The 121,896-nt window shown below is 35.9% G+C and overlaps 23 protein-coding genes across 31 annotated transcripts; 12 read left to right on the plus strand and 11 right to left on the minus strand.

The window, feature by feature from the left end:
- Nucleotides 1-63: 63 nt before the first annotated feature.
- On the minus strand, nt 64-1,208 carry LOC113495706 (uncharacterized protein C16orf52 homolog A). Its single transcript, XM_026874596.1, has 3 exons — nt 882-1,208; nt 453-665; nt 64-365 (listed from the first exon to the last, which is right to left on the minus strand). Exons 1-3 carry the CDS (start codon nt 982-984, stop codon nt 178-180), a joined length of 504 nt encoding a protein of 167 aa, XP_026730397.1. The 5' UTR covers nt 985-1,208; the 3' UTR covers nt 64-177.
- Nucleotides 1,209-2,191: 983 nt separating this feature from the next.
- LOC113495723 (leukocyte receptor cluster member 8 homolog) lies at nt 2,192-6,706 on the minus strand. Its single transcript, XM_026874631.1, has 5 exons — nt 5,283-6,706; nt 4,526-5,045; nt 4,233-4,437; nt 3,940-4,147; nt 2,192-2,856 (listed from the first exon to the last, which is right to left on the minus strand). Exons 1-5 carry the CDS (start codon nt 6,365-6,367, stop codon nt 2,694-2,696), a joined length of 2,181 nt encoding a protein of 726 aa, XP_026730432.1. The 5' UTR covers nt 6,368-6,706; the 3' UTR covers nt 2,192-2,693.
- A 741-nt stretch (nt 6,707-7,447) lies between these two features.
- On the plus strand, nt 7,448-13,337 carry LOC113495712 (vacuolar protein sorting-associated protein 8 homolog). 2 transcript variants are annotated; one of them, XM_026874610.1, is made up of 10 exons: nt 7,448-7,812; nt 7,997-8,125; nt 8,445-8,621; nt 8,915-9,724; nt 9,801-10,132; nt 10,220-10,349; nt 10,496-10,649; nt 11,157-11,392; nt 11,555-11,725; nt 11,875-13,337. In XM_026874610.1, the coding sequence occupies exons 2-10, from the start codon at nt 8,036-8,038 to the stop codon at nt 13,207-13,209; spliced, it is 3,435 nt and encodes a 1,144-aa protein (XP_026730411.1). In that variant the 5' UTR covers nt 7,448-7,812; nt 7,997-8,035; the 3' UTR covers nt 13,210-13,337. The 2 variants fall into 2 exon arrangements, with proteins under 2 accessions (XP_026730411.1, XP_026730419.1); XM_026874618.1 differs by lacking the exon at nt 7,448-7,812 and adding an exon at nt 7,821-7,925.
- A 1,656-nt stretch (nt 13,338-14,993) lies between these two features.
- LOC113495730 (chromobox protein homolog 5-like) lies at nt 14,994-21,450 on the minus strand. Its single transcript, XM_026874642.1, has 6 exons — nt 20,697-21,450; nt 20,405-20,548; nt 19,722-19,862; nt 19,015-19,161; nt 18,809-18,933; nt 14,994-18,592 (listed from the first exon to the last, which is right to left on the minus strand). Exons 1-6 carry the CDS (start codon nt 20,961-20,963, stop codon nt 18,568-18,570), a joined length of 849 nt encoding a protein of 282 aa, XP_026730443.1. The 5' UTR covers nt 20,964-21,450; the 3' UTR covers nt 14,994-18,567.
- A 2,337-nt stretch (nt 21,451-23,787) lies between these two features.
- On the plus strand, nt 23,788-25,591 carry LOC113495748 (FIT family protein CG10671). The gene has a single exon (XM_026874664.1). It carries the CDS (start codon nt 24,006-24,008, stop codon nt 25,092-25,094), a length of 1,089 nt encoding a protein of 362 aa, XP_026730465.1. The 5' UTR covers nt 23,788-24,005; the 3' UTR covers nt 25,095-25,591.
- A 1,576-nt stretch (nt 25,592-27,167) lies between these two features.
- LOC113495756 (ganglioside-induced differentiation-associated protein 1) lies at nt 27,168-30,374 on the minus strand. The gene is made up of 5 exons (XM_026874676.1): nt 30,122-30,374; nt 29,781-29,973; nt 29,365-29,544; nt 29,074-29,274; nt 27,168-27,660 (listed from the first exon to the last, which is right to left on the minus strand). Exons 1-5 carry the CDS (start codon nt 30,245-30,247, stop codon nt 27,359-27,361), a joined length of 1,002 nt encoding a protein of 333 aa, XP_026730477.1. The 5' UTR covers nt 30,248-30,374; the 3' UTR covers nt 27,168-27,358.
- Nucleotides 30,375-30,494: 120 nt separating this feature from the next.
- LOC113495739 (YTH domain-containing protein 1) lies at nt 30,495-32,352 on the plus strand. The gene has a single exon (XM_026874653.1). It carries the CDS (start codon nt 30,952-30,954, stop codon nt 32,287-32,289), a length of 1,338 nt encoding a protein of 445 aa, XP_026730454.1. The 5' UTR covers nt 30,495-30,951; the 3' UTR covers nt 32,290-32,352.
- A 5,351-nt stretch (nt 32,353-37,703) lies between these two features.
- On the plus strand, nt 37,704-46,006 carry LOC113495765 (glutamate receptor ionotropic, NMDA 2B). The gene is made up of 16 exons (XM_026874688.1): nt 37,704-38,499; nt 40,325-40,729; nt 40,840-40,979; nt 41,079-41,294; nt 41,508-41,745; nt 41,830-42,143; nt 42,212-42,456; nt 42,606-42,807; nt 43,133-43,456; nt 43,534-43,811; nt 43,894-43,996; nt 44,083-44,231; nt 44,365-44,585; nt 44,676-44,770; nt 45,034-45,260; nt 45,708-46,006. Exons 2-16 carry the CDS (start codon nt 40,339-40,341, stop codon nt 45,742-45,744), a joined length of 3,180 nt encoding a protein of 1,059 aa, XP_026730489.1. The 5' UTR covers nt 37,704-38,499; nt 40,325-40,338; the 3' UTR covers nt 45,745-46,006.
- Nucleotides 46,007-47,212: 1,206 nt separating this feature from the next.
- Nucleotides 47,213-50,767, plus strand: LOC113495775 (tether containing UBX domain for GLUT4). 3 transcript variants are annotated; one of them, XM_026874700.1, is made up of 8 exons: nt 47,213-47,423; nt 47,738-47,930; nt 48,311-48,530; nt 48,620-48,995; nt 49,094-49,288; nt 49,396-49,558; nt 49,940-50,126; nt 50,392-50,767. In XM_026874700.1, exons 1-8 carry the CDS (start codon nt 47,343-47,345, stop codon nt 50,501-50,503), a joined length of 1,527 nt encoding a protein of 508 aa, XP_026730501.1. In that variant the 5' UTR covers nt 47,213-47,342; the 3' UTR covers nt 50,504-50,767. The 3 variants fall into 3 exon arrangements, with proteins under 3 accessions (XP_026730501.1, XP_026730511.1, XP_026730519.1); XM_026874710.1 differs by lacking the exon at nt 47,213-47,423 and adding an exon at nt 47,473-47,616; XM_026874718.1 differs by lacking the exon at nt 47,213-47,423 and adding an exon at nt 47,473-47,609.
- LOC113495797 (zinc finger CCCH domain-containing protein 3) lies at nt 50,758-52,379 on the minus strand. Its single transcript, XM_026874742.1, has one exon. It carries the CDS (start codon nt 52,376-52,378, stop codon nt 51,029-51,031), a length of 1,350 nt encoding a protein of 449 aa, XP_026730543.1. The 5' UTR covers nt 52,379; the 3' UTR covers nt 50,758-51,028.
- LOC113495790 (U6 snRNA phosphodiesterase) lies at nt 52,247-54,075 on the minus strand. The gene is made up of 5 exons (XM_026874732.1): nt 53,903-54,075; nt 53,614-53,756; nt 53,350-53,530; nt 52,772-52,934; nt 52,247-52,562 (listed from the first exon to the last, which is right to left on the minus strand). Exons 1-5 carry the CDS (start codon nt 53,986-53,988, stop codon nt 52,380-52,382), a joined length of 756 nt encoding a protein of 251 aa, XP_026730533.1. The 5' UTR covers nt 53,989-54,075; the 3' UTR covers nt 52,247-52,379.
- A 5,175-nt stretch (nt 54,076-59,250) lies between these two features.
- LOC113495814 (protein ecdysoneless) lies at nt 59,251-61,757 on the plus strand. The gene is made up of 3 exons (XM_026874775.1): nt 59,251-59,662; nt 59,752-59,954; nt 60,389-61,757. Exons 1-3 carry the CDS (start codon nt 59,461-59,463, stop codon nt 61,670-61,672), a joined length of 1,689 nt encoding a protein of 562 aa, XP_026730576.1. The 5' UTR covers nt 59,251-59,460; the 3' UTR covers nt 61,673-61,757.
- A 12-nt stretch (nt 61,758-61,769) lies between these two features.
- On the minus strand, nt 61,770-66,857 carry LOC113495821 (dehydrogenase/reductase SDR family member 4). The gene is made up of 6 exons (XM_026874789.1): nt 66,580-66,857; nt 63,814-63,991; nt 62,718-62,795; nt 62,330-62,476; nt 62,122-62,256; nt 61,770-62,043 (listed from the first exon to the last, which is right to left on the minus strand). Exons 1-6 carry the CDS (start codon nt 66,708-66,710, stop codon nt 61,873-61,875), a joined length of 840 nt encoding a protein of 279 aa, XP_026730590.1. The 5' UTR covers nt 66,711-66,857; the 3' UTR covers nt 61,770-61,872.
- A 744-nt stretch (nt 66,858-67,601) lies between these two features.
- Nucleotides 67,602-73,293, plus strand: LOC113495808 (xylosyltransferase oxt). The gene is made up of 4 exons (XM_026874765.1): nt 67,602-68,396; nt 68,962-69,104; nt 70,137-70,294; nt 70,531-73,293. Exons 1-4 carry the CDS (start codon nt 67,801-67,803, stop codon nt 72,325-72,327), a joined length of 2,694 nt encoding a protein of 897 aa, XP_026730566.1. The 5' UTR covers nt 67,602-67,800; the 3' UTR covers nt 72,328-73,293.
- Nucleotides 73,294-73,566: 273 nt separating this feature from the next.
- Nucleotides 73,567-78,029, minus strand: LOC113495803 (ATP-dependent DNA helicase Q4). Its single transcript, XM_026874756.1, has one exon. The coding sequence runs from the start codon at nt 77,682-77,684 to the stop codon at nt 73,875-73,877; it is 3,810 nt and encodes a 1,269-aa protein (XP_026730557.1). The 5' UTR covers nt 77,685-78,029; the 3' UTR covers nt 73,567-73,874.
- Nucleotides 78,030-79,775: 1,746 nt separating this feature from the next.
- Nucleotides 79,776-84,224, minus strand: LOC113495850 (cAMP-dependent protein kinase type I regulatory subunit). The gene is made up of 7 exons (XM_026874848.1): nt 83,732-84,224; nt 82,852-83,013; nt 82,311-82,511; nt 82,007-82,226; nt 81,686-81,808; nt 81,039-81,213; nt 79,776-80,493 (listed from the first exon to the last, which is right to left on the minus strand). Exons 1-7 carry the CDS (start codon nt 83,882-83,884, stop codon nt 80,409-80,411), a joined length of 1,119 nt encoding a protein of 372 aa, XP_026730649.1. The 5' UTR covers nt 83,885-84,224; the 3' UTR covers nt 79,776-80,408.
- Nucleotides 84,225-84,688: 464 nt separating this feature from the next.
- LOC113495827 (nucleoprotein TPR) lies at nt 84,689-100,130 on the plus strand. 5 transcript variants are annotated; one of them, XM_026874810.1, is made up of 15 exons: nt 84,690-84,938; nt 87,995-92,887; nt 93,143-93,336; nt 93,495-93,584; nt 93,782-93,914; nt 93,994-94,349; nt 94,600-94,728; nt 94,813-94,917; nt 95,099-95,219; nt 95,382-95,481; nt 95,556-95,575; nt 95,684-95,725; nt 97,362-97,465; nt 98,534-98,660; nt 98,928-100,130. In XM_026874810.1, exons 1-15 carry the CDS (start codon nt 84,761-84,763, stop codon nt 99,008-99,010), a joined length of 6,675 nt encoding a protein of 2,224 aa, XP_026730611.1. In that variant the 5' UTR covers nt 84,690-84,760; the 3' UTR covers nt 99,011-100,130. The 5 variants fall into 5 exon arrangements, with proteins under 5 accessions (XP_026730639.1, XP_026730611.1, XP_026730622.1 ...); XM_026874821.1 differs by having other exon boundaries at nt 95,687-95,725; XM_026874829.1 differs by having other exon boundaries at nt 93,994-94,343.
- A 1,623-nt stretch (nt 100,131-101,753) lies between these two features.
- Nucleotides 101,754-102,487, minus strand: LOC113495885 (gamma-aminobutyric acid receptor-associated protein). The gene has a single exon (XM_026874883.1). The coding sequence runs from the start codon at nt 102,373-102,375 to the stop codon at nt 102,022-102,024; it is 354 nt and encodes a 117-aa protein (XP_026730684.1). The 5' UTR covers nt 102,376-102,487; the 3' UTR covers nt 101,754-102,021.
- A 719-nt stretch (nt 102,488-103,206) lies between these two features.
- On the plus strand, nt 103,207-104,943 carry LOC113495859 (U3 small nucleolar RNA-associated protein 14-like). The gene is made up of 4 exons (XM_026874857.1): nt 103,207-103,484; nt 103,901-104,140; nt 104,221-104,385; nt 104,643-104,943. Exons 1-4 carry the CDS (start codon nt 103,368-103,370, stop codon nt 104,778-104,780), a joined length of 660 nt encoding a protein of 219 aa, XP_026730658.1. The 5' UTR covers nt 103,207-103,367; the 3' UTR covers nt 104,781-104,943.
- A 1,884-nt stretch (nt 104,944-106,827) lies between these two features.
- Nucleotides 106,828-108,706, minus strand: LOC113495869 (E3 ubiquitin-protein ligase rnf146). Of its 2 annotated transcripts, none has more exons than XM_026874867.1 (6): nt 108,482-108,706; nt 108,129-108,214; nt 107,853-108,009; nt 107,415-107,606; nt 107,158-107,341; nt 106,828-106,978 (listed from the first exon to the last, which is right to left on the minus strand). In XM_026874867.1, exons 1-6 carry the CDS (start codon nt 108,510-108,512, stop codon nt 106,924-106,926), a joined length of 705 nt encoding a protein of 234 aa, XP_026730668.1. In that variant the 5' UTR covers nt 108,513-108,706; the 3' UTR covers nt 106,828-106,923. The 2 variants fall into 2 exon arrangements, with proteins under 2 accessions (XP_026730668.1, XP_026730675.1); XM_026874874.1 differs by having other exon boundaries at nt 107,144-107,341.
- Nucleotides 108,707-109,506: 800 nt separating this feature from the next.
- LOC113495913 (rutC family protein jhp_0879-like) lies at nt 109,507-111,272 on the plus strand. The gene is made up of 3 exons (XM_026874943.1): nt 109,507-109,808; nt 110,274-110,497; nt 111,018-111,272. Exons 1-3 carry the CDS (start codon nt 109,645-109,647, stop codon nt 111,179-111,181), a joined length of 552 nt encoding a protein of 183 aa, XP_026730744.1. The 5' UTR covers nt 109,507-109,644; the 3' UTR covers nt 111,182-111,272.
- A 3,826-nt stretch (nt 111,273-115,098) lies between these two features.
- LOC113495990 (rutC family protein HP_0944-like) lies at nt 115,099-117,704 on the plus strand. The gene is made up of 3 exons (XM_026875064.1): nt 115,099-115,943; nt 116,061-116,287; nt 116,560-117,704. Exons 1-3 carry the CDS (start codon nt 115,786-115,788, stop codon nt 116,700-116,702), a joined length of 528 nt encoding a protein of 175 aa, XP_026730865.1. The 5' UTR covers nt 115,099-115,785; the 3' UTR covers nt 116,703-117,704.
- A 462-nt stretch (nt 117,705-118,166) lies between these two features.
- Nucleotides 118,167-120,614, plus strand: LOC113495902 (2-iminobutanoate/2-iminopropanoate deaminase-like). Its single transcript, XM_026874906.1, has 3 exons — nt 118,167-118,825; nt 119,184-119,410; nt 120,251-120,614. The coding sequence occupies exons 1-3, from the start codon at nt 118,740-118,742 to the stop codon at nt 120,391-120,393; spliced, it is 456 nt and encodes a 151-aa protein (XP_026730707.1). The 5' UTR covers nt 118,167-118,739; the 3' UTR covers nt 120,394-120,614.
- Nucleotides 120,615-121,896: the final 1,282 nt, after the last annotated feature.

Raw genomic sequence — 121,896 nt, forward strand, 5'->3', positions numbered from 1 at the left:
TCTGACCTAAAACCCTTTATAATAATGTAACATAAAATAGATAGGACATTGAAACGCAAAATCACAACACAATAAGCATTTCTTGGAAAAACAATTATATACTTTATTCTTACTTTAAACAACATAAAATAGGCAAACATAATCACATAGAATTATTTATAGGGGCATTACACACATTTAAAAATGAGGCAAACACACTTTTCCGGCAAATAGCTCTGATATCACAGTTATCCAAAGAGACAGGACAAACAAGATGTATGATATGCCCACTTGGTGGCTGTTTGGTAGCTGGTAAGGCTGCCCTCCAATCTCATCAACATGGAATCCCATTGGGAAAATCACTGCTGCTAGGCAAAACACCACCACTAAAAGCAATTAAAAATATATTTACTCAGCATACCTTCTCATTAAAATTAAATAATTATGTTGTTGAATGAAAAACATTATCTTACTTGCAGCAAAGCCCACCCATCTTGCATATGGTATTACATTTCTGTCAAAATGGCTTGATGCTAGAAGTATGACAGTAGTTGTAATACAAATGCATCCAATAAATATACATATGAGTGCAAGGAGCCATTCTGGTTGTAGGTCAGGTGTATAGCAAACTTGGGGACGATTGTAAAGTGTTATGCAGGACCACATTAAGCCCAGACGAGTATCACCTGGAAATCAATCTCTTAATCAGTTTATATTTTTGTAGAAGACCTGGAGTCATGAAGTTAAAAGGGTAATCACATCATTATATAAATTATGGCTAAATTTCAATGGTAGTCAACTTGATTGGCTTATTTACAGGACTTTAGAGTACATGATAAACGATACGTTAGTTAGGTATGCAATCCTCAAGGTCTTTTGAAAAATTATGACACGATACAAACCTCCAACTTCAGTGATAATCCAATCTGGCATGGCGAGACTGACTATAGCAAAAACATCAGCTGCCATAAAAAGTGTGCCTGAAATTACTGTTAGCTTATCCATGACGAAAATGATTTATTATTACTCCACTAACTCTTCAATTTTCATATTAATATGTTTAATTGTAATCTGGTCGCAAAGTTTAAACTGTTAAAAATACTTGTCTCTCCTACAATACCTACTGTTATGTTTTAACTATAATACCCAAACAGAAATTAACAGAATTACATTCACTGTGTTTGTTTAGATACTAGATACAAAATGTATAATAAAACTTGACTGACACTTCAACTTGTCAAAAAATATCGATAATATAGATAGCAGAGAATTAAAATGTCAGACTAATTTTATATGGCAACTTATTAGTTAACGTGCGCATGAATGTGAATAAGAAAACTCACAATTTGTGCGCTTGAGCACAAATTATTATTATGTACCTAATGTTTTTAATTTCAGTGTCTGGCAAAAAAATCTGCCAATAAAATGTGTTTTGGAAATATTCCCTAAACTCAGACCTCAGACTATAAATAAAGTGAGAACAAATTTACATAACTGTATTACCTGGTGCCTGAGTATTAGCCATCTAGCAGGTATTTATACGTTCACTGTACTACTGTACCTACACACAAATACGAACCTATTATGTATGTTTTGTCCGTCGGAAAATAAATAAGGTCTAGGGGTCTGGAATCTTTGAGTATAAGTTATTTTTCTGTTTTTAAAGAATCTAGCATTAAAAGATTAAGGGCTAGTTTAGACACGGCGGGAACCGCTGTTTCCGCGCGTTTCTATTACTATTGAGTCCATCATTTCCTCCTCCTTAATCGTCCTCTGACCTCTTCCCCTATATCTATCCACATCCATACTCAACACTGACAATGAATGACAACTATGGCAAGAATTCGCGGACTACACAGATGGCTGTCCTACGGGGGAGCGAACCCGCGATGCGTTGCGCTCGATGAGTTTGGTGTGGTGACCGTAACCACTCGACTATCCGTACAGGCAAAGTATGATTGTAAGGTTTTTCTCTGGATGTATCAACCGATTTTTAAGACAACCGTCAAAAGCCACTGTATTTTTATCATGGGCAGTATACTCAAGTTTATCGCCTTGCCAGTGGACACTAGTCATCTACTAGGAAATAAATTAAATTAGGTATAAGGCCTTTGAAAATCCTTATTTCAAAGACATCTTGACAGAGTCGATAAAAAAATAGAGACATAATGTCAGAGGTACCCAAGTGTTTACGTAAATAAAACAATCCATGTAAAACGAGATTCATTTATTCACTAACTCTAAAATAATGCGTGCTTTAATTATTTCATAATTATTACGACTGAACGTGATATAGACAATCATAAAATTACAATACGTATTTACAAATATTAAATAACTTTTTAGGATAAAAACAAGTATTAACACTTAGTTCCTTTTTCAGTAACTTGTATGAAGTCCATTGCTAGTCTTTTATTCACTATTAACACTAAAAATGTTTGTTTTAACCAATAACGCGCATCCTTTTGTAGCTTGTAAATTCTTCAATGTAGTAATAATCCTCTTCGGCTGCACAACGGAATTTGCAATATGTCATTTGCCTCATCCTAGCAAAGCATGTAAAATTAAGATGTAAAATATGTTGAGTGATGATGACGATTCGGCTGACTATTGCACCCAGCAAATCTGCATGCTGTACACCTGCAGCTTCGTGGCCGTTACATTACCACGCAACAACACGCTACAATAACAGGACGGCTATCAAAAAGGAAATGTTATATACTCCCAACAGCAGGAAGACTGGCCTTGCAATCTAACTGAGATTGACCACAGCCAGCATACGAAAGAGGGAATTGATTTAGGAATTCAAAACCCTTAGAACTTGAATCAAACGCCAGCTCTCGAATGATGAAGTCCACAGGAACAGTCTGTCTGTAGCTGCACATATAAAAACCATGTTAATAAAACACTACCAGCAAAGCTGGCTATCATAAAAACAATCAAATAAATTGGTGCTTAAATTCTCTCAAAACGTTTAAAAGTGCTTCAAACCATACACTCAAATCCGTAATTATCTAAAAAAAATCAAGTAATGTATTTTACTTACTTTACCAATATCATAAAAAATGCAATTATTTAATGACTGCAGATCTAATTGCTCAAGATAAAATGAAATTATTAGTTTTGCGATTTTAAAATTAGTCCTAATAAGGCAGTGCAGCAATGCAACTAACAAAACTATCCAGCCCAGCGCGAATCTAATTCGCGACACAGAGGGTTTCACAATAATGAAAGCATAAGAAAAACAAATTGATTTTTTGACAAATAAATTTGACAACTTAACAAAAGTTGCTTGTAAGTTATAATTTTGTAAAATGTTGAAAAAATTTCGCCTGCATGCTTTGCTGTGGTTTTATGCAGTTTCTTCACAGCCAAAGCACTTAGGAAGCGGTATAGGTTGAGCAATACTGTCTATACACATACAAAGGTTCTTGGATGTTCAGAAAGTGCTACTTTGCAACATAATAGATGGATATTGTTTTTATTTTTATAGCAAAGCAGAAAAGAGTTGACTGTGAAAATTTCAACTGTCTAGCTGTGCGTCAGTAATAGGGTTCAGGTTTTTACCCTTTGGGTAAAGAAAATTGGGCTCATTTGCATCATTGAGGCTGTGAAGATAATTAAATCATTGCAATTCCAAATTTTTAATTTATTTGGCATTCTTTGTTGTGACATACAAGTGACAAGTCTCAATAAATTGTTAACTAAAGCTACTTGAGCAGTAAGCTGGCTAATTTATCTGCAATGGCACGGTTATAGCAAGCTATCAGTATATAAAAATGCCATTTGTTAACTGAATTGACCATTTTTGTATCTCATAATAATATAATAATCAAAAGAAATTAACTGAAATGAAATAAACTAGTTCGCTAACTTACACTGCCTCACTAGGACTAAACTGCAAATATTGAGCACCAAACTAAAGAAAATACTTTCATAAAAGCTAAATAATAGACGTACGACTTAATGATGTATTTCAGGTACTGTTTCCTTTCGCGCTCAACAAACCAGTCCATTAGATACCCTGCCATCAATGGGGCTGATTTGTAGAGTATGAAAAATTTGTGCATATTGCCAGTGGCCCAGGCACATCTTGTTTGAAGTGCATGCTTGACACATTCAGTTTCTCTGTCCTCTTTAGAAAGAAACTGAAATATTGTAGTTAGATCTGAAAACAATCATATAATTGAATAAATTGTGCACCAATTAAGATGAAAATGATTTATAAACACAACTGGTACACTATGTTATACCTAATGTATTCTTGGTGAAAATGTAGTACAGTATTCTGTATGCTGTAAATTCTGCAGAATTAGTTCTGCAATCAGGCAGTTCACCATAGAGCATTTTAAGCTGTGTTTGGCACTGATTGAATTCTTCATGATCTCCATTTTCTAAAGCAATTCTTGCATGAGTCTCATAAACTTCAACAGTAAACTTATCACGCACCCCTTGAACCTAAAATTAAATATATAAATTTGCTGAAATTCATAACTAACAGTGGCTTAGATGTTGATTGAAGATGTTAGCATAATAAAAAACTTACTGTTAAATCTTGCCTAATTGATTTCAACTGGTCACAAGTATATCTATAATCCTGTTTGGTGACCCATCTGTCTTTTACATTTTTAAGTGAATTCTTCAATACAAGTACAGGTCTTACTTCACATGCTTCAGGTGCCTTGGTTAATCGCAAGAATGACTTTTCTATGTCTGAGCATGTTCCTACTATATGCATATTGTTAACTTCATAATCACCTTCTGTATCTTGAATTATTGGTTTTCTTACTGATGGTTCCTGCTTCTTAGTTCCACCCTGCAAAGAGCTTGCTATTGATGGTACATTACCCGTGTTTCCAAATCGTTCAGCTCTTTTGAGCAATTTTTCTGCATTCCCCTGAAAATCTTCAACAACAAATTGATCCAAAGAATTTTTCTTTTTATTACTGTTCTTTTGATATTTATCAGTTTTTTTTTGATCTAAAGATAACCTATCCTTAACTTTTTGTCGTCCTTTACCCTTATGTTTTTTATCTTCAACCTCATCACCAGAAGCAGAAGAAGCGCTGCAAAAAGGAAGAAGGATAATTGTTGAGAATTGTGACATTATTATGGAAATGTATAGAAAAATACAAGTATTAGCAAATTTTAAATAATAATAGCCCCATAAGGCTTTTGTATCTATTTCAATTACTTTATTTTTATTAAAATTACTATACAATTATATCATTATTAGGCACTGTCATGTCAAACAGTCATATAAAACTCTTATGTTGAGCCTGTAATTTGATTAATCAACATACCTCAATCTCTTCCTAGGAGGACTTCTGGACTTTGATCGACTCCTAGAACTAAGGCGTCTGCGTCTTTGTGGTGAATTCTTATGGCCTGTAAATCCCCTACTGTTCAATGGACCTCTGTTTTTTTGAGGCTCTACCATATTTTCTAACTTTTGATACAGCCCTAAAGTACCACGAACTGGTTTAACTGCCAAATTATTGCGCTCACTGTGGACACTTGGAATAGGTTCTTCATCCCAATTTCTTGTCCATATTTCATCTTTATTCGCAGCAGCTGTAATTCTTCCTTTAAGACATATGTCAATTTGATCTCTATCAAAACCAGATTTACATTTTTCATAACATCTTTTTATATATCTCTCCAAGCTTTCAGGCCAAGTGCCTGCAGTAGGAATTGATGCAGATTTAAAAAAGTTAGAAGAATTTGTGTTTTGGATTTTATTTTCATCATCCTCAGCTTTATCATTTGAGACATTAGCCTCTTCTGGTTCTGGTGGTTGAGGTATGTCCTCAGTGGCCAAAGGAGGCGGCAGAGGGACATCAAGAGGGGGGGGCGGGGGTTTGGGGATATCTGGAGGAGGAAGAGGGGGTAGTGGAGGAGGGTGATCTGGAAGTGGAGGCAGCATGTCATACAAAGAATCTGTTTGATCATCACTAAATTTGCTGTTCCCCTTCTTGCGTTTCTTTTTGGTTGGACCATTATTATTTACAAGAAGTGGATTTTCATTAAGAGGTATGGGTGCTGGTTTCTTGGTATTGTTAAGATTAAACCTTATAGGCGGTTGGTTAAAAAATGGGCGATTGGTATCTAGAGGAGACATTCCAAGTAAAGGAGTTGGCGGCGGTTTAGTAAACTGATGATGAACTACTTCGTTTTTCTGATCCTTGTTTTGATGGAATTGATGAGAATTGTTCTGAAATCCTCCATTGTTTCCCATTTGATTGAAATACTGGTTGTAGTACGGTGGATACATACCACCAGGATATGCACTGTATTGATGGTAAATGCCATACATCCAGGGATTATGATTAGGCGGCAAACCACTGACAGTTTGTATAGGTGGTTCTTTCGAACTATTATCAGCCATTGTGATTAACTGACGGTATAAACTTCTTCAATTGACTAAAACTGAAACTTATCTTATCGAATAACTTACGATGAGACTTAACAAAATGGCGACATGATCTGCTGAACGTCGATACAAATTCTCCAATTTCAAACTTCAAACCACATCAATTATGTCCGTTTTTTACAGAAGATTACATTGACATAAAATAACAAGTTTTATTTCACACACTCTCTACGAAGGCAACAGCTTACAAGTAAAATTATAAAAAGCACCTCCGAAAGAATTCAACGAATGAACCAGTGATGGATACCATAAATAAAACACCACACAAACGTAGACAAGCAAAGTAGACGAGACGAGCAAATGAACTGATTGCATGACTGGGAATGATTCAAAGACATTATACACTCAAATAATGTCTTTGGAATGATGTCAGTGAACAATGAGCGTAGCAAGAGCGTAAAATATTTTTTTTTATTGTAATGAACGACTAAGAATACAACTAAGGACATACAAAAGATAGACTTTTTTAACTCCTGCTCGTCTTTAAACTGATCATTATAACTTCGTTTGTATGTACATAAAATTATCGTATCACGGTGTACGTAAAGGTGTAGCATTATGAGTCGCTCGTCGCTCGTTTACAGCGACAAATCTGATCACGCGACCCTATTTTAAATTTCCCGTGACTCGAAAAGTTGCTGCTTCATGCAGTCGCTCATTTGCTGAGACAAATCTGGTCAGGACGTAACCTGTGTTGCTGATTCCTTAAGCTCATTCGTACCCGTGGCAGGGATACAAATGAAGGAAATATAATTGCATAAAAATAACGATATAATGGTGTCTTTTCTTCGATTTTTCGTTTTCGTTATTTACGGGAATTAATTTAGAGACCGTTACAGCACCACTTTTGGATCGACTAGTCTCGCCGCTCGCTCTCGATCGTTTTTCTTTTCTCTATTCTATAGTGTATGAAATGCCTATGATCTTCTCACAGAGTTTGTCTCTGTGAAAAGATCATATTGATAAAGCTCAGCTTTTTGAGCTTTATCGCTACATATCACGAGACCAGATTTGTCGCTGCAAACGAGCGACGAGCGACTCATCAGGCTACACCTTAATTGAACTGACTCAAAACGGCTTGACTGATTCTCATGAAGTGTATGGCTTGACTGATTTTGTGTGCATAATGGGTAGATCTGAGTATCGGAAATCTGTTTGGTTTTCCTTTTTTTCATATGGCATAACAACCTTTGCTGGGTCAGCTTGTATAAATATAATAACAATGTAATATTACAATGAACGTCATTTTTTATCACTTTCCGGCACTTTGACACTTTTCTACTTTACTAGTAACTTTAACAGTTGTCAGTGTCACCGAAAATGGTGTTACAAATTTTGACCCAATCTTTTGATTTTATAATAAGTAAATTGGGAATATAATTGAAGTTCATAGTTAAATGGTCAGTTTTTGATCGACTGTTTACTTATAACTATTATAACAAGATTTGATCCTCAATTTTAAGATTCGGAGTTCCAAAAGTCAAAAATCTCGTAAACATTATTTTGATGATATGTATGAAATTTTTGTTTTTTAATTTGGTAAAGAAGTAATTCGTACTGTATCAATCATGAATTATATTTCAGATGCCTTTACGCTGATCCGTTAATTAACAATACGACAACATGGATTTATTAAAAACTCCCTCTATTCAGTCCTTATTGGACTCGGATTTAGAATCCGTCGAAAGTCTTCAGTATTTGGATATTGAAGAGGTAACTGGTTAAATTATTTCATTTCTTGCTTAGGCTAAACGAGTTGTATAACAGCTTTACATTATTAAGCAACTTTGATGCAATATCTGAAGTCTAACTTAGTGTATTGATAACAAAATACGCCCACCTAGCTAGACAGAAAAGTTACTCATATAGTTAAATTTAGACATGTTCGTTTTAAAAGTGTTGTTGAACAAATATTTTAAACTAATAATTATTATTTTTTACTAAAACTAAGCATCAAAAGACACACTTATTGCTTCTCATTCATTGTCCCTCAAAGTGTTAAAATTCTGATTAGAAGTTTGACAATTTTCAGCTTGATGAAGTGGAATATGCATTACCAACCAGTGAGGCACCTACTTTAGCAGAAGTTTTATCTACTGAAGAAGAAGAGATCAAAAATAAAGAGCAAAAACATGACGAGCCAACAATTTGTTCAGCTCTTCAAGCAGACTTTTTACAAGGTGTATCTCAACAGATTTTACAAGCACAAGTAAGTTTTTCACTAAAACCTATATTGCCCCTCAATAGATTACCTTATCCTTATTAGACATATAATTTAAAAAGAAATATGAATGTGTTATTTTTATGTAAATAGGTTAGGGAAAATAGAATCAGTAGTCTCTGGAGACTATTATGATTTTTTAATCTTGTATAAAATTACCACATATTCTTTATTGTACACCATAGAATTACACATACACCTGTATACAGGTATACTTTCTGGTCCTGTGCCTGTCTTTTCTAAGACCTGCTTATACTTTTGTTGACCATATATGTTCTTAGGAAAGGTCGTCTGCAGGAGCTGCTACTGCTTTAAGTGTGGGAACAGAAGCTAAATTAACAGTTGGAACAGCTCATGGGCACCTTTTATCATTTCATGAACAAACATTGAGATGGGTTTGTGATTCAAATATTGACCGAGGAGCTGTATCATGTTTATCCTACAACCAAGACTGTACACGACTGCTTGCTGGATATGCCAGAGGATTAATATGCCAGTATGAAAGTTTGCGGGGAACAATATTAAGACGTGTTACTTTGGGAGGCGAAATATGGGGAACATTACGTGTGACTTGGGCTGGAACATCAGGATTGGCTCTTGATACAGGGGGGTCAGTTTGGTTGATAAAATTCTCGCGACCTCTAGGAGTGCGATCTGCTCGCTCTTCGTGCCTTTTCTCAGGAGCTCGAGGAGAAGTTGTAGCGATGGCTGCCCGTGACTCTCGCGTTTTAGCATTAGCAACTCTATCCCGCGTTATTATCGTAGCTGGTGGTCGAGCGGCGGGATTACGCCTTATTGGACCTCCTGATACACTCCCAGTACTTGAGTGGAGTGAAACTGATGACAGGGTTTTAGTTTGCGGGCGTGCTAAAACATTGCAATGGCTCTCTCTTATTATCACGGGATCTACTATTTCTATAAAACCAATTCAAAGAGTTGAATTAATTTCAACACCTTTATGGCTTGGGTGGCTTGGAGGCAATTTGGCTATTTTGGATGTTGATGAGAATCTGAGATTGTGGGGAGATGACTATGATAAACCTTTGGATCTGTCACACATGGAACCTGTTTATGCGTCGGCATTTTTTAAGGTATCTATTGGTAGGCTCAAGTAAAATATTATTATGCCATAATAAGAATATTTAACTTTAATATGATATATTTTAGGGTCATTGGACGGATGGTCGTGTATCGCGAGCCATGTGTACTGCGGGCGTAAGTGCTCTTGGAGGTGCATGTGTGTCAGAAGGTACATTATCGTTGCTGGGCCGACGTGGTATCGTTCGAGTTCGACCGCGCCACCTACTCGCTAGAGCACAAGCATTGTTGTCTTCCGGAAGACATCTAAGTGCGCTTCGATTGCTTTGTTCTGCCCAAGGACTAGAGGCAAAGTCCCTAGCTAATCAGTTTATAGAAACAATATCAGAAAGACCACATTTACTAAATGACAAACAACTTGCTGATCAAACAGTGAAATTGTGCATAAAATATAATTTAAGGTTAGTTCAAAGACAAAGGATCTTTCACTCTTTTCAAAGATACATTTAGAAACTAGTAAAAAATTAATATAATACTTTTATTTTTAGGGATGAGTTATGGAGCCGCTTATGGGAGCAATGTTGTAATGAAAAGCCTTTTATAGAAGCTTTAGGAGATGCAGCAGCTCGGGGGGATTTATCAACCACAGATTTATCCCCTTCTCCGGATTCTACTCAGGTTATTTCAAAGAGAAAATTTCGATAAATGCTGGTATTTCATATAAGTCCGGACCAGGTCCAATTTTGTTCTAATCCATCAAGAAGTCCTAATTCTTTTATACATAGGTCATGTGAATGTACACAGCAATTATTCTATATCCTCAGCTCCTGATCGAAAAACTGGCGGATTTTGAGCCTGGCCTTGTTGAGCGTGTTATAGCATCACTTCCTCTTACGTCTCTCGACCCGCATAGAGCCAGCGTGTTTACGAGAGACAAGGGACTATGGCGAGCAGTCGGCGCGATAGCTGCGGCACTCGGTAAGTCTCCAATTATAATTTAAGTTTTTGATCAATGAAATAATTATTTAAATTATCTACTATTTAAATTCATATTACACACATATGAATTTAAATAGAAGATAATTGTAAAGAAGATATAAAAATATATAAATATTATTGCACTTGTTTTTCCTGGGTAGGTTAGGTTAGTATAAATACAATGAATAATTTAGCTAATATTAAGCAATAAGGTAGATAACCTCAGTGTACAAAAAAAATATGTATATAAAAAAAAACCTTATGAAATATGCGACTGACAATTCGAGAGTGCGCGACGTGCGGCGGATTTGAACCCCACGTAAGGCAAGCCTTTTTGGGTGATCCACAAAAGCTTGTTCCCTAGTCTGGATGTTCTGTTGCAGGTGACTTAATAAATGTTTGTGACAACACCCACGTCGCAACGAGAACAAAACACTTATAGCTATTGATCATTATTTTCCATGGAGTTTGTGACCACTACCGAAGTTAGAGATTGGGTTATATTAGGTGGCGGAAGCGGTGCGATGCGTGAGCTGATGGCGCACGTGACGTCGCGGTGCAGCTGGCGCGGCGGGGGCGCGGGCGCGGGCGGGGCCGCGGGGGGCGCGTGCGCCGGCTGCGCGCTCGTGGTGGGCGCGGCCGACGCGCTGGCGGGGCGCGGCGCCGCCGGCCGCCCGCTGCCGAGCCACGCGCGGCCCTCCGCCCGCCACGACGCACTGCACGCCATGCTTTCGCCCGATGACGTAAGCATGTTTATTTTTACGCAACATACAAGCAATTTCATATACTGTCTAGATGAGCAAGCTAAGAATCTCAAGGACATTTTGTCATCTCAGGGTACATTGTTCATAGAACAGATTTAGTGCTCACATGTAAGAATTATTATATTATTTTATCTGTTTCAGAGAGATAGCAAGGGACGATCACCGTTGATGGCTATGGTAGAGCATGATGCGGCGGCAGCAGTTCGACTTCTAGAACAGAGCTCTCGCGACCCGCCTTTCGTTGGACCGCTGGGAAAACAAAATCGGCTGAGAGTTGCTCGCACGTTGCTGACGTTTGCAAGAGATTTGCCCGTAATTATCTTTTAGCATTTCACTTCGAGATAGTTAATACTATTATAAAATATTGTAATTGCGTTTAGCTATAAAGCATTCCATCTAAGCATTCTCATTAGTATTGTAACTTTGCAGCTTCCATTTTATTGGTAACTTAATATTTTCAGGACGAAGAAGACCGTATTGAAATCCTAGAGTTTTTAACAGGGCAATTAAATTCTGGCGCTCTCCCAACGGACCAAGAAGTAATTACCGGTCTTAGAGAACTTGCTGCACTAACTGCTTGCGAACGAGCTGATAGGGCATGGATAGCTCTTCTGATGAGAGGGCGATTCCATCGCGAACTTCTTGAAGAACAATATGCCGCTGCAAATGGCCGTCCCCGAGTTTTGTGGCGCATTGATGTGGCTTTAGGGGAACACGAACGCGCAATCAACGAATTTTTAAAAATAACCACGCCGTCCTGCGCTGACATTGATGAGCTCTTTGAATACCTTCGGCCCCTAATTGAAACTAAAGAGGATGCTAAGAACTTACTCGAAGCTCACCTACCCGCTCTTATTAAACTTCGACCCTCAGCTATAGCCAGTATTGCGGGCGATCACCTTTCAGATTGTTATAATTCCATCCTGCAGTCAATGTGCAACGAGCAAGTCATTAAATTCGGTCAGAGTTTACTGGAAGCAGGAATTTTGCGAGGAGATGCGGCTGCTGCTCATTTACGAAATCTTTGCCGCAAGCGGCCTACTGAAGTGCGTTTGTTCTTAACTGATAACGTCGGACTTATTCGTCCTGAGGAGGCACTTTCAATAGTTCGTTCGGAGGGGCCACCTGAAGCGGAAGCTCTATGCCTCGAAGCCGTCGGCGATCCGAGCGCAGCTCTCGATGTTATCCTACGACTTGCGACCGCAACCAAAGATGAGAAGCTTTCATCAAGTTTCATTACTGAAGGTAGCGAACTATGTGCGCGCGCAGCCCCCACTCTTCCGCCTGCCGCTGCGGCCGACATGTGGACGCGGCTACTGAAACAAGCTCGCGTCCCTCCCCCGACGCTCCTGTTAGAAGCTGCGGCGTACCTCCCTATCGAAGAAACGTTGAAGGGAGCCTGCGAGTCAGCCCACGTGGCACACACCATACTGTCATGCGGCGGGACGCGGCGCGCGGCGTGGGCGTGCACGGCGCGGGTGGCGGCACGTGAGGCGCACGCGCGGCTGGCGCGCGCGCTGGCCGAGGCGCGGCGCGGGCTGGCGGTGCGCGGGCGCTGCGTGCGCTGCGGGCGGCGGCTGGGCGCGCGGCCCGCCGTGCGCACGGGGCACTGCGCGCGCGCCTGCCACGCCGACTGCGAGGCGGAGGCGAGCTGCGGCGCGTGCGGCCGGCGCGCGCCCTCCTCGCCGCCGCTGTCGCTGGCGCCGCGCGCGCCGCGCCGCCCGGATCCTGCGCCACTAGACTTTGACTTGATGCTAGTGGCTCCTCCTCGCCCCGATCTCGAGGGCTTAGTGTAATTCACAATGAAATTCATAGCAAACTGTTCAATAAATAGCTACATTAGGTACAAAAGTATGTAATCATTTTATGTATAATCCTGTGTTCAAGCTAAATGTTATAAAATAAAATCTTTACTTGGAATGGACTATGATTTTTTGTTTGGCTGTTCATTTGACTTATATCAAATCTTAGTGGTCTCTACAAATTATGCCTTTGACGTATATTTTGACTAATTTACTATTCATATACTACTATCTACTATTTGTACTTTATCGTCATTGGAATTACTGACGTAAGAGCCAGCAGGGAGGCCGGCGGCCTAGGAAGCGATCTCGACGAGATATTATAAACGCAAAACGCGTGGGCATGTTTAAGGTGGCGCAGTATAGAATATAGTGGAAGATTTGGGAGAGGCATCTACCAGTTGCGGGACGTAAGCTGGAAAAAATATCGTCCCTGGAAATTTTATCGTAATTCACATTTTTTGCTAGGCATCTCTATTTGCACTACATAGCCTAAAGTTAAAGCTAGAGCTAGTTAGCTAAAGCTCAGTTATATTTACTTTCGGAATAGCTGTAACTCTGAAGTCAACACTGGCTGCAGCGGAGTAAGGGCGAGCGCTCAGTGCCAACTAAGCAGTTCATGCGTTATCGGGCGCCGCGGTAAGGAATTATTTAAGGAATAAAGGGAACTTATGGACTAGGCTGAATTGACGGTAGAGGCAGCAAACGCTGTCGGTTATATATGCTGAATGCTGCATTCTGAAACTGGCTACTGACAACCAATGACAAAACGTTTTATCATGAAAAACAACCGTTCCAAAATGTTTGCCAAGTCAGTGGGTGGTACTAAAGTTACCAAGGTTTGTGGGTTATCTTGCATAAATAAACCGTAGTGCAACCCAAAAATTAAAGTCCGGGAAATTAAAGTAACCTGACATGACGTGCTGTTGAGAATCGATGCGTTAGCTATTTTAACTCAGTATCCTGAGTTAAAATAGCTAACGCTTTGAGAATTGTTAAAAAAATACTGCGCGATTTTCGTTGATCGATATTAATATCGATTCAGATTGATAAAAAAAATAATTAACTGTTTTATCATGAAGTTTAACATCAAAATGTCACTAGATTAGTTAATATACTACGAAGAAAAATTATTAAGAACTTAAACACGAACAATTTATTGTTACAGGAAGAATAAATAATACTCAAGTCTTCTGTTGCATATTGTTTTAATTTTATTTATCTACCTTATAAATTACAATAGTTTTAAAATGAAACGAAAATGCACACAATCAGTTCAATCCTACCTTATGCGTATGGAACCCTGAATCTAGTCTTAACTAATGAAACATGTAACGTATCTGTTAACGTATATTATATCCAACATGTAATATTAGCAACTGACTTCTTAAATTTATTCCTAAAGTCGGTATCATACAAATGTATCCATTTGGATCAATCATTACATTTATCTACAGTGCGATAACAAAAAATAAACATATTATCTTGCATACAATTGCAACATTAATAACATACATAAACTTTACCTTTAAGCACATTTGAATTGCTTCAAACCAGACTCGAAAACGTTCAGCTTTAAATACCTAATTCTCAAAAGCTGTAGGAAAAGCCTCATCAACTAACAATGTTTCATTTAACCACCAGAATATATAACAGAACTAAAGGACACTACAGAAAAACCCACACAAAAGGCTTGTGCACATTATTACAACGAAAAGCTTCATGGTTTATGTAATGCTTTAGTTGTAGTATGTGTTTATGTATTAATTAAAGATCTATTTTTTTTTCATAAATGTGGTATTTCGAGCGAGTTATTAGACAAAATAAAAGTGAGAATTGGAGAAAATACGTCCTGCGTAGGTACCCAATGTAGTCTCGCCGTAGTATAGCCATAGTGCTGTATAATTTTATTACAACAGGGAATCCATAACAAAAGTACGTCAACATTTCAAAACTAGCTATGTACCAACGATATACATTATACAGGGTTAATATTTAACGGCCAGCCAAATTTTAACATTCTGAACCTAAGAGCGAATAAAAAATATGCATTGAATATAATCGCAAATTCAGAATTTACATACTAGTTCCCACTCTAGCCTTAATTCGAGGGCCATATCGACACTCTTATGACAATATTAAGCAATAAATTAATGTTAATTTTCATTTAGGCATCAAGATAATAATGCTGGATAATCAATGAATGCATTATTTTGCCGACACGTTTCGATATCTTATCATGTGACAAACTCGTAGTCATGCAAACACAACTTTCGAAAAGAAGCTATTACTTTTTTTAATACTTCTTGTAGCTCGGACAAGTTAATAAGTGAATTAACGTAAAATAAAGCTTGCTTTCGCGAAAGTTAAGCTACATAAACTTTTATTCTTAAACGATAGGCATACAACATTTATTTTAGAAATAATGAAATTTAGCGCAAGTATTATTTTCTTCTTTAGGCATGATTTATTGTTGATTCCCGCTTGGTACTTTAACAATGTTTGCGTGCGACGAGTTTATCATGTTAAGTTAAAATAATAATTATAACTTACTATGATTTTTATTTAAAAAATCTTCCTGGCCGAAGACTTTTTATCATTTTCAATCTTAGCTTTTCACGCTTTCTGTACCTTAGGATATGCTGAAAAGCTTTTTAAATAAATATGACCGAGAATCATTGCACAAAAAATGGCTGGTGATTGAAAATTAACCCGCATTGATTATTGATGACACAAGCTGATACCATTCTACATACTTAGGCAGTAATTTTTAGCTAACAAATTGCTTTTCAGCCGTTATAGTCAAAAACTTCTATGGTCTTACTTTTTAAACCTAATTCCACTGACTTCAAAATTTTACGAATTATCCCTTTTAATATTATAAATGCAAAAGTATCTCTGTCTGTCTGTTTCGCTCCCCCGATGAAACTTCAGAACCGATTGTAATGAAATTTGATACACAGCTAATGTAGAGAGGTAATATGCTGAGAAAGGACATAGGTTACTTTTTATCTGGAAAAGGTAAGTTATGGGCGAGCGGTGTCTGGTAGTTGATTTGAAGGGGGGAGGGTTATGGGGGGTGTTAAGACTACTTTTTATCTCGTTACTCCCACTAAAACGGCAATCACCGCTATCTGTAAACGGAAGTCCACACGGACGGTGTCGTGGGCAACAGCTAGTTCGTTATATTTAACAAAGGAAACAAAATATATTAAACATCTTGAGGTAAAAAATTATAGTTTTTCTAAACGTAAAATTTAGGAACTGCCTAAGATTTCTCAAATTATAGATTATTTATACACAACAAGTCAATAAATATTGGATTAGCAATACCTAGTTTCTTTTTAAATTGTTCCACTTGAATTAAACTCATATAAGGAAAAATAGTTTAATCACAAACTTGTGAATATAGTTAAAAAGAGCTCTGTTTAAAAAAGCGATACAATTTATTTTCCTAAACGCCTAATATTTTGTCTGTATACTTTTTTATCAAAATTAACAGTAACTGAATAAACACAGGACCGTGTTTATTCAACTTCAACAGGGCAGTTAAAGGCTGATGTTATTACTATTTGAAAAATACTTTACAAATATATCTATATTTCTTGACGAACATAGTTTCATTTATATCCTCTAGTATGTCTATAAACAAATAATTAAAGACTTCCATTGCAAACTACAAATTATTTGCATTATGTATTGCACAAGTAAGTTTAGGCAAACTTTTAAATATTTCTTTCGTCATAAAATACAACTACTTTTTTAATATACATGTACCTTACTCTAAAACTCACTAGACCTACCACCACTTCTTAAAATAATATTACCGTAGTTGTGAAAGAGAGACACGCTTTCAACCGGGGGGGCGTTGTCACGCTGCCATAGCTGCAGTAATGTAACTTTAAAATGTGGCGACAGCCCCAGGACACGTCATATATTTTACAGATCTTTTTGGTTCGTGTGTCAAGAGGGAGCACTCATTACGCACGGTACGAACTAAAGAAATCCTCAAAATAAGAATCCAAGACTCCTTAACATTTTAGGGAATTGTTTTATATTTCTTATATCTATGTGGCCGTCCATTAAACATATAAATCAGAAATACATGACAATAGTGATATCTCGTTAAATCTTGTGTATGTTTATTTGTCAAACGCGTGTTTTCTTAACAAACATATCAGAAAAAACAACTTGCTTTCTTTGATGCTACAGATATTTTTTTACTGGTAAATAAAAGTTAGAAAAAATAATGAAATCTAGGAGAAACAGCAACTTTTTCGATTTCGTTGTGAAATGGGGGTAAGCCAACCACACCACCTATCACGTAGGGGAGGGAGGAGTGTTAAAGACAAAAAAACACATGATTAATGGACGGTCCCTTTACTAGTTAATTTCGATGAATGTTTTCAGAATAAAGTTTATATCTTTAACAAAATAGAACATTTAAGTTTTAACGTACATGAAACTTAAAATTATTATTATTTACTAACCAGCGTAATGTGCACTTCATCTAACACTGAATTTACCCATTGGTTTGTATAATATATATTAAAAACATGACTTACACAAAAATGTATAACAAGATTGTTACAAAATATCTAGTTGTACTTAGTGTATTGACCGAATTTCAATAATTAGTTTTATTTTGAATTTAAAATTAAACCAAATTTTTAGGTGGTCGTAAAGAACACTCTCTGTTTTCGATAGTGTATTAAGTAATGAGTGGTCAAATAACTAGGATTGGCTATCCTAGTTATTGAATCCGAATCCAAACCGCGGCATACACCATTTATGAATGGACCACAACTATCGAGTCTATGTAGCGACATAGACTTAGCAGGTGCAACTTTGCAAAAATAACCAATTCAGGAAATAACTAATTATCCAACAGACTCAAAGGGAAACAAAATATACACTTACAACACAATTTTTTTTATATATGTGTATACCATTTACTTAAAATCGAAATAATTCTCGAATACAACGCGATTCGTAAAGCAGTCATTTGCCTACAATTACCCAAACTTAAGCATTAATTTCACCCTCAGCAATAGATCGGCATTGGACATTTGATATGGACATTTCGTGTAGTACTCGACTCAGTTTGCGTTTTGCATTGATTATGATACTAAAAATTCAGTACATACATACAAATTTAAATTTGTCAAAGTATATTAATACTTCCCTAGCGTAGAAAGTCTCATCAATTGAATACATCTGCACATAATGTATTTAAAAGAACAAAGTCAAAACTATAAAGTAATATCAATATTAATATATGACATGCAATGCTGCGAAAACCTTAGATACTAATAATGTTAGGTACTATATACCATGCAAAAGTTTCAAACTTCATTCGGCATTGTCGTAACGTACCCTAGAAATAACAAGATTATGATAAAAAAAAATAAGTGGGCTAGAACAAATGGCAATGAATGTGCCTTCTTCCTTCCTAATATCATTTGAGTCACAAATCTTAAAGCAATCAAATTATTAAGCATCAATTTAATTAATAAGTTGGATGCACTTATGTATATGAATATATTTATTAGTGGTTGTTTTTATCAGAGCTTCAGAAATAAACAAAAATTACCTTTGGCGTTGCCCGCGCCTTTTACTTAACCGCCGACCCGAGGAAGGGTCCTGTAGCGTAAAGCGATTGGTTGTCTCTGGAGCCACTCTTAAATTACGAGAATCCACAGTACGAGCTTTGTCCACCTGTTTACGAAAAAAGTTTACATTACATTAATTTATAAACAATTTCGTTAGACAAACTGTTAAGTAATGCAAAACTTGTACCTTTTCCATGAATTTCTTAATCAATTCCGAGCAGTTTAAATTACTTTCGGGTTCCCAAGAATCGTATTTACTAGACCACCCTTTCCAATGAATGAAAAACTCTCGTTTGCCATTCTTCTTGTGGCGTACTTCTAGGATACGATCAACCTAAAAATTAAATTACTCTGATAACAGCTCGCCTTGTACATGAATTTTCCAAGAACAGAGAATCCATTCATTATTTAGTACTCATAGTTAAAAAATAATAGGAGCAAACAGTAAAAGAGAATAAAAAGCTCTTATGAAATTTAAGTAATCTGTTGTGGTATAAATAAAGCATTGTGTTAATTTTTCCAGTCTCCTCACTCACATTACATACAGTTTGTTCAAATCAAATATATTTATTTGCTCAAAAAGCTGGGACAAAGAAAAAACCAATTCTAATAATATCAGTCTCATTCTAGTTCCTAGTCAAAGGTGGATGAACCCAAACACTATAGCCAAACAACACCAACTGAGAACTGTAACTAACACATAATCAATTTTAAACTCTTTTCAACTTGAGATGACGAAGTTGACTAGTTGACAACCCTTTCTGTATCCACAACCTCCAATTTAGCAGTCACGGCCACTAACCATGAGGCTAACCAGTCAAGACATCTTAAAAATCACTCAAGATGTATCTATGAAACTTTATCTAAAGTATAAAAGTTACTGGAGTTTTTTACCTCATATTCAGCATTCTCATCCACATCGCTCTCATCCGAGTCATTTCTTGCCCTTTTGGCTGGTACTTTGGTTTCTTTCTTGGCTTTCCTCTTGTTATTCTTTTTGTCACTTTTTGGATCTTTATTTTTGGAGTTCTCTTTCTAAAATTTTAAAATTTTGTTTGATGTGAAAATTTATTTATTACAACCTTAAGCATACATATACACATACACAAAATATTACAACCTTCATTATAGCAAATGAAAAGCAAAAATTTTACCAAACCACATAGGTTTGCTAAAATCTTGACAAGATCTTTATCATACTTTATAAATTGAAAAGGAAAAGTATTCTGAGTAGTCTAGCCACTAACATGTGACACATTCGCAATGCAATTTAGGCTTGTTTAAGATCAGAGATTCGCTTAAGGCAATGCTAATAACACCATTTAGTTCACAATGTAAGTAACATATTAATAGTAAAATACAGAAAACAGGAAGAAAGATTCTAGGTAGCATTCTTGCACTCACATGCTCGTATTCAACATTTACACAGAAAATAAAAATAATTGTAATAATATCACTACAAGTTTAAATTTATGATTCTACTTGAGACTTTGTAACAATGTAGTGGTATGTTGCAGCGATACTGTAAAAAAACCTGGAGGATTCTAATGAACTAGTTCAAAAAGTTTGCATCTCACCTCATCATTATATTTGTTAATCAATTCAGGACATGACAAAGTGTTTTCTGGTTCCCAAGTATCACTGTCAGCGGAATACCCTTTCCAACGTATTAAATAATGAAGCTTTCCTTTTATCCTTTTAGAGTCTACAATTTTTTCCACCTGGAATTAATATGATAATAAATAAATATAATTCATACGTAATTCATTTTGCACTCTAGTTATCCAAAACAATTCCACTATTTTAAAATCTATAAAGGTAGGAAGCTACTGTTTACAAACACGAGGCTTAATATCCATTAGTACATGCCTCATACTCTTCCTCAACAACATTTCTTTCAGATTTCCTTTTCTTATGCTTGTTCTTTGCTTTAGCCTTTTTAGATGATTCTTTTATAGTGCTATTCGACTCATCATCGTTTCCAACATTATCTTTCGGTTCCGATTCTGTATCTTTCTCATCTTGGTGATCTGGGTCAGCTCGGCGTTCCGAATCAGCATGATCTTCATTAGCGATAGAACCATTTGTAGACGATATCACATCATCATCTGTACGACTTTTTGATATCTTACGCATGATGTAAAGTAAGTTAAACGCCAAATATACCGATTAGCACAAAAGGAGGGAAAATCCTGGCTGGCTAGAGTAGGTAAGTATCAAACCAAACGCATACAACACAAACGCATCCGTCTATGCTATTTCAGTTCTATGTAGATTGTAGTTTATGGGTACGCTGTGACCATTCTCTGTCTAGTGTAGACACTGCGGCGCGGCGTAGACCTACTTGAGACCTACGCTGTTGAACGTTAAACGTTAAGTTTTGGTCATCTCTTTCTGGATTTTTTTCTTCTATTAATTTTATTTTTGGTCGTGAGTGGAACGACCCAATGAGGGAAATAATTCTCACCTAGAGGCCGAGAGGCGCTAGTAGCGCGTGAGGTGAAAATTCAAGAGGTGAGCGTACATTGAGGAGTTAAAATTACTAGAAGATTTGCTGATGCTATTCAAAAATTGTATTACCTCTTTTCTATTGCAGCCCCAATAACCTTCAAAACCTTTTTGCTTTTTATTATTTCAGGCTACCCTAAAGACCCAGTGCGAAAGATAAGTCATGTTCTTGTAAACATTGCCCGCGTCGTGTTCGTGGTGTATATTTCATGCTCCATGCAATATTATACGAATTTGATGTTACAAAACCATATGATCTTTACGATACACATACATCCCACAAGGAAATAGGTTTCTTTTGTCGATACATGTATTGCTTAGAGTATTGTGTAAAGGCTTGTCAGAAAAAGATGTCCAAAGGAAATAGCGGCAAATTTAGAAAATCTGCAGATGGCAACCTTGACAATACACAAAAATATTGATATTTTACGAGTATTTTAACCAATCAATTTGGTTTTAAGACGTGTTTTATCAGCGCAGCGCTAATAGACAAGACCAGTGTGATGAATTCATGCAACTATTATAATTTTCGTAAAAAAGGTATTGATGATTTTTATACTCATCGCTCAGGGCTAGTCGTTACTTCACCATGAGATAAACCGGATAAACGCAATACCAGAGGGCACATTAGTATGCTTTTTTTAAACCTTGAGATAGAAATTGAAAATTAATCTGATGGTAAGTAGTCTCTTGTAAGAGCTTGCATCCGCAGGGCAGCTTGTAGCGAGCTGTTTGTGAGTGGCGACACAACGGAACCTGAAAGCCCCTGGATGTCAATTTTTATGGGGACCCCAGCTTTTTTTTGCCTTAACTGGCTGGCTACAGAGGGGTCGCTAGAGCTATTTGCTCGGGGGTGGAAGTGGCTAATCTATATATACTAATATATAAAGCTGGAGAGTTTGTTTGTTTGAAATGAAACTACTTTTACGGATTTTATCGCGGTTTAATTTTAGATTTTAGTTCCCGACGTTTCGAAACCTTTGCAGGTATCATGGTCACGGGCAGACTGAGATGGCGTTCGTCTTGACAGGAGATGTTGCTCGTTCTACCTTCATATTTTAATTAATTATTTGTGGTCCGACCTACGCAGTATGAGCTCACTGTGTCTTGATGTCTTGCAGCGCTGCTCTTGGGTTTGGCCTTGAGTTTATTTATTATTGGATCCCAAGTAGGTGATATCTTCCAGCCATCTTCTCTATTGAAATTAGGGTGTTTTTTAATCTCAATAGCCTCGCGAAACATCCTAGGTAGGAATTTGGATTCTTCAGCGAGGATCTGTGGTTGGTCAAATGTAATATAATGGCTGGAACCTTCAGCATGTTCGGCGACTGCAGACTTCGTTGAGCGGCGGTGTTTCACGTCAGCTATGTGTTCTTTAACACATAGTAAATCTAAAATTAAACCGCGATAAAATCCGTAAAAGTAGTTTCATTTCAATGTCTAACATTCGCGTAAACCTAAGAAACCAGTTGTTTTGTTTGTTTGTTTGAACGCGCTAATCTCAGGAACTACTGGTCCAAATTGAAAAAATATTTTTGTGTTGAATAGACCATTCATCGAGGAAGGCTTTAGGCTATAAACCATCACGCTGCGACTAATAGGAGCGAAGATACAATGGAAAATGTAAAAAACAGGGCAGGTATAAATCATAACTTATATCTTCTACCCACGGGAACGAAGTCGCGGGCAACAGCTAGTGCTGTAATAATGAGAAAACCCATTCTGTCAGTCCGCGTCCCGCGATGGTGAAATTGTTGTCACACCTCTCTACACCCCTATCCACTCGCATTGGTGTTGCCCATCTGCCGTTAATCGTGACCGTATCATATCTGGCCGACGACCGGCCATCTAGTGAGCTGCGAGTCACCGCCTGCCAAATTATTTACATCACCATGTGAAAAAAGGTAGCTGCCTTGTTTTTCCGGAAAATCTAAGGAACTGGTCCACACGTCACGTAAAATTATAATAACCAATTTATTTTTACACACATACTTACAATAGTTCTACTTTGGATTCTTTGTCGTTCTCCCATAGAGCGGAGGTAAATGATCCTTAGTAGATGCCACCCCACACATTATAGATTAAATTTCTCAACAAGGCGTCTGCACGCCGAATCTGTGTCCCCACGCATGCCTTTAAAAAGGACTGGATTTGTTCTCATGAAGTTAACTCGTGAATGAAGAGATTCAAATAATTATAAAAACAAGAGCGTGCTTATAACCGCACGACTCACGACGAAGTGAAACCACTTTCGATCTTTTTTATACGCCTGCACTATATTTAAATGAACGTTGTCGTATACCGTTCGCCATCAATCGCTGGCCAAACTAATACTTTTGCAAAAAATGTGTTCGCTGGCCAGGCTCTATCTTGTACATCAAAATCATGGTTTGAAATAGCTTTTATCTAGCGTGTAATGGAATTCACCGTAATTTCGTTCTGCCAAGTTGCCAAAGTTTATTTTTGTATCTGTGTGAGTACTAAAACTTGTTTCAATTACCTTTTGACATTTTCACCAAAAAGTGTGTTAAATGCGTTTATTACTCTCTAAAATTATACACCATTAAATAGCTCATTAGAATCAGTATAAATTTAATAAAATTTTATTAAAAATTCAATTCGGTCTGTAATGTTTACAAAGGTCGATTTGCAAATGAAAATTACCGAATCATGACAAGCCGAGGAAGTTTTAAAAGCACCCGAATGAACTATAAAGTGCAAAATGAACCACTTGAAACGAAAGGTACCAAACCTACTCGGGAAGAATCAACGATTCTAGAAATTTTTGTACTCATGATCGTACATTTATGTAAAAAGATTTTATTCTACGATACAAATTTAAAAATAGCTATTTACTTAGGAGCTCTATTTCTGCTATCCATTGTAGCTGATGTTTTGACGTTCCCAAAAACATACTTTGCAAGAAGTGACAATGTTTTTAATCAATACTTTGTAAAAATTGGATGGTTCTGGACACTGTTTATGACTATACCTTATGTTTCAATAACATCCTATATAACATGTTGTGGAAGAAGAAGTCTAATAGCTACAGGTCACTTATCAAGACTATTGGTTGCCACTGCATTTTGGTATTTATGGACAACTGTTTTCAATGTGATTGAAACTAACTATGGACGATGTAATAATAAAATTTATGACAATAAAATAGCTTGTTTACAAAACAGTCACTTTTGGAATGGTTTTGACTTATCTGGGCACTGCTTTATTCTAATATACTCAAGTTTGGTCATGATAGAAGAGGCCAAAGCAATAAATGGATGGGAAAGGATAAAAGACTACATAAGAGATGAAAAGTATGCTCGCAGTATTGATGACAAATCTGCTAGTATAAATCCTTTAAAGAACATATCAACAGATGAATTAAATATTTTGAAAAAGTCATATGAAAGCTATACACCATATGTGAGAGCCTTTATTATAGCTATTGCATTACTTCAACTGCTTTGGGATGTAATGCTGGTGTCTACAATTCTATATTATCATATTATGGTTGAAAAGTTTATCAGTGGAGTTATAGCCATACTCACATGGTTTGTTACTTACAGAGTGTGGTTCACCATACCAAATATTTTGCCTAATTTGCCAGGAGAAGGTCTATTTAAATACAATGGTAAAAATAAAACAGTGCCTGCTACACCAGTTTATAGGAAGAGAAGTTCCACAAATGGGAAGCATTTTATGGGAATGCCTATCAGTACAAATCAGGATTCTGAAAACATTAAAGAAGATACAAGATAATCTTATACAATGAAGCAACTTTTGGGGAAAACATATTGTTATGGTTGGGGGTTAGTATTTAGAGTGGTGACTTTAGGGTTGGTGTTTTCAAATCAATTAATTTAAATTCTAATATTGTTGCTATTTTCACTAGGGAGATGAAGATATATTAGGTAGGTATTTTTAAAATTCTGTAATTCAATATTTTGTGTTGCAGCATCCAGTTCAGAGTGCTACTTTTGTATTAAGTTAAAAACTTGGTTTATTTGTAAGAACACTATTATGTAGGTGTAACATATTATTGTACCACACAACAAAGTATGTACCTTTTACTTTACCCTTTGCATTTTTGTGTGTTTAATCATACTTATGTCTACAGTTACTGTTTTTTTAGTTATATGTAGAATGTTTTAATTTATTAAAAAAAAAAACAGTAATCTGCCCAGTGCTGCTCAGTGTAAATGAAAAAACAGGAATTTTATGTTATTGTTTATTAAATATTTAACAAAGGTAAATAATACTGTTGGTTTTATTAAATACAAAGATTATTTTTTCATATTGAATTGCAAATACTCTTATGTGAGTAATTCACAAAATAAAATACTACTAGTGTAGACACAGTAGAAATGTAGGTGTTATATATTTATATTATTCAGGGTTATGCTGCGGTGTGAAGTAAAATGGAACTAAATACATGTGTAATGTGACTTATAAAAAGACTACAATAATCACTCTTGTCAATCATCTTGTCTATTAAAATGCGTGCATTAGATATGTCAGAAGATTTTTATTTCTATTTTTTTTTATTAATTTCATACACAATTGACCAGGATAATATGTTCTGGTCAGTCATGACACTCATGACTTTCATTGTTTATCAGTACACACGTCAGTTAATTAAGTACCTATCTACATATTTGCGTATGTATAATAAATTAATAATGTATGTGATGACAGATGACTTAGTCATTAAATACGTAAGTAACTGTATTCCACAAACTGGATTGAATTATATCGGGAGTGTAATAGATAGGTTGAATGTGTTCATACATGAAAACATCAGTCGCTAAACTGATAAATAATTATTATAAAAAAAGTGATAACTGATTTAACATTTATGAAATCCTGTTTTTTTTTGTACTTAACTCCGTAATGAAGTCGGCGGTATTTGCATGTCTTTCGTCACTTTCAATTGCGTACTAAGTCTAATTTTAACTTCACTTAATATAAATAGTTCATCTTAATATAACCACCAAAATGTATTTTGTTTCAAATTATTAAAGCACATAATATTATACATGTTAATTAATATAGAATTAAACCATGATGTGGGTTTTTTTCAGATCCAAATTAATACTTTTACTTTACATAACATTTAAATGTTTCTGTAAGAAGTTTTATAGGGTATCAGGTGTACCATTATTCAGCCCCTTCACAAAATAATACTTTTCAAGCGATTAAACAAAAAATAATACTCCATAAGTACTGCGTAGATAGTATAGTAGTAGTATGTTAATAGTTTAATACATAGTACCTGTCTATCGACAGAGTTTTAAAAAGGAATGCAACATCTACCCGTCTCGCAGCCGCACGCATTTATGCCATAATATGCGTATAGATGAGTGGCTAACTAAACAATAATAAGTCTATTTGATTAGGGTTAAATCACAATACGCAATAATATGTATTTTGTTACAAATATTATAGCATAATTTACACCTTCCTATCGAATCCACGTAAAGGCTGATACAATAAGTATCCGATTACAGTACAAAGACCTACTAATATTATAATTATAATTTCGATTGCCGAGCGTGTTGATCATAGGAGCTGAGTAAGTAGTTTTTTTTTGCGTTTTGTCTTTATAATATCCCTAGTACTAATTGGTTATTGTATTATAATTTTGAAATTTAACTTTTTGTAAATCTCCCTTCCAAGGAGAAGGAATATTATAATTATTATTAACGCAAAAGTTTGTAGGCTTGGATGTGTCGATGTTTGTTTTTCTTTCATGCAAAAACCACTGAACGGATTTAGACGAAACTTGGTACAGTAAATTATTTTTTATTCCTATTGTATGCTCCCGCGGGATCATTTTCGATGTGTAACATGCGGGCCCGTGAGCAAGAGCTAGTTAACTAATAAGTTCTCAGTTTGTTAAAGTAAAATTACTCAAATTATTTTTTACGTTTATAGGTAATCATCTACCCCATTAAGGATAGCCGCCGATAAATCGGATATGAGCGGAAGATGTAAATTGTACTTCAGTACATACCTACTAATATTCAGTGCATAATTGATTTGACAATATATACGACTGCTACTACAACACCAATCGATGCTGCGGCCGCGGCGCCTAAGTAAGCTGGAGGCTGCGACATTACAATCATTTTCAAATGTACCGGTAAATTGGGCATTGTTTTCTTGAAAGACTCACGTTGCTTCACACGTTCATAATAGTTTTCTAATAGAGGACGTTTCCCTTCCACCCAATATCTACCTTCATATCCAAGTTCCCAGAGGCGTTGAAGTAAAATAGCTAGATTAATATCAGCAATGCTGAAGTTTTCACAGCACAGCCAGTTACCTGAAACATTAAATCGTGTTTGTGCATCTTTAACTTTAAATATCATACCTAGTAATTTACTGTTACCAGCACATTATGATGAGGATCAGTCATGATTTTTTTGGAGCATACATACGTAATTTAAAAACTTAAAAATGTGTCCATAAAGCAGCGGAAATGTCTTACACATCCTATGTTTAACTTGTACGATATTAATATACAAAAATGTATCACTAAAATCAATGACAACGATAAGCGCAATGATTGATCGTTTGTTTTATGCGCTATTGAGTCATGCGTCTACCGACCTTAAGACCTAAGAAAGTGCTATACATCGTGTGGATAGTGGATGTTATAAAATAGGTAGCCATTTTACCAACTGCCACTGTATCATATGTTCCAAGGTGAATCTTAAGCGCAGTTTTATTATTATCAGCACGGCAAAAGCAGTAACAGTAATAATATCGATTTAACGAATAAAACACAACCGACTTCAAATAAAAAAATACTGAGCCAAACATGATGACGTAGAACCAAATGAAAGCTATTAGGCGTCAATGATCAACGAAATTGGTTCATCCACACCGAAGTTCCGTAGTAACAAATATAAAAAACAGGCGAATTGATAAACTCCTTTTTAAATAGAAGATAGTAAAAAAGTTTTTTTTAAGTAACTGAAATCATTACTTTTTCATATTGTTTCTACAATAATTACCTACTTTTAGCTTTTTATAACAAAGTCACCTAATGATGTTATTGTGTATTTCATACAATGGCCGATGAATGAATAGCGATTGAATTAAATTTGAAACTATTCCTATTCCCTTCAGGAATTTGAAAACAAAATAGTTGGAAATTCATTGTATTGACCGTGAGTGTTTCGCCCAGTATTGTATTTCCAATTATTGTGTTGGAAAAATTCTTAGAATCATACGAATAGTGCCAATTTCATCAAATTTCCATTCATTCATCGGCTATTGTAAATGGCAGAATTGACGACGAGTCATTTGAAGATTGTTTTTCAAAAACGCGTGCCTATTTATGTATGTATGAATCTTGTTGAGTTTGTGTCAGCAACATGCTTACATAAAGTTCTAAAATCGTCATGATAATGAAGGCTAATGGAAAAGTAAACAAAAATTATTTTGATAAAATTTTAACTCTGAGACTGAGTCTTGACAGAGAATAAAAACTAAATTGCTCGCACGCTCATGATGCAAATTTTCTTGTCAGACAATTAAGCACCCTATTGTTATAAACTTAAAGTCGGTTTTCGGGTGCCAAAAAGCAATATCAGTGCGCTCTGCGCTCTGTGGACTGAGTGCTATCCCTTATAACACCTATGCAAACACACACTTGGTGCACTTAGTTTAGTATTGATCACCCTTGTATTATTTATGTGTAAAATAATTACATAATACGAAAAAAACCTACCTTCAGGCTGTTCTTTTAACTGCTCTTCAACTTGGGTTAAGACTTGATCAATTACATTAAGGACCTTAGTATACTCTTCTTCATTCATAATGATTTCATGTTTTCTGTCCTGTATTTCAGCTTTGTAGAGTAAAATGCTTTTTGCTTCAGGGTTTTCTTCAGCTAGTTTCCGTAAGTTAGTAGAATTGCTTAAGTCTCCGTCTAAAAAGGTTTTTTAAATAAGTAAAATACTGCACAGTCAGTACAAACTACACTATTTGGTAATTCCATTTATAGTACACACCTACTTACTTTTAAGAATTTCACGGACAGGTAGAATGAAGGGTAGTTTTGGGGTACCACTCAAATGAGGATGGAAAAACGATCCCACTGTAATTAAGCCAGCAGGTAGGGCTTCAATCATGTCTCGGAATCTGTTAATACTATCAAGCACCTTACTGTCAGTTGAAACATTAACTAATGGTGGTAACTCTGAAAAAGAAAACAATATTATGGCGAGCTATACCAGCATACACTGCAATGATAGCTTAGACTAGCCAGTGGAACATAGTGAGTTTGGATTAGAACTTTTGTGAATGTTTTATAATATCTGTTTCATGACAAAAACAGTTTTGTAAAGTATAGAGACTGATATTAATTTCATGATATATTCAATGAATTACCTAATTTAATTAGAAACTATGGTTATTATACATATCAAAACAAACCTGAATCCAAAAAGAATTCTAAATAGTCCAAAATTCTAGTGGAGTCGGGAATAACTTCGCCTTTTACTTTTAGAACAGGAATTTCGCCGCGGGGGTTGATTTTCAAAAACCATGATGAATACTGTTCTCCTTTAGTAATATCAATAAATAGGGGCTCAAATTCAATATTCTTTTCATAAAGTGCCATTAAAACCTGCAATAAATATATTTATTATAATTTATTACACTAAGTATGAATTTGTTTTTCTAATTATTATAAAAAAACCCTAAATGAGACACCGAATTCCTAGGCCTAATTAGGTTAAAGCAAGAGTTAATAGAGTAATAAAAAAATACATTACCTTTTGAGAGTAAAAACTGTAATAATTACAGTAGAGATAAATGTTTGTGTTTTTACAGGCAGATGCATGGTTCGGCTTGAATTTCAGACTGGGCACTTTATCTAAATATTTTTGTATATGATGCATTTTAGCTAAAGCAGAACTTCTAAACTATGTAATATGCTTACAGCCTTCTTACTAATCCATAAACACCAGCAAGCAGAACTTCAATAAAATTTCTAAACTTCTACGCGGTTTTTTCGTCGCCGATGGAAACTACCAACCTAAAGATAAGAAAATCAGCTGACTGATGACAAAGCCATGCATTATTTTAGCTACATTGTCTTTTTTTTAGTAGTTGCATAATTGTTTTTACAAGTGGTAAATACGGATAACAATTATAATCAAAACATTATAAACCGAGCGAATGAGTTTTTCTTGCCTTTGTGTAAGTCAAATGGTCCACAGTTTCTTCAAACGTTTTTTAGATTTAATAAATTGTTTCATTCTTTAAACTTAATAAAAAGATTGCATGATCAAGCAAATGCAAACATTTATAAAAAAACCTTGAAATTGTAAAAGCGTATATTGTAGTGCGAAATCAAACTACGATCAATCGGTCGGCTCAAAAGACTGGATATTGGTACTATAGAGAAAAAAAAAACTATTTGCTTGATGTTGGAAGCAAAGCAAGTGAATGAACAAATTATTGTTTCGTGTAATTTTATATATTTTTAAGTTGTATATTCAGTAATAATGTTCGGTTGAAACGAAAATAAGCTTTGAATTAAGTGTTTGCGATAGTTAATGATTCTGTTTCTACAAATATCTTTGACTATAAAGCATTGAAAATGGAGGTCTCAAACAACACGGACGCCGTCAACCTTGGCGTTGGTGAAGTAGAAGCAGAAATTGGAGAAGAATTAAAACAATTAGAGGAAGGAAAAGATTTTGATACACGTAGTGAAGTGACCAGTTCATCTTCTAGTGAGTCGAGCTCTCCTAGTATAAGTTCAGTTAGCACTAAATCCAAAGAACGACGCGCGACTCGTAAACGAAGCAATTCTGCTGCAAGCCATTCACCTGTACAACATAAACGACGATGCGTTACAAACAGTAACAGCAAAGTTAAGACATATGATTATATGACTAAGTTGAATTATTTATTCAGAGATACACGATTCTTTCTAATCAAATCCAATAATGCAGAAAACATAACATTGTCTAAAGCAAAAGGCGTGTGGTCTACATTACCACAAAATGAAGCTAATTTAAATCAAGCCTATAGAGAATCACGAAATGTTTTATTAATATTTTCAGTAAAAGAAAGTGGCAAATTTGCCGGATTTGCTCGTTTAGGTAGTGAGTCACGGCGAGACGTTGCCCCTATATCGTGGGTGCTTCCTCCTGGTCTGTCTGCGAAAGTACTTGATGGCGTATTTAAAGTAGATTGGATTTGCCGAAAAGATTTGCCTTTTAGTAGTACTCTTCACCTCTATAATCCTTGGAATGAGGGGAAGCCAGTCAAAATTGGCAGAGATGGGCAAGAAATAGAGCCAAAAGTTGCTGAGGAACTGTGTAGGCTATTTCCAGAAGACGATGGCATTGAAATGACACCAATTCTTAGAAAGTCTAAGGAGGCATCAAAGAAAGCATATTTGAAAAGTGGAGGTAACTACAGAACTTATCGTGCTCCTCTTTCAACAAGAGGATCCAACTATAGAAATCGCTTAAATTCATCATCTAGAAGTAGACGAAAGATGTTTATGTCTCCAAGGAGTAGAATTTCATCTGGTTCTTATAAACGGCGGTCTCCTTCACCCTACATGAGAGACCGTTTACCTGCTTGGTTTGGTCGGAACCGTGATGGTTATAACAGCAGCAGTTCTGCAGCTGAAGCTTATGTTGCTGAATATATGAGATCAATGCACCATCAGTTGCCACCATTGCCTTATGTGCCCCCGCCTGGGTTTAGTGGAGCACTCTCAACCTACGATGGAATACCCCCACCGCCGCCGCCGCCTCCGCCGCGTTACTATGACATAGCAGATTATCCACGATCTGTGTTAGTTTATGATAAAAGATCTTATGAACGATCTGTGGATGAATTTCTGTGGCGTACATCAGATCGCTCTCGTGGGCGTAGTCGTGAACGCGAATCACACAGATCTTACCGGGATCGACGATGAAACTGTATCAACCCTCAATGTATTGATTTATCTGATAATTGCCAATAAAAAATTGTGTTTGAACTTTGAACTTTATTCAGTAAAGTAATCTTAGTGTTGTGGTGAACTATATTTGAACAATGGTTTAAGTTTGAACACTTAAAAGAAATGATAGGTAAATGAGATGGAACAATAAAATGAGAGCTTTCAGTGCAGTTATAAATAAAAAAAACGAATTTTTAGGGTTGATGATAAAAGTGTGTCTTATATTGCCTTAAAAATGACTATTTTGAAAAAGTGCAAAAGTAACATTGGCCAAACATTAATAAAGGTATAGTTAACAATTGCTTGATATCTTGGCTGATGTTACAAATTATGAGATAAGTGTCTTATTTTATAACAATTTTTGTACAACTTTTAAAGGTTGTGTTATAACTGTGATATATTTCCACCTATTTTAACTGTTACAATTTTACATTTACATTGGTGTGCCAGTTGTGGCAAATACATATCAACCAAAGAAATAGACCCCTAAATTGCATTTTTAACTTGGTATTGCTGTTTATTTACTGTTTTTTTTGTACCTAATAATTCGTAATTTCTTCTTAATGCATTAATTGTCATATTTCAGAACCTATAAGCAGCAACTAATAGCTCCAAATAGTTTACAAGTAATGTTAAAATTGATATGACCTTGTCAATTAATAATTTCTGATGAGGATGCTTAGGGAGAAGATGAAGATTAACTAAGGCAGCTGCTTCTACCCTTATTTAATTTAAACTATTACAACAATACTCCATACCTAGTTTTTACATACCACTTTTTACATAAATGTTTATTTGGGCATGTTTACATATATTCATATTTGTATTCCTTAAAATTAAATTTCGTGCCCTTCCTTAACTGAAGGATTTTTTAAAACTTACAAAATAACTTAATCCTCTTAAGTTGTTGACTGGTTCCTGTTATTTAGACAGCTAGTCTTATGTCGGCAGTCAGGTGGCAATCTGTTTTACTATCTAAGCATTTTCTCTTTAACAAATGAAAATAATCTTAATTTAGCGGTAATATAAAATTGTTTAACTCAATCAGTTGTGAAACTCAAATTACCAATAATTTATCAATGCCATGTAGATCTGACACAAGGTGATCGAAGGAGAAGGTGTATAAAAGATCTCCACACAATGCTGGGCTAATACTACATTACTTGGCAGTTATGATGAAAATGGACATAGTAACAGGTAGGTTCGAACACAGGTTGAGAGCACTGCCACCAGGTAATTTTGCTTGTCTGGACTTATTACACAAAGAAATTGAACTCCTTCGAAACAACCGATTCTCATGAGTTTTAGAGTGCATATTGGGTAGGTCCGAGAATCGGACAACATCTGTTTTTCACACCCTATTTTTTTTATTCTATAGTACTCATTTTCCCATGATTTTTAACCGAATTCAAAAAAAGGAGGAGATTCTCAATTCGAATGTTGTTTTTTTTAATGTTTGTTACCTCGTAACTTGCGATTGGGTGAACCGATTTTCATGATTCTTTTTCTTACACTCAGTCTTGTCTGTTTGTTGGTTTGTTGTTCTGGTTGGATTTTTGCAACTCACTTTCGATAAACTTCCCGATAAAGCTAGCAGGCTGAAATTTTCAGGGTAGCTTCAAACCCGATGACAATGTAACTTAAACGGCAGAACCGATTTTGAAAATTAAAAATGATTCTAAGATATCATAAAAACAACAATTTAACATTGTACTATATAAGTAGAATGAATTGAGTCGATTAACGATTTGACGGACCGATGGCTAACATGAGAAGTTGCTATACTAACTTACCAGGATATAACGGAAATTGTCGTATGCAAGATTTGACTGAAATGCTGATACCGTGAAAACAAAATCCCCTCTTGAAGACACCCCTTATTGAAACATCAATATCATTACTCTTTTCTAACTATGATTCCCCCCAAATTAATAATAGTTAATTTGTTAAAGTTCTATAGACACGGGCGCTTAAAGGGCTAAGAGGTGACCAAAAAAGGTACCTAAATGGTAATTTATCAACGCATTTAATTATTTCCGCGTAAGTCTATTTCCCAAAGTTGCTGCTAAGATTCATAACGGACTAAATAGTTTTTTTACCTTTTATTTTCTTTGAATTTACAAAGCCTAGAATTATGTTTATATCTCATTTTACTTATATTTTACTGACAAGTTAGACAATAATTTATGTAATAAAAAAGTATAGATTACTAGCTGTACCCGCGACTTAGTCCACGTTTAATCACTGCATTAGTATAAAACAAGTCTTTTTTCTGTCCCTATATCCCTACGAATGCTTAAATCTTAGAACGACTCAATGGATTTTGATGCGGTTTTTTTTAATAGAGTTTAAGTGGCTCTGGCTTAACACTGAGGGATTCATCAACATTATGTTTTACAATATTAGACACCTTAAAAATATCTACAAAATAGTCTAGCATATCTTTTAATGTTGACACAACCATTTTTTCGCTAGCAATTTTTTCCTCAACATCGCTTACAACGATGCAGCGATGGTATGAATCCTTATCAAAATAAAGAATGTTAAATAAATTCTGTAGTGTAAATTAGCATTGCTCCCGTGCGAATCCGGGGCGCCTTTAAGTTATTATTACCTTGTAGTACGGTGCAGCGACAAATCTGGTCACGTGACTTCATTTTAAATTTCCCGCGACTCGAATAGTTAGGTACTGCTTCATGCAGTCGCTCGTCGCTCGTTTGCAGCGATAAATCTGTGTTGCTTCCTACCTACCCCGTGGCTCAATAAGCTTAAAAGCTATGACCTTACGGTACACTCTATATCAGTAGTTCCCAAACTTTTTTTCCTCGTGGGCCACTTTCAAATTTTGCTGGTTTCGGTGGACCCCCTGCTTCTACATTTTTACCACATACTTGAAGTTACCAAAAAATAAAAATTATGTCGCTTCTCAGTTCTGTCCCTACATTCCGATGGTCAAATCAAAACGAGAAATGGTACACTATACAATCCTTTTTTTTATTAAAAGAATAGAATTACAAGAAAAATTAAATAAGGTAATATAGGTTCAGATCATAATTTAATTTAATGGGAAGCACTTGGAGAGTGAGCAAGGAGAAGAGAAGGAATTTGATGGAGTGTTAGCTGACACTCAATCAACAATCAATGTTCGGCTTTAGTTTTGTGAGCAATTACCGCAAAAACCGCTCTGTGATGCTTAATTAGATGATTTTTTTCTTAAGAGGTCTGTAACGGCACTAAAACTCCTTTCGACAAGGTACGTCGAGGAAAAAGCTATTAAAAATTTCCTTGCTATTTCCCACAGTCCAGGATATTTTTGGGATATTTCTGATTGCAGCCAAAATGTTTGGTACCCTTTTTTAAATTTTTATAGATTTATGATCCATGGTTGTTTATCTATCGTTAGCATAGAATATTATTTTACTATTACGGAAATAGAATAAAGGCTTATAAAAGGTAAAAAAACAACTAATAATACAGACGTTTTCACAAAACGGTATCAATTTTAAAGTACCTAATGTACCACTAATTTTAGAAATAAAAATTGTCTAATAAGTGTGTGGTGTACGACGGTGTGAAATCCCAAAATTGTCCATAAAAACAATAACTAACACTTCATCAAATCAATGAGTTCACGCGCTCCGTGTAAATACGAATATTTTGTCTGCGGCTTCATTTTTAAAACGTGACAAACTGGTATCGAACCCCAAGCTTCGCCCTTTTCCCGTCGCCCGCGAACCGCTCGGTTTTTCCAAAAAGGAATAGTTTTGATAAAACAAAATCAATTTAAAATGATTATGCAATTACTATTTTATAGAATTAGTAGTTATTTGCAAGAAAAAATACAAATTTAATTGCTCTGCAATATTACTTATTCAGCCTTTTTAGAGAAGCAGTGCTCCTCTCGCGAAAAAGCAATTGAATAAAACGTGCTCTGTTTGTCTTCAAGTGAAAGAGGACAACCAATATATCTGTAAGTTACTAAGCTACCTATCTATACAAGCAGTTGTGATCTACCGACTTGTGCACGTAAACAAAATACTTAAAAACTACAACAAAAAAGGTTTTACTCGTCTCCGGCACTAGCAAATACTAATATACATTTGGTACACTTTGTCGCACAGTTTTGCTCTTTACTGTCAACAGCAGATAAATTTTCGTGGACCCCCATTAACATCTTATGCACCCCCAGTTTTTATTTACGCCTACGTAGACCCCTGGGGGTCCACCTGGACCATTTTGAGAATCACTGCTCCATATCAAGTTACCTACCTGCCAATAACAGTCCTGCAAAATCCGTCTAGCCATTTAAGAGATTAACCGGAACAAATAGACAGACTGTAGCATCGAGCATTTTCCCATTTTCCTCAATGTCTATTTACCTACTGCTGTTTCTAGTTTTAAAAATGGTACAAAAGAAAAACCAGATAATTATCCTCATTAGATTGTTAGGTTTTTATGGACTTCTTTGGTTTTTAAGAACTTATGGAGTATTGCCAAATATAAAGGATGTTATAGCTGCAATGGCACCTTGATGATCACAATTACCAAAAAGTTCTTTAATTTAGCAGAATAGCACTTGGGCCAGATTGTTGTCAATTGTTGTACCTACTGGTCTAAGAGCTCGTGGACCCCAGACCTACGAGTACGTTATTTTATAGAAGCTGAAAGTTTATCAGCGGATGCTCCCAACATAGGTAAGAACAAAGGTTCATTATGGAGTTAGGGTCATGGTGGCTTTGGCAGATAAACGGTACTGAAGGTGCCAAAAATATCGTTTTAAAAATGAAGAATTTTGTGATTTTGATGCCCACGAAGTCAAAAATAGGAATATTTGAAGCAGGTAAAATCATCAAATATTTTCTCTAATTTCAAAGCTTCGAGTACTCCCTGAACTTCAAGTGCACTGCAGCAGCCAGCTTTACGATATAGCTACGCCACTGGCTACATCTAGTCCATCCAATTGATGACAAATATATTAAGTAGGTACTGAATGTTTTCGTTAATGAATGCACTAAGCCGAGTGGTTGAGGTCACCACGCCAAACCCGCTGTGCGCGACGTCGCGGGTTCGAGCCCCGCGTAGGACAACCATTTGTGTGAACCACGAATGCTGTTCTGAGTCTAGGTATTTTGTGCATATGGTTTGTGTGTTTATTAAGCCCTCCGCGACACAAGGATTAAATCATTTGTTTTTAGATATTAGCAAACTTATTTGCTGTACTATGGAAACGTAGATACTATTGAACAAAACTTTTTAATTTGAAAATTCCTTTACTATACAAATATTATCTCTATTTATTCGGTTAATTTTATGGGAAGAGACCAGATCCTTGGCATAAATGGTTACACAGGTCCAACATGCAGGGGCCTTGTAGAGAACTTTAATTTAAAATGAGATGGGGCGTCTACCAGGGGCCATCAACCAAGTTACGTTTCTACATCAAACATTATTTTACGCTTCTCCGGACTTATTGGCGAGACTATAAGTACAAATTTCCAGAATTCACACAGAATTTTTCACTTTTTATTACGTATTTTGTCTTATGAAGACATCAATAGAAAATTTCATTTATCTCCTTATTTTCATGAACAATACCGTCTAAGTAATGACTTGAATAAATAAATGAGTTAATATTTCATTATTAAAAAAAAGGCAAAAACAGATTGCTTTATAGAAATATATACTTATTGTGCAGAAGTTTTTTGGTTTCTTAATTGGTATCTGTGTGTACACCTACTTATCGAAGCACCGCGCGCTATAGGCACCTACCTAATGTCTTCATTAGAGATCGTGTCAATACGCTCCCGATAGCAGGGATCAGTGAATGTTTAGTCCTATTATGTAACAGGACACGGAGGCTCGTGTATATTGTAAGTGGATAGCGCAGGCGCGAGTCCGGATGGCGCGCGGGGGTGAGGCCACGGCAGTCGGCCCTCGGCGTCTGGAGGTGCTTCGCGCTTCGCGCCGCGCCCCAAACAGCCGGAGCGTGGCTCGGGGCGTGGCGCTTACGTAAACACGCGTGGCACACAGCTCGTGGTGCAGGCGGCGCGGTGCCGCGCCACTGTCCGTCCTAGAACGACCCCATGTTGGCCCGCGCCGCCTCCTAAGTTTATGTGGATAGTTAGACGCACACCGACGCGCGGCCGCCGCTGCCACTGTCACCACCGCCGATTAACGCGCTTATAGGTACTCTAGTTTGTAACATAAAGTCGCTCAAATATTTTAGCCTAATTAAATAGTAAATTATGAAATAGGTTATATACCTTCCGATATATTTTATCGTAATCACAAATTTAATGGATATGGTGTTTCTAGTGTCTTATACTTATCTACCAAAAATTCAATTTATGGATTATTCTCTGCGCTCCAAATCAATTGCTGCCCCGGCAGCTTATCTAATATAGGAGTTTGAATATAAAGCCGAATGAACACAGCCCTCATTTCTAGATATTATGTTTGCTTCGTAAAACATTTATATAATTACAGAATATTAGTTAATCAACGGATAAGCAGAGATTTGTGGACAAAATATATTTCGAATAAAATTAGAATTAGAATACTGAGACAGTAGTTAATGTACCTAGTTAGTTTATTCGTTATATCACCTTAGATACGTTTTTAACTTTTTACTTAGGTACCTTAGGTAACTACTTAGTTAATTTAATTGAGCAAATTGATAATTGTTTGTGTGTTTATCGCAAGTAGGTATTTAAGGGCATAATATTATTTTGATGAGTTGAAAATCTTATGTTGTTGGTACCTTCATAATTGCTTGATGTTTTCTATAAAAAATAAAGATGGCAAAATATTGGTATTGATAAGTGGTCAAAGTGTCCTACATAATACCTACATAGGAGCCTATATAATATATGAATATCGTTGTCGTTTTGGACATTACTACTAATTTTAAGTAAGGTAGCAGCACCTTTTTATGTATGTTTTTATTGGAAACTTGGGAAGCCACGATTACGCTTCCTTGAAGGCATTCAATTTTAAATATGGCCGCATGACTACACAATAATGGAAACATTGAACTCCCCAATGTTTACCTATTATTTTGTATACATGTCTTAATAGTAATAAAAGTTATTAGGACAGGGAGCTTTCTGAATTATTTACTGCTAAATGTCAATTAAAAAGCTACCAAATAGCTTTTTAATTGAGATTTAGCAGGTTCCCGTTCATTATGCCAATGGAAATCGTAGTAGCTATCTAACAATTTATTATACAATCTATTAAAAATATTAGGAATGAGATACTTATTTTTTATATCTACTTACATATGAACAAAACACAAGATAGATGTATATTACTAAATGTCGCGAGTTAATTACATTGCAGCAGACTAAGCGAATGTTTAGTATACCTTAACTAATTGTCATGGCTATCTTTTCGGACATCTTTATTATCATTATTCAAACCGACTAGCCAAAGTTTTTCAGAATATTTTCAGAAGGTAGGTATTATGTTTCAATGAATTACAACACATATAGGTACTTAGGTTAGCTTTTGGTACCGCGTCAGCTCTAACTTCTGTTTATGGGAGAGCGAGGTTAGCTATTGGCGCCCTTTGAGTTTAAATCTTTCTGAAGTTTAGCTCTGGAGTTAAATTTTACCAGAATAAATATTCAGTAGTAACTACCTAATGACATTTTATCAACGGGCTTCGTAACATAAAGCTACCTACTAATAACATTTAAAAAGATACCCTGCGCATAGATTATTGGTTAGGCTAGTCTACCCAGTTAATAAGTCTGAATTTATTTCTCTGTCTACGATTCTTGAAATATTAGCTCTGCCTGCATTGCTTTCGCACCTTTCAAAAGGCACTTAATTTTTATTGTTCTTGAACTTATGTATTTAAACCTTTTGGTCCCACGTGCTCTACTTTATCTATTGATATGTCGCAGTTCGTGATCTGTCCTAGTGGAGTCTTTTTGAACATCTATTAACACCTGTTAGATACCTATAAGAAATATTCGTGGGAGATTTAAAATTGGTATTTTTTTAGCATCAAAAGTGGAGATGCAGACGCGCGCAGCTCTTATGGCCCTGGCGGCGCTGGGAGCGCTGGCGGCGGCGGCGGCACTGGCGGCGGCAGCGGAGCGAGGCAGCGGTATCAAGGTGGGCGGCGGCGGAGCGGGCGGTGGCGCTCGCGACGCCGGCCGCGGCAGCGGTGTTCGCGTTGGTGGAGACGGGCAGCGACGTCCGCGCACATCACCCGCACCGCCCCCGCCGCGCGCTCCTTCCACGATTACAGCAGCGCTTGTTGTGCCACACAAAGCCTTCGGCACGCGTGATTATACGAAAGCCGAAAAGGCCGCGCTATCGAAATTACCGCGAAAACTAAAACTCTTCTCACACGTGCGCCTAAATATTACGCTTTCAACGCAAGGCTTGACACCGAGTCCTATGTGTAAGTGATTTTGTAGCGTAGTTGTCATCTTACAAACTTCTCATCTTTCTAACAAAAACGTCATTACAAAGACTGTCTTAACTAGTTTACTAATTTCTGTACGCTTTCAGCAATCCTGGATTCGCTCTGTAAAGAATTTCTAGCCGTCAATGTGTCTGCTATCCTCTATCTTATGAATCATGAACAATACGGGCGTTCTACTGCCTCTGCACAGTATTTTCTACAACTCGCCGGCTATCTTGGCATACCGGTAACATATTTTATCTATGCGTGCTTTAAAATTTAATCAAGCTTGAATGAAGTATGACTTTATTATTTATTTACATTTATACCGTACATAATTTTTTAGGTAATCGCGTGGAACGCTGACAATAGCGGCCTTGAAAAGCGAGCATCACATGCATCTCTGCGTCTACAGCTTGCTCCTTCAATAGAACATCAAACGGCAGCAATGCTGTCGATATTAGAACGATATAAGTGGCATCAGTTTAGTGTGGTTACATCGGCGATCGCAGGCCATGACGATTTTATACAGGCTGTACGCGAAAGAGTTATTGCCCTCCAAGTATGTTTCTTTTAGATACCTACTACTTTATAGACCACAGGTCTTCGAGTTTTATTAATTTGGTGACAGAATCTTAGATACTTATTAAAACAATCTTATGCCTCCATGAAGTTTGCGATAATCTCGCGTGGTAGCTAACTTTATACAAAATTTTATCAAAATTCATCCAAGTACTTAGTCAGCAAATAATAGAAAATGTGTACTTTTTTTCAGGATCGATTTAAGTTCACTATATTGAACGCGATAGTAGTAAAACGGTCTTCGGATCTGAACGAGCTTGTGACTAGTGAGGCTCGTGTAATGCTCCTGTACGCAACGCGCGAGGAAGCCGCGGAAATCCTGTCTGCTGCTGGTGACTTGCATCTGACTGGCGAAAATTTTGTATGGATTGTCACACAAAGTGTTCTTGGTTCCATGCAACAACCTAATAAATTTCCGGTCGGGATGCTTGGTATGCCAACAACAAATAGAAAATTAACAAATAAAATGTTAATGGTATCTATTGCTTATTAATGTTTTTTTTTTTGGTCCTCAGGTGTGCATTTCGACACATCCAGTTCGTCGTTAATCGCTGAGATAGCGACTGCTGTCAAAGTCTTCGCGTACGGAGTTGAATCTTATGTATCAGAGCCAGAGAATATACGATACCCGTTGGGAACTCGGCTGTCCTGCAGCGGAGCGGGCGCAGGAGAGGCGCGATGGTCAACCGGTGAAAGGTTTTACCGACATCTGCGCAATGTTAGCGTTGAAGGTGAAGCTGGACGTCCTAGTATAGAGTTTACACCTGACGGAGAACTGAAAGCCGCGGAACTTAAAATAATGAATCTTCGACCTGCCCTGGGTGAACAGGTATTGCTTTTTTATTTTTTGGGTAAGTTCTAAAAAACTCAATAACACATTTGAAATATTTTTTGCAGCTGGTATGGGAAGAAATCGGTACCTGGAATTCCTACCCAAGGGAGAGGTTGATCATCAAAGATATAGTATGGCCGGGTGGCTTGCATACTCCACCGCAGGGAGTACCAGAAAAGTTTCACATGCGAATAACATTTCTAGAAGAACCGCCATACATTAACTTGGCTCCACCGGACCCAGTGAGCGGCAGATGCTCACTAGACCGGGGCGTTATTTGTCGCGTGGCTCCTGAAGTGGAAGTAGCAGGGTGAGTTGCTGCAATATGTATAAACAATGGAAAACATGATCCGAATCTCCATGATTTGAAAACCCATGATCTAAATACTTCGATGGCTTATTTAGTGATATTGTAATTGTAAATTTGCTTGCTTATGAGTATTACATATTATTTTTTAGATTGGAGGCTGGAGCTGCTCACGGCAATAGTTCTTTGTACCAGTGCTGCAGTGGTTTCTGTATAGATTTGCTGCAACAACTGGCGGAACAGCTGGGGTTCACGTACGAGCTTGTTCGAGTTGAAGATGGAAGATGGGGAACTCTACATCATGGAAAATGGAATGGTCTTATTGCAGATCTGGTCAACAAAAAAACTGACATGGTAAGTATCTTATAGCCCACAATGAATTTAAAAATGAAAACAGTTAAGTATATAGTTTAGATCGTTTTACCACTTCTGCAGGTCCCAAAATAAACGACATCTTAATTATTTATTATAAATCTCTTCGCTAGTTCACTTTACAAAAAAATATAAGATACAGTAAGTTGAAATCACGTGTGGCGTCACTTATCACAAGTGACGTTATTATATCCCACTTTCGTGCGTTGATACCTAACACTGTTTGATTTGATTAAATTTGAAAAAATTAAAAACTAGACGTAGTGTTATTAGTTATTTTAGTCAAACACCAAATTTCACTTTTCAGGTACTAACATCTCTGATTATAAATTCGGATAGAGAAGCTGTGGTGGATTTTAGCGTGCCCTTTATGGAAACCGGCGTTGCCATCGTAGTCGCAAAACGGACGGGTATAATTTCTCCCACAGCTTTCTTAGAACCATTCGACACGGCCTCGTGGATGCTGGTGGGAGCTGTTGCTATACAAGCAGCCACATTTTCGATATTTTTCTTCGAGTGGCTCTCCCCTAGTGGGTTCGATTGTTCTACTGGCAACAATTCCAAACGAGTGCCGCAAAATCGATTCTCACTATGTCGAACTTATTGGATTGTCTGGGCAGTACTTTTTCAGGTAAATGTTTGGTCAAAAGTGTTTTTTTTATTCACCTTTAAGCGTGATTATTTATTAATCCTATTTTAATTTAACAGGCGTCAGTGCACGTAGATTCACCTCGAGGATTCACCGCCCGGTTTATGACAAACATGTGGGCGATGTTTGCAGTGGTATTTCTTGCGATATACACTGCTAACCTCGCTGCCTTCATGATCACCAGAGAAGAGTATCATGAATTAAGTGGCTTAGACGATCCAAGGATAGCGAGGCCACTTACTCAAAGACCACCATTGAAATTTGGAACAGTACCTTGGTCTCATACAGACGCAACTCTCGCAAAATATTTCATGGAGCCACACGCCTACATGGCTCAGTAAGTTTAAAAACAAGCTAATAAAACAGTTCCCACAAAATACTGGTAGATAGGTAGGTACTACATATTGTAATGTTTTCAGATACAATCGGAGTACAGTTAGTGCAGGAGTCACCAGCGTTCTGACTGGCGAACTCGATGCTTTCATCTATGATGGCACTGTCTTAGACTATCTAGTATCACAAGTAAGTTTACATACCTAATATTACACATATTTGAAATCAAATATCCATTTAAGTAAGGTTACTGATACACTTTTTATCCATTTTAGGACGAAGACTGCAGACTTTTAACTGTAGGTTCGTGGTACGCCATGTCTGGTTATGGCCTAGCATTTACACGTAATTCTAAGTATGTCAGTATGTTCAATAAGAGATTACTTGACTTGAGAGCTAATGGGGACCTTGAAAGGTTACGCAGGTAATTTATTTTTCATTGGTTAATTTACGAAGAAGGCAACGTCTGATAAGTTACTTAATTACTTGTTCTTTTTTTGTTTCTAATGTAAATCGATTATGAACCTTAGTTAAAACTCTACATGTATATATTTTAGATATTGGATGACGGGGACATGTAAGCCTAACAAGCAAGAACACAAGTCATCGGATCCCTTGGCTTTGGAACAATTCTTGTCAGCATTTCTGCTGCTTATGGCTGGCATACTTCTCGCAGCGCTATTGCTGTTGCTCGAGCATGTCTACTTCCGATACCTCCGCTCACACCTAGCAGCATCGTCTGCGGGATCCTGCTGCGCGCTGGTATCACTATCTATGGGTATGAACCAATTTATAATAAACAAGGCCGTAACAAGTATTATAAGAATTATTAGTGTGCTTAGATATTTATTGAAATAAATTTCAACAGGACAATCTTTAACATTTCACGGTGCCGTTGTTGAGGCGGCGGCACGTGGATTCGGGGAGCGGAGTCATTGCCGCTCTGCAGTTTGCGCTGGTCAGGTGGGTTGAAAATACAGCACCATTACCTACTTACATAAAATGTCCCACCGGCTGTAGACAGTGATGACGCCCCTGGAATTCCGAACCAGAACATTCTGGTTACGTGTTGCAGGAATGAATAACGACTGCTATTTTTTGTGACATTCTGCAGTAGATCAGATATAGAATTTGATTTTATTACAATCATCCCTCTGATTAATGAAAGTAGGGATTGCCTGAAATGTTGAGTTCACCATTGAATGATGTTCGGATGTATGGTTCAGGTGTGGCGCGCTCGGCATGAGCGCGATATGGCCGTTGCTCGCGCGCGGCAGCTGGCGGCGGCGCTGGCGGCACACGGGCTGGCCGCGCCGCCGCGCCGCCTGGCCTCAGCGGGCGCGCTGCTGGCCGGTGGCCGCCACGACGCCACGCACGTGCGCACGCTGCGCCCGCCGGCAGACCTGCTGCCCGACCTCGACCGACCGCTCTCTTGCGGGGATTTACGCGCAAGGTGATCTAATGACAATGAATCTATTGTCTATTCATATTTTTTCAATTTGTCATCCGTAACTACTACAGTTTTTAAACTATGTGATAAAGAAATATGACACGAACTAATGAATCTCCGAAAGTTCCGTTCAGCCCCGTAAGGTACTGAATTCCCAATTATTGTGTTGGAAAAATGCTCGGAATCATACGAATACTGCCAATTTAATTCAATTTCCATCCATTCATAGGCCGTTGTAAATAGCAGAATTGGGGCCCAGGTGTACCAATAATGTGGTTGATGAACAACTATAAAGAACTGCGTGAAGCTCGTGTGGCAGAAGATACCACACTTCGGTACCCTAAAATTTGTCTATCATGAGGGCAAGAGCCAATCTGAAACTATAAATAAAGAAAGTCGTAGTAATATAAACTTATTACCTAATGCTAAAATAACTGTTTCTCTTTGCAGAGAACGGACGCGAGTAGAAATGGAAACAGTGCTGTGAGGCGCGTATAGCGCCACCTTTTTTCAATTCCTGAAGGCTGTTCTTACACCAAGTTATACAAAACGAAATTAGTTATACCTAATGTTAAAATACGGACAGATAAAAAAACGTTGTAATTATTAAATAAACTATTACAATTATTAAAACAGAGAGCTGGATGTAGATAGCAAAGCGTTGTTGTGGGACGCGCGCACGGAGGAGGCTGGACCCCGAGCGCGTGCCCCCGTGTTGTCTACTACAATAAAATATATTTTTTGGACAATATGAAGTGTTTTACCTTTTTGGAAGAATAATTTTGAACTTATACAATTGTTTAAACTATGCGTCTAATGTTTTTGTTTTACAGGTCTGAAAAAGTTGTCACGATCAGATAAAGGGATATTCTCTATATTACAATACTACAATTGTGTTTTAGCTATAAGTAATAACCTGGTAATTACTGAATTGCCTGAAAGTCCTAATATACATATATACATGAATCTTCATTATGATGTCGTATGACCCAAAAAACGTATGTACCTACGTACCTGCATAACGTACGTTTTTTCAACGGAACAGAAATTCGTCAAAGTTTTATAGAGTAGAAATGATTCATTACTTGTCTGGAGCCTTTTTGCAGAAAAAGTACGGAAGACCAAATTGAATTATCGAAGACAGGTAGGTATAAAGAAGTAGGTTTACATTGCTTGTTTAATTAGTCATGAGAGTAGGAAACAAAGACTTTCCATATTATAATACTTTTCAACCGTGCTACGATACTCTATTTCTGGATACTTAAATATTAACTAAGCCTTTGTAAATTTGCAAGAGTGACAATAAAATAATTCAGAATCTCTCATACAGAGGTTTGTCGAACTGGGGACTACAACCATCTCTTATTAATATATTATTAGTTATACTATACCACCATAGTAGAAGAAAGATGCCACTCCATATCGCACATGGCGATTTTTTGCTTAAAAAACTGTAGTTAAGTCTTACTATAGACAAGAGGTAAATTTTACCATTTAAATAATAATTATGTACCTACTTGTTTAAGTGCGAAATGATATACATCTTCATACGTTGAACTAGCTGTTGCAAAACAACATCGGTTTGTTTTGCAACCTTGTGTTGAGAAAAATCTTTCTCTACACCTTATCGGTAATATGTATATTAGTTCCGATGGCTAATATTAATGCTCTTGGATAGCTATTAGCGTATCGTTAATACTCGGTCTTTAGATCGTGACGACTGGAATAAAAAAATTGTCTAGTTATACTTTTACATTGAGCAGATAGGATTTAAACTTCTTTTTTTACATCATTTTCTCTACCTTGTTTTTAAATAATTGAGTAATATGAACTTGGTTCTGTAAGAAGAAACGAAATAGTATGTCGCATAGAGTAATTTTAGAGACCGAACTAGACTGTGACTGTGACGTTAGTCAAAAATAGCAAAGGTCGAGTCTGTCAAAATTATGACTTGACACTTTATGACACTGACAGTAAAATATTTCTATCGAATATCCTCGACCGGTATCGGTAGGTTCATGATTGCAAAATTTCGCATTTATATACTTATCGAGCTTAACGTGTCATTATAATTTTGTACAAATCATGTCTAAAGATATAATTGTTCTTGCACCTAATGGCAGAAGGCAAAAAATACATTGTACACCTGATACAAGTATTCTACAGGTATGTCAATAGTTGTTAGCTTTCTGTAGAACGTTAACTGTTTTCTTTAAAATTTAATATTTTATACCAGCCACCTCTAGTAAACATATAATGCAGCCACCTTGATGTGTAAAGTTTAACTTGCAACTAGGATACATAACATTTATGTTTTTGTCATGTGTAAAATATTAGATAAACAATTTTAAGGTACCAAGTAAGTTTGAATTATGTCCAGTTCAGATGTAAAATTTTGTCCTCAGGACATTTATACAATCTCGCATATTACAAAAACACTAAAGAAAATTAAAAATATTTAGCTGTATTAAATGTTCTAGGTATTAGAAGATGTATGTCATAAACAAGGATTTCAGCCATCTGATTATGAATTAAAGCATCATAATCATATCTTAGATTTGACAACAACAATTAGATTTTCCAATCTTCCCAACAAAGCAACACTTGAAATGGTAGAAGCTGAAAAAAAAAGACAAGAAACAATTGTCACCATTGGATTGCAATTAGAAGATGGTAAAGTTATTTACTAATAATATTTTTAATTTATTTAATAATAAAATCATTTGCAGCGACACCAGCATTGCAGCTTCAAGGCTAGGTAAGAGCTACTTGATTAAGTAGGTATGAATACTGACAAGAGCAACTGACAGGTGTTGATTAAAAAATGAACTTATAAGCAAAGAATTCTCTGTATGCATATAAAATTAAAGCTGATTGTTTCTATGCTATATTCAATATTTTGAATTTTACAATTTAAATTAAAAGTATGTTTTATTTTAGAAATGTTCAGCACATTTTGCAGATGTAAAATGTGATTGATTTATGATCTTTCTACAAGAACATAGTACATACTCATCTAATTATAATATTATTCTGTTCATTATGCCTTTTAGGTGAAAGAAGAACAGCTGATTTTCCACCAAACACATCATTATATGATTTAATTGTATCATTGGCTCCGGGAGAATTCAACTCTTTGCAACAACCAACTATTTCATATATGCGCCAAGAAGTAGTGGGGCAGTCTGCACTGCAAGGGAAGACTTTGAGGCAGTTAGGATTGATCAAAGGCAGAGCCATTCTACGTTTGCTGAACAAACAAGAGGAGTCAAGGTATGTCATTACTATATTATTAATACAGCCAATATTGCACATGTGGCAAAAGCTACCTATGATCAACTTTATATTTTGATTATTTTCAGGCAAGCGAATGTATCTGCCGTTTATCGAAGACCAGTTACTGATGTAAAAGTAGAAGATAAAAAAAAAGTAATGAAAGAACCAGAACAAAAATTTGAAGACCATCCAGGTCCTTCAGAATTTAATACACAAAATCAATTTAAACATCAGGATCCTATATCAAAATTTAAAGAGACAACTCTTCAACAAAAACAAATTGAACAACGGAAATTAAATGAAATAGACGAAAGTTCGACTGAAAAAATGGAAACGCAGCAGGGACCCGTCAATCAAGACGAACCTATGGACACTGATACAGATAAAAGCCAACAATCATTTACGTCGCAAGTGAGACAGAATTTAGAAAGAAGACTAAAAATTGAAGAAGAAGTGACATTTGTAGGTCTTTGACAAATACCATAAACTTTTGCATTGATTCAACCAATAATAATCTTAAGTCGGGTTAAACAAACGAAATAATAAATTTTGTATTGCAGTTGGGAACTCACAAAGCTGTAGCTTATATGCAACCAGATTCGATGGATGATGAAATCGATGATCTCCCAGACGATTTCTATGAACTATCGATAGAAGAAGTGCGACGATTATACCATGACTTACAGCAACACCGAATAGAATTGGAATCTACACCCCTTCTTTCTTCATCAAAACGAGAAGAAATTGAGAAACAGGTATAATAGTTTTTGGTTATGCATTTATATGTAGTGCAGTGTTTGTATCAATGTTTTTTTTCAAAGCATCATTTTAACTGAAATCCATATTATCATTGTGTTTACAGGCCTCTAAAGAGAAACTGAATACCTACAAAAACGTTGTTGTTCGAATACAGTTTCCAGACAATATGATCCTTCAAGGAATTTTCACACCTCTGAATACCATAGCTGACGTCAATAATTTCATCAAAGAGCACTTAAAAAACTCGCATAAAAATTTTCATATTTGTGAGTACATGATTAATACTTATGATTTTACGGAATAACCGAATACTAATTGGTTTCATTTTACCGAGAATACAAAAATTGGGAACGATACATATATAATTCGCCGCATCTCTAGCACAAACATATAAACATAGCTCCCATTGGCCAGATGCCAAAAAGGTGTTGTGGCTGAGCTACGCTGTCGTAAAGCAGTTATTCTAGCACAGTCAACACTATTTGCCTTAGTACTACGTGAGCGTCGCAGCGTTGGTGTCGAATATCTCAGTCTTTGAATAGCGTGAGCACCTTAGAGTACTGCCTTTCAGACTGTAGTATCAACGCGACTTGTCTCCTTCCTATTGCTATAGTGATAAGCTTAATTGTTTATTCTACTTATTTCAGTCACAACTCCACTAAAGGAAACTTTGGAGCCTAAAATGACATTATTGGATGCTAAGTTCGTCCCATGTGTTCATTTACATTTCAAGTGGACCGAGGAAGACCCAAAAAAGGAACCATATCTGAAAGATGATGTATATAGCAAGATAACTGCTTCCGATGCAGCCTGTATCTTGGCTTCTAAATACAGGTAGCCACTGGTAGCTGTTAACTTTGTCCAAATTATGGGATGTACTTGCCTTTGTCCGGCAGAAGACTTCGTAAGGTTATAATGATTATTGATTGAGATACCAATAATCATCAACATCATCATTTGGAACAAAAGATTAATCGATTAATAAGCCTCTTAAGAATTTCTCTCATCTTTGACACATGATAATAATCTGACGTTTTTGTCTATTGTACTGCTTTGGCTGGCTATATGAATTATTAATATATGTAATATTTTTTAACAGGGCTCCTACTAGAAGAAAACCAGAAGAGTCTGCACAAGACTCACTAAAGTCTAGAGCACCAACAGCATCAACTTCTAAGAGTAGTAAACAACCGAAATGGTTTAAAAATTAGCACACGTCATAATTCTTGTAAGACAGCTCTTGTTTATACACAAATCACCATGTTACGATACTAGCAAATACTGCTTCATTTAAAGCTGGTATACTGAGTGCATACTGCTTACATATACATCTTAGGGTAGATAGAAGGGTGGAACCCTGTCTTTTAAATGTTTTTTGAATCCCTTCAGCAGTGGTTTGTGAAAACTGAATGGGGAAAATGTTATGTAAATACCGTTCTTAATATTTATAATAAAAAAAGTGAAAGCAGTCATAATCATATAGTTTTATTGTTTGCAAGTTCTATAATGTGCATCTATGTAAAAGTCATACAAAAATAACCATAATATAATATGAATAGCTCCACTAAATAGCAGATTCAAATTAGTAGTAATTTTGATTCCAATTTACCAACACATTCCTGTAAACTAAGGTTACTATGTTAGCATAAAATATATCATCTCACCTTAAACTAAATACAACTAAAACATTGTTCGAAAGCATTTATATTACCTGAACAGGCTTTAAAAATAAGGTGTTATAATTCAATAAATGAGGGCAAATCACCTAACTTGCATCTCATTGGTTTTATAATTTTATATTCTTTTGCACTTTCATCAACTTTATGTTCTTGATAGTATCTGTACTCAGGAGCACTTTCACCACATACGACAGAGGTATAATTTTTTATGTTCCTGGTTTCAACATTCACGTCCTGGGCATCAGATTCACGAACATTTATGTCATGCCATGTGATTTTATCTTCTTTTCGATTAGATTTTCTTATCAAAGACGTACTACCTTTATTCACCTTTTGTGTGTGATTATTGATATGGCGCAGTAGACATTTACTGCCTTTTTCACAATATCCTTTGATAAAATCCGGACATATTTTTGTATTTTCGTTTAGTTTGACGTGCAAATACGGACAATCTGTTTTAGTGCAGGTCCCTTGCAAATAAAAGTAACATGTAGGCATTTTCTTAGTGGTCAAGTCATGAGACAGAAGGCAATTTTTATCATGGCATAGTCCCTTGATGAATTTTCGACAAATTGAGACATGCTTTTTATCGTGCAAAAACTCGCACTTATCACGTAAACTTCTTAAACAAATTCCAAACTTTCGAAATAATGGACAGGGTAAATTATTTTTCTTTAAATTTCCTTTACCTTTTTTAACTCTTGCTTGACTTATTATTATCGTTTTATTAATCTTCTTATTATTATACTTATACACTGTAGTTCCAATTCTTTCAGGTCCAGGGGTTGTTAATACTTCGCTTCTAGGGGATGCCAAGAAGCAAGTGTACTTCTGTACTGCTGATTCATTAACATTCTTATTTATGTGTGAGGAGAAATTTATGGCATTTATCGAAACAGTTTTGGCGTCTTCTAGATTTCTTTTTACATCATTCCATGGTACAGATTTGTATTTGCTTATCTTGAACGTACTTTTTACTTTAGAAGGCATTGGCTGTTCGACATCTTTATTTTTTACTGTGTGTCTCACTAAACAATAGCGAGACCGTGAAAGTGGTACCTGAAGTACCGCATTTGTATTATTTTCTAAAGCCTTTTGATGGGACTGGTAAGTCATAGAAATTGCATTTTGTGTATTATAAATAGTTGATTTAGTTCTTGTTGATGCATTAGGATTAATCTCAGAAGTACTACTAGGTTTAATGAAATTAGGATTAACATAGATTTTGTTTTTAGTTTGTGTGTTACCCTGGGCATTTGATATAAGATATGAGAATTTTGGATTTACATGCATTATAGAATTGGAGGTAGAGCTATTTTGATGGCCTTTACTAAAATTTCGATTTACATAAACTTTGTTGCTACCACTGTCATGGGAATAAACACTTGATTTAGTTTGATGTTCCATTTTAACTCAAAGAATATTGAAAATACTTGTTACCACTTTTACAATTCACTGTATCAACTAAAAATGTTTTTGGCGATTTTTCAATATTTTCATAAAACAATTCATTTAACTCTTCTAAAATACTTTCGAGTTCTAATTTCTTATTACCATTTACCCACAGGACACTCATATGAAATGAAGGAGTCTGAAACATAGAAGGTTTATTATTTACAATGTGTACTGAATATAAATTTCTATCTCATTAAAAATACCTATTTATTATTAGGGATAAAAAGCAAACTAACTTTTTCTAAAGAAAAATATTTTTTTGCAGATTTCTTTAAATATATTTTGGTTAAGTAAATTTGGCAAGTATATCACTAAAATCTTATATCATTTGATTTAAAAACATACCTCATAAAATGTGGGGAGTTGGAATTCATTCAACACACCATCAACCTTTTTAGTTAAGTTCAGTAAGTGCCTCTGTGTCAATGGATCAACATCAAGAGAAATAAATGTTCTTGAATTTTCTTCATTACAATATATTTTCACAGCGGCAAAACCAAGATGAAAACTAAAACAAAATATAAACTTCATAATAAGACTTACTGCAATGTCAAATTGTGTTATACTTCCTATCATTATAGTTTACAAAATAAAGTCACCATAGTTGAAGGGCTGTATGATGATATGCACGACAGTTCTCATATTCCTAATTCCTTGCTACGCAAATTACATTGACTTTAATTCTTTTAACAACAAATAGGACATGAGACTACTTACAATTGACCAAAAAAATAAATTTCCATAATATAATAATAAATGAAACTGCCATTAATGCTGGTTGTCATGCATATCATCATATGGTGCATTAACTATAGCAGAACACGACAGTTCATTCAAATGTATGAATAATTACATGGATAGTACTTTCAAACTGCGTTTCGTTTAAAATAGAATAATATTAATTTAAGTATAAATTAACATACCTGTCTATGCCACTGACTGTTTTTTGTAGTGATGTACTGAATGGTGATATTAAATGATACTTCAGTACAAATGTCCTTGACAAGCTAATATGGAAATCTTCACAATGATGACACTGTCCAATATTAGCAGCAACAACTTCTTGCAACTTAGCAATTAAGTCAAATAATGTGTCTACATGATCTATAAAAAAAATATTGGTAAATTTATGTTATTGCTATATCTATGATGTATAATATATGATATAATCAGGAATACCCCCTTACAATTCACATAAACAAATGTTGCCCAGTTGCCCCGCACATGAGGAAATGATCGCTTTCTGCCTTCATGGAGCACAGCATTGTCTTCATGTGAATCAGAAGGAACAACAGCAACTTTACTGAGGTTAGGTACAGGGAGTTTTGATCTGCAATAAACAATAGTGTTTAAGTTCTCCTCGCTTTGATAGAAATACAAAAAGACCTTTCTTCCATGTAACTTTGACCTGTTGTTGAAACGCATAATTAAAAACAGTGTTTGTATTTCTCAATTCTATAAATGTATTATAGGTACCTTTTAAGGCGCTTAGGGCTATTTAAATCAGAATCACTGTCATCAGAATTTGATTCATATTCACATAAGTAGGACAAAGCTGACATTAGGTTTATATTCTGATTCTGAATTACTTACTACTTTAGTAGTAGTTATTAAAGAATTAGAATAAATAAACTTAGCACAAATAAATAACCTGCGATCATAAATTAAGCTGACAATATTGAAATGACAGATTTTTACATGACATTAGCGCAGTATTGAGTGTGGGTCATAGAGTATAGTAAGGTATATCCGAATTAAAAAAAAAACGATGTTTGCGAAATTATTTCGCCTCGCAATTACAATGTAACTACCCCAAAAAAATTATACATATCTATTTATTTTAACCCATGTTGACGTAACACTTGTGTGTATTCAATAGTTTTTACAATAAGTTAAATTAAACTAATATTTCAATACATGATGTATTTTCTGTACAATATATACCACAGAGTACATTCTGAAATACTTTTTTTTTATGTTAAATATTTACAAGTTAAAAAAAATATTAAATTGAAGCATCAAAAAATTCATCGGCATCGCTGCCGGCTGGGAGTGTGCCCAAAAGGCTAGCAGCATTGCCACGTTGAAAGGCACTGCTAATCCTCTGAGCGAGGTAAAAGCCAGCCTTTGGGTCACGAGGAGTGTCAACGAGATGCTTTGCTAGGTCTTTAAAAAGCGTTTTGGCATTCGGCCCCCACGGCCCAAAAGTTTCAACCCCAAACGGCTCAAAGAAGTAACTACCAACTAGATTACCATATTTGCGCCGTTTGAGGTTTTCAGCAGCCGCGGCAGCAGAGCCAGCGCAGCTCGAAGAACCGGGAAGGTGAGATGGCGCAAGAGTATCGACACAAGTGGCGTCCCTCACTAAAGGCCTACCCATCTTCCAAGGGAACAAAGACATACCGTCCGGTCTCTTGCCATCATCGCGTACCAAACCATTAGGTTCTAATACAGCAGGTACGCCGACGGCAACAAGAGCTCGACGGATAATGTCATTAATATTCGCGTGACGAGCCATGCGACCTGCACTACGGCTACATGATAAACCGTGGTGTCCGAGGCTGTTGACTACTTCACCACAGTGGCAGCGATGCGGAGAACAAGATGAAGCACCTAGTCTTAAAGCAGCAGCGAGACGGAAAGTTGTGTTGTCGAACAAGGTGCCTATATTCGACGACGGTAGTGCGTAAAGCCAAAGACCTGACTCCCACTCACTCACAGCGAGGAGGCGCGCCCGCTCCGCAGGAGTGGCAGAAGTAGAAATCAGATGGTCCTGAACTACTCTGCAAAGCAGCTCGTCCCACAGCTTTTGAGATGATGGGCAACCAGGTAAATTTGCACATGGGCAGGCGAGTCTCCAGGAATACACAGCCTCGGAGAAGCACGGCACTTCAAAATCAACCAGTATTGGAGCTAGAATTTTCCTGGTTAATTTATCAGTGCCGTGGACCGAGGATAGGTACGCTGGTAAACTAGTACTTGAAATTTTGCGGATACCGAGCCCTCCCATCCGAATGGGGAGTGTGGCTTGGGACCAAGCCCGGTCATCCATGGATATGTTTAAAATCATACAAAGAGTGTGTTTAATAATTTCGTCCATTTGGTCTAAAAGATTAGGGTACTTCCATAGGGGAGTCGCACGGAGGTAGTATGTCAATTTAGGACCGAAACAGCAAAAACGAATCAGTGTAATGGCCGAATGCATATTAATTTGGAGTAGTCTATTTGAAATATTTTTGAAATTTTGGATTTTTTCGTTAACAAAATTTTGAAAGGAATCATCATAGATTGGAGACCCAAGGAGGCGGAGAGAAATTTCATCAACGATTTTAATAGAGGGAGCTATGGCATTAAATTTTGAAAGTGTCTGTTGTCTGTCTGTACCATCACATAAGAAAATTTCGCATTTGGATATATATTGAGGTGAAGGCCCATGGAATTAAATTTATTTAAAAAAAAAAGGAAGTCATTAAGAACTGTATCTACATCACCTCCTAGGGTCCCATCATCCAGATACCAAACATTAAATTTGGAATTTAACTGCCGAATTATTGGGTGAATAGCTAAACTAAATATCACCGGCCCAAGAGGATCACCTTGCTGACATCAAACAGCGGATTCTAATAGGTTGTCCCAATATAAAAATTTTGAAGGATGTCTATAGCATTGCCAAAGGAAACTATAAATTTGGGGTAATTCATTTTTAGCTTCTGCCAGCAAGGTATCCCTGTTTACAGAATTAAACGCATTTTTGATGTCAACCTTTAAGACGACCTCTCCTTTGCCAGAATTTAGGAAGGTCGACAACGCGTGTACGGCAGCCTCGCAGCCCCCTTTGGAACCGTAACCAAGTTGCAGGGGCTGAAATTTTTTCGAAATAATCTCACCATAAAATTTACAGCAAATCTTGGCTGCCATACGACGGTATGTTGTGCCTACAGCAATGTGACGAATACCGCCATCCCTCTTGCGCAGGGCACAAAGGTTGGCCCCGTGCAAGACGTCGATGACGGACTCATTAACCATGCCGGAGAGCATTAGGTTGATCAGAGCCGTAAGCTCCCTCAAAAGCATCTCGCCAGACTCTCCAGCCCCCAAACTTGTAAGATCTTTCATGTGTTGGGGGCTCAGGCCGTCGAGACCGCCAGCAGAGCCACTCCTGAAGGAACTAAGGGCTGTGATAACCTCTCGACCTGAAATGGTGAGAGAATGGATGTTCGGATCAGGTATGGGGTGTTTGCTCTCGAGAGCTACGAGAGTTTCTGGAGAGCAAGGTGCCACCTCTACAATGCTATAGAGAATCCTGGCTGCTCCGCTAATGTCACCTTCCTCTAATTTTCCTGCGACCAGGTAGGGGACTCCTTTTGTCGAGTTGAAGTTTTGTGTCAGAAATTTGGTTTCTAAATTGTGGGCTGAAACATTACAATTATCTTTAATTTGGGCAGTTAACGTCTTTTTGGAAGCCGAATTCTTGTTGACATGTAAAATTCTGTAGGGGAAGGTGAGAAGATGTTCCCAGGCACTTAGCGAGTTCTCTCGGGCAGCAAGGCGAATACAGCTTGCTAAATGTTGTGCCACAAGCGGTCTGGCGCCACGAGGAACTCGCTTTAATACCAGAATAGAATTTTTGAATTTTGACAAATATCTGTATAAAGGGTTGGATCCAGACGTCGACGTGGTTTGTAATTGCGTAACCGGATTTGAGCGTGTACTCAGAGCTTTGTGTGCCTTTACAAAATGCACACTCAGACCCCGCTTACCTTTAAAAAACCGTGCCTGAGAGTACAGAGGACACCTCTCCAGGTCATTCGAAGAAGGTTGTCTGGCACTATCTCCCTCACCACTGCTTAAACTTGCACTTAACATTAATTAAAATAAATATTTTACAAAATATACAAAAGCAAACAACACAAAAAGTCAAAAAATTTCAAATTGACAGCAACTGCGCAGCCGCCCGGGGCACCGCCACGCGCGCATGTCAGCGCGCGGCGCCCTAGCGACCGTTACTGGGAGACAGCTGCTCTGGTCCGCGGCCCTACGCTGTGTCCGTTACCAGGACCACCAGTGAGAGAGACAGAAGCGGTTTTTCCAAGAATAAAATAAAATAAATGTTCAACACAGATGTCCGAGAATGTGAAATGTCACGGCATTCGATTTCAAATTGTCAGGAAAATTGGAATTACAATATCTATATAAGTAAATGCATTAATATGCTTTCTTATTGTATTTATTATAGTTATTTATTTAAAAATCTGTCCATTATTTTCACGTTACTAAGTGACGTCAACACTTTCAAACTTAGATAAGCTTTCAAATAAATTAAAACAGTCTGTACCTCTACCATGAGTTTTGAGTGACCGGGCTCGCTAGCGTCTGCGTAAAAAATATCTATGACAAAATGTACAGCGCCCCTAGCGGTCACTTGACAAACTAAAATCGGTAGTATGAGTTGACAAATAAAACCTATCGAAACATTCAAAACGTCTTCGACAGCGAGTAGCGAGCGCGTAACGTTTTGCGGTGGTTTCTCTAAGAAAACGGTACCATGAGTCACAAATTTGACAGATGGTATCGACAAATACCATTACGATTGTAGTTAAGTAACTCACTTGCTAAACAAGGTGTGAAACGGTATTCGGTTTATAGTAATTGTTTAGTTTTGAGTATTTCTTGTGAGAATCATGTCGGCAAGAGAGTATTTAAAATCAAGTAGCACTAGTTAAAAGTCAATTTACATTGAATACACGCTGTCACTTTTTTACAATGAAACATACACACATAAATTCATTATTAAGGAAACGCTGGAAATAAGTCAGCGTTCACAGAGGGCTCCACCCCAACCAATAGTTCATTAAGTAATATTACATTATATTAAAATATACTGAATATTTTATGCTCTATGAAGTTTAAAATTATTAGGATTATTCAAACACTAGCTGTAGCCCAGGACTCCGTCCACGTGGACTTCAGTTTATAGCGTTCGGTCCCCGTTTCCATTAGGCTATCTCTCAAATTCAATACAATCGGTTCCGTAGGATTGGCGTGAAAGCGAGACAGACAGACAGAGAAATTTTCGCATTCATAATATTAGTTTCAATAGATGCACAGTTTATCGGTATATGAAACAATTCAACAAAACTATCGCGATCAATCGCAAGACATAGGTACTCCCCAAAGGTGCGCCACATAACCATTCCTAGGTACCCACGACACCGCTTTCAATTTAATAATGAAAAATTACTAAAACCCAAAAGAGCAAGAAGAAAAGTGTCTATCTATTTGTGATATCAAAAGAGTTCGTATATCTACATCAACCGCAAAATTAAAAAAAAAAAACACTTTGCGAAACTTCAACGTCAAAGATGGCGACTTGAGCGGTTTGTTTTTTGCCATCGGAATTTAACGAAATTCTCCTTAATCCGAAATCTGCGGATATATGTTGTCGACTCAAAATCAATATTTTTTTATGTTTTGTTATTCATATAAGGTTTCGATCGAGTTTACCGTAGTCCTGCATGAAATTATTAATGTAGATTTGAAGCTTTTTCGGGAATATATATCTTACTCTGTCTTTTAAGCAACGTTAGAAAGAAACAACTACATTAGACGTGAAGTTAGGCACGTTCGACAACATGACAAGTATGACAACACGAATACTACAATAACAATCGAGCTCTCGATAGCGAGCGCGTCAAGGTTTTTTAAACTCATGGTATGAGTCCGATTGTAAACTATTCGAACCGCGTTTATACGCTATCGACTGTAGTAACGTCATTGACGTTTTCGATGGCAACTCATGGTAGAGGTACAGAAATACTGATATATATGCTGTGATGTGTCAATCTGACATGACAAGCGCTTCATTTGTTCAATAGATTCTGAATCTGTGCCCCATAGTTTGAGAACGCGGGTGTCGAGATTCGGATTATTATTTATTATAGTTAAAACAGTGCATCTTTAAAGTTCAAATGCTGCAGAGATACAATTAATATTGAGGATTGATATCTGTTATATATCAAGTAAGAAGCTTCAGAATGTCAAGTCAATTAGAACCTGTAAACGACGATACTATACTATGTTGGTTTTACTCTCCTAAACTTGGAACTGATGGTGCATTATGGCAAAATATGTGTAAGCAGATAAATGACTATGTCAAGAGTTTATGTCGAGATTATATATGGCATCGAGACGAGTTTCGTGTATTTGTTCCTATTATGAAAGATAACGACAAAACAGGTAACTCTGAACTTTGGTATCGTGTTGACACTTTTTTTCACAACCAGCAAAGTATGAAAATTGACATCATGATGATTTAATTATTTCAGGGGTACCTTTACATCTATGCAGCAATACGTGTTTTGGTGATAACATAGAAGATGAATGGTTTATAGTTCATGTTTTGCTAGAAATTTCGAAGCAATACTCAGATTTAATAATTCAAGTAAAGGACAATGATGGTGACTTTCTTTTGATAGAAGCAGCAAATTATTTACAATCTTGGGCAAATCCAGAAAACACAGCTAACAGGGTGCGTTCTCAATGTATAGAAGAATTCTTACATTTATCTTAATTATTAAGTTTATAGCAAGTCATATAAAAAGTGGCCTACACTAAACTCTTTGATGACTTTGTTTACAGTTGATAAAATCATAATAATTTATTAATTATAGGTAATATACCTATAATTAATATTAGTTAGTTTGATTAAGGTTTTCTATTAGTTCTGTTACAATGCTGCAATGGTGAAACAGCTCATATTGGAATTATCCGACTCTGCTTCTATGTACCATGCTATACTTTCAGTTAATTTTTCATTGCAGTGAAAAATTTATTAGGTAGATGTAACTTTTTCACTGCATAGTTATGTCTTTGCAGTAGAAATTGAACCCATTATAAACAATACTAAATTTCAACAATTTGGCTTAAATAAATCAAGTTAGAACAATAACTTTAATGTTTCAGGTATTTATACACAATCATCACATCCATTTAATCCTACCAGAAGTGATTGCTTTAAATACAAATTTGGGCTTAGATGAAGCTATACTGAAAATTGCAAACTCACCAGAGTTGACACAGGCAGCACATAGTATTGAACAAGCAATCCTAAGTCGAATTGGAAAATACCCTGACAAAATATTAGAAAACATTCATAGAACCATAGTCAAGGTGCCCTCTACATTAGCAACAATATTGACCTTACAACCATCACTTATCTCACCAATTGTTGATGCATATTGCAACCATGACAGTGTAGATGTAAAAGCTTGTAAAAAAATTGACTATGTTGATTGTGTTGATGTTGAAGTAAGATTTACGAAATTTTTATATGCATCTCTTGTACATTCCAAACTTATTAATCAAGCTAAGTACCATGGGAATGATAAAAAGACACTCTTGGGCTTGAAATTAACATGTGGATATCAAATGCTAATGAATAAAGCTTCAGTTGCTGACCCACTGTTATCAAAGGAATACCAAACATTCATACAGAGTTTAAAACTAAATGGATATTTTAAAAATAACATCGAAGGGTCTAATGGTTACCAGCAATTACTAAAAACAGCTCAACATTACTTTTCTTCAATAGAATGTCCGGTAAGATCGAATGTATTTCATCATAATGTTACAGAACTTATGAAGTCAAGTAAATTTATTGAATTGAACAGTACATTGAAGAGTAGTTCAGGGGAGCATTTCACTGGTGTCGAAGATAGTGAAGATTGGCTAAATATAAATCCTGAAGAATTAAATGACTTTCTGTATTCGCGTTATGGGAAAGCAACTAAGTTAAAAAACATTGATGACATTTCATCTCAAACTCTTACACAGGAATTAACATCTTTTCTTAAGCAAACATCTGACTTTGAAGGAATAGAACGAGAACACATTGATGAGTCAGATATTAATGAGATTGATTTTGAATCAGATCAATTTGTATCATGTATAGAAAAAATGTTGAAGGTGTTAAGTACGCATAGTAAAGAGGTAACTGAGAGTGTAGAAAGTGAAGATGATGAAATGTTTTACAATGATGATGAAGATGACGAAAGTGAGGATTGTGATAAAGAACTAAAGGTAAAACTTCAAAATAATCCAATGGAAAATTTGCAAGCTGAGACTACCATAATGGCAAATATAATGCAGAGCATGAAGGAAGAAAAAGCATCAACAGGACCAACAAGTAATCTGTTGCAGTCTATTGGAATAACAAAACCTGAATTTATCGATTCTGATGACGATTAGTCCTTATAATAAAATGCTATATTATATAGTTCAAAAATAAAGTATCAATATACCTGCAAATGTTCAGATGGAGCAATATCTGTAAGTAAAACTTTTATTTTAGAATATATCCATGTTCCTTTATTTATGATTTATAAAAATGAATAACAAGTGAAAAATATTAATAACCACCATGATCCCTAATAGCAATAGTCTTGGACTCAAAGATGAGCATATGCACCTCCTGCAGTAACAATGGTTTCTCCAGTTATGTAACTGGCATCATCTGAAGCTAGGAAGGCCACTGAACTGGCAATCTCAGAAGGCTTACCAAACCGTTTCATTGGCACGATGGATAAACTTTTTTCTTTGCCTGCTTCTGAAGAAGTAATCTAAAAACAGTAATACTCGATTTTAGTAAGTTTTTTTTCATAAAGATTTTGGCTGAATTATTACACAAAAGTACTCACCGCAGATGCGAACTTCGTAGCTACAATTCCTGGAGCAACACAGTTTACTCTAATATTGTCATGTACAACTTCGTTAGCTATGGCTCTAGTTAATCCCAAAAGAGTGGTTTTACTGACACTGTATGTACCTAAAGGCTGAAATAAATATTTAATGAATCGAAAGTACATTAATCAATAAGTTCTGGCTCAAGAGCTCTTAAGTGATTACCTCCATTGGTTGGTAGCCAGCAATAGACGAAATAAATACGATATTGCCTCCTCCTCTCTTAACAAGTTCAGGATATGCCTCCTTTGCTAAAAGCCAGGCGCACTTCACATTAATTTCAAATATCTTGTCCCACACTTTGTCATCAGTCTGAAATTTAAGCACAGTAACATTAAGCTGTGTCAAATAATTACGATGAATGTTATGATTTCAAATCTTACTTCACGAAAATATAGACTTATTCGTTATCAATGTAAACTGTTGGCATCCTTTTGAATTCATTTTTAATTCCTAGGATTTACGTTTTATGTTTTCTAGAATGGTTTCAATTTTGTTCTTTAATAACATTGAAATAGATTCATTAATAAACGAGATCAAAAGTTTACTTTACCTCAAGTATCGGCCCAACACCAGGATTAACTGCTGCATTAGAAACAAGAATATCAAGGCCTCCAAATTTTGACTTTGCCTGAAGGAGAAAACAAACTATAATGAAATTATTCATGTACATTTATTAGCGTTGCCAGATATATTTTTTGACAAGTCGGGACGTTGGTATTTTTTGAGTGAAATTAGCGGGAATCTTCCGTCAGAAGCGGGACATAGTAAACTTGATGTTTGATGTTCAATGTTCCGCGCGCGAATAACATAAGCAAACAAGTGTAACTTAACTCTGTGAAAATTTTATCGAGCTTTTTTTAGATTCGTATTTGGTGGGAATACGTCCCGGGCGACGGTGAATCACGCTACGCCACTGGTTTCAAACTATAGTCTCTGTGAATCCTACGAATGGTGTACGGTCAAGTTCTCTCCGAAAAGCGGAACCGAGAATGTCCCGCGCGGGACATTAAAATTTAATTTAAAAATCGGGACGTCCCGCCAAAATCAGGACGTCTGGCAACGCTGACATCTATACTTAATATTATAAAGCTGAAAAAATTAATCATCTTTGAGGGCTTCCGTTCCGGCAAAAAGGCTGCCAGGCTAAAATGGGATTGGGCGGGTCATGTTAGCCGCATGGAAAGCGATCGTTGGGCCAAAGTCACCACACTATGGGAGCCAACGGATGGACCGCGTCGTCGTGGGCGACCTAGGAAGCGGTGGTGAGACGACCTTAACGCTTACCGCGCAGGCTGGTTCCATGCAGCCCAGAATAGAGAGTCGTGGAAGGATTTGGGGGAGGCCTTTGCCCAGCAATGGGACACAGTGGGTAAGAGAGAAAAAAAAAGAGGGCTTCCGTTGCGTGCGCTGCGAAAACAGGTCAATATCTTCTAACCACGCGGACGAAGTCGCTACAACAGCTAGTCTTATATATAAAATTCTCATTCTCATGTCACGGTGGACTCAACTAACAATAATATTGTAGGTAGTCATTAATAAACCAGGTTTGCTTTCTTTTGTTTAAAATATTAACAATTCAATTTACTCCTCGGTATTTTTTTTATGGCAGGTATTTAATATAGCTACGTTGTATATTCAGTACTTACAATATCAAACAGTTTTTTTCTTTGATCCGCATTACCTACGTGGCACACGACCCCTTCAACTGTAATGCCTTCACTGCGCAAATTCTTTACTGCATTCTCTACATTATTTTCTTTTCTACTACTTATTATCACAGAAGCTCCTTCCTGTCCTAATCTCTGCGCTATGGCGTAACCAATGCTAAAATTATAAAAATAAGGTATTGTAAACATTTAATGCACAAGTTACTCTATAATATGAAAGCAAAAGGACAAGAATTCCTTTTATATTGTAAAGGAAGAAAGGTGGGCACTAACAAAGGATTTTTGAAGACTCATCCCAAGTTTTCAAAAATCCTTTTTTAGTAAATGGGGCATACCCTTATAGATAAAAGAGGACTATAATAATAATAATAATAAATTTGCGTGCAACAAATTGCAACTGATGAAGTTACTGAAGATCACTGAAAGCTTCAGTAATTCCATCAGAATGGAATTTGGTGTTGACAAATGTGCAGTCATGCATGTAAAACGAGGTGGGATTGTAAATCCCTGGGTATACAGCTCTCGGATTCTATAAACCTGAGGTCCCTCTCCTCAACGGAAACCTACAAATACTTGGGTATGTCAGAGGCGTTAGGCATTAATGTCGCTGACATGAAACAATCGTAAAATTTCCTTATCGGGCGGTAACAAGGTGCGTGCCTTTAATGGTTGGGTCATGCCAGAGGTTATGTACTCCTTTGGCATACTCAAGTGGACACAGACCGAGCTGGACGCCTTGGATAGAAGAGTCCGCACACTGCTCACCGCAAATCGAATGCACCACCCGCGATCATCGGTAATGAGGTTATATATCCCTCGAAAGTGTGAGGGACGAGGCTTCTTAAACGCCAAGACCCTTCATAATCGCGAGATATGTAACCTCAGGGAGTACTTCCTCCGAATGGACGTGGGAATGCTTCTAGATTGCAGGCAGTGGATAAGGCCTTCACTCCGCTCTCTCTAGGCAAAGAGATCTGGCGCAAACCGGTCGTACTAAGCGTCAAAGACCGCAAGGATGTATGGCAAAGCAAGGAGCTAGACGCTATTATCGGACTCTTCATGGAGCCGATGTAGATTTCTTAGTGTCCGTGGCCTGGCTACGCTTCGGTGATCTTTTTGGAGAAACCGAAGGGTTTGTATGTGCAATTATGGATGAAGTTATCTTGACAAATAACTACCGGAAATATATAATTAAGGATGGTACAGTTGACATCTGTCGGGCATGTCACTGTCCCGGTGAATCCTTGAGACATATAGTTACGGGTTGTTCTCGTCTTGCTAACGGCGAATACTTGCACAGACATAACCAAGTGGCCAGGATTATCCATCAACCAACACCTTATGAGGCTCTCGTTGGGCGTCTGGGTCAAGGGTTTGATTCAGAGAGCGGTACTTCTGGACACGGTGCGCATCGTGAGGAGGTTCCTCTCTTTGGAGCCCTGACCACCGGCAGCTTGGGCCCTGTTCCCGTTGCCGGTTGGACACTATTTTTTATATTTTTAAATATATGTTGTTTTTTTTATATACCTATATTTAAAAATGTAATTTATATGTTATTTAATTTAAATAAAGGAAATAATAATAAACTTAAAATCCTTAATCACGTAGGTGAGGGGAATGATTTTTTCTGGCCTGCGCCTACAATGACACGGCATTAATGACATTTTAACTCAGATTATAGAAAGAATTCGAAATAGCCGCAGCATCCTGAAGATGATTACATCTTAATAGGATTGCCGAGCTACATTTATTTTAAGGCTGAAGACTGTTAAGATAATGTGAATTGTGTGTCTGTTCAATATTTCAATTTTTTCCCATCTAATTTGTAACTCCGATTAGTTCACTGACTTATATCGGTGAATACAGGTAGGTGCCTAGTAAGGTAACATTATATTTATTTACACACCAGGGCCCCGCTTGTGCTTTTATACAATAGCCGGTGAATGAATGGCAATTGAATTAAATTTGAAATTATTCCTATTATCGTAAGCATTTTGCCAATACAATAATTGAAACTTAAATGTATTGACCTTGAGTTTAGCGTCCCACACTGAATTTCCAATTATGTAGAAAAATGCTTAAGATAAAACGAAAATTGTCACTTTAAGGCAAATTTCATTCATTCATCGGCCATTTTAAATAGCAGAATTGGGGCCTAGAAGGCTCTCCAAAGGCTATACGCTAGAATTCTACCATCAATAGGAGCAGAGCAGTAACTAGAAATGATCCTAGAACCGCAATAAATGATCACTTTAGTGCGTGAGCTCCGTCAATAGCTGTTAAGCTAACTTTAAAACCATAAATGAAAAAGTCTTCGTCTTAAATATTTCAAATATATTAGTATAAGAATATAGATAAGAATGTAATAGGTACAATTGAAATTTATGTTTAACTACCATTTCACGATCATTCTAAAACCAACTAAGTACATAAATAATGGGTTAAAACATAAGTTTCCAAAAGTAAAGTAATAATAAAAAAAATTGGTACCTACAGTACCAAAACAATGTTATTTTTTTACAACGTCATGTATCAATTTGTACTTTGTACATTAAATCGATATCTTTTAAAGTTTAACTTTATTTACTTTGGTCTTTGTACCATAGGTACTACACAGGTCGGTTTTGGAATATTTATGAAAGTAGTGAAGGTCACTTGGAATCATCAAAATCTAAGTGTAATTAAATGTTCTCAAACCGGTGCAGTCAGGTGCCGGTGTATGTATTAAAAAAATAAGAAAATTACCCTTCCGTCGATGCTGTGACTATAGCAACTTTCCCCTTAAACCTGCTACTATGAACTTCTCGAGTACTTGCGTTTACCATATTTAACTTCACCATTTTAGCCCTGGAAATATTTCTTAAAGAATTGAGCATTATGAGCTTATAATTCTAAGAATTCTTATTTTTATATAAAAGATTATTATTACAACAAGTTATCATTGGTAAATAAGATAAACCTTTATAATTACAGATAATAAGACAAACTCTTTCACGTCAGTGATCAGAATTTCCGTATCCTTATAACTGATTTCGCCTCAAATTGCCACTGCGTAGGAAGTCAATTGCAATTTTTGATTATTTTTATTAGTATTACAACCAGAGCTGATGGCACCTTACATATTAAGTAATTATGATTTTATTATAAAACCTAGCCGGTTTTATAATAAAATCACAACAACCGATATTTTTTTCAGGCAACACGCCTAGATAATATGCACTGTTCGTTATCTATGATCGAGATCATAAAGGTGCGGCCTCATGTAGCCCCGCTCGACGCTAGTTAGCAGGGACAAATCTGGGCACGAGACACCATTTTAAATTTCCCGTGACTCGAAAAGTTGCTGCTTCATGCAGTTGCTCGGCGCTCATTTGCAGCGATAAATATGGTAACAACGAGACTTCGAGTATCGATAGGACTTTGAATATGATCGAAATGTAATTTATGTAATGTAATTTAATCCGATAATGTTTCTGACTACCGTTTTTTGCAACTTTCCCGATTACTGTTGCGCTACTCGTATTTTTCCTGAATTGTCACTGTCTCTTTCTCTCTAATAAGGGGCAGATGTAAAACCAAAGGGATAATCCACAAAAAACATTCAAAATTAGCGCCTGCGCCAACCCGGCAAAAAAATCATATTATTACGCAAGCCTTGTAGACCACAAAGCATTAACAGAAAAAAATATCTTTTACCTGCTAGTAACATTTAACTAGTTCTAGCAACTTTTAAAAAGTTGACTGACGTTGTCACTGTCAAAGTCGACAATTTGACAGCTGAGTGAAACAAAACTGAAAAGCCGAATCAAAAGTTGTCGGTAACCAAAGAGGACAACAATAATGTGTAAATTATAACCTTAAATCAGTACAATGTAGATATTCATTCGAGTGTTAATTAAATAATTATAGGAATTATGTAGTGTTTAAAATTATTTTATTATTACACGTAAAATTATCGTTGTTGAAATGGCGATAACTTTCGGAAGATTATTTTATAAATATACTAAATGGTTTGTAATAGCTGTTTTACTAGCATTTTTCATTCATATTTTTATCGCTATTAGTTTATTTCCCTCTGCAAATGACAATTTATTGAAAAAGAATGGTTACGTCTCACTCGCTCGACAAGTTGTTGGTGAAGTTTCTGCCAGAAAAAACAGTTTTGGACCCAGTGATGATGAAGATTTCCCAAGCAGTAATAAGATTATCAACAAGCCTTCGGCTTTTCTTAGATTAGAAGAACTTGATTTTAAACCTCCTTGCGAAATTAAAAGCAGAGAGGCTATCTCGGCGATTCATCGTGCTAAGACACAAAATTGCAAACAGCAAATTGTCAACAAAACTTGTCTTATTCAAACTGGACATTTTTATTCAGAAGAATTACCAAATTTCTGCAATCGAAGCCGAACTACATATGGCAAACATTTAGGATGTTACATAGACAAAAAGAAAATGAGACTACTTACAGGTTTTTATGGAAATTATGCCAACACAAACACACCCTCAGCCTGTATAGATATTTGCATCCAAGGTGGTTTTATTTATGCTGGGGTGCAATATGCGTAAGTAATGAATTTAAAATTTATATTATAGAAGGATTTGAGTCCTCTTTTATCATAGTTTATTCAGCTTCTGACCTCCTCAACCCAGTTACCTAGACAACACAATACCTCTTTGTTAGACTGCTTGTCACACTTTCGACCTTAAGTAGGAATAACAGCCGGGACACACAATTTAACGTGTTTTCCGAAATATAGACGAACTCATTATGACAAAGGTGATCACCCGTCTATGAACCAAACGCATCAAGCATAGCTTAACCTGTGATCAATTAACTACTGTGGTTATAGCCACAAGCTCCTCATTGAATGAATCTGGCAAAGAACCTTTTTTGTCCACACCTACACTTAACATTGGCAGACAAATTGAAAACCATTATCACTACTTATCATGATTTGAATTTTGTCCAAGATCCATGAGAATTAGCAGGTTTGTTGTTAAAGTTCATTTGCGCTCAGTAATTTATTCTCTACAAAGTAGGTAGGCATTTATATTTTTTAGAAATAGGATACTATAAACTTTTATTGTCAATAAAGTTTGTATTATTTATTAAAATAACTATTTTAGATCGGAGTGTTTTTGTGGAGAAAGCATACCCCAGTTGTCAGGCACAATAGCTACGGAAATGTGTGACATGAGCTGTCCTGGTGATCCAAAACAAAATTGTGGAGGGTACTTTACCATGAATATTTATGAAACAGGACTATCAAGTAAGTTAATATCCTGCTGTAGAAAAAATGTCCTTGAAATAACAATAAAATACTGTATTCTTTTATTTGTGTGATAAAGTGCATAACAATAATTAATTATGTATTTCTTATCATGAGTGTGTTAAGTGCTCATTAAAAAATATCATGAATTTCTAAGTTTTCTTTCATATATTTTAAAATTTTAACACCCATTGGCAATTAATATAATTGCAGATTGGATCTGATTGCAGAGGTACTAGAATTTTACAATCATGATAGAAAATAAAAAAGTAATGGGTTTTTTTGTAATATATGGGCTAAAAGAGTTATGCTGTTACCAATCTTGATGAAAACCACTGATTCACTATACAGAAACCTTACTAACAATTTGCATCATCACACTGTTGAGACAGACAAGGGATCATATTTGAATTCTGGGTTCTGTTTTTTGGATTTATCAAGTTCTTTTTGCATATACAATAAAAATAGGAAGGTAAATGTTGTGGCTTCTGGTTCACTTCATTTCATAGAAAACGCCCTCATAAATTTCCGACAGAAAAGTAACTGTAGGCTTTATAATAAAATTTAACTGTATAAAAATTTAATTAACCTATATTCTCAAACTAAACGCTTGTAAAAACATAATGATGATTGAAATGAATGATAAAATACCGTAGATATAATCGTGATAGGACATAGAATCAGGAAGGGAGGTACGCGGCGGCGTTTACCCAGGTTTGGTATAGTAGATGATTGGAAGTCTACCTCACCGTGGCATCATATAATGCACGGATAACCGAGTGGTTATGGTCACCAAGCCAAACCCACTATACGCATCGTGTCGCGGGTTCGATTTCCGTGTAGCACAAGCAATTTGTTTGATCCACCAATGCTTGTTCTGAATCGGGGTGTCTTCGTGCACGTGATTTGTATATTTGTGAAACCCACCATAAAACAAGGATTAAATCCCTTACTGCGGGAGTTTTTTTTTTAAGTTAAAATAAAGGGTTTTGGTAGCAATAGATATTAAATTGTTTTAAAATTGATTTACAGAATTTAAGCACAGAGTAACACAGACAACAAGCACGAAAAAGGAACCTGTGCAAATTGTGTTCCTGTTGACATTGAATGGGCGCGCACTGAGACAAGTTCATCGCTTAATTAATGCTTTATATAGAAGCAATCACTACTTTTACATACACGTAGATAAGGTAAGTCAAATTATTATGACATAAATGTGTAGGTTGCCGTTTTTCAGGCACTTTTCAAATTTTAAATTACTGACTCTAATTGCACGATTCCAAAGTGTTATTCTTATGGAGATGAACCGGCAAGAAACTCCATATTAATGTTTGCAAAAACAGCGTAAATTAGCAAAACATGTAACAAATAGCAAAATGACTCCAGCCTTACCTAATGTTTAGTAATAATAATTTATTTGTTACAGCGTCAAGACTATTTACATCGGAAGTTGTCTGCTTTAGAAAATCAATTTTCTAATATAAAATTAGCATCAAGTAGATATTCTACGATATGGGGTGGAGCATCCTTGCTTACAATGCTACTTGCAGCTATGAAAGATTGTATGGCACTTAAATGGCGGTGGGATTTTATAATAAATTTAAGTGAATCTGATTTTCCCATTAAGTCATTAGAAGAATTGGAAAACTTCTTGTCAGCAAACAAAGGACTTAATTTTGTTAAATCTCATGGACGTGAAGTACAAAGGTTTATCAAGAAACAAGGATTAGACAAAACATTTATTGAATGTGACACGCATATGTGGCGCGTCGGCGAAAGGAAGTTGCCTAGAGGAATAGTGATTGACGGTGGGAGTGATTGGATTGCCTTGTCGCCAGAATTTGTTTCATATATCATTGGGAAGCAAGATCAGCTGTTGGCAGGTCTGGATGTCATATTTCGACATACACTGTTGCCAGCTGAATCTTTTTTTCACACGGTGTTAAGGAATTCACATTTTTGTGGATCATATGTCGATAATAATTTGCATGTCACCAACTGGAAACGAAAACTAGGCTGTAAATGTCAACATAAACATGTCGTGGACTGGTGTGGTTGTTCTCCCAACGATTTCAGAACTGAAGACTGGCCTAGGATACAAAATACTCAAGACCGACAGCTATTTTTTGCAAGAAAGTTTGAACCAGTCATAAATCAAGAAATAGTCAATAGAGTAGAGCAATTTATAGGATTTAAAGATCATTATTTATTGCCTAGTTTAGAGGCGTATTGGCAAAGCATTTATAACATTGATGACTTAACTGCTAGTACAGACGACGTTATTTTAACTCACGCCGCAAGCATAGTGCGACATAACGCAAGAATTCTGTTAGAAGAAGGTTGTTATATAGAACCAAGTGACATTATTGAAATTAGTTCTTATAATTACGCAGATGTTTACAAAGGAAATTTAATATTACATAAAGCGATTACACACGATCGTAAGGAAATAATTATAGAAACTTGGTATAAACCTAAAAAACATATGGAACTTAATTTTGAAAATCCGTATTTTGATTCTGTAAAAATATTTAAAGTAAGTTCGGATTACGATCAGAAAGAACAGACATTTAGAAATTTAGCAAATGTTTTAGGACCCTTGTCTGAGCCTGTTTTACAATATCAATTTTCGGCTCTATTAAATAAGAAATCAGATAATTATACTATAATCTGGTTAGATCCCACGGGAGCAATCGGTGATGTAAATAGTATACACGTAGATGATACGAATCTAACCAATCATATAAAACCTACTTTAAAAGCACCTCTTTTGCCTGGAATTTGGAAAGTGGGATTATTTGACCAGAATAATATAATCGTATCAACAAAGTTTCTCATATCACCTCTAGAATATTTTTCAGGTAAAGAATTATCTCCACAAGAATCAAATATAATTCATATTGGATCTCAAAATTCGTACAAAAACTTTTCACATCTCAAAGTGAACAACTTTATACCCAAGCATGAAGAAAGTATACTTTTGCAAAAAATTTCCCAATCGAATGTACAAAGAATACATCAAGATTTAAAAGAGTGGATAGATGGGCTTACCTCTGAATTTTATAACGTATTAGGTTCCTGCATGTATTTGCACGACAAACTACCATGTGGCCATCATAAATTTGAGGATTGTGTTTCAACTCAGTGGAGTTCATTATCTCCAGATCCTAAAGGTTCTATAGGCAAACTAAATGAATACACTGGACGTTTAGAAAGAGTATGACACATATTCATTTTATAGAGTACTTATTTTCCACTACTCAGATTAGGTAGATTAATCCTCACTTACTACCTCGATCGTGGTGATCGCGACTGACCTATTAGTATATATATTAAGGTGTATAGGTGCAGAAGTTGATAAACATAATTTACATAATCAAATTTAGTACCAGTCGTTTTTCGGTGACTAAAGAGTTGTAACTATTAATTTTATGTCAATGCCTATTTTGCTGTCTGATAGAACTTTTTCTTTTTCATTCCGATTGTTCCTATCCAACTGCTGTATCTGATCGAAGCGAAGGCTTTCGTATAAAACTGCTACTGCATTTAACTTTGGTTCATAATATAACTTAGGTACAGCCATCAATTTTTGGTTCGCACTGCACCAAAATTACGTACATGTTATACGTTATATTTTGTTAACGAATTGAGATAATAATTTAGTTAACTATTATTTTTGCTTGTTATTCATTTGTTTCTTAAGATTCCTATGTGGTTCGCACTTTCGACTGATAGTATCATTAGCATCATTTTAGTCTCTAAGAATAGTTTTACTGTATAGCGCCTAGTACCTACTTCTGTAAGCGTATTCGTTAATTATTGTCCTGATAAACGATAGCGTACCATAACTATGTATAACGAATTTTTGTAATTACTTTAAAGCGGCAGCACGGATTATACGAAACTTCTTTTAAAATTTTGTATTGAAATCAGTTTCTAATCAACCAAAGCTGTTAAAGTTTAAGCTATTAATTTAATTTTATTAATATTAGGAATTGTTTCATTGTTTGCAAACATTTATTAATTACAATCATAATTAATGCAATACGGTACATAGTATTTGTGTAAAAAAGGAACTGTAAATATGTAACTTGGTTATATCCTAGTGTTAAAACTTGTATTTATGTATAAAATAATATTAATGAATAAATTTATAAAATCATTTTTATGAAAAAAAATATTTACACAGTTCCTGGTTTTCATTAAAACACGCACTTAACCCTCGTAACTCCTATTTAAAAGTAGTTTCACATACTGAAAAATAGACTGGAATAGACTAATTTAGACACCAGCGTCTAAATTAGTCTTGGCAGATTGGAAAATATTTCAAAATCTTGTATTCGACTTTTTCTGGATATACTCCTACCACCTTACTCTATAGTTTAACAAAAATAAAAAAATCCTTCTGGCTATCATTTATCTCCTCTAAAAATGAGTTGACCATTAGAAAAAAAAACACACATTGTTTATTAAATACTCACATTTAATGTTCGTACAAGTAAAGAAATAACAAAATAAATTAAATTCAGACTACAAGCATTTGAAGAGTATCCTGTCAAATATGAATACGCGGTCAATCACAATTCTTCAGATAACAGAGTTTGAGATTCATAATTGTTTTTGTTTTTTACTATAATAACATACAAATATACATAAATTAATTATTTAGTTAAGCAGTTACCATACCAAACATTAAAGATGACAAAATATCTAGCATATAAATAGACAAGAACAGATAATGAATAATACCTCCCTATTTGGAAAATCTACCTAAAGTTTTAACTGAATTATTTGTTGTGTTGCTATTTTTATCAATCCATTGAAATCTTCATGCAAATGTGATCTCCAAAATTTGCATCTACCCCATACAATGGCTGGATAGTTTGGAGATGAAATTCCTTGGAATATTCTTGCTATACTCCTACCAGTAAAATTACAATCTTTATAAGTACAAATTAACGCGCGAACATCAGGGATTACTCTTTCAACATCTAATGGCCTTTCTGCTAATGTTAAGTTGGCAGGTAAACTGTCTCTTTCAAAATAATTTCTTATAGTGTCTTTTAAAACATTTGATGATTTTAGAAGCACCTCTTTGGATAAGGTTGTACTTTCAAGAGAATAATTTCCTAACCTCCGAAACGCTAAATTACACTCTTCTAGCTGAAATAATCTCGCTTTTTCTTGAGAAACCACAGAATTGTGTAATTCATCTAAAATGCTATCAAGTTCTGCAGAACTCAAGTCTCCTCTAGCTCTGATCCTAAAACCAAGTGTGTTAAACTCAACTTTTAAATGTGATCTTCGTGAAATTCCTGTTTCCGTATTCCACTCTAAATTCTTTAATTGGTATTTCGTTACACCACTCTCCCAACCAATGGCTGCGGCTACTTCAATAACATTGAATTCTAAAACACTATTGCTCATGATACTGGGGTCCTTCTTATTTTCTATTAACAATGCCATAGCTAGTGGTCTACAAGACTTAGCCGCCTCGTGAATTTTTTTTGGCCCTCCGTAAGAAGAGATTTTGCAGTTTATGTAAGCATTGTTTAAAAATTTTATATATTGTTTGGGATGAAGTTCTACATAACATAACATAGTTGCAATGTTTTCTGACGGTAAATCTAGTTCATCTACCGTAGAATCTATGGGGATTCCCACCTCATGACCATTGCAACATGCATTGGATGAATCTTTCCGAGCTTTAATACATTCGCATGGGATAAACACCTTAGAAAGCAATTTTCTTATAGTAGGTCTATCAATAGAGTTAGCATGAATGTGTTTTAAAAGTTCGTTTTTGTCATTGTCATTGTTACTTAATATAATGTGACAATATGCAAGCTGACCATCGCGTCCAGCTCTTCCAACTTCTTGCACATAAGATTCAAAACTGCTAGGCATATTATAATGTATTATACATCTAATATCTGCTTTGTTAATACCCATTCCGAAAGCAACTGTCGCTACTATTATCCTTAGTGTTCCATCCATAAAATGTTTCTGTATTTTTTTTCTCTGAGCAGCAGACATGCCAGCATGATATGCTTCTGCTATATATGACATTCTTTTTCTTTTATTGTTTTTAGCTTCCATATTTATTTTGCCAGGTTCTTGTAAGCATGATCTTAATACGGCTGCTATTCTCTCACATTCATCTCTTCTTATACAATACACAATGATAGCATTAAATAAAATGATTGGTTCTGATAACAAGTACGAAACTAGAGCTCTGTCTTTATCTTTTTCCATTGACACTGATAAGCAGAGATTATCAGGAAGTGCTGGGTTCCTAATCACTCCAGTTACACCATCAGGTATATTGATATGGCTGATTATACTTTTTATAGTTGACTGACTTGCTGTTGCAGTCAATCCAAGAATACACTTAACATTTAATTTTTCTCTTAAAACTCTACATATCATAAGATAACTAGGCCTAAAATTGTGACTCCATTGTGACACACAATGTGCCTCATCAATACAAGCAAAGGCAATGGGAGGAAGTGATTTAAACAAACCTGATAAACCATTTGATGAATCCCCTGCTATCAAAGCTTCAGGTGATATCAGAAGAATATTAAGTAAGCCTTCCTTCAAACATTGCAGAATTTTACTTCGCTGGGTCTGTGATTGATTGGTATGGTAACATCCAGCTTTTAAGAATTCTGGTACATTTAAAACTTGATCTTCCATCAATGAAACTAAAGGAGAAATTACCAAAGTTATACATTTATATTTTTGACTATAAAGGTATGCTGGCAGTTGGTAACATAATGACTTGCCACCCCCAGTGGATAATATAAGTAAACTTGACATTCCACACAAAATGCGTTTTATAGCAATTTTTTGTCCAGACCTAAAGGATTTGTGTCCAAATTTATGAAGCGCTTCATCCAGATCCATTGAAATATCTTGATCATAATTATATAAAGGTGCAATGCCTCCATCTTCACCGCTAGGTGAATCAGCTAACATCTTCATAAAGGTATCTGGAATTTGGCTACTCTCAAATATACTTTCCTGTAACTGTTCAGCTATTGATAAAGTGTTGCAGGTTGGGTCTGCTGCATACTTTTGCATGTCCTCTAAAGTTGGTATATCATTTTCATTATAACTCTCAAGTGGTAATAATGTTTCTCCTTTGTGTGATTTACAGTATCTAGCCATATGACCAGATTCTCCACATTTGAAACATGCTATTTTACCTGATTCAGGAAACTCCATTCCTCCATGAAGACTCTTCTTTGTTTTCCATAATTGTTTTTTATACTTTGAGAAGTTAATACTTTTTTTTCCTCTAACAAATACTTTTTTTTCTATATTAATTTTTACAAAGTTTTCATTCAATGTTCCACTATTAATTTTATTTTCTAACCTTTTACTTTCTGTACTTTCATCTGATTTATTACATTGGCCTAAAACACTGTTTACATTTTTGAGAACATTTGTGATTTCTAGATGTCGGGGTTGAATGTCTTTTTCTACCCCAAAAGGTATAAATTCTCTTATATCAGGAGGTTGTTGATCTTCCTCAATAATATTCTTTTTACCAGTTCTAGTGTTGATTTTGGAAATAACTTCATTAGGTTTTTCACGATTTTCAATGCTTGATTGCTTTTGAGAAGATTTGTTACTTTCTTCATCACTATTCAGTTCATGTTTACTGATACTTACAGTTTTATTATTTATTTTCCTTTTTTTGAGAGCTGGTTTTAATTTGTCAATGACTGTTTCTTCTTCCTCAGATGCACTGTTTTCAACATAGTCACATTGCTTGTCATTTAGATCTGCAACTTTGATGTTTCCTAATCCAAATGTTTCTTGCTTATTGAATTGATTACTCTTGTCTGTACTGACGCCAGAAGCTCTATCAATCCATGCATTGTTCAATTGTCTAACCATTGGTTTTGTTGGATAATCCTTTGTCGCAAAAGAGCAACTAGACTGAGTAAGACCACACATTGAAATGTTTTTGCTGGTGACTGGTTCTTGAATGATAGTAAATGTATTAGGAAAATCAGTATTTAATTCAGTCAGATTGTTTTCTTGTGAACTGTTTTGAATATCATTGATTTCTCTATCTTGATTTTGTGTTATGCATTGAAAGCTTTGTTGTGATTTTGGTAAAGAGAGTTTTCTGGGATTCCTTAGACTAAATTTTCTATTTTGAAACAGCTTTTTTGATAAGTTTTCTGAGAATGGTGTTAAAGGCTTAACTTTATGTTGAGGTCCTGAGTTTGACAATAATTTTTCTAGTTCTTGACCAGAAGGCAAGTTTGGAAGCTCTGGCTGTGGGCTCGTTGACTCGGACGGGGGAAGTTCCAGTTGGTGCGCCGGTTCCGGCGAGAGCATGGGTTCTTCAATATCACAAATAGAGAGTGAGCTCTCCAGAGCTTCACTTTTAAGTTGAAAGTACTTTTTGTAAGCATATTTTATTTTAGCCGGAGCTTCTTTTATGTCAAATTTCGTCGGAGCACGGTGGTACTTTAATTTGAAATCTTTTTCCCAACTTTTGACTATTAATTTACATTTCAGATACGCCTTGTCTTTCTTGATCGATTCAATTATATCCATATTTATAAAAAAACTTACTTTTATCAGAACTAGTTCTTCGCATGGATGAAAATATGAAAAGAGCTTTAAATACCAAACTAAAAGCTTGAAAATAGTTAAAAATGTGTGTTTGACACTTCGAACAGCATTCCCGCGAAAATACAATATTGTCTCGCCTGTCACCAGCCAGACTCAGCCGCCAGATGACCACCTGTCACTCACTTGTCAGTGTCAGATAGTCGATGGCAAAAACAAGTGTATAATCTGTAACATTGACCTTTTCAAGACGATGGCTAAAGGCGTAACCGCACGCAATTGCTCGTCGCTCGTTTGCAGCGACAACCTGGTCCAGCGACCCCATTTTAAATTTCCAGAAAAACAAAACATTAATATCTATAATTAGACTATTATGTAGAAACAAGTGTGATTTTTTAAAAGTACAGAGGTACATTTTAAACTTCATAAAACTGTACAATGAAGAAACAAAATTATGGTTTAAACGTACATGGTGTCCATACTTTACTAATATATTATGAAATGTTTTAAAGTATTTACAGCATGTTGTGGTGTTATGGTGTTTGCAGCACCACTTTTATATAATTTATATCGACTTCTCTCGACCGCTTATTTTTTTCTTTTCTTTTCTCTATTCTGTAGTGTATTAATTAACTATGACCTTTTTTTTCCCAGCGACAAAGTTCAACATTTTGAGCTTTATTGCTACATTATCACATGACCAGATTTGTCGCTGCAAACGAGCGACTGCAAAGGCTCTAAACATTTAGACATTTTCAGACTCCAAACATTTTCAGCTTTGTCGCTACCTTTCCTGCAACCATATTTTGTCGCTTTTTCGAGACGCGAGGAATTTAAAAATGGGGTCGCGTGATCAGATCTCGAGCGACGAGCATCCATGAGGTTACGCCTTAAAGGCGTAGCCTCATGAATCGCTCGTCGCTCGTTTGCAGCGACAAATCTGATAAGGTGGGAATTAATTTAGAGACCGTTACATCACCCACTTTTTATCGACTTGTCTCGCCGGTCACTCTCGATCGTTTTTCTTTTCTTTCCTCTATTCTATAGTGTATTATTATCGTATGATCTTTTCCCAGCGACGAAGCTCAACATTTTGAGCTTTATCGCTACATATCACGTAATCAGATTTGTCGCTGCAAACGAGCGACGACGAGCGATTCATGAGGCTACGCCTTTAGTCATCGTCCTGAAAAGGTCAATGTCACAGATTATACACTTGTTTTTGCTATCGACTGTCTGATAATGAAAAGTGAGACAAGTCGATACAAAAGTGGTGCTGTGACGGTCTCTAAATTTATTCCCGTAAATAGGGGATTCGAAAAATCGAAAAAAAAACACTTTATTTCTTCACGTTATTTTTATGCAATTCTATTTCCTTCATTTGTATCACTGCCACGGGGTACGAATGAGGTTAGGAAATCAGCAATACAGGGTCGCATCCTGACCAGATTTATCCCTGCAAACGAGCGACCAGCGACTGCATAAAGCAGTGACTTTTCGAGTCGCGAGAAAATTTAAAATAAGGTCGCTCGACCAGATTGTCGCTGCAAACGAGCGACGAGCGATGGCATGTAGCAGCGACTTTTCGAGTCGCGGGAAATTTAAAAATGGGGTCACGTGATCAGATTTGTCAATGCAAACGAGCGACGAGCGATTCATGAGGCTACGCCCTATTGTCGTTCTTTAATTTAAGCTGAGACGGTTAAAAAAATAGTTATTTTAAAAGTACTTAATTTTTGACATAGTGGTTGTCTATACTAATATTACTAATATATATTGTAAAGAGGAAAGTCCGATGACACGGTCCGATTTGAAAAATTCTTTCACTGTAAAGAAGCTACAATATCCCCGCTGAACATAGGCTATAATTGATTCCAAAAATATAAGGGGTTCCGTAAGAAAATTCCGATATTGTAACCCAAGGTGTTAATCTTCTAACCAAGCTGACGAAGTCGCGGGCAACTGCTAGTGTCCAATAATTATGGTTGTAACTGCATTCAAAAAATACGGCTTTTTACATTTCACTAGCCAGTCATACATAATAGATTACATATAGAAGTGTGATTAAAAAACAAATTCGGTTGTAAAATGGTATAATGAAATTATGAAAGCCCTTACAGTTTTATTCTGCTCACACGCTCTCTATTTATTAGGTATAACGTGTTTTATGAAAATATCTTATAATTCATTAATACAATTTATTAGAACACGAAAAAAAACATTTTCATACCGGTGTTGAAACAATAAATTAAAAACCTGTTGGCCGACTTAGCAGGCGCCGAAGCGCGACGTCAAGTCAAATAGTAGTTTAGAGGAATAATACTTATTTTTGAGTGCTGACAATTTTCACGTACACAATTAAGTCAGCAGCCACTTTTGACTTACTGATCAATTTCAGACGAATGTTAAGTCAGTCCCTGTCGGATGTTCAAACTCGAGAAATGCAGCATGACGTCACTTTTCCATTAATAAGTTACTATTAATCTATTACACAGGCAGGTCAATGAAAACAATTTTGTAAGATCGTTACTGGCAAGGAATTTATAATATTTAAATACAATATATCTTAAAAAGACGGTAACGTGTATTTAGTCCTAGAATAATATTTTAAATAAGTACTTAACACCGACGGCATCACTCATCGCGTCACTTAACCTATACAGTTATTGATATTATTATGCTAATTTCGCCACGACGATGAACACAATGCTAGACAGACAGTGAAACAAAACTGTTGTATTGTGCGATATTGCGTTTCAGGATGTCAGCACACAATCCCAGCACTCTCTCAAACCTGAAAATGACAACAGATCATCATTATTATAAATTAAAAGGGAGTGATATGAAGATTCGAATGACGTTATTGCGACGCAAGCTATTTCGAAAAAAAATAAGAGTGGTACTCCAGTTCAAAAACACATTAAGGCGAAAACGTCAAAAAGTGTCTTCATATCGAAATCTATAGTTGCGAATAGCATATTCCCATCTGAATTTGTCTGGGGATCGAACTTGCGACCCCGATAAAGCTTTTTCTCATTACTAGCAAATTCATCATTCGATAAAGCGGTTTTCGAGTTAATGTAGTTTCGAACTGGCGTACCATACTAAATATTTTTCGAAATAGCGTGCGTCTCAATAACGTCATTCGAATATTCATATCACTCCCAATTTAAAAAATAAAACGCGGTTGCGGTGAGCACGTATGCCGTTTTTGCAGTAGCGGCAAGGTAGGTGCGTGCAGGGCTGTAAAGGATTTTCTATTTATAATAGTTTATTGTGCCTTTAAAAGGTACAGTCTTGTTACAAGGAGTTTTACGAAGAATGAACAAACTGGCTAACCTTGCACGGTCCAATTTCACACATTTTAGAGAACCTGCAGCGCGAACAGTTGCTGCTCTCGGCCTGTCCAGTAAAAGTGCAATTTCTCCAAAATAGTCTGAGGGACCTAATCTCCCTACTTCAACAGCTGAACCTTCTCCCTGTCCACTCCTTTGCTGTAGGACTACCGCTGTTCCTGTAAAACAGTACGGCAGTTGTCAACATTTGGTCCGCCATGTTGCGAACAAGTTCATACCTTCATTTTTGTCAAAATTCGAACTTTATAATACTTAGTTCAAATAAAAACGTCCAAAACGGAAGCCGACCCCAACAGAGTTGGGAAAAAGCTAGGCCGATGATGATGAAATAAAAACGTTATGAATTCCTGAAAATTTGTTTACATTCTTTATCTCGTCTTGTTGGCCTTACTATAAATGTGTTATTTAATTTCAATCATGTTACGTGTTTTAACTCAGACACGCATGACCGATGTGTCTATCACTTATTTTACGTGTAAATAAAACGTTATAACGAATGTCATTGCAAAGTACCCATACTACTTGTTTTAAGGAAAACATTTTTGACGATAATTACAGTTTTAAGTAATACTAAATATAAATCTTATTAGCTCTCATTTAAAGTTAAAGCAGACAGATATGGTTAATTACCTTCCACTATGATGTAAAAGTCGTTGCCAGGTTCACCTTGGCGGACTATGATCTCACCATCGGTAAATGATACAGGTTCTAAGGCATCTGCTACAGTTAAGCGTTCCCATTTTTCTAGACTCTCTGAAAGTAAAAATACTTATATTATGACGTGTTGACTATTATTCTGTTGACTAACACTCTTTAAATTAGCTTTTAAGGAATACTATAGTTTTATAATAAATAATAAATATATAGCTTTCTCCCGTCTCACATACAAATAAAAAATGCAGACTCAAATAGTAATGTAAGATTGTGCAGTCTAAACATCTTATCACTTACCTAATATTGACACACGCGATAAGAATTCGTCATACATACGACGTTTTCTTATAGTGGATCCCATTAGTATGCGGCGATAGGAGTCTCTATCTAAACCCCAGAGCTTCAGTGGCGTTCGGGCGCGAACTGTGGCTGCTCGCGGCGTCCCATATATTAAAGCCAATTCACCAAAGCTACCTCCTTCTCCTATAGTAGTAACAGGTTCTCCATTCACTAAGACCTTGATATTAAAAAATTAAATTAGATCCAATTCTAAAAATTGGCCTAGAGTTGACATATTTAAACAATAAAAATATAAACTTACTTCAACTTCTCCTGAATCAATTATGTAAAAATTATCTCCCTCATCCCCCTGTCTGATGACGGTTTCGTCAGGAAGACACTGTACTGGAAACATGGCGTCGAACATATCGGCTCGTTCTGATTCATCCAAGTGGGTAAACAAAACATTTGAAGCAATAGCACGCGAAAGAGCACCAGTAGTTTTGTAATCTTTTGGCACCACCTGGCAACATAAAATTCAAGTTATGCCCATAAAAATTTTATACCTGACTGTTACTGCTCCAAAATCTTATTTTTTGGAGCCAAAGTAATAAAAAATATATTTATAAAAAGGGCATTAATGAAACAACTTCAGAGTTTGTTGTGTTGTTTCTGCTAAACACCTTAGCAATTAGGGAGCAATGAAGTATGTATATAGTGGGATACTGGATAATATATATTAGACGTGTTAAAGTGCTACATTATAAAGTAAGTTGAATGTTTGATATTTTTACTAATTTTTGCGTACAACAGAGCAATACTGAATTCTGAAGCACGGAAACAGTTTTACGGATGGTAACTACCTTTTTGACGTAGCTGGTTGCATCTTCTTCAGTCACTGGTTCAGCACTGATGCCACCGCGTCTCCTTGGTGGCTGTCCCACGGGCACTGGCAGAGGTGATAACTCTCCATCAGCTTCCCCTTCTAATGCAGCAGCTGCAGCTTGAGCTGCTTTAACTTGCTCCTGCAATAAAGAGAATTAGACTAATGTAGATAATGTCAAGGATTAAAGTCTTTGAATACAGTATGAGTTTTAAGAATCTGCAAACATCAAAATAAATCACAGTCAAATAATATACATGTTATTACAAAAAAAGTATAGTATAAAACTCCTTAATATTATAGAGTCAATAAATATTTTTCTATTGCATAGTTTGTTGCACTCTAACACATTCCTACTTGATAATTATAGGGAGATACTCTTATCCCACACTTTTTTTTATCTTAGCTGATTCCAAATTACCAACATGAAGGTATAAAAATTATTTTATACTGACCATTTTCTTTTTAAAATAATAACTTCAGTAAGTAATTTGTTCACATTGACTGAGACCACTAAAATGACATCAATACTAAAAATAAGGTTAGTGGTATTATCCTCTACTCTTTAGTAAATACTACAATGCTAATTTCCTCAATCAGGCTATGCTTGTCCTTTTTGTCCTTATAACTAGGTGTATGTTATCAAATAAATATATATGATTTGAGCTATATTTTGAGGAAAAAAAATACAACAGTAAGTTGAACTGTACAAAATAAACATTTAAATTACAATAAATATGCCTATTTAACTTTCCGATAGGATAAATTCCCATTAAACTAGTAATTATTACATTTGTATGTGCAAATATAGCTGTACACTAACACAACTACATTTTAAATTCTTATATAGTAGAACTTACCCTTTCTAATTTTTGGAAATACTGTCTCAAAAAAGACACTGGATTTTCTGGTTTGTTTACACATAACTGCACTATACAATCTTTGAATAGTAACGATATATTATGACTTTGAATGTAGTTTTCACACTCGTGTAAACATTGTTCTTCTTCCATTTTAGTCAACCTCAGTCTAATCGCTCTTGTCACAATACTATCATGCAGATAGTGTGTCGTTACATAAATGTTATTATTTTTAAACAAACAGATTTGAAGACATAAATATTGAATGTCTTCAAAAAAGAAGTCCTAAACAATCATGATCTAATAATTAAAAATATTCACGAAAATTCACGTGCACGTAATATCGATATGCACATAAAACATTTGAATTACAAACAGATTTTTTATATTTTAGTTTAAAACGAGAACAGTTGGAATTATATAAGGCAAGAGCAATGAAGGTACATAATTTAACAGGATTTTATTGTGATCACTTCTGATCCTAAAATGTATTACGTCAAGCTGTCAGAGAAATAGTGTCAATCAGTGGTCAATCACATCGAGGTTATTCAATAAAGGGGATACTATACTGTCCTAAGACAACTTAAAACCCTGATTAAATGTTTCAAAATTAATCACGATGAAGACAATATATTGTGGCTGTTGTATTTTTCTTTTGAGGATTTAAGATAACATAAAGTAAAGTAATTTCAAAAAAAAAGTAAATACGTCTTTGAATCGTCTAAGCGTTGCCATTGATGTTCAAAAGTTAAAATAATCAAGTCTTTGTATTTTGCTTATGAGGCTTCGAGTAGCGTAGCAGTATAGTAAGTTCCGTGCGCGTAGCGTACATAATGTGTGATGAGTTTTGTACTATCGCATATGCTCAAGTTTCCATTTTTGTACACTGTCATCATCGTAAGGTTATGAGTATTCTGTGCATACCATAGAGTAGAATATACTAAACTATGGCTAAACTAAACTAAATTCGTTCCTGTGCGGTTGGCCCTTCTGTGTGCCAGTGCCAGACTCAGAGGATATCGGTCGAAAATGGAGGCCGCAGAATCCGAAGCCGGTGCAAAAAATCATTTGACTGATGTTTTATCACAAGAGGAAATTGCAAACTTGTCCAATCCTGTTGCAGAGAAAATCAACGCGTATATTGATGAAAAATTTGGAGAGTACCTCACAGCTAAAGCTCTCCACGAAACAAACAAGACACAGATAGGTAGGTAAACCGGTGTTTTCTGACGCTTTCACTCAATGCTTCATTTCTTCCTTTTTATGTAAAGTTTGGTTGAAGTGAATATATACTTATTATTTTTGCTCTGGGAGAAAGAGCTCATATATTGGTTTCTTTTTAACGTGGACTCTACCTAACATGCCACTTTGTTCAGTAGTGACAATGTATCCTCATTGTTTATCAATGTAGACGTATAACCTTAGAAATTTGTTGAATATGAAATTCTATGTTTCAGTTCAGAAATAATAAATCAATTTGATACTAAAACATATAGTACGTACCACATTAAATATACTATAGACATAATTAACAATTGGATTTGAAATAGGTTGTATTATGGGGTAAACTGTACATAAAATTCAAATTGTCATTGTTGGTATGCCTTGCCTGCCGTTGTAATATTGTAATCGTCAATTTTAATGCAATGCATTTCAATCTTATTTCAGACTCCTATCCCATTTTTGTTTGTGGATATTTTTCCATTTTAATAACATAATTCTGCGACTATGTTTGTTAAGTTTGATTTCCTATCCCTCCTCCCACAAGCTTAATGTCTGTGTATAACTTACCATGTTAACCATCAATAAGGGAACATAATGTATTTTGACGTAGAGAAATGTCTTGAATCAAAGAAGGTAATTTGAAAAAGTTTTTTTTCTACCCTGTTCTTCATTGTAACATTCAACAAACTATATAATAATAAGTATCATCTTCCATAAAAATATATGGTAATGCTGTAGTAGTAACACTGTAGTTTTACAAGACTTACTTGAGCCTTGAGATAGTACCATAAAAATACAAAATAAACTATACCAATGCCTGAAAACAAATAATATGATGCAACTAAAAGCAGTATATTATACTAACTACTTTGACTAATTACATCAATATCATAATATATATTGGAATTGCTCAAGTTTTCCGAAGTTTTTCGGGTTCCATTTTTTAATGTAACCATATTACTTATGCTCTGCTGTCTGTTCATCTGTCCTTCAGCAGGCAGTACATGAACTGTGATAGCTAGACAACAAAATTTTTTTTAGAAGTTTTCTCAACTAATGCAAAAAATGCATACAACTAATACTAAAATTGCATTCACAGTTGTTATTTATGGTTATTTAAGTTTTTTTTTTACCCATACAAATTGACAATTAATACAAAATTAAAGTGAAGAGTGGACTTTTTTGCAATCTGGTAGTGGCTGTCTACAGCCAAACCTCTGTGGTCCAAGGGCCAAGAAGTACCTCTAGCGCTTCAGTAAGCTTTTCTGCATACAACCTGCAATGACAGCACAGCATGTTCGTCTTTTGAACTTTGTAGTTTGGTTCCTGGCCACCTAATGTTATGATTAGCCTGATGTAACCTGTATATTATAAAAAAGGGTGATCCTGGAAATAAGCCCCAGGGAGCCTTTTACATTGTTGGAAGGTGTTGAATTATTTGGATGCTTGTTCAAACAAGCTTGTCTAGTATGACCCACAAATTTGACTTCACTGCTCCGCGTCAATGAGTTTGCAGCCTTTATATATTCTATTTGTTCATTGATAGTATGTGTTCATGTATCTAGGATTCAAATAGCAAAACCTATAAGATAATGCAGGGTCCTTTCATAGAGTCCGCTAGCCAGAATAGTGATGTCGTCCATGGACAAACTATGAGGTTGTGTTGGGTGTTGAGTCTCAATGGGAACTTGTATGGCCATGTTCCTAAGCCCGTGGTTTGTTGGGCTGTTGAGTCGACGCCATGTTTCAACAGAGCTTTTGTAAAGTTGTTCTATCATAAGAGACATAAGGTCTATTGTTTGGTCGAGAGATCCATCTCAATTGGGACATAGTGCCCTATGCCTAAACGCATTTGGTATTCCCATCGCAAAGCCGTGCGAAAAGGAGAAACGATGTGAGGCTTACTGATCTGTAGGACTTGGGTAGTCGCTGGTATGAATAGCACTTTTACTTCAAAATTTGTGTGGGATATAATGTAAGGCTAAGCACATCCATCTAGGCTAGCTGATTTAGGTCCGAATTACAAAAGGCTACTCAAGTCCAGTTTGATGTTAAATCACCTGATCATAGTTTAAATATTGAATCTGCACTTGAGGGTCATTCTTATCTCAGAACATTATTTTAACGCGTCTCAAGCAGAGAATATGTTTTGTCTATGAATCAGACTGTCTTCGTTTACAAATTTATTTTTCCCGAAATTCTGGATCAACATACGCAAAATAAGAATTTAGTCTCAAACCGAATTAATAATTATATTGAGATTTAAAGACGATATAAGCTTTTTAACTGTAGGTTTTGTTTAAAAAAATTAAATAAATTATCGTTAAATAACGTTACGAAACGTGAACGTAATAAATTATCGTAATAATCAAACTCTTCAAAAATATCCGTTATTTCTATTCAAACAATTATTTGGTAAACTCAAAACTGACAGGGAAATCTCTGCTCAAGCGCGATGTCGACCACACTTGAGTAATCACAGATCTAATCTCTACTTAAGTAGTAATCTACAACTGAGTAATGATTTAGAATAAGATCTACACTCGGCTGAACTATGATCACCGAATCTATGCTTGAGGAGTGTTCTAAAATGAAATCTCAACTCAAATCTAGTTAATAGAGATTAGGACTGGAGTAGCCTTCTGTAGGACCTTAGAGTCTAGAAAGGTGTTGGCTTGGATTTCGTTTTAGACCTCTGTACAGTTAACATACACTTAAGTATTCTTATTCAAATAAACATCGTTATTGCCAGATATGCCCTCGCAGAAATGCCTCTGAGGTACCGGTCTGCTTCAGTTAGACAGTTTCTTAAGCAAATCGCTGGGCGTCCTTGTAGGAAGTCCCAGTCCTCTTGTTATCTTGTGTTTACAAGTTCGTGTCACGTGAAGTTTCTCTAGAATCGGTTCCCTCCATTGGTTTAGGACCTTTGGGTTATCATAATCTAAAAACTTTGTACCACATCATTAACTCGTAACATCTCTATTTTATTTCCCTACATATAAAAAGTAGTTTCCTAACCAGTGGCATTTATGATTTCAGGTGATAAAGTTTCGACATTAGAAGCTCAATTACTGGAATTGTCCGCAAAATATGATGATGCCGCCAAAAAATTATCTACATCTGATGAAACAATTACTGAATTAACTCAACAAGTGGAATCTTTGAACTCAGAATTGGAAAAAGCTCGTGATAAAATATTCCGATTGGAAAATGAAATCATATCACTCAAAAGTTCTAGAGATGCTGCTGTTGATGAAAGAAACGACCTGACAAGAATAGTGGAAAGGCGCAATGCTGAAATAGAAAGGCTTACTGCTAGTGAAGCTGAACTGTCTCAACAATTGCGTTCTGCGATTGCCGCGAAATGTGAAGCTTTATCAGTTAATGATGAAATAGAAAGTAAAGAACTAGCATTACAATTTCGTGAAAAACGAATAGAGCAGGAACGGACAGTACTCAATGCCCAAATTGCAGGCCTAACTGAAGAAGTCAACCGACTCACTTCAGAGTTACAAACAATAAGATTAAATAATACCAGTCAATCAATCAATTTGGAGACAAAGCTAGCTGAAAAAATTGAAGAATTGAGAGCAGCAAATGAAACAATAAGTCAGCTTAATGATGTGCAGAAAAGTTTAAACACTCGTGCAGAAAATCTTACACAGCGCTTAATGGAACAAAGAGAAATAGAAAACCGGATGACTGAAAATTATAAAAAAGAGCTAGATGCTAAAAGCAAACTTGCTGACATATTTAAAACTATGCATGATGATGCTGAAGCTAAAACCGTAGAACTGACAGAAGGTATTACAGAATTACAAAAATTACTGAATGAAGCCACAGAAAAGTATGGTGTGCTAGAGACTAAATATAAACAAGCAGAAATAGACCATGAAGAACTCATGGATAAGAAAAACGAAATAATAAATTCTTTGAAAAATGAATTGGAACATGCCAATGATTTGCTTAAAGCAGCTAATGCTCAAAACCTTGATATGGCTTTGAGTGATTTAGCACCTTCTGCAGCCACAGCTAGCAAACTTTTGAAATCAGGTATGTCTCTGACTCAAATTTACTCTCAGTTAGTAAAAGTAACTGATGAACTAACCCAGGAGAAGGAAGAAAATAGAAAACTAAGCGCCACAATAAACTCAATAGTTCAAGAGTTGGAAGAAAAAGCACCCCTGTTACAAAAACAGAAGGCAGAATTTGAGGAAGCTTTAGAAAGTAATACTGCTTTATCTCAGCAAATAGATTCTTTAGTTATTGAATGTAACAGACTTCGTGATGATTATGGTGAATCTTCTAAGATTGCCAATCACTATAGTCGTGAAAATGCTAAACTTAAAGGTGAATTAGCTGACTTGGGTAGACAAGTGTGTTTCCTACTTAAGGAAATCGAACATAGCCGCGGGGGTCTTTTACCAAATGGTGACCACGATTCCTCACAAACTGCTTCCAATACCACAAATTCATCTGATTTAAGCTCATCACGCATTATTTCTAAAACCTTAGTAACATTCAGTGATATTCAAGAATTGCAGTCTAATAATCAGAAGCTTTTACGTATGATTCGTGAATTGACTGAGAAACAAGAAGAATTTGAAAGACATAAAGAACAATTTGAGAGTGGAGAAATGCAAAATAAAATAGACTCTTTGAAAAATAGAGTAGTTGAATTAACTGAAGCACAAGAACGCCAGACCAAAATGGTCAATGGTCTTATAAGACAAAGGGACATGTTTAAAAAGCTTTACCATGACCACATGAAGGGCAAACGTCATGAATTGTCTACATCTGAGGCTATGGAATTGGAAAAAAGTGGAATTTATTCATTAGATACCACACAGGAAAATGTAGTGAAACCTCCAACACTTGATACATCCCAATTTGAAATCAAATATAAAGAAACAGAAAAACAGTTAGAGTTGCTTAAAGAAGAATATAAGACATATAAAGAAGAAAAAGTCACAAATGAAAGAATGCTGTTTGAACAAATAGATAACATGAGACAAGAAATTGGAAAACTGACTGCTGCAAATAGCAAGTGTGCCTCAACTTCAGAATACAATAATGAAAGACTTAAAATATTGCAAACTAATATCACAACCTATAAAAAACAAATAACATCTTTAGAAGAAAAGAACAAAGCTTATAATGCAACTATTGCTAAACATGAAGTTTCCTTACAACACTTAAGAGACGAAGCTTTAAATGCTCAAAGTAAACTTGCTGCTGCAGAAATACAATTAGAGAACTTAAAACTTGAAGTTAAATTGGTTAAGGATGCTGAATTGCGTCTTCAAACTGAAAAAGAAATTTTAAATAGAGAAAGACAAGGCCAGTCGCTGCTGTTAAAAAATTTGGAATTGATTAAAGCTAGTTTGGAGCGAGTTGAGGCTGAAAATCGAGTGAAGGTTGAAACCAGGTTAGATGAAACTACCAGAGAATGTTCCGCATTAAGAAGAAGATTGCAAGAAGAACAAGATAGATTCAGAGGATTAGCTGCTCATTTAGAACTTGAAACAAAGACTGCTAAAGAAAGACTTCAGGAAGAGAAGGAGGCAGCAGATACATTGAGGAAAGAGTTGAATGAGATTAGGAAAGACTTAGCAGAAAAAAGCAAGGCTAATGAAGAACTAACAAAGAAACTTAAAGTTGCCCTATCACCTAATACTGATGGTTCTTGTGATACAGTTAAAAAAATAAGGATGTTGGAAAACAAGTTATCAGAGAACCAAGAAGAAATAAAATCTCTTCAAGAACAACTTAATGTAGCGAAAGAACATATAAAACAATATTGCGACATTTCAGAAAGTGCCGAAAAGGAACTAAAATCTCTACACACTGAATATGAATCTTACAAAAAAGAAACTGATGCTAAATTGTCTGAATATGCAAAACAACATCAAATATTAGAAGACAAATGTTCTGAACTTGAAGCTGAATTATCTCTGCACGCAAATGGGGAACATTCTAATAGTAATACTGCTTTGAAAAATGAAATAAATAATATTAAAGATCAGTTAAATAATGCTGAAGCAAGCGCAAACACGTATCGTGCTGAATTAGACAATGCGCGTATCGAGATGGCTAAGCTGTCGGAAGCTGTTCAGAATGCTGAAAACAAATATACTCATGAAATGATTTTACATTCCAGTGACATACAAGTTTTATCTCAAGTAAAAGAAGAGTTACAAAGAGCACAAAATCAAATTAATGAGCTCACGGCAATGAAAAATAGTGCTGTAGAAGCTTTAGAAACTGAAAAGAAATCATGGCTTGACAGGCAAAAGATATTGATGAGTGAAAATGAGCAACTAAATGAGCGTTTGAAAGATCTAAATGATCAAAATGCTCTATTACATGACCAAATACAAGCTTTAGGCACACAGTTGTCTATTACTCTTGCGTCTAGATCACGATCAGAGAGTATGAATGAGTCAGCAAATGATTCTACTATGAACATATCTGTAAGTGAAGAAGATGGTAAATCATCTGAACAATTACTTCAAATTGTGAAGTTTTTAAGAAAGGAAAAAGACATTGCTATGGCTAAATTTGATATACTCCAAGCTGAAACTATGCGACTAAAATCACAGTTAGAAATAGCTGAAAAACAACTTGATGATGCCAAGTTAGCTTTAGCGGCAGAAAGAGAAAAGTCTGAAGTCAGTATGGTAACAGTAAATAAACAATCAGACATTTTGCGAAAGGTTGAAACCCTAAATGCTATAACGGACAGCAATAGGGGCTTAAGAGAAGAACGCGATCTCTTATCTACTCAAGTCACAGAGCTTACAGCTACAGTGAAAGAATTGGAAGCTCAATTACCAACAATGCAAGAAAAGATTTCCGATTTGGCAGCGAAAAATGAAACCTTGGTATCTGAAAACAATTCTTTATCAGCTGACTGTGCTAGATGGCGGACCAGAGTAAATGCATTAGTCGAACGTGCGAACAAGACAAGCCCTGAAGATTGGAAACGACTGCAAAACGAAAGAGAAACTCTCGCGAAGATGTTAACAACTGAGAAAGAAAATGTTAGAAAATTAAATGAAGAACTTAGCTCCATAAAGGTAGAAAAGTCAAAGATAGAAGAACAATATTCTCTGCTATCCCGACAGCAGAATAATTTGGCAGAAGAAAACAAGAAGCTCAATGAAGAGTTGCAGACTCTTAAAGATGATATGGCGCGTGTTACTGAGGAGGTAACTAAACTTAAGGCTGAACATTCTTCAATTGCTTCTACTAATGCCAAGTTAACTGAAGATCTTTCGAATAAAGAAGCATCTTTAGTTGATATACGTAATAAAGAAAATCAGATACGAAAAATAGCAAAAAAATATAAAGCTCAATATGAAGAGTTGATGAAACTAACAGAGGAAGAGAAAAAGAAATCAGAAGGCGAAGCTGCTGCTGCTGATGCCGCTGCAACAGAAAGTAATAAAAAATTCGAGGAACAGATTGCAGAACTGCAAGCAAAATTAGAAACAGAAAAAGCAAATACTGAGAAGTTAAAACAAGAGCTAGAAGCACTTAGGAGTGCAAACATGGAAAAAGAGGAAAAGTCTAAACAGGTCTTAAAACAGGCCAAAAGTAAAATTGTTCAATTAACTGAACTCAAAAACTCGTTAAGTCGTGAATTGGATGAGTCTCGTAGTAAAATAGGCGCAATCGAGCAAAGTACGCGTGACGAACAGGACGTAAGGCTTGCTCTTATAAAATCACAGTATGAAGGTCGTCTCTCACGGTTGGAGAAAGAACGCACTGAAGCACAAGCCGAAAAAACTAGAGAGGTAGAGGCGCTTCATCAAAAGGTTACCATGCTTCAGCGTCAACTGGCAAGTCAAGCTTCTTCAGCCAAGCAACAAACCACAACTGAAAAAACTACTTCCGATCCACCAACCGCTAATATTAAACCTATGGCTGGTAAGTTATTATGCTATATATATAGGTGCTTATTGGTAATAAATTCATTGTAATAGTTTTGGTAAAAAAATATCATTTATGTACTTAAAATATGGCAAGATTAAAAAGATTATTGTGTCGTGTACAATATTTGAGTTATTTTAACTGTATCTTATATACACTTTGCCTAGAATAACCTCTGGTAATCTCATGGCACTTGCCTGTGCAGCGCGTCCCTGGTCCCGGATATTGATGTATTTTGTTCGAACAACGTAGGTGTAGCCCAGCAGAGCGTGACGGCGAGCCGGCGCGGCGGCGAGACGCCGCTGGCGTCCATCCGGCCGATGGCGCAGGTGGGCCCCACGGCGCCGCACGACGCGCACACCACGGAGTACATGCCGGCCTCGTCCTCGCGCCCGCTGCCGCGCGCCGCGCTCGCCGCCTCCACCGCGCCGCCCGAGTCCACGCAGGTGCACATCCACCATGTCTAACAATAATGACGACTTAACAATTATATTATAGTCATGAGAAGCGCTCTTTAGCCAGTAGACGCCTAAGGTTCGTCTGAATTATATTAGTATCCTGTGTGAAAGGAATAATTTAGAAGATTTTGCTTTTATAATTCCAGGATATGGACACTAGTGAAGCTGGCATGGGCAGTTCCGGTACTAGCGACAGTAGCGCACAACCATCTTCACATTCACAACCACCTCAACAGGTTGGAATAGTTATTATTTGAAAATAGACGCAAACATCAAACTTGTTTACATATTTTTGCTATGTTGGATATAACGAAAATTTAAGATACAATTTATTATTATAATACATTAAGATATAATTTATTATTTCTAGAAAATCAACGAAATACAGTGTTAAACATTATTAACTCGAAATTTATCGTCATATTGTTTATAGGCAGTTGCAATGGTGATGCCTCGCATTGAACAACCCAGTGTAGTAGCGTCCGGCAGCGTCACAGGTGTAGCCGCAGCAAGCTCAGCAGCTGCGCCCAGTGTTCCAACTGCAGCCGCGTCTGCACCCATTACAGGTATGTCTTAAAAACATGGTACCGTATCGTTATCCTCAAATGTTCTAAAATGTTTAAAACTAATAATAAAATTGCGAAGGTACACCAGCAGGAACCTCAACCTCCGGCGCTTCACAAGCGTCGGGAAGCGTGAGCACGTCTCACGCACCTCCGGGTGTGAGCACGTCGCAGTTAGTGGCGGGCGTGAGCACGTCGCACGCGCCCGCCGGCGTGAGCACGTCGCAGACGCCGGCCGGAGTGAGCACGTCGCACCCTCCGGCGGGCGTGAGCACGTCGCAGGCGCCAGCCGGCGTGAGCACGTCGCAGCCGCCCGCGGGCGTGAGCACGTCGCACCCGCCGCCCGGCGTCAGCACCTCCCACGCGCCGCCCGACGCGCGCCCGCCCAAGCGCCGTCTGCAGCAGCGCCCGCTGGCAGCCAAGAGAACAAGGGTACAAGTACGCTATGTTGTGTTTTGGCATTACTAAGTTTCTTTAGGAGTAAAAGGGATTTTCTGCATTTCTGCTAGTGAGTTTCGCGGGGAAAATTACAGCTCTATAATAATTGTACGACAACAACTAAGTAGAAAGCTGTTCTTATCCTAACAGAGATGTTAAAGCCAGGTTAAAACCTGACTGTCCTTTGGATACCGCATCTACCTAATTTGAAATCTTAATCATTTTTATAATATGTTATGGTATGGTATAGGGTTTCGAACGGTCAGTGGAAGTGGAATACCAAGTACCAACATCGTCCCGCTGTGATCAAGATGACGAGGGCGTTATTGTCGTAGACTCGGAAGAAGATGACGAGCGATGCACGGGCACTATGTATAGGGTACGACTGATTATTTTATTACGTGACAACTACATTTTGCAGCAGAAAGGAAAAAAATCATTCATTTTTACTATAAAACCACAGGAAGGAGAGGAGGATGAAGACGATATAGATGAGGAGCAAGAGGTTGAGGGAGGCGAAGAAGAGGAGGAAGTAGAAGGAGATGATGCCGAAACTGCAGCCCGACAGGTTAATATTTTAATGTTCATCATGGGCATGAATTTTAAGAGTAAAGAACAAAAGATTATTAAAAAAATTGTTTAATTTAAAAAAAAACCATTGATATGAAATATGTTATGAACGGTATATGGTAATAACATAATGAGGGTGCAATCACTGAAGTAATTACTAAGTCATGTTGCGTGGGCAGGAATCTCCGGCGCAGTCCCCGTCAGAGGAGCGCGCGGCCAGCGGCGCGGGCGCGGCCGAGCCCGACAGCGACCCCGCGCCCGCCATACAGCAGATAGAGGCCATCAGCAGCGGCACCGAGCGTGAGCACTTACCGACACATTATGAATATTAACTTTGTCATAAGTTGCAAGTACACTCGTCAATGATTGGGAAATAAATTTTAGTACATTTTCAGTGGTTTTGTCCAGGTAAATCCCATGCCAGTTTCAGCTTAACTTATGTTTTTCATTTTCTTTCTCTAGCGAGCGGAACTTTATCTTTGGGCGGTAACGGCGTCGATGACGGGGATGATAGCATAGTCCCGTCCACACCTACACTTTATGTACCGAGACGTAACGACGGGTATGTATGACATTTTTGGTTCGTTCCCTTCGTCGAGTCAGCAGCCCGGCTAACTGTACCGCTGATGTGTTTAGGTTCGGCGAGGCGGTGGTGTCCCCGCTGGGCGGCGGCGCGGGCGGCGCGCGCTTCACGTTCGCGGAGGCGAGCGCGGCGCTGGCCACGCACCACGACACGCACGCCGACCTGGCCGCCGCGCTGCCGCCCGCGCCGCCGCAGGCCCCGCAGCCGCCGCTCTCCGACTCGCGTCAGTACCACTAACTATAAACTAATACATCAACAGATTTTTCTTTTGATCCAACTCTAAATTATAACAATAATAAATATCGTGATTTGATTCTGCCATATTTAAAGTCAGCAATCGAATCAGAAGCTCGATAAAAAGTTCATTCAATCAATTCACGATTGAGCTAAGAAAACAAAAAAAGAACGATTAAAATCAATCAAAAATTCGACATTGTGATCAATATTAGGAAAAGTAAAGGTATAAACATTAATTTTGAAATAAACCAATTTCTACATTTAGTGTAGGAAAAGTTCAATCAAAGCAAAACATAATCTACAAAACTGCATAAATTATTCAATTTAATACTAGTTGCTGCCCACGACTCCGTCTGCGTGGACTTCAGTTTACGCAGACGGAGGTCTTACGGTGGTCCCCGTTTGCATGGGAATACATCCCCTAGTGATCCTATATCTTTTAATTGCATCCATTGCAAATTTCATCCAAAATTCATCCAAGCGTGATTGAGTAACAAACATCCAAACATCCACACTTTCACATCCCTACTTCCCTACTAATATTATAAATGCGAAAGTAACTCAGTCTGTCTGTCTGTTACGCTTTCATGTCTAAACCACTGATCTGATTTTAATAAAATTTGGTACAGAGATAGAGTTGACCTTGAGAAAGAACATAGGATAGTTTTTGTCCCGGACTTTTGAAGAGTTCTCTTGGAAACGCGATATAACCGACATCGACGCGGGCGAAGTCGCGGGCGAAAAGCTAGTTTATAATATTAGTAAGGATTACATTTTAAAAATTTAGGCTTTTGAGTTGAACTCCGTGTATATTTTTGTTTATTTCTAGAATGTAAAGCGCATATTCCAGAGAATTTACCTTATAGGCCAGAAGATACACGCAAAAGTGTAATCAGTAATTCATACAATTTCTGACCTTAGATTGTTAAAAAACCTTTTGTTTTTACAAGAATCAAGTTCGACACAATATTTTTTATATTTCTATACGTAATACGTCATGCATTTCATGTCATTACTACCGTAAATATTTGATAAGGTAAGAATTGTTAGTGTGATAGTATTCGGTAGTAGATCACAGTTTCACAGTATAACATTTAGCTAAAATAAATGTATTTATTTTATACAATGGTTTAACTCAAATATGTGTTAATTCTTCGATCAAGTCTGATGAAAAATTTGTAATTATTAAATTTTCCCTTACAATTTAACATACAAGATACAGAGTTTATCTAAACAAATTCCAATTAAACTTACATATAAAATACTTAAAATAACAAATTCCAATCAGCTTTATATATACTAATATATAAAGCTGAAGAGTTTGTTTGTTTGTTTGAACGCGCTAATCTCAGGAACTTCTGGTCCAAATTGAAAAATTCTTTTTGTGTTGAATAGAGCATTAATCGAGGAAGGCTTTAGGCTATAAACCATCACGCTGCGACTAATAGGACCTAAGATACAATGGAAAATGTGAAAAAGAATCCGGGCAGGTATACCAAAATCATAACTTATATCTTCTACTCACGGGGACGAAGTCCCGGGCAACAGCTAGTGTATATTATATATACGTATCCATATCTAACAGGTTGCTTTATTGTAAATAATGTGTTCTTATATAATAGGTGCGAGTGAAGGAGGAGAAACACGTGAATGGGAGGAGTCACGTGTGGAAGAAGAAGCGACTGCCGTCAGTTCACAGGGTAGTGAACCATCATCGCCTCACCAAGTAAGTATTTGTACTAGTTCTGTTAACGTCACAAACCACATTTTGGTTAAAATCACTTCTTTCACAAAAATACTTCTTTATTTAAGATTTGAAGAATATTCCTATTTTGTTAAGAAAATTGCTTCCAAATAAGTTTAAAACATTTAAATATTAGTCGAAAACCCCCTTGAAACTAAAAATAAAAATTGCCCTGTAACTTGAAGTGTTTGTTCAAGGAAACAGGTGGATTACAAAAATTACCCATGGGTATTTACTTATATCTGAATTCTTTGGTTGTTTCTTTTTCTTGTAGAAATAATACTATTTACTAAGTTGTCCTGCTCTCTGTATATCTCACAAAAGATTCGTACAAATTAATCATCATTAGCAAACTAAATTTCAGGACCAATATTTTCCTAGTCCAAACTAGTTCATATAATGGCGCTAATTGTATGTAACTGTTCTAGATGTATGTGTATATCAGGTACTAATGATGTGAGGGCTGGTGCTACACACATGATAAACAATTGTTTTGTTACTAAAATACATTATTTAGAAACAGTACCACATATTACAGATATAAAACCGGTTTACTTCATTAATATGTAAATGTAAACATGACTGAGCTCTACAACTGTTAGAATTCTGTTCTTCACTCATTCTTGTAGCTTGTGCTAAATAATTTATAACGAAATAATTGTAACTTGTATAGTAATTTGTAAATAAAACATTATAAACATTAATATCACTATAAGGGGAGCATTGATTGAATTTACTTGATGTATAGTTAGGAAATCAAATAAATCATGATACACTTTAACAGTTAGTTCTCATAGAGCATATTGAGATTAATTTACTGTATTTTATAAACTGCCTGTGTCAGATAATTCAATAAATTAATTAGTAAGCAATGAAAAACAAGCAATCTCCTAATTATATTGTTCTATACAGGGAATTAACCACTGCAACACTTCCGTAATGATGTGAAACCCTTGCACTACTTCTGTAGTTCCGTTTAGTAATTCTAAAGAAACTAGTATTTTTTGTTGCCTTACAACTTGGTACACTTATTGAGAAAAAATTAAACAGCAGGTAGCGGAAGAGGGCCGTGAAGCTGAAGCGAGTGCACCGACTGGCGTAGCGCGACGAGCCCAAACGCATGCGCACTCGTCACATTCGCCACACTCGCAAAACCAACGATGGATGCGCGCGGCAGGTAACTATTCCTGTCAGGAGGAGCAAGCATAGAAATATGATAGTTTAAATTAAAAACAAGTAAAGGAAGTTTTAATCACTGTACTTTTAATACGCATAAAAATACAAAGATCGAAGGACTTGTTTTACGTTTCAAAACTTGAATATCAAATTTTTATAATCTTGTTCAAATTTGTCTTTTTATAATAATTATAAACAAAAATTGCTGAAAGACGATGACGATCCAAAATTAAACTATCAGCTGTTTAAATATGAATATATTTTTCAGATAGCGAAAGTGGAACACGTGGTCGTGGCATGCGATCTCGGGGACGACCTTCCAGGAGATCCCATAATTATATGAGGTTCTAAGGTGTCTAGTTTTAAGTAAATCCAACATTCAATTGTATTTTAAGTCTTAATTGTCTTTCATGTAAAATAAGCATATGGTAATGTAGTTATTTCAGCAAGGGTCTTCTGACATGAGGGCTGTATTTTTTACAGTTTAATGGTGGGCAACACTTAGTTCGTTTCCAAATACATCAAAAAAAAAATTTATTAAATGACTTTTAATTAGATCCGTTTTATTTAGGTTGTATTATATTTGCGATATTATAAAAACTTAATATGTGCATATACATTTTCTCTTGGCCCTAAACAGTTGTTTGCTTGCATACAGAAGTCACCTTAAGTGTTCCCTTTTTTGCCAAATTTATTTAATCATCGTTGCCTGGCTCTACTGAAATAAACAACTACATTGTATCTTTTTAATCCACGCAATAAATTTTTTTTTTGCATAAAAGGGTTTCAGTTTCACTTTTATAGTGTACGAATTTGAGATCATTGATGTATAGAGAATGCTATGCAACTATTAGGTTTTTTTTAATGTCTCATATTTCTGTTAACTTTAAGTCAATCTATATCTTAAAAAAATCTATTTCCATTAAAATAAACGGAAAAGGTCTCCACATGGAAAATGTCTATGCTGAAATAGCTATTCGTAATAAGATGTAGTGAAAAACACTTCCATACTGGTTGTATTTCTATTATATTAAGAAACATTTAAAAATGGCTATAGCTAAAAGGAAAAACCTAGACTACACTTTATAATAAATAGTTTTTTTCAACCTTTATATTATATAAATAATTATGTAAGTCAAAATAAACACATATTCAATAAAAAAATAATCATAGTAAAAAATTCAGTGTTAAGTAGATATGGTGACAAATTCATCAGTATCATTTATTGGAACAGATGTTAATTAATATTAGCATTTTGGAACACAAATTTAGCACCGTCATTGTTACAGTTAACATACCTACTTATAATAAGTGAATAAACTATTTTCTCAGTTTCGTATACTTACATTAAAATAATTTTATTCAAATTCTCTATAATCCTGCTACTTGACTTAAGCTTCAAATGCTGATATACATTTATTATTTCTGTTTATAAACTTATTGAACTGATAAATAAACATAAGTAAAATTATTAAATATTGTTGTTATTTCACAAACATAAACCTTTTTAATACTGTATTGGTGCCCTAATGTCTATTATTGTACAAGCATTTAACGCCTTTATTCTTGCCCTGTTGCGGTCTTATTTTAGCAAAACATCAGTAATATGCAGTGTTAGTCTTCGGTCTGCACACTCTGCACCTAGTATACCCTACCATATTATTCTTTTTTATTTACTAAGCTTACTATGATGCTATTTTGTTGTAATGCATGATATTTAACTAATCGAAGTGAGGAAAATATGTCGAAGACTCCCTTTTTTTTGGGTATTTCGACTCCATTCTTGATCGCCACTTTTGCCTTCCTTATCCTGAAAAGTATACCGATTTTAACGTAACAGCCATCAACGTCAACGTAGGAGCTGAAAGCTAACAGCCCATTTTCAAAGATAAAAAATAGATTGGGTCAAACTTATAACATCCTTTGCCCTTCAGAGGTCACTTTCACTCCTAATCACAAAAACCGAAGCAAAATAATAAAGAGAACTGGGCCGCAGATCTACAAGAAACTAATTTTGGCATAAAATGAAAAATAAGCTACTTCGGACAACAGGAACTTAAATAAAGCCTTAAAGTTCAACAAACAAATCTTGAAAATAGAAACACAAGATTAGAGCTTTGTATTTGTATTGCTAAATTAATAAATTCTGTCGACGTCGGATTTGTTTAGATAATATCTACATAATACAACGACTCCATAACTATTTACGTACTGAATCAAATAAGCTATTATTTTAATTCCTACTTTATAATGGCCAACAGGAAGGAAATTATTAATTTTCTATTTGAGGTAGAAATCCAAGGCAAAAATTGCGACGCACGCAAATTTTCAATACACAAAAAACTAATAATATTCTTGACGTAGCCTCAACGTGTAATATTAAAATAGTAATGATTTTAATCATGATCATGTTTTTAATAAAATTTGGAAACATAAAATTCGGTTTGAATATAAAGTAAAATGTACCCATGCAATATGCAAGTAATATTAGTAATCGTCTGTCTATCAAAACACAAAAACAGCCACATAATTACGATGTAGATAACACCTTGTCATTTGTTTCACGATGTGGAACAACAGCATAATATTAAGTTGTTGCGTCAAGGGCATTCTGAATATCTACATTAATATACCTACCTATTGCCTTGCTACCTGTGTTACATGTCAACTTCGATTATATTGTATCAAAAATAATCATATATTTTTGGTAAAACTAAGAAAAGGATCCTTACTTACTGTGATTAAGAACATGATAGATAATCTTATTAACCAAAAATACCTGTTTAATATTAATTTTATATGACAACTGCCGTGAGAATAAGGGTGTGTCTAGAGAGTTATTGATTATTATGAAAATACCTACCTTTATTTAGGAGAAAATCTATTTTTATGATTTACTAGAATACTGCAAGCACTTTTATACAGCAGAACAAGGAAGTTAGCCAGAGCCAAGGTTTGTTTTGTGTAAACAAAGAAAAACATCGTAAAACTGTTATCTAAGTAGGTAAAACAAAAAATGACACGATTGTTTATTGATAATACCTACAAATGTTTTTATTGTGTGGTTGGATGGATACAACAAATAAAATGCGTCTTCTTTTTATTTGTTTATTGTTTTGATACAGGAATAATTACATGCCTAAACCAAATAAAGAATTAGAAATATTGCAATATTCTCCATATAGTGGTATGTAATATTAACATAACACAATGTGAAAGTGCCAATAATTATTAATAATCACCATTATAACATAATACATCATATTAAACTAAACCTTAAAAATAAGTTTTACCATATGGTCAGATAGATCAACACAGTACAATTAAAATAATGAAAATATTATTTAATACATGTAAGCAAGTTAATATCCATAAACATTTTCATCAGAGAATGCTATATACAGAAAGAAGTCTTCGTCATGATGTTCTTGGTATAGAGACCCCATTGTGGCAGATGTCGGAGGAATGACATTGTTAACGAAAAAGAACAATGCGTCTTCTGGCCGTAGGTGAATGCGTTTTCTGATCAGGAAGTAAAATTGTCCAACTGTTAAATCGGATGGTACCAGATATTTCTTCTTATCGAGGTCTCCGAGTCTAGCCTTCGGGGCTTTCTCAACAATTACCGGAACGCGATCAGGATACTTCCTGCGTATTTTTTCGCCTTCGGTCTTTCTCTTTTCAAAAGAATGTTCTTCTTTATATTGGAATTTCATATTGAGGTGTTGCGCACTCCACAATTTTCAAAACTATCACCAATAAAGTCCGATCTGATATCTACTGCGACTTGTTTTTTGTTTTTGCGTTATATGACTATGAAGCAATGACGCAATCAGCTGATATGACAAGCAACACAAAGCTTTTATAGTATTTTTTGTACTGGTAATCCCAGTATTTTCGAAACTACAGGATACACACTTGCATTGCAATTCAAATTTCATTTTAGAGGAATTTATAGAATGTAACACCATCACCATTTTTTACGAAAGCCATTTTCAAAATTTGCGGAGAAAAGCTAAAATATTTTAAAGTTACAGAAATTATTTCAAGGCACGCTCAAGAAACCTACAAAATTTACTAAAATATTAATTGTGGATCCATGAGTAGTTCTACCTTAATAGTTAGTTTGTAATCATTAACTATCGAAGTGTTTTACGAAGCATTTTACAAAAATAAGTGACTGATCGACAAAATCTAATTTGTCAGCTAATTAATTCGTTAGAGCATTAGGGAATAATGTAGATCGATTCTTGTTACACATGCTTTTATTTAAGTAATTTTAATATTTAACTAATCTAGCTGTAGTCAAGCTAAATTGGCCAAGTACCTATTTAAATTACTAGACCTTGGTGAATGGGAATATTTTTTGTTTAAATAGATTTCTAATATTTTGTGTTATTTTAAATATAAGTAAATATTTTTGAAATTGTTCAATGCTTTGTCAGGTAATGTAAACAAAATCACAAAAAATATTACAAGTTAAATTTCAGATTATATTTTATAATACTCACGAGTTATCTATGGTTTTCAGCCATTTATTCTTTTCTTTTGGTTTGCTTGTGCTGTCGAAGTCGATACTAGCGCCTTTCAGCAACCAAGAGTTTCATTTTCGTTGGTTTGCACGGTTTGCTTGTTGCTTGCCTTTTTGAGGCTTTGGCGTGGGTTGTGGATTTCTGTTTCTTGTCAATTTGTGATATTTTCAACAAATATGCGTAAACGAAAATCGGTAAAGAAGACTGACGATGATTCTGACGGCTCTGAACCGGGCGGTGAACCAGAAGAATTTCAAGACTCGGGCGAAGATTGGACGCCGGATGCCGATCCTGTAAGTATTGAATGTATACAAATTCTTGGGTAACATTTTGTTAAAAACTCAGTTCTATTGACGTGAAATGTATGTTATATGTATTGTTTATAGATTTATTTTTATATTTTTGCTATTAAGTTTTAAAGGGATGTATTGTAAGTATAAACACTCATGTAGTTAGGTTAGGTTCTGTCGAATAGATAGCGTACTATCATACTATTATCAACATTCAATTTGAAAAGGTTTCAAATGCAATAAGAATGGATTTTAACATTCTAAAGCAATTAGCTACGATTCTGTTACTTTTTTAAAACTGATGGATGAATAAAATATTAGTGTTGAGGATGTTTCTCGATCATATCAGATATAGTTTCTGTTTTATAATTAGTGTCTTAGTATTTTTATTTGTAATTTTTCTCCATAAATGTTTACAGACTGAACAACCTGGAAGAGGACCTCGTAAACGAACATCCAAGGTGTCTCTGAACAACACCAAAAAGAAACGTAAGAATTCTTCATCAGAGGAAAGTGAAGGTGAAGGTGAGGAGGATGAGGAAGCAGAAGATGAGGAGGGAGAACTAGACGAAGAGGAAGGCTCGGATGATGAGAAAAATGGTTCTGATGGAAACAAGTCTGACTCAAGTCAGTCTAAAGATGTACCAAAGCATTTCCATGTGAGTAATGAATCAATTAGTTTTAAATTCCTTTATCAAACCTGTATAATTTTTATAATAATATAATAAACTTATTACAGTCTGGAAACTTTGTATTGCTAAAATCTGACGTCAAATGGAATGGAGATACTGTCACTTCAAAATTGGATGAACTAAATCTGTGGAAAATAGATGGAAAGGCACTTTTGCAAAAATTTATTCCAATGGAATCAAATGGGAAAATTTTGCATAAGTGTACATGTGTGGTAAGTTTTAATATTTTTCAGGTATTCATACCTATATATGAGTAATGATAAAAGTATGTTATTTTCAGTAGGTATTTCTTCATAGGTGTTGCTGGATGTTGTACCACTAAATGTAAACAGCCATGCGGCATTAGTAGACAGTTCACATTTATTTCACTTTCCTTAAATGATATGAGTAGTATTGTGTTTCATAAGTCTTGTAGTGTCATGTTTATGTTTGTGAAGTTTAATTATTTTATTTATTTCTTATGTTACAGTACTCTGGATGGAATGTGGACAACAGAGATAACTATTACCCTATCACTGAAATACTGGATCGGAATCCTCGAACTGAATCCAAGGAAATATGTGTAGCATTAGATCTTAATGATCTTATCAAAGTAAGAGACAAGTAAATCCATGGTGTTTTTTACTTAATTCAATTAGATAAGTGAAAGTAAATTTATTAATATTTCCTTAATTCTTGATTACTTTGAGTAATTTTAACTTCATTCCAGATTACTTTGTGTAATATTTTATAAGCTGGGGATTAAATGTTCAATTCTACAATAGTTTTAATGTTAGTTTTATTTATACTCTTAAGTATCTTAATTGGATATACATTGGATTGTTGAGAGAGAGGACAACACAAATTCGTTGCTTAGTAACAAAGTGAAAATATAGTCATTGCTACTGCTGCCAATAAATTAAGTGATGTCTTTTTCTACTGAAATGAGAACCATCAATGTGTAATGTAAATTGTCTGTGGTCTCTTGTCCTCTTCTAAAACATGATTTGTCACATCCCTGTTCTAAGCAATTGTTAAATTGCAACCAAGTGTATCGTGAAATTAAATTGTTTCAAGTCAAATATCCAGTTGGGTTGTACACATGTAATGTTTGTAATGAATTTCAATATACTGATCTAAATTTTGATCATTATTTTTTTTTGCTTTCTTTAATGATTTCCTGTGGTCCCAAAATAACAACATAATATAAGGTGTGATACAAAAGCAAGACATTTTAATAGACCTTACTTTATATGCATTGCACCTATATTGCAGTAATATGAAAATGGTGTAAGTAGAATGTGTATATTTTTTGGGTCTTCACAAATAAATGGTAGCAGAAATGACCAGCTTCAACACACTTCTGAAATAATGTCTTCGCATCTATTCAGCTTTTACGCCTTTACGGCATGGTAAGTGCTGTAACTTTGGTATTATATAGCTACATTTTGTGCTGTCTGATGGGCTGGTCGTCTGGTAACACTTCCATAGTGCCAAACAGCTCATTATTTGTGAAGTCAAGAAGTTTTTTTTTTTTAACTGCCTGGCAAGCATGCTGTAGGGACTACCAGTGCATAAATTTAATAAAACTATTGCTATTTAGGAATTAATTACTTTATTATTTTCTTACTACTAATTAATAACATTCTAATTCAAACATACCAGTATTTCATCCTACCATGGTCTTGCTCTACCCTGAGTAGCATGAGTTAAAATCCAAGTGTTCAATGGCTTGGGTTTCATTGACATCTGTTTGTGACGAGGGGATTTGGGACAAATTACATACAATCTTTCATCTCTAACAACAAAATAACACGATTTGCATCGGCGTCGAACATGCCCTTTTACTTTAAAACTACAGGTCGAATTTATCATAGGAATGGCAGGCTGTAACAATCGTTCTTGAGCGAGCTGTTGAGGACTGCTAAACATCGATAAACGTAAATTGTTAGTTGGTAAACTACGAAATGCCGAAAACGTCTTCATAGCGCACAAAAATAGCCTCTGCATTTTTCTGAAATAAATAATATCAATATAGCATATTCTTCTCAATTAAAGAATAACAAAATATTTTTGTTAGATTACACCTTACCTATGATTTGTAATTCTTTATTAAACAGCAATTATGTAGTCTTTCTTAATAGTATAACTTAACCTCAAATCAGTCGATTCTTTATTGACATCTGATTTTGACAATGTCAACATCAGGGTTGCCAATAGAAAATGTCTAAAATCTATTTTAAATTAAACTGTGCGCAGAAAATCTGGTTAATGCTAGTTGCTGGTGTAGAATTAATTTCATTCTCGTCCATTCGCACCTCCACAAATTCATCTCAAACGTGGAAATTGTGGACCAAAATTCGACTTTAAACAATTAAAGAATATTAGAAACAGGTCGTTCACAACCTTATCATACAACTTTTTAAAGCATGGTACGTGTTCACAAAGGATTAGTCAGATTTAAGACACAATCTTCTGGCTAATCGCTGTTCGAAAATAAGAAATATCATATAGTCAATAATTTACGTAATTAGAGAATAACGTAGAGAAGTGGAACTATTTAGGGACTTATTCTGTTGCCCAACTCATATACACTTCTTGCATTTGTTATTAAAACATTGCCTAAAAGTGAATACAGTCAAACTTAAATGAAAAAATAGTAAAAGAAAAGTCATTTATAACAATAAAAATATAATATTTATTGTATTAACATACAATGTAAAAACTTTACGGAAGTCTAAAAATTAAGTAGGCTGAGTAATATACTATGATCAGGTATCTTCATGGTCTAGATCTCTTGTGTTTGGCTCTTGAAGGCTCATAGAACTGAAAAAAAAAAAATATTATGTCTTGTGTAATATTTAATAAAAAAAAATAGAATTATCACACATAGGCTTGACAATGAGCCAATCATGAAGTGTGCCAATAAATCAAAATAGTAACAGTCTGGATTCTAAACAACTTTTTTTATACATTTATCATATATTTTACCTTAAGTGAATTACCTGATACTGTCAATCAAATTATTAACATGTTCATGTGGCTCTGAAACAGGCTCAATTGGCATCTCATTTTCCTCATCACTTATTTCAATAACTTCATTTTCAGTTGGAACAAGTATAACATCATCTTCATCATCACTCTTTGTTTGTCTTGTAGTTGTGTCATCAGTCTTTATGCCAGCTATTCCTGTATGTTGACAATTTTTTATTAATATCAAATTTCGACAGACTCTAATTACTTTGATAAATTATAAAATTACCTTTTGCAGGAAACATAGGTGTATCTCGTCGCACCCGACGCCGCCGTGTCTGGTCGCTTCGCCTAACCTGTGTCATACTTTGAAAGTCTATGTTATATAGAGTTCCAGCTAAGAGCAGGGTACAGTCGGCTTCACCAGAAGAGTAAGCAGCTTCTAACTCAGAGTTACTACGTTCGTCATATTTCCACCAACCTTTAACAAAGAATTAAATGGCAGTGATGTGATTTTCTGTCAAACAATTAAATTATGACACTCTTGTATACCAAATAAGTTACTTTTTTTCTAGTGTAGTATAAGAAGAGGTGTAATGGATCCAGCTTAATTAATGTGCATTTTGTTAGTAATTTTGAACTCACAACTAAATTGTGAAGCATAAGATAGTACAATGTATCTTAGTATAGTCCAATATAATGTATGTTACAAGTATAATTAAAATACCATTTCTTCCTTCATAGAACCACTGGTACACTTCTTGAGTGGAATTAGTATTTCCTTGTTCTTCACACAATGTTCCTAGTAATATTGGATTATCCAAGTAATTGGATGGTATCACTGCTCGACACATAGCACACTTTTTACTTTGAAAAGCAATACCCTGAAACATTCCACAGACTTTGTAGTAGGTCATATTAACCAAAGAACAAACAATGACTGAAAATTAATTTATAGTCAAGTCAATAGTATAAAAATGAACTGTTCTAAGATTAATATTACCTTTACACAGAGGAAGCAAAATACATGGCTACATGGTAACTGGGTTGGATGGTTACACTTTTGTAAACATACAGCACAATCCAAATCTGTAAAAATAGCTTGAGATTAATATCTTCAGATAAAAAAGTAACATTCAAATTTTGCTCTTTTTATCATCATATATTTCGAAATTGGCGACATTGTTTATGGTGAAATTTGGAAAAAATATCAATAACACTCGAAAGAGAATTAATGTTCTCAAGGAAAATAGTTCAACCAATACAATAGGCTAATAGAACGAACCGAGGAAGTTTAGTACAAAAATACGAAATGTTATACAAGCCGTTAGAATTAATTTTACTTAAAATACGCACCTGATTTGTAATTATCACTCAGTTCATTCATCTTGCGTGTCTCTTTGAACACTTCCGAAGAAGTATTTGTTAGTTATGAATTTTAACTATCGAACTCTCTTCAAGTTATGAGTCATTTTACTTTAATAGTTAAAGTAAACGCATGTAATGAAGTGATTACTCGTTAGATAAATATAATAAGCAGCTGGTGAATGAAAACCAAAACAAAATGTCAATATTATTGTCAGAAGACAAAAAGTTACAGATTCAAAACAGTCACACATTGCACAGATTCGCAAGGTTACAGACACCAAATAGAGTATATAATGTCTTTGATAGACACACAATATCATGGCGGTACACTCATGAACGGCGCCGGCGTTTGTTGTTAATTCAAATATAGATCATCGTACATGCTATCAAACAGTAACATTAAAATTTCACATTTTCCGAAAACACTCTAATCAACTGTACCTGCTTTTTGCTAGATTACATACGCTCTCTTAAATATCCAGGACCCAATTTAGACACGAACCTTTCATTCACATTCATATCATATAACTAAATTTATGTAATAAAAAACTGACTGTACTTTTACTAATATTTTACGCATAATACTTACTTTACGTAATACGACTTAGCATTGTACCGTAACAATCCGTCATACAGTATGGCTTGCAAAGCTATATCCATCAAATTTTAAAGAGAGCTGATAAAAGTAAAACTGAAAGGCCATTTTATTCCATTCGCAACGGACTAAATCTATATGGAATTTCCAGTAATTCGAGTAAGGCCTAGGGCCTAGGTAACTATTGATGCTTAGCGCCAGTCTCAAAGCATATAATATTAGCTGGAGCAGGGCTGTACCAATGCCGCCGCAATTTTTACTTATTTTATTGCGCAAACTATTTTTCTCTACATGCGTATTTTATAATTTTCCTTCTCATTGCGGTTTTTTATTGCGTAGTGGAAGCGTTTGCTGGTAGTAAAATGGTATAAGTCCTATTAAACTTCTAAAAGACTTATAAAACCTTTTTAGACTATCAAGAGCAAAACCCATCATCTCGCCTTAATTGTCATAATTTTGTTTTATAAAGTCATTACCCCGGGAGGGTCAAGATATTTTATTCATTTTTTGGATTTATTTACTGTATAAATAAGGAAAAGTATAACTGTTGTTTACAATGATGATGATGATGATGAGGACGATGACTAAAAATAAGATGACCATGGTCTCGAAGATGCATAAGGTTTCGAAGTCAGCAAAAACAAATAAAAGGAACATGCATAAAGTTACAAAGACCATTATAACATCACCACACATCTATAAACCCGTTGGACCATATAGGTTTGAAATATTAAAATACTATATAACAGTTTTGTACATAGGTAGTTAATTATAGATATATAGAGGAAAGTACGGTCTCAGTTGTAGACTGAAATTCGCTTAATATGGCGATGGCGATACAAGCAGCATAGAAGACAGGGCGGTGTTCGATCGATTTTCTACGAGTGTATAAACTGACCATTGTGTAGATATATTTTTGAACCACGGGTATATAGAAGCATCTGGAGTCTGACTACCAATCTCTTAATATATGATTGTCGCCCGCCTCGAAGCGAGAAAGCGTATGAACATATGATGGCGTAAAGTATTCTCTCTTTCGCAACTAAATCATGCTTAGTTAAGAGGTGGCGTCGAGTCCCTGTAGAAACAACTACTTATTGTCTCTTTATTTTTCTATCTTATATATTAAGTTTCATTAGGTACCCATTTATGTGCTCAAAAATATAACGAAGTTTTGGGTTTCAGCCAAGCAATCTTAACTAATAATACTCTTTACATCTCTGGAGTCCTTGGCTTGGATGCCCAGGCCAAAATGGTTTGTGGCATCGAAGAACAAACCAAACAAGTTATGGAAAACATGAAGCATGTCTTAAAGGCCGGAGGCGCTTCTCTCGAATCTGTTATAAAAACAACTATTTTGCTGGCCCGAATAGAAGATTTCCCAGTTGTTAATAAAATATACGGTTGTTGTAAGTATTGTATCGGTTACGATGATTGGGGAAGACTCCTTTTTGGCCATGGTGGTGAACATCTAAAAAGGCCATTAAAGTCTAGCATGATGATAGAATCAAAAGGTGGAATATATAATACTAGCTGCTGCCCGCGACTTCGTCCGCGTGATTAGAAGATATGAGTTAGGAATTTTTGAACGGAAGCCCTCGAAGATGAATAACTTTCCCTGTTTTTTTCCACATTTTCCATTGTATCTTGGCTCCTATTAGTCGCAGCGTGATGGTATATAGCCTAAAACCTTCCTCGAAGAATGGTCTATACAACACAATAAGATTTTTCAATTTGAACCAGTAGTTCCTGAGATTAGCGCGTTCAAACAAACAAACTCTTCAGCTTTATATATTAGTATAGAAGTATAGATTAGTATTATGGCTGAAGAAGACTGTAGAAGCCACAATAATAGTCTACCGCCTATGATGACCCGACACCTTATAATAACAAAAGTTATTTCAAGTGGTTTCTCTCATTTAATTTCAGACTTTAAAAAACATAGTCCTGCCCGCGCTACTTTCCAAGTCGGCAAACTGCCTCTAGGTGCAGATGTGGAGATAGAAGCCATTGCCTTAAGTGGAGATCTTGAGATAAAAGAAGGAGCTGGAGACTCCTGTTCTCAACCAGATCCTTGTTCAAGAAAATGTTAAAGTCTAAACGTTATTTCCGTTATAGGAATAAAAAATGGCCGGTATTAGATCATTTTAATGGAGGTTAAAGAATTGCTTGGAGAACTCTAAAGCACCTTGTTTTATTTGAATATCGATATTCAACAGCGTCAAGTTCCCTTAACACATTCCGAACCGGGGGCCCAGGTAGAAGACTCATTTTTGCCGCATTGGTGGTGGGTCGGAGAACCCTCGTAGTGGGCTCATTTTAAAAATAGGGATTATCGCTAATTGGTACACACATTGGTTATGATTTAAAAATAAAAGTACTGTAAACAAAAATAAGTAAGTAGTAAAGTAAGTTTCGCTTTGGTTTTCAAATTAAAGCATATTTGTTTTACTTACAAATTATTTTCTACTACGGTTGTGTGAAAACAATTTCATAACGGAATATACATATTATATTTTTTTTTTATTTATGTACACACAACATACAAAGAGAAATATAAAAGTTAGAATACATTAGGTACAAAGAAATAAATAAGCAGTACGCTTATTTCTTTAGAAATTTCTGCCAGCAGACCTGCGACAGGAGATAAGAAAAGGAAAGACATAGACACAGTGTGTAAACAAATATAGGACAATAAAAATACAACTATAAAAAAAATACATACTTATATAAATATATACATATATGTTTTATAAATAAAGTTACATGGACAATGACATTAGACTATCTTACAGAGGCAAGATAGTGTTCTTTAAATGATGTTTAAATAGACCAACAGATTTGGAGTCACGAATGTTAGGCGGCAACGCATTTCACAGTCTCGCTGCATGAACGGTGAAGGAAAAGGAGTAGAAGTCAGTGGAGTGGGGTTGAATTTTGAGATTGGACTTAAGATGTGATCTGCAAAAGGCATCAGGAGGGGGAATATAGGAAAAGCGATCACGCAAGTAGGAAGGATATAGTGGATTGTGAAGGGCATTATATAGGAGACATAGGATACGAGTGTTCCTGCGAAGGCGAATCGGGAGCCACTTGAGTTCTTTGCGAAACTGAGAGATGTGATCATATTTTCTTAGCCCAAAGACAAATCGGATACACAAATTTTGCAACTTCTCAAGCTTATTAAGTAGCTCCTCGGTGGCATCCAAGTAACAGGCATTGGCATAGTCGATAATGGGTTGAACCAGCGATTGGGCTAATACAATTTTGGTCTTGTAGGGAAGAAAAGTTTGCAGGCATCGTAGAGAGTGAAGGGAAAAGTGGACCTTGCGACTTACCTCGTTGGCCTGATCACGCCATGAGAGGTGTGAATCGATTAACACCCCTAGGTTTTTGGCAGTGTCCGAGTAAGGAATCACCTCGCCATCAAGACACAGAGGCCTTACAGAGGACAAATCAATGGCGTTGCGATAGTGCCTACTGCCAATAATCATAGCCTTAGATTTTGCAGGGTTAACTTAGAGACCATAAGCTCGAGATCGACCCACTTGCCAATGCTGACTAAGTCACAATTTATGGCATCTATAGCCAAATCAATCTCCGGCAGAGAAAAATGTCGATAAACCTGCAGGTCATCAGCATAAAGGTGAAAGTTTGAAGAGATGAATGTACAAATGGAGTTAATAAAGACAGAAAATAGGAGTGGAGAAAGGACACCTTCTTGGGGTACACCTGCAACAAGATCGCACCAATCAGAGTATCTCTCATCAAGGCGGACTCGCTGAGAACGACCCCGGAGGTATGAATCAAATCAGGTCAAGGAAGAGGAGGAGAAATTAAGAGACTGCAGGACTCCTAGGAGGATGTCGAAATCCACAGAATTAAAAGCAGAGCTGAAGTCAAGAAGTACAAGGATAGTGAGAGATTTATTTTCCATAGCCCAGCGGATATCATGCGTGACATTAAGGAGAGCTGTGACGGTACTGTGGCCAGGACGGAAACCGGATTGGAAAGGGGAAATGAGGCTGAAAGACGTCAGAAAATCTGAAACTTGGCGATGGACTATATGCTCAAGTACTTTGGAGAGGAAAGGAAGTATTGAAATAGGCCGGTATTGGGAGAAAGAGGAAGGATTCGAAGATTTCGGGAGAGGAATAACATGAGCGAGTTTCCACGCTGAAGGAAAGGAGCTGGATGAGAGAGAATAGTTGAATAAATGTGAAAGAATGGGGAGTAATTGTGGGAGAATGGGGAATATCATACGAGAGCACAGGTTATCGTTACCCACCATCAGTGGAGGAAATGGCTAAAACGGATTTTCTGACGTCGTCTTCGGTAACAGGAGAAAAATAGAAATGTGGACAGCGAGGAGGAGGTAGGCAGGTGAGTTCAAGTAGGGTGGAAGATTTAGTAGAGGAGTCAAGAGTAATAGGGAGGAGAGAAAAGTGGTGGTTTAAGGAAGAAAGGTCAATTTCACTATCGGCAGCTAGACTAGGCCAGAGGCCTACCGATTCCAACAGACCGCAGAAATTTAAAGACATCGCCAGAGCTACGATCAACTAGGTTATCGTGAAAGTGCTTTCTCCTGGCGGCCTGGCATAAATGAGCGGTTGCGTGCGGTTTTATAGTGGAGGAGATTGTCAGCAGTAGGCCTACGGTCATATTTGCGTTTAGCTCTATCCCTCCGGGCCATGGCATCAACTATGGCGGGTGTGATCCAAGGAGCCGGTTCACGACGAACTTTCACCAAACGAACCGGGGCATGTCGGTCGAACAAACCAAGCAAGGTAGATGTTAATCGGTTCACTTTGTCGTCAATGTCGCAGACATCAACCACAGGGCTCCAGTCAATAAGACTGGCATCATAGCGCAATGCCTCTAGATTCATACCCTTAAAGCTGCGTAACTTTAAGAGTTGAGGTTTGACTTTAGGGTTACGAATGCGATATGAAAGAAAGAGCAGGTTGTGGTAGGAAAAACTAGCAGGAAGTTAACCATGGTCAGAAACATTAGAAGGAGACGATACAAACATCAGATCAAGCAAAGAAGGAGATGAATTCGGGGCAAAGTGAGTGGCAGAAAGGGGAAGAATATGTAGATTGATGGAGGACAGGAGGGCTTGTAGCTTTCGAGCACGAGAGTCGTTTTTTATAGTATTTAGCAAAAAACCGCCACAAAATCGAATTTAATTATGCATTTTTTATCATCTGAAAATACTTCTATCCGTGTTTAGAAATGTAGAAAATTTATTAAATATTCTTTACCCTCATAATGCGCGTGAAAATAAAAATAAACGTGAATCAAAATATACAGAATATACATAGGTTTCTAGGATCCACTAGTTTAGGCTGGCATATATTTGTCCATACAAAACAAGTAAACAAATACTCTTTACGGATTATAAAGCAAGCAATAAAAAAAAATTGATTTCCTATTAATTTTCTGTTGAAAGAACGTTCTCACTGCTACTAAAAACAGATCACCTTAGGATTTTATTATTTCGTAAAACTAGTGCCCAGTTAGCCTAGGTCCAGTTCAGGCTCGTTATTGTGTCATCTACGTCTCGAACTTTGGTTCGGTTTCGGATATCCACATTACGGACTCGGTCTTGGTCGAATATATTTGACGTTTTGACAGCTTTTGTATAGCAAATACATTATGTCAAACGGCTATATTTATTTCTCAGATAAAAGTTAACTGATGATTGAAAAAATCAGCCCTTAGATAGATAATACAGAAAATGTGAGCTCAACCAATAGCCAATATTTCCCTACGGTGAGCATAAACCTCCTGGGCCCCAATTCCGCTATTTACAATGTCTGATCAATTAATGGAAATTGGATTAAATTGGCACTATTCGTATTTAATCCAATACAATAATTGAGTACGGGGCGGAATCCTCACGGTCTATTGACCGTGAGGATTCCGCCCCTACAATAATTGGAAACTATAAATATGATATTTCATATTTATAGTTTCCAATTATTGTTTTGGCAAAATGCTTAAGAGAATAAGAATAGTTTCAAATTTAATCCAAGTGCCTTCCTGTTCATTCATGGGCCATTGTAAATAGCTAAATTGGGGCCCTGGCCACAGCCAACAGTGGTATGTAGTATTCATATTATATAAATAATATGTTTCGTTCTAATTAGATATCGGGATTGTTGCTATACTTTTTGTGTTATATTTGATTTGTTAAATACTCTTTATTGTTTTTTTTTACATTTATTTTAGTCTCGTTTTGTTGACTGGAGTTTTAATAAAAAGACACGAAGAAAGTTTGCTTTATTTGGATTACCTAAACAAATGGAACTCCAATTCATGGCTGAATACCTCGAGTTATTATCGCATTAGTTTAAAGGCAATATCTAAATACGTTCAGAGCTGTACCTATATCACCACCACACCGCCCGCCAAAAGGTTTTCTAAGATTACCCACGGTCCAATAAGGTGATTATAAACGTCATGACAATCTGACAATTTGTAGTCTAAGCAATGACTTTTTTACAAATCCTAAGACTACATAATTATTAAGACTTTACATAAGACCTCATCGAACTCAAACTGATAAAACCTTCCTGATCGCCGTAATTGTCAAGAAAAAAAGTATTTTCGTTAGTGTCGGATATAGTTACAAAGCTTGTTTATTTACTATATTAATATTAATAAATAACGAAAAGGCAACTCTGTTATCGCGATGACTTCAGAAAAAACAGAGGCTAAGAACAATATGAATGTGCTCTCTAAGATGAATGAGCCCCCAAAACCAGAAAACCCATCGAGAACGAATATACATAAGGTTACAAAGACGATTGTTACATCGACAGACATTTATAAACCCGTTGGACCTTTCAGGTTGAATTACTGTTTTTATATACTAACTAACTACCTACATACCCATTTTTCAAGGCAAATATCACGATATATACGGAATTTATATGTCTTTAAAACGTTATCGGTTATTCTTTTCAGTCAAGCCATTTTAGCCAATCAAACTCTTTATGTTTCTGGACTTCTTGGAATGGACCCTCAGGGGCAATTGGTTTGTGGCGGCGCCGAAGCCCAAACCCGACAGGCTCTGGAAAATTTAAAGCGAGTGTTAGACGCGGGAGGCGCTTCTCTCGAATCCGTTGTAAAAACATCGATATTGCTAGCTCGCATGGGTGACTTCCAAGTTGTAAATCAAGTATACGCGGAGTGTAAGTATTTTTACGGGTTAAAACTGTTACGACATAGCTCACCATCGTCATCCTTGCCTTTTCCCAGCTATGTTGGGGTCTGTTCCAATCTAACCGGATGCAGATAAATACCAGTGTTTTACAAAGAGCGACTTCTGATCTGATCTCGTCGTTCAGGTTTTCGACAGTAACGATTATCAGGAATTTTACTATCACCTGCAAATGAGTTTTGGATCCAGATTTGGTGACTTTTCGTTAAAAGTTTTTTTAAGTTTTTTTTTCTATTATTTCAGATTTTCCGAAAGATTGTCCTGCCCGCGCTACTTTTCAGGTCGGGAAGCTGCCGTTAGATGCAGCTGTGGAGATAGAAGCCATTGCCTTAAGTGGGGATCTTGTTGTCGCCGAGGCTGGCCCTTGTCCTTGTGCCCGGGTTTAGTAGCCGCTACTTGTTACTTGTGTATTCAAACAATATTAGGGTTTAGCACGTTAAACTGCACATCAGTTTTACTTTCAACAGATTCTAGAGTAGTACGTAAGAGTTCAGTTTGTGTAAGCGAATTTTTATTTTAAAAGTCATCAAGGAGACTCAGGATACTTGATAAGTACTTATGGTGCATACTTACTAATCTACACTTAAACCAATTTGATTATGTTTAGGACTGAATAAAGTTCAATATAGGAAGGAATTCCAAAGACTCGTCTAAATTACAGCGATAACAGCGGTTATCTTTAAACGACTGAATTGTAGGTTTTTTTCTGAACCTAAAGAAGAGAAGTTGTTTATTCTTTATGGTGGTTGAAGAATCTTTTTCGTATCTGAATTTTTTTTTGCCACGGTCGTTTGAAATAATATGTTAATGAAACTACCACTACGATTAAAGATTAATAAAAAAAGTTATCCGGATTCGTGTTTTATTTTGAGTTTGAGTTTTGTAACCTTACCGAATAATAGTATAATCAAATCAAGAAAATAACCTACCACTGAACTATCGACGTCTGTCCGTCTGTCACACAAGTTCCTATGTTTGTCCAGACGCTCTCCAGCCTCCATTCACGTGATCCACTTAATCCCATCAGATTAGTACCTAAAGTAGTGAAGTAACTTAATTATGTAACATGTCGACGGCAAAAGGGTTACTTTTTGGGGATAAAGTCATAAAAAACGTTTCTTCCATATAACAGTCAACAACGTAAGATGCTGAACGAAAAATGAAAATACATCTTAAACCAGCAACGAACAAATAAATACGGTATACGGTCACTTTACTAGTTTTCAGTACTCACATCGGTAACATGGCCCCGGCCACGAATGGCAAACGAAGTCTGACGCTCTCTTCTCCTCGACCCAAAGCGGAAGGAGCCATTTTATGATTTCCCACGAATAGTTAATATATTCTTAATTCTACACTTGGTATTTTCTATTAAGAACAAGCATTTATGTTTATTGCACTTTTTGATAATTATTTAATGCTGAGCTATAATACAGAGATCATCATCATCTCCATTTACTGTCGCTATTCATCCCCTTTACCAAAAAATATTTGTAATTCCCTGTTTTTTAACTTTTATTATTAATAATTTATTTCCAATAAATAGAATAGGTTCACAATCTACATTTTTCAATATCTACAGTCACACGTCGTACGACGGGAACAATGCTAGTTTATATGCAATAGCTTTGTCATTTTAATTAGTTTGCTTAATACCTGTGACCTATGTACTCTACAAGAAACATCACTTGGTTTTACACCACTTAGAAACAAACTTTATTACCGTAGTGTTTACGCTGAAGTGTAGTGGTGATTATTTGTCCATTTATTGTAAACTTATATAAAAAATATTTCTGTTGTAAGCAATACAAAATTTATATGTCCACTTTGTGGGCACCATTTTTCTATTTACGATGCTCGATGAATGAATTCCAATTGGATAAAACTTGAAACTATTACTATTCTCTTAAGCATTTTGCCGTTGAAAATATAATAATAATTTGCCAAAAAATGGAAATTCATAGTATTGAATGTGAGTAATCCGCCAAATTCAAATTATTGTGTTAAAAAAAATACGAACAGTGCCAATTTATTCAATTTCCATTCGTTCATCGGGCATTGGAAATAACAGAATTGGGGCCCATTGATTCAACCACCCTACAATTTTTGCTGTTTCAGCAGGTCTTATTAAGTAAGACCTCCTTTTGTCCCTCATTTCGTACGACAATTTAAATTATAAAATAAAGATTTTGATAGATCAAAATCTTTGTCCTTGCTTTCTCTTTTACATTTTGATATGGTTATTATTTGGTTCTAAATATTTGAGTAGAATATTATCTCAACATATCTTGGAGACACATGTTTATCAACAGCATATTATAATTGGAATGAACTGGTGACCCCGCAAGCGCTATAACAAAATTTATTGTTAATCAAGTTCAGAGTATCTTGAGAGTAAGATTAAGACAGACGTATTGACCAAGATGAGTGCGACCAAAACTAACGCTCATAAAGTGACCAAGACAATAGTGACCTCACCCGACATCTACAAGCCCGTTGGACCTTACAGGTGTGTAAAATTGATTGAATAATTATAAAAAAAACTCCCTAGTTCAATTTAATGGAATACCTTGGCTTCTAACAGACCTGTCAACGATATAAAATGAGATTAAGCCCTATACATGGATGTATTTTACTAAACCACACAGCTGGTGGAAAACTCATGGAAAATACTTACTTAAAGTGCAACGACCCATTTATGTTAAATGTATGAAAGAGAGCTCTAGTCATGTAAATATGGCTGAAGACCAAGTCAGTTGTGTGGCTTCATTTACATATAAATATTTTTACTTGGTCACTTAGGTGAATAGTTTCGGTTAGTTGTTTTGTTACCTGACTTACCTGAACTTTATGTTCTTCTTTCCCAGCCATGCCATTCTGGCGGATAGAACTCTTTATGTGTCGGGAATCCTCGGGATGGACCCTCAGGCTCAGTTTGTACCTGGCGGTGCCGACGCTCAAGCCCGCCAGGCTCTCTCCAACTTGAAGCATGTGCTTGAAGCTGGAGGAGCTTCTCTCGAGTCTGTCTTGAAAACCACCATCTTACTCGCACGCATTGAGGACTTCCAAGCTGTAAACGAAATTTATGCGGAATGTAAGTATTTCTCTTTATTATTTGGTTGATGTCATTAACCTTAGCACCTAACCACCTGCTTATAGTTCAATTTCGATTCAAAGTCGCATTATTAAAGTTGTGCAAGCATGACACGGCTCTACGATCTACGTTGTCTAGGATTGCGACTCGCTTTCGCAATTTCTAAGTTGTAGGATGGGAACTCCATCACTGAGGCTCCGTCCGTCTACGTTTGCTCCGAATTACTTCATTGTTTAAGTTGAAAAGTTTGTACTACCATTTTTGTGTTTTCTTAGTCCGCTTATCGCTAAGAAATGGAAAATTCTCTTTTAGGTAGGTCATCGTTTAAAACTTAAATTTTAGACAGAATGTTAAGTTTTTGCAATCTTCTACAGATTGCAAAAACTTTATTAAGTACAATACTTAATTATATTGATAAAATAAAACGTATTTTCCTCCTACACGAAGTATCTAGTGCTTATATTGTATAAAAAGATCAAGATATAACAATACCTTAGCGTTAGAATGTACCTTAGCTTTCTACTAACGAAACACGAACATAAAGAACATTTGCGTTTCCTTTGTAGATAAAGTGCTCTTATAACTTTTATCTTTAAAGTTTTTGCCATTCATTTTAAAGTTCCATGGCGTTGTGTAGGTATAATTTTTACTGGCATGTCATGTTTTTACCCCAAAGAAGATAATGTTTTATCAGTTGTTTGGTCTTTGTTTATAGTCAGCTCAGTAATTAAGTGTTGACTAATGTTATTGTAGGCACGTTGAAACTAATTATTATCTTCTTTTGTGGAGTATATTTTTCAACGAGGATTTTTTTTTAACGTATATTATTATTATTTTTAGTTTTCCCCAAGGACTCCCCGGCCCGCGCTACTTTCCAAGTGGCTAAGTTACCAAAAGATGCAGCGATTGAAATAGAGGCGATTGCACTGAGCGGCGAACTAACCATAGCCGAGGCGGGCCCATGTCCCTGTGCAAAATCTTAGAATATTTATTTTCTCATCTAGCTTGTCGTCTTTGTTATGAATTATTAATGTTAACATGTTTTTTTGAAAACAATCAGTTTATTTAAAATAATAAAAGACAACTTTTTTGGGATCTTAATGTATTTAATGAAAGGTGTTTGAATTGTTTTTTTTTACAGAATTATGAGAAACATGCGTTAAACATCTCAAATACTGGAAATATAATTTTAGTATTTACGTTGTTCCTTTTTTTAATTTGTCTGTGTGTCTACCTTTTAACGTACTAAAGTACTAATTGTACTAAAGTACAAATCCTGTAGCTGCTTGAGATTAAGAACAATTGAATTATAAAATAGTGCTTAGGAATAAGTATTAACCATTTAAATAGAGAAAAGAAACTGCTACATATACACTTATAAGGCCTCTTCTCCAACGTCCATGCAAAGACAAGAAAACAGGGTAAAAAAATAGATACTGTAAAACGGGGTGAATAGAGTTTCACGGGGTAAATAGAAAATAGTATTTTTGAGGGGGTCGCATGCGTTTGCTTACATTTTAAAAAGGTATTCATATAATATTTTTATTTTGTCCGTTTTACCGTATTGGATTAAATTTAACACTCTTCATATTCTCCTAGCATGTTGTCAACACAATAAGAAATTCAGTGTGTTGACAGTGACTCTTCCGCCCCGTACTGAATTTCTATTAATTTGTCGGCAACTATAAATAGCCGAATTGTGGCCCAGTGGGCTGGATTTATAATACAACATCCAACAAAAAACAAAATCTAGTAATAATAAAATACGTTTACATTTTGTGTCACCTACAAAAAACTAAGGTGGAAGGTGGGTAAGAACTAAGTAAGAAGGGCTAAACAATTTGCACGCTATTCGCCATTATGTTAAAATTATCGTTTTATAAAATAGTTGTTTCCAACAAAATAATGCGTGTTTAAAATTTAAAGGTCGCAGTGTCCGTTAGTAACTTTTTTAGCGAAGCTTATTCCTGATTACTATTACCTAGTGTAGGAACGGGTGAGAAAGTGCTGGTGATACAATCAAATCATATTCTTTGAATGATGAACATCATTCAATTAACAGTAGTATGTTGAATGTTATTAAAAAGATAATTTCAAGCATCTCGGACGAAGCTATAAAAGAGCAACAAATAAGTTCCATAGCTTTTAAATACCTACGTAAGTATCTAAACAAGATGCTGATTACTTTACTGGTTGTATGTGAGATTCACATTAGGTTTGTCGTCTCCTATGGCTAACCTTTCCCTGTTGTTCCCGCTTTACTGCTCGTCCAGTTTAGCTTTCGCGTTCTCTCCATTATATATAGCGGATTCCCACCAAAGTATAAGATGAAGAAACAAGTAACAATCAATTAAAAGATAGTGCAACTAGGTTCGCAGATGTTTAGGTCTTGAAAAGGGCACTTAAAAAAAACAGATTTTTCTATTCATAAGCTTTTTTAGTAGTTACCTTACCGCCACCTTCTTTTTTTTGTAACGATTAAACCA

This window comes from Trichoplusia ni, chromosome 1 (genome assembly GCF_003590095.1).
Source record: "Trichoplusia ni isolate ovarian cell line Hi5 chromosome 1, tn1, whole genome shotgun sequence".
NCBI lineage: Eukaryota > Metazoa > Arthropoda > Insecta > Lepidoptera > Noctuidae > Trichoplusia > Trichoplusia ni.

What these genes read in the sequence shown, in the direction of transcription:
- LOC113495775 (XM_026874700.1), top strand. Translation starts at nt 47,343, where the DNA reads ATGTCTAAAGATATAATTGTTCTTGCACCTAATGGCAGAAGGCAAAAA. An exon ending in AACAAACAAGAGGAGTCAAG is followed by an intron (nt 48,531 to 48,619) that starts GTATGTCATTAC and finishes GATTATTTTCAG; the next exon opens with GCAAGCGAATGTATCTGCCG. An exon ending in ATCTTGGCTTCTAAATACAG is followed by an intron (nt 50,127 to 50,391) that starts GTAGCCACTGGT and finishes ATTTTTTAACAG; the next exon opens with GGCTCCTACTAGAAGAAAAC.
- LOC113495756 (XM_026874676.1), bottom strand. Translation starts at nt 30,247, where the DNA reads ATGCATCATATACAAAAATATTTAGATAAAGTGCCCAGTCTGAAATTC. An exon ending in TGTCCGTGAAATTCTTAAAA is followed by an intron (nt 29,275 to 29,364) that starts GTAAGTAGGTGT and finishes AAACCTTTTTAG; the next exon opens with ACGGAGACTTAAGCAATTCT. An exon ending in GTTAAAAGAACAGCCTGAAG is followed by an intron (nt 27,661 to 29,073) that starts GTAGGTTTTTTT and finishes TTAATGTTTCAG; the next exon opens with GTAACTGGCTGTGCTGTGAA.
- LOC113495869 (XM_026874867.1), bottom strand. Translation starts at nt 108,512, where the DNA reads ATGAATGAACTGAGTGATAATTACAAATCAG. An exon ending in TTTGCTTCCTCTGTGTAAAG is followed by an intron (nt 108,010 to 108,128) that starts GTAATATTAATC and finishes GGAATGTTTCAG; the next exon opens with GGTATTGCTTTTCAAAGTAA. An exon ending in AATTTGATTGACAGTATCAG is followed by an intron (nt 106,979 to 107,157) that starts GTAATTCACTTA and finishes TTTTTTTTTCAG; the next exon opens with TTCTATGAGCCTTCAAGAGC.
- LOC113495990 (XM_026875064.1), top strand. Translation starts at nt 115,786, where the DNA reads ATGACTTCAGAAAAAACAGAGGCTAAGAACAATATGAATGTGCTCTCT. An exon ending in AAACCCGTTGGACCTTTCAG is followed by an intron (nt 115,944 to 116,060) that starts GTTGAATTACTG and finishes TATTCTTTTCAG; the next exon opens with TCAAGCCATTTTAGCCAATC. An exon ending in AAATCAAGTATACGCGGAGT is followed by an intron (nt 116,288 to 116,559) that starts GTAAGTATTTTT and finishes CTATTATTTCAG; the next exon opens with ATTTTCCGAAAGATTGTCCT.
- LOC113495850 (XM_026874848.1), bottom strand. Translation starts at nt 83,884, where the DNA reads ATGGAAGAAGAACAATGTTTACACGAGTGTGAAAACTACATTCAAAGT. An exon ending in TTGATTCAGGAGAAGTTGAA is followed by an intron (nt 82,227 to 82,310) that starts GTAAGTTTATAT and finishes TTTAATATCAAG; the next exon opens with GTCTTAGTGAATGGAGAACC. An exon ending in ATCGCGTGTGTCAATATTAG is followed by an intron (nt 81,809 to 82,006) that starts GTAAGTGATAAG and finishes TTTTACTTTCAG; the next exon opens with AGAGTCTAGAAAAATGGGAA.
- LOC113495902 (XM_026874906.1), top strand. Translation starts at nt 118,740, where the DNA reads ATGAGTGCGACCAAAACTAACGCTCATAAAGTGACCAAGACAATAGTG. An exon ending in AAGCCCGTTGGACCTTACAG is followed by an intron (nt 118,826 to 119,183) that starts GTGTGTAAAATT and finishes CTTCTTTCCCAG; the next exon opens with CCATGCCATTCTGGCGGATA. An exon ending in AAACGAAATTTATGCGGAAT is followed by an intron (nt 119,411 to 120,250) that starts GTAAGTATTTCT and finishes TATTATTTTTAG; the next exon opens with TTTTCCCCAAGGACTCCCCG.
- LOC113495739 (XM_026874653.1), top strand. Translation starts at nt 30,952, where the DNA reads ATGGAGGTCTCAAACAACACGGACGCCGTCAACCTTGGCGTTGGTGAA.
- LOC113495827 (XM_026874801.1), top strand. Translation starts at nt 84,761, where the DNA reads ATGGAGGCCGCAGAATCCGAAGCCGGTGCAAAAAATCATTTGACTGAT. An exon ending in CGCGTCTGCACCCATTACAG is followed by an intron (nt 93,915 to 93,993) that starts GTATGTCTTAAA and finishes AAAATTGCGAAG; the next exon opens with GTACACCAGCAGGAACCTCA. An exon ending in GCACGGGCACTATGTATAGG is followed by an intron (nt 94,729 to 94,812) that starts GTACGACTGATT and finishes ATAAAACCACAG; the next exon opens with GAAGGAGAGGAGGATGAAGA.
- LOC113495803 (XM_026874756.1), bottom strand. Translation starts at nt 77,684, where the DNA reads ATGGATATAATTGAATCGATCAAGAAAGACAAGGCGTATCTGAAATGT.
- LOC113495730 (XM_026874642.1), bottom strand. Translation starts at nt 20,963, where the DNA reads ATGCGTAAGATATCAAAAAGTCGTACAGATGATGATGTGATATCGTCT. An exon ending in ATGAGAATGCTGAATATGAG is followed by an intron (nt 19,162 to 19,721) that starts GTAAAAAACTCC and finishes TTTAATTTTTAG; the next exon opens with GTTGATCGTATCCTAGAAGT. An exon ending in AGGCGCGGGCAACGCCAAAG is followed by an intron (nt 18,593 to 18,808) that starts GTAATTTTTGTT and finishes TGTTATTTCTAG; the next exon opens with GGTACGTTACGACAATGCCG.
- LOC113495885 (XM_026874883.1), bottom strand. Translation starts at nt 102,375, where the DNA reads ATGAAATTCCAATATAAAGAAGAACATTCTTTTGAAAAGAGAAAGACC.
- LOC113495859 (XM_026874857.1), top strand. Translation starts at nt 103,368, where the DNA reads ATGCGTAAACGAAAATCGGTAAAGAAGACTGACGATGATTCTGACGGC. An exon ending in ATGTACCAAAGCATTTCCAT is followed by an intron (nt 104,141 to 104,220) that starts GTGAGTAATGAA and finishes AACTTATTACAG; the next exon opens with TCTGGAAACTTTGTATTGCT. An exon ending in TGCATAAGTGTACATGTGTG is followed by an intron (nt 104,386 to 104,642) that starts GTAAGTTTTAAT and finishes CTTATGTTACAG; the next exon opens with TACTCTGGATGGAATGTGGA.
- LOC113495808 (XM_026874765.1), top strand. Translation starts at nt 67,801, where the DNA reads ATGGCGATAACTTTCGGAAGATTATTTTATAAATATACTAAATGGTTT. An exon ending in TTATGAAACAGGACTATCAA is followed by an intron (nt 69,105 to 70,136) that starts GTAAGTTAATAT and finishes ATTGATTTACAG; the next exon opens with AATTTAAGCACAGAGTAACA. An exon ending in TTTACATACACGTAGATAAG is followed by an intron (nt 70,295 to 70,530) that starts GTAAGTCAAATT and finishes TATTTGTTACAG; the next exon opens with CGTCAAGACTATTTACATCG.
- LOC113495821 (XM_026874789.1), bottom strand. Translation starts at nt 66,710, where the DNA reads ATGCTCAATTCTTTAAGAAATATTTCCAGGGCTAAAATGGTGAAGTTA. An exon ending in GTGTTGGGCCGATACTTGAG is followed by an intron (nt 62,477 to 62,717) that starts GTAAAGTAAACT and finishes CTTAAATTTCAG; the next exon opens with ACTGATGACAAAGTGTGGGA. An exon ending in CTGGCTACCAACCAATGGAG is followed by an intron (nt 62,257 to 62,329) that starts GTAATCACTTAA and finishes TATTTATTTCAG; the next exon opens with CCTTTAGGTACATACAGTGT.
- LOC113495814 (XM_026874775.1), top strand. Translation starts at nt 59,461, where the DNA reads ATGTCAAGTCAATTAGAACCTGTAAACGACGATACTATACTATGTTGG. An exon ending in GAAAGATAACGACAAAACAG is followed by an intron (nt 59,663 to 59,751) that starts GTAACTCTGAAC and finishes TAATTATTTCAG; the next exon opens with GGGTACCTTTACATCTATGC. An exon ending in CAGAAAACACAGCTAACAGG is followed by an intron (nt 59,955 to 60,388) that starts GTGCGTTCTCAA and finishes TTAATGTTTCAG; the next exon opens with GTATTTATACACAATCATCA.
- LOC113495797 (XM_026874742.1), bottom strand. Translation starts at nt 52,378, where the DNA reads ATGGAACATCAAACTAAATCAAGTGTTTATTCCCATGACAGTGGTAGC.
- LOC113495765 (XM_026874688.1), top strand. Translation starts at nt 40,339, where the DNA reads ATGCAGACGCGCGCAGCTCTTATGGCCCTGGCGGCGCTGGGAGCGCTG. An exon ending in CCACACGCCTACATGGCTCA is followed by an intron (nt 43,812 to 43,893) that starts GTAAGTTTAAAA and finishes TAATGTTTTCAG; the next exon opens with ATACAATCGGAGTACAGTTA. An exon ending in GCTGGTATCACTATCTATGG is followed by an intron (nt 44,586 to 44,675) that starts GTATGAACCAAT and finishes AAATTTCAACAG; the next exon opens with GACAATCTTTAACATTTCAC.
- LOC113495748 (XM_026874664.1), top strand. Translation starts at nt 24,006, where the DNA reads ATGACAAGCCGAGGAAGTTTTAAAAGCACCCGAATGAACTATAAAGTG.
- LOC113495723 (XM_026874631.1), bottom strand. Translation starts at nt 6,367, where the DNA reads ATGGCTGATAATAGTTCGAAAGAACCACCTATACAAACTGTCAGTGGT. An exon ending in TTTCACCAAGAATACATTAG is followed by an intron (nt 4,148 to 4,232) that starts GTATAACATAGT and finishes GATTGTTTTCAG; the next exon opens with ATCTAACTACAATATTTCAG. An exon ending in CTGAAATACATCATTAAGTC is followed by an intron (nt 2,857 to 3,939) that starts GTACGTCTATTA and finishes TTATATGTGCAG; the next exon opens with CTACAGACAGACTGTTCCTG.
- LOC113495790 (XM_026874732.1), bottom strand. Translation starts at nt 53,988, where the DNA reads ATGTCAGCTTTGTCCTACTTATGTGAATATGAATCAAATTCTGATGAC. An exon ending in AGCCCTAAGCGCCTTAAAAG is followed by an intron (nt 53,757 to 53,902) that starts GTACCTATAATA and finishes TGTTTATTGCAG; the next exon opens with ATCAAAACTCCCTGTACCTA. An exon ending in ACAGTCAGTGGCATAGACAG is followed by an intron (nt 52,935 to 53,349) that starts GTATGTTAATTT and finishes ATTTTGTTTTAG; the next exon opens with TTTTCATCTTGGTTTTGCCG.
- LOC113495706 (XM_026874596.1), bottom strand. Translation starts at nt 984, where the DNA reads ATGGATAAGCTAACAGTAATTTCAGGCACACTTTTTATGGCAGCTGAT. An exon ending in GATTATCACTGAAGTTGGAG is followed by an intron (nt 666 to 881) that starts GTTTGTATCGTG and finishes ATTGATTTCCAG; the next exon opens with GTGATACTCGTCTGGGCTTA. An exon ending in ATGGGTGGGCTTTGCTGCAA is followed by an intron (nt 366 to 452) that starts GTAAGATAATGT and finishes AATTGCTTTTAG; the next exon opens with TGGTGGTGTTTTGCCTAGCA.
- LOC113495712 (XM_026874610.1), top strand. Translation starts at nt 8,036, where the DNA reads ATGGATTTATTAAAAACTCCCTCTATTCAGTCCTTATTGGACTCGGAT. An exon ending in AGTATTTGGATATTGAAGAG is followed by an intron (nt 8,126 to 8,444) that starts GTAACTGGTTAA and finishes GACAATTTTCAG; the next exon opens with CTTGATGAAGTGGAATATGC. An exon ending in ATGCGTCGGCATTTTTTAAG is followed by an intron (nt 9,725 to 9,800) that starts GTATCTATTGGT and finishes GATATATTTTAG; the next exon opens with GGTCATTGGACGGATGGTCG.
- LOC113495913 (XM_026874943.1), top strand. Translation starts at nt 109,645, where the DNA reads ATGATGATGATGATGATGAGGACGATGACTAAAAATAAGATGACCATG. An exon ending in AAACCCGTTGGACCATATAG is followed by an intron (nt 109,809 to 110,273) that starts GTTTGAAATATT and finishes TTTGGGTTTCAG; the next exon opens with CCAAGCAATCTTAACTAATA. An exon ending in TAATAAAATATACGGTTGTT is followed by an intron (nt 110,498 to 111,017) that starts GTAAGTATTGTA and finishes ATTTAATTTCAG; the next exon opens with ACTTTAAAAAACATAGTCCT.